Source organism: Muscardinus avellanarius (assembly GCF_963383645.1).
Source record: "Muscardinus avellanarius genome assembly, chromosome: 11".
Lineage (NCBI taxonomy): Eukaryota > Metazoa > Chordata > Mammalia > Rodentia > Gliridae > Muscardinus > Muscardinus avellanarius.
The window spans coordinates 35,921,432-36,065,610 of NC_137797.1; the positions used below are offsets into that span (position 1 = coordinate 35,921,432).

Genomic DNA, 144,179 nt, shown 5'->3' on the forward strand with positions numbered 1-144,179 from the left:
ATTTTGTGGTACTGGGGTTAGAACCCAGGGGCATCCTATCTCCAAGATATACCCAAACCTTATTTTTTATTCCTTATTTTGAAAGAAGTTCTCACTAAGTTTCAGAGGGCCTCACTACATAGCTGAAGCTGGCCAAGAACCTAACATCCTCCTGTCTCAGCCTCACAAATACTGGGATTACAAGTGTGCACCACCACATCATGAAATATTTACATTGTAATATTTAAAAAAAAAACGATGGGTCTATCTCAATAAAATCTTTCAGCTTCGCTTGACACTCTGAATTTTGCCTTCTAGTGCCTATTTGGTAATTTTTTTCTTCAAATGGGAAATTTGTTTTCATTTTCAATCTTTTCAGGCTAAGTATGCATATATTCCCATGATCCTTTGCTACTTTCCTAATCTTCTCTAAATTCACATCCTCTGGCTGTGTATGTTCACAGTAGCAGTTGCCTTACTGAGTGCCCTCCCCTGCTCTGTCCTTGTCTTGTCACATCTCTCATCATCTACTTTTGCATTTATAAGTAGTATTACTTTGGAATATTACTTGGGGCTACCCATATTATTTCATAAACTTTGAATTTCTTTTTTAGTTACTACTTAGAGTATCAGACAATACATAATAATCTAGATTTTATCCTTGTTCAGAAACACAGCATACCCTTAGAGAAAAAAAAACAAAATATTTGTTTTCCAATGCATTTTTCAAAAATAATGAATTTGCTCCTCAATTAGCTACTTTTTTGAAAATTGATAACTGCATGATGATAACTAGTCCATAAGTATAATTAGTTCAAACTTAAGATCTAAATCTTATTGCTTATAGAGTAGGTGGGAGGGCATTGATTCTAAGTGTATCCTGATAAATGTATTCCTGCCTGTTTTTTTTTTCCAGTAAAAATGATTAATTTCTGGAATGTATCTTTAGAGGCAAATAGAGCTTTGAAATCCCAATTTTTTTTAAAAAAAAAGAGAGAGCCACAACCAGTAAAACAATAAAAAATTTTAGTGAAAAGAGCTATTATATTTACCTATATTCTCAATGGAAGTGTCAATATAGGTTATCAATTTATACTAAAGTTGAAATTTGCTAAAAACATATTTGTTGCTTGATTGAATCTGCAAATCAAATATCAGCAAAAAAAATATCAGCCTATTAGTCTATTCCTCTGTCAATTCATTCGTTAAACATATATTTTATATGCATTATTATTTGTCAGGTACTTACAAAAGTAAATCATAGAAAAATTATTGCTATTCCTTATAGTTTGTAATCTAATGTGAGAAGACAAATGATAAATAGTGAAAAAGTTCAATATGTACTATAATGGAAGATGATACACATTATGGAAAAATAAAAAATAGAATTCCTCTTGGTAGAGAAAATCTTGTAGTCTAATGCTTAGAAATGAAATAACACTTGAAAAGTGACTTGTAGGGTAAATATTAGACTTATTGGACTACTTAGGAGAAGGATGAAGGGAAAGAAGGAAGAAGGAAAGAAAAAGAAAAAAAGAAATGAAAGAAAAAAGAAGAAAGAAAGAAAGAAAAAAGAAAAGAAAGAGGGAGGCTGAGAGGAAAGGCAGGAGAGAGAAAAGAAGGAAAGGAAATAAAACATTTAGGGGACAATTTCTATGGCAGAAGCCTCACAAGCATGTTAACCAAATACCAAGAAAGGAATCATGGGCATTGTTGAAGGAGTAATAAGAGATGAAGTCAAAGGAGGGGCCAGAGCCTTTAATAGCATTGTGATTGGCATTTATTTTAAAAGAAATGAAAAGATATTATTAGATTTTGTGTGAAGGAACTTGATTATCTGACTTTCATTTTAATGAAGTCATTCTGCTTAATTTATTTAGAATAGATTGAAGAAAGGAGAGGAGGCAAGTTTATAAAAGCATAAGCATGGAGATGAGTTGAACATATATTAAACTCAGCTAAGAAATCACAGTAGCTTGGACCGAGGCAATACTTTTACTATGCCATGGTTATATAATGGATGTATTTTGTAGGTTGTGCCAGTATACTTTCCTGATGAATTGGATATATATTTTAAAATATAATTAAAAATTACTCTATTGGCCTGGAATACTGGAAGAATAAAGTAGACATCTACTAAAATTTGTAATATTTTGTAGATTTATTGACTTAATCTCTCATGCCCACACTATTTATATCCTTCTTACAGCTATATGATATGTAGAATATTAAAATTTTAAACTTTTATACTAAAAATACTAAGTTTCAAGAAAATATACTAAGTAAGATCTGAAATCCATGCATATACTATAAGTTTTTTTAGTTTGGAGTACATCATTAACCCAGTAACTTGTGGAAAGATCAGCATTGCACTTGAATGCAGTAACTGAAGAGTTGATCTGTATAATATGAGCTTTGACTTGAATCTCTCTTAGAAGAGAGTATTATTCTCATTCAAGATAAAAAGAAGTATTGTGTAGAGAAATGGTTATTAAAAGAATACTTACTTATGAACCAGATGCACTACAAAGTCATATTTTTAACTTCTCAGAGACCTAAAAATGCATAATTATGTGACCAAATTCAAGAAAAGGGTGAGTATTATGTATGGGTAAAGGGAGGGTTCGGGGTAGAGTCAGGGTGAAGCTCACCAAGTACTGTGTGCAGGCAGGTACCTATCACCTTATTATGATGTGTCATAACAATACCCTAATAAATGTATATTAAATAAAAAATAAACATAAAATAATCGCATGACTCGTCTATGAGGCAGTTTGGCAGAAGACAATCTGCTTTGGACAAGAGTAGGGAGAAATTGGTCCACTTTGTAACAAACTAGTCATGGTCAAATGTGGGTTGGGATGGTGAATTAGAATTCCAGGAAATTCCTTCATAAAACAAATCTACACCATTAACAAAGACTTCTACGGAGAGTTTTGCCAAGTGCAAGGCCTATGTTATGAATGAAATCATGGGAGAAATTTCTGCCACCTTCCTCCAGAAAGCATATGTTTCTCCCCTCCAGTTGTACATTGAAAGGGATTTTCTTGGCCAATGTCATCCCCAGTAGCATTGAAAATATTTCTATAGACCAAGAGATTTCCTTGTTATCCCTTTCAATACCAGTGGGATCACTCCCTACAAAAGTTCCAAAAAGAAGAGAGAAGCCCTTTATTCTATAAATGAACCTTCTTAGGAAAGTACAGAATCTAAAGAATAAATGTCTCTATTGCCTTTTTTAGCCATTTTGTGTATATTCTCTTTTACTTTACCTAATTTATCTGTGAATTAGGTGATTATACATGTGTTAAATTCAAGGCTTGATCAAATATAATTTTAGGACAGGATTTTAAAATGAAATGTGATTTCTTAATTAGAATTTTTTTTGTGTGTGGTACTGGGGTTCCTGGAAAACCTTCTACCTCTGGACTATACTCCCAGACCTATTTTATACTTCTTTTTATTTTTGGAAACAGGGTCTCTTAAGCCAGCCTGCTGACTTTGAACCTGCGTGATCCTCCTGTCTCCGCCTCCCAAGCACAGGGATTACAAGTGTGCACCACCACTCCCGGCTCAATTCGAATTTTATAAGTAAATATTTCCTATTTTCATAACTCTTTTGGTTGATGGTATTGGTAGTATTGCATCATATTGTAATTAAATAGACAATATAATATGAGCTGTGCTAGACATTTTACATAAATACAAAATGACATAGTTTCCGCTTTATAGGCCATTTCTTCTTAAAGTTTTATTAAAAATTGTGAAAGATTTCTGAACTTTTTATAAATAATTTTCATTGATTTAAATACATAAAAAGATTTGTAGGCCATGACACTTTCTCTGATGAAAAACCAGCTATTTTTTTTTTTTTCAGAAACATGATGATTTAGAAGAGATTAGTCAGTCTCGAGGACTATTTCTGTGTATGAAAAGCTTATTAGAAGCCTTGAGCTCCAAAGAGGTCTGTCACATCCAGGAGTGACTTCCCTTTGGCAAACAAGATGTTCTAGTCCTCATTGTATATTGCATTTAGTTAATTATCCAGTGCAGATAGCCATATTTGTATGTTTTCCTCTCCACACTGAAGAAATATAAAAAGGTTTTTCAAAGAACATGCTTTGTGTCTGTTCTCTTGCTTCTTGCCTTACTGTTGTTCTTATTCTGGACAATACCTTTGTCTCCCAGTCCTCAGATCCATTCTGATGTACTGACTGCTGTGGGAGTGAGCCATTGCTCTACACAGTGTTAGCATGCTGGAGTGGGGCTGCTGCTCTGGGTCCTTGACAGAAAGAGACAGTCAAGTCAGAAACAAGAACCAAAAGGAACAGAACTCTTCTCATAGTAGTCCATTGTATTTATCTCAGATTAAAGTTCCATACACTGTTTTTGTGTATATATAAAAAAGTAAACATGTATGGCTTCCATAAGCTAGCAGGATCCCATTGAAGCTTTATTTTGTATTATAATTAATGATATCAATTGCAAAACATAATGGATTTAATTGATATTTCTATACATTCATATAATATATTTTGATCATTTGCATCTTTGAGGCTTTAAAAAATACTCTCTACCTGCCCTTACAGCATGCATTTATATCTTACAGGAGGGAAGGATCTGGTAAGATTGGGGGGGGAGTGCATTTCACAAGAGAACAGAGAAGTTAGGTGAGTTGCCAACCAGCAGTAAGGAAACTGGAAGCTCTGAGCTCAGCCAGCTCCTCCAGAAAATTATCATTTCCTTCTGAAGGTAGAAGAAATTAAATATGTGAAAAGAAAGATGCATAGATAATACAAAAGAGTCAGCATGAACATTAAGAAGCCATCCTAGATCTCCCAGAGAAAGGGAGGGCAGCGTCAATCAAATCCAATAAGATGTTCATGCAAAGTGTTATATTCTTTAAATCAAATTGAATGCCCCCCAAATAATACAGATATTTTTTCTGTGTAAATATTTTCTACATAAGACTAGCTTTTAATAAGATAAAAGTTGTGGAGAATTTGATAACAAGACTTGCAAATCTAATATAATTTTATATCTAAAAGTTACTAAACATTAAATTAGATGTTTAAACATATTATGTTAGGGTTGAATTATTAACTCATTTTATTAAGATCATAAAAAGACAAAAAAATAGCTAGGGAGATATTATTTTACATTATATATCATGAATTAATCACTTTAAATCTAGGAGATACACATTTTGCCATGGGGCAGTTATCAAGTGTCTCACTATCTCACTTTTCTAGTATAAAAAGTTAGGGCAGTATCACAAGTTATTATGCTCGCTTCATAACCCCATTGTAAGAGCACACAGCACTACTATATTTAAAGTATTTTTCAGGTTTAAGTAACTAAATTTTAAAGCAAAATTGATTGCAAATTTTATTGAATATTATGTTGAGTTCTAGAGGAAATATTTCTTGCTATTAATATATTATTGAGTTCATTTTTCTTGTTAAAAGAAGTCATGAGAGATGTTTAAACATTTTATTTGGCACATTGTAAAATATTATAGCTTTTGGAGAATTTATACCATTTACACAAACTACTTAAAGAAATAAAGAGCTGTCATCTTTTTTACAGGGATTTTTAACTTGTATTATCTTCCATAAGAAAATTTATTATAACATTTATATATATCAAATACTATGAAGAAATATTATAGTTTTCCAGATAACTTTAGGACTTCAAATCATATTAATACCTAAAATATCTACATACAAATTATTACCATCAATTAAAGATATATTTTATCTATAGTCCTTTTTCTTTTATAAAAATTCCTCTAAGTAAAGATTTAGTGTCTAAGCGAAGAAGTAAAGCAATATAGGTTACATCTAAATTTCCAAAACTTTTATATTTAAATAAAGCTATAACAATGCATTATTTAATAGGCCTAGAAATAACTGCCAAATTGAAAATGCTTTCTCAAATACCAGTGCATAATATTAAAAATTCGGTCTACCAGAGAAATCTTATTTGCCCCCAAAATTCCGGTTAGTCAGTATTGACTATCTACTGTATTTAAAGAACAAAGATGACATGCTGTGATTTCTGATCTTGAGTTTACAGCATTGGGGAGATAAACTCACAAAAAGACTGCAGTAAGATAGAGTTACTTCTCTAACTATAGTCCCAAGTAGAGAGCAACATTGCCTCAGGGGTTACAGAGGAAGAGGTGACAGTTGATCAGGGTTTTGGATAAGGAAATAGAAGATGTGTTTCAAGACACTGAAGCATGGCATTTCATATGAAATATGTTTGGAAAATAGAAGTTGGTTCAATATCTCTGCATCACATAATTCTTGGCGGGAATAAAATATATGGCTGACAAATTTATTTAATCAAACAGATGATGGGAAACAGACAAAGATCCAAGTCAAGATGACAAGATTTGCATTTTAGAATATTGTTTTGGCTACAGGATTATCTAATTTGCTTATCTAATTGCAGAGGGATGTACCAGAAAGACCGAAAGGGTAGATGCTGTGAAATCAAACATATTACTTGGAGGCTGAATGCTTAGAATAGAGAGAGATGCCAAGATTATAGTGAGAAAATGCAGAATATGTTCTCCTTAAATTTTAGCCTTTCCCCAAAGCCATTGTTATCTACCATCATGTCACAAAAGAGTATTTTCAAATGTTACTCTTCATTTCTAGCCTGAGATTCACCACTACATTTGCTGTCTTCCTGGCTTGTCTGTGTGGTTCCCCTTGGAATTTACGTTCAAGTTTCCTGGTTTTAGCAGCAAGTGGAACACTAAAAGTCGACATCACACAGAAATATTTTACACAAATTAAAGGGCTTTTAAGCCAATTTACTCAATAAGGGAATATACATTGGCAAATCCTGAGGTTTTACACTTCAATATAACTTCAATAAAAAATTCCACCAGTCTTTAAGAAAGTCGTAACTACTGGGAAAAATATTTTTTTTTTTTCTTTTTCTGGTACTGAGGGTTGAACTGAGGTTTGAACTCAGGGGCATTCTATCTCTGAGATACACCCTCAGCCCTGTTTTATTTTATTGTTTTAAATTTTGAAACAAGGACACAATAAATTGTGAAAGGCCTGGTAAAGTTGCCAAGGCTGGCTACAAACCCACAATCTTCCTGTCTCAGGTCCCAAGTACTGGAATTACAAGTGTGCACTACCAACACTCTGGTAGTTAGTAAACTATGGTCTTTGAAGAGCCATGTATTGCCGGGCGTGGTGGCACACGCTTGTAATCCCCACGCTTGGGAGGCAGAAACAGGAGGATCGCGCAGGTTCAAAGCCAGCCGCACGTGCTGGTTTAGGAGACCCTGTTTCCAAACAAAAATGTAAAAATAGGTCTGGGAGTGTAGGCTGGAGGTAGAAGGGCTTCCAGGAACTCCAGCACCATCAAAAAATAAAAAGAAAAAAGAAAAAATAAAGAGCCATGTAATGCCAGGTGTAGTGGTGCACGCTTATAATCCCTGTGCTTGGGAAGTGAAGACAGGAGGATCACGCAGGTTCGAAGCCAGCCACGCTGGCTTAAGAGACCCTGTTTCCAAATAAAAATATAAAATAGGTCTGGGAGTGTAGCCCGGAGGTAGAAGAGTTCCATCCCGTGTACCACGACCAAAAAAAAAAAAAAAAAAGAAAGAAAGAAAAAAAGCCATGCATTAGTGTGATCGAAATTATGAAAGAAATTATGAAAGAAAAAACCTGAATGGATGTTAGAAACCCAAATCGGATAATTAATATTTTTATTTTTATTTATTTTTTTATTTTTGGTGGTACTGGGGATGGAACCCAGGGGTGTTCAACCTCTGCGCTACACGCCAAATAAAAATATAAAATACATCTGGGAGTTTTGAGTTTACAGAAAAATCTATAATTTAATTAAAATTAAATAAATTTAATTTAGCATTAGTTTTAAGTAAAACTACTTTGATTTTTAAATTGAGAAAATTCAGCAGATATGATAGCATACACTTATAATCCCAATACTGGGGAGGTTAAGAAAGAAGGAGTACAGGTTCCAGGCCAATCTCAGAAACTTAGCAAAACTCTCAGCAATTTAGTGAGACCATGTTTCAAAATTAAGAATAAAAATGGTTGAGTGTGTAGCTCAGAGGAAGAATACCCCTCATTTCAATCTCCAGTACTAAAAAGAAAGACACAAATACATGTAAATAAAACCGAGAAAATTTAGAAGTTTTTCCCAAATGTTTGAAGGCTGTCTTTGCTCACTTAGCTTTTTCATTTTATATTATTGCATTAAATACATTATTTAGCCCGGCGTGGTTGCGCACGCTTGTAATCCCTGCGCTTGGGAGGGTGAGACAGGAGGACCGCACAGGTTCGAAGCCAGCCTCAGCTACTGAGTGAGGCTCTCAGCAACTTAGTGAGACCCTGTTTCCAAATAAAATATAAAAAAGGTCTGGGAGTATAGCCCAGAGGTAGAAAGCCTCTGGGTTCTACACCCATTTATTTCACATACTTGTTAAAGCAAAAGATTATTTCTCAAAGTGACCCCAAATTTAACTTAAAATAATAAGATATCAAAATATGCTTAAATCACCGATAAAGACCGGCTGAAAACAAGATGCCACTCTGCTTCCATTCACTGTAGATCTGCAAAGATTTTAAAAGTTCAAAGCACCCAGGTGCCAGCTAGCCTGTGAGAAAAGAAACATTGTCATGCACTTCTGGTAATATATTAGCATCTGTATTGAATGTTGATCCTTTTCAATCATGAGGAGTACTTACATTTCCACTACAAAAATTAAATATACAGTTCTCTGAGGGATCTAGATTTAGATAGTTCTTATAGATGGGTGAAGCCCTCTCCTTAGTCAACCATCCTCAACAGCATCACTAATATAATTTGTAGTTTATATGCTCTTTTGATTTCTATTTATTTACCCACATAGTTCCCTTTATCAGGAATGCCTTACATGTCATTGTGCCTCATACCTACAATTAGTTAATTTATTCTCCTGTTCCTTACTATTTCTAATATTTATGAATATGCCCAATTCCCCCAACTACATAGTTAACTGTTTGATGCCCAGAAATTAATCATAGGCATTTTAGTATCTGCCAATTTCTAACACAGTGCTTTATGTAAATGTAGGATCAGTTGCTATAGTTTGGATCAACTGTCACTCTTAGCTTAAACATTATTTCAGGATTATTATGTTAAACCATGTTGGGTTGGCACTGATAAAAATGAAAAATATTCAAATCTACTAAGAAAAATTTAGTGAATTTTTGTTAACAGTGCAGAACACTGTAAACAGTTTGTAAACAGTTCAGAAGACTCTAGAAAGATAATTCTACTTCAGAACAAACAGAGCTTATAGATATTCTGTAAAAATGTAAAATAATCTTCAATTGAAAATTCAGATAAGAGTGCTATATAAAAGGAAACAGTTGTTTCATATAGTTTAGCCGATCTTGGAGAACATTGTGCTGAGAACATTTTTTTTTATTACGTACTACATGTGTTTGTTCAGAAAATACCTTTTCACCCACCCCAGGGAACCAACTGCAGCTTCCTGTGACTCCAGCTGGCCTTGTGGACTGGCAGATGTGACCTTGGCTTTGTTGTTACTGCTGTTGTTGCTATTGTTGTATTTTATTTTTGCTACCTTATTTATGTTTTAAATTAATAAGATAAAAATTGTGTATATCTTTATGTGCAACATGATGTTTTAAAATATGCACATCGCCCAATGGCTAAAGCTAATGTATATATATACACACACACATACATATATCCTCAAAGGCTAATCATTTTGCTCTCTTAGCAATTTTGAAATATACAATAAATTGGTATTAACTATAGTCACTATATCATAAAGTAGATCTTTTCTTTTTTCTCTTCCATATTTTATTTTATTTATAAGTTGAACCTATTGAAAATAGTGTACATTTAGATTATGCCCTCTTTCCCCCCACTTTTCTTCCCCCCTCCTAATAAAGAGTGTCCAGGTTAACCATGTTATATTTATACTACTGCACATATCCGTATGTAGCTCCTCCATTGAACAACCTCAGCTTTCTTCCTCTCCTATCCTTCCATTCTAGCTTTGCTGAGATTTCCCCTCCATCATCTGGAGTCCCTCTGGTATTACCACTACTCCCTAGCTTGAGCATATTAGAGAAAACATATGTCCCTTCTTTTTCTGTGCTTGACTAATCTCACTTAACATCATATTCTCCAGTTCCTTCCATCTTCTTGCAAATGATATTATATTATTCTTCTTTATAGCTGAATAGAATTCCATTGTGTGTATTTCCCATAATTTTGCAATCCATTCATCTGTTGATGGAGATCTAGCTTGGTTCCATATTTTGGCTATTACAAACTGTGCTGCTATGAACATGGGTATGCATATGTTAACGTAGTTCTCTGATTTCAACCCCTTTGGAAACATACCCAGGAGTTGTATAGCAGATCATATGGTGGATCTATTCCCAGTTTTCTAAGCAATCTCCACACTTATCTCCATAGTGGTTGAACTACTTTGCACTCCCACCAACAATGTAAAAGAGTTCCTCTTTTCATAAAGTAGATCTTTTCAATGTTTTCCTACTATCTAACTCCAGTCCCATTCTCCCCCTCTGCTTCTATTAGGTCAACATTTTAAAATTCCGCATATGGTATTTGTCTTTCTGTGCCTGTGTTACTCCACTTAGCATAATGTTCTCCATATTCATTCATGCTGTTGCAAATGACCGTGTCCTTCTTCTTCAAGGATGAAAAGTATTCAATTGTGTACACATAAATTTTCTTCATCCATTCATCCATTGATGGACACTCAGTTGGACTTTGTATCTTGACTATTTTTATCTCTTCCACATACTGATTGTGTTTCCTTTGGTTATGCCAGAAGTGTGATTACTGAGTCATTTGGTAGTTGTATTGTTGCTTGAGGAACTAATATACTATTTTCCATAGTTGTATTACTCATTTACATTTTACCAACAGTATGCAAATATACCCTTTTCTATGCCTCTTCTCTAACGCTTGTTATCTTTTGTCTTTTTGATAATACTCTTCTAAGAGGTTTTCATTGTGGTTTAAATTTGCATTCCCCTGATAATTAGCAATGTTGAACATTTTCTCACAGAAATGCTGACCACTTGCATGTCTTCTTTTGAGAAAAATGTATCTCGTCTTTTTGTCCATTTCTTTCTAAAGTGGGTTATGTATTTTCTTGTTATTGAATTGAGTTCCCTGTATATTTAGGATATTAACTTCTTATCAGATAAACGGTGTGCAATATTTTTCTCCCTTAGATCACCTTCTCATTTTGTTGACTGTTTTCTTTGATGCACAGAAGCTTTTTATGTTGATGCAACCCCATTTGTCTATTTTTGCTTTTCTTATACCTATGTGTTTAGGTTTCTATATATTTTAAATATTGCTAAGACAAGTATTATGGAGTTTCCCTCAGATTTCTGGCTTTGAAAGAGGATCCTAGAACACTCTTTTCTATTTTGCTTTTCTATGAATGAATCCATCCCAGAGAATGCTCAGCATCAGGGCTATAGATGTGTCAGGAATCCAGCCCAACAGCTGGCAGCGCTTGGCGAGATGATGAGTACCGACGACTCTAACACAAACCCAAGAGCCGGGAGTCAAGTCAAGCAAGATCTCATTTATTTCTCTCCAAAAAATCATATTTATAGCACCAAGCCACGAGGGGAATTACCATGAGAAATAGCCTAGCCTATCCGGGATAAAGATCACTAGCATGTAGTTTACAGCCAATCCCAGGCCAGTACATGATCCATTCATGTGTGCAGAAAGCTCCTTTAAAGGTAGAAAGGGAAAAACCGCTCAGTCTCCCCACCCATAATGAATGGGGAAACCACGCCTTTGTAGCATCCTCCAGGCGCCATCTTTGCCCCTTTTCTGCTGAATCACTTTACTTAAAGTTTTGCCTTAGGCTGTAGGCTGCTCAGTCCGAGGAAGGCTGCATCTCTTTAGGCGCTCTATGGACACACCCCATCATAGATGAGCTCACAAAGACTCCTTAGTGGCGAGCAATACTCCACTCAGCAGAGGGGCAATATATCCTGCCTTTTCAATCTGAAGTGTTTGAAGACCCATTTGTTTGTCTTTTAGTCATCTCATCTGTACTAAAGAAAATTTCAAAGACTGAGTTAATGGTTTCAGTTACCAAAGGCAATAAGGAAGCTCCTTGTAACTGTTTAAGTAAAAGGAGCAAAAAAGTCACCGTAGCTAATTGTCTCATTTAAGTTTCAACAGCACGTGGGCATTCCCATGTGTGCCCTGAAGTAAGTTGGCAAGGAACTGACACTTTTCATAGTTCCCCACAGATCTTTCACTTCGCTTGGCTGACTTTGCAACTCCAGTAAAGTGCAGCCAGTCTCCAGTAAAAAGAAATAAAGTGAACACTCTGCCTTCCTGTACCTTTGCTGCCAGTTTGCACTTCACCACTCCGCTTATAGAGATGAAATCTATTACTCGGCAGGCACTGCTTGCACAAATGAAAGATAAATTTTTCTTCTAGATGGGACAGATCAGTGAGACTCATAAAATATTAATGATGAAAGCTGTGGGAATTAGATATATCCCTGACCATAGGTTTCTCTTGACAGTGAAGCACAGTCAGTTTAAGCCATTATTTTTTTTCCTGCAAGATTCACATCAAGAATGACATGAAGGGAAAAGAATACATGATTTAAGATTCAGATGAGAATAGATTTTTTTGGAAGAAAGGTAATCTTTCTGTCTTTCATTTTCTTTCATGTTTTGTGTTCCTTATCTGCCATAAATTTTGTTGAGTGATGTAGTGTGATCGATTTGATTCTTGAAGCTGTTTGTGTGCTCATGGAGGAAATTGCCTGGGAAGAATGCAGGAAGTACGTATTTCTTAATGCTTAATTTAATATTCCATAGCAATAGCTACCACTGATGTAATTAAAGCAATTTATATACATTTAAATTAGGAGACTATTAAGTATGTATTAAAATATCTATAATGTTAACAAAAGTCTTCACTTTTGCTTATTCAAGTTTTGTTATTTGCAAACCTTTCTATAATCATTACAAATGTATAATGCTTTTTAGATTGTCTATAAACTGCTTGATCAATTACCATTACTTTAAACTTTTTTCAATGTAATTTTTTATTTTTTACAGAAACAAAATTTATATTAAGAAAACTAAATGAGATAAATATATATGCATATGTATTTATGAGCATATTGTAGATTTATGTTATCTACAATATGAATAATTAAAATTTCTTAAAAATTTAAGTAATTTCATTAGATATTTATAGAGTCTATATAAAATATATCTTCAATTGTCTTAAACATTCTTTAAAATATTTATGCTCATGTCATCATTTTGTTATTGTTATTATTATTTTTGCAGAACTGGGAGTTTTATCTAGGGGAATTTACATCTGAGATACACTCACAGCCCTATATTTTATTCTATTTGAAACAGCTTCTCACTAAGTTGCAGAGGGCCTTACTAAGTAGCTGAGACTGGCCGCAAACCTGTGATCCTCCTGTCTCAGCCTCCCAAGTATTGGGTTTTTACAAGTGTCTACCACCAGACCCATCTTCTTTTGTTATTTTTGAGTTATGTCAGCAAGGTGCCCAAATAGAGTTCTCTATTGCTTACTGTCCTCCCATAAAGCTGTTACAACAAAGACAAACAAATACAATCTTACTGTTATGACTGCAGAAGTACTCTGAAGAGTAATAAGGAAATGGCAATATCCCAGCAGAAAGTGCAATTCATGATAACACCACAGGAAATAGAGTGAGGCACCTTCCTCTTACACTCTTAAATCCAACAGGTAACTTAGAGATACCAAAATACTCACTGACACTGCAGATGACTATACAAGAGACTCCTACATCCTTCATAATCCCCAAGCACAGTTCAGAGAGTTGCCTTGCGTTCAAGGGGGTCTACTACCACAGAGAGGATCCTATATCATGAGCCCCCAATACGTCTGACCTAAACTGCTCCAGTTCAGTGCGATCTTGGAACTGGACACACTGCTAACGTCCAAGCCACTCGGGGGCTAATAGCAGCATGCAGTTTTTCAATTCCTCAGTCTCTGCTGTCATTCTATTGCATTCACAAAAAAAGGCTATAAGACCAGGACCACAGCTGCTTACGCCTAGGGCCAGAGGAAGTCCAGTACTATAGCTTTCAAACCCACATAATGCCATATGCCCCAGGCAATAGGCAGACTTGCACAGAGAAAAGGAATATACACAGATGGAAGTCCCTTTTTATCTGTACTTGGGACAACAGACAACCTAGTATAAATCCTATCCTCCTGAAGATATCACTGTAGAGTCTATGTGTACCCCTGTGGTGGGCAAGCCCACTGAGGACCCCACCATGTAGCCATAGAACCACTACTGCACCCACTATTGCTGGCACCAAAGGCATCCAGGCAGTGGTCTCTCTCCAAGAAAATACATGCCCCACCATCACATTTGAACATACATTCAGCTTAGGCAAATGATACAACCATGGACATGGCTGATAAGGATGACAACTGAAGAAATTGCACAGAGACCACGCAATTTAGTCTACCCAGAATCAGAAGTAACAACTAGACACAACCCAACCCCTACCCCCCATTACAGAAAAAGGTTTCTTTCTGTGAAAAAAATCTTCAGAATATTAAATAAAATTATTATTGCACTGGTTGTATCAATAACCACATAGGAACACACACATGCACAAATAAAAAAAGCAAGAAAATGTGACACCCCCAAGAGAATACAATAATTCTCTAGTAATAGAACTCAAAAAAAGTTATGAAATGCATAAAAAGGAATTCAACATAACCAATTTTAGATGGGAAGCTAAACAAAATATAAAAGACTACAAACACAAGCAATAGAATGAAATCAGAGAAGTGATTCATAATATAAGTGAGAAATTTAAAGAAGCCATTGATATCATAAAAATTAAACCTAGATCTCATACCTAAAAAACTCAATTATTAAATGAAATGCATAGTTAAGAGCCAAAATAACAGAATAAATGAAGCAAATAAAAGAATTTTTGAACTTGAAGGCAGGTGTTTTGCATTAACTCACGGAAGGAAAAATAGACTAAAGAGTGAAGAGAACACATGTGAATACTTGACCCAAGTGATGTCATTAAGTGAGCAAGTATTTGCATTATGAGAGTTTCCAAAGGAGAAGAGATGGTAAAAATCACTGAAAGTGTATTTAATAAAATAATAGCCAAAATCTTCTCAAGTCTTGGGAGATACATAGCAATCCAGAACCATGAATCTCAAAAAACTCCAAGTGAACTCAATCCAAAGATGTCCTCTCCAAGGCACACACATAATTAAGCTGCCAAAACACAAAGATAAAGAGGATTCTAAAATAAATAAGAAAAAATATTAAATCATTTACAAGGGAAATAAGCTGGCAAATTTCTCATTAATAATATTATAGACAAGGTGAAAATGGAGCGCACATTCAGAGTGTTGAAAGAAAAATAATTTGTCATATAAAAATACTACAGTCACAAATTATGTGACTTTACAGAACTTCAGAAATGAAGAACAGCTGGGCATGGTGGCTCATGCTTGTCATCCCAGTGTTTGGGAGGCTGAGACAGTAGAATCCCATTTCTTGGACAGCCTCAGCTACTTAGTAAAGTCCCTCTGCAAATTAGTGAGACCCTGTTTCAAAACAAAGGATAAAAATAGAGGGTGTAGATCAGAGGTTGAATGCCCCTGAGTTCCATCCCCAGACCCGCAATAAATAAATAAATAAATAAATAAATAAATAAATAAGAATGAAGGAGAAATAAAGTCTTTTTCAAGGAATAAAAATATTGAGGGAATCCATCACCACTAGGCCAGCCTTATGAGGAATGTCTCAGGGAGTTCTTCATCTAAAATTGAAAAGACAATAGCTACCATCCTGAAAATATATCTAAGAACAAAACTCTGGTAGGGAGTTATGCAAACAAAAAGAAAAAAGAAGAGAACAAAACTCTATCAATTCAAAAGTCCACTAAACATGAACAAATAAGAGAAGAATAAAGAAATAGAATGTGCAAAATGTTGAAAACAATAAAATGACAGGAGTAGGTTGTTACCTGAAAATAATAACTGAATGTGTTGATCTTTGCCCTCTTCTAGTAAATTTCAGGCTCTGGTCTAATTTCCAGGTCTTTGATCAAAGTTCAGTTGACTCTTGTGCCAGGTGAGAAGTAGGGACTTAATGCCATGTATTTTTCACAAGTGAGTAACCAGTTTTGCCAACACCATTTATTAAAAAGGCTGACTTTGCCGAGCGTGGTGGTGCACACTTGCAATCCCAGCATTCAGGAGGGTGAGACCAGAGGATTGTGGTTCGCAGACAGCCTCAGCTACTTAGGCCCTCTGCAACTCAGTGAGACCCTGTTTCAAAATAAATAATAAAAAATAGGGCAGCGGTTGTAGCTCGGAGGTCGAATGTCCCTGGGTTCCATCCCCAGACCCGCAAAAAAAAAAAAAAAAAAAAAAAAAAAATTAAAAAAAAGGCAGAATTTTCCAACATGTTTTCAGCACCTTTGTTGAACATCAATATTCCCTACGTGTATGGATTTGTTTCTGTATCTTCTATTTTTTTCCAATGGTCTGTGTCTATTTTTGTGCCAATTCCATGCTGTTTTTATTACTATCACTCTGTAAGGGGGGCATAGGTTACACACTCAAACACAGAGGCACAGGTAGAAACTTCCTCAGTAGTGTTGGAAACCTTTGTCATAAGCACTAAAATCTCATTGGCCTCACTTGGAAGGAAGGCAAACTCTCTACCCAAGGAAGTGGAAGATCAGTTTGTACATAGAAAAATTTTCAAGGACTAAATAGGTCTGATAAGTAGAACCATAACAACTTCCTTGTTTACCCTTCTCTTTCTTTTTTCATCCATGACTAACTTGATGTTTTTTTCCTAATTCATCCAATGACTGTTTTGCTACTTCCTGTGATTAATCATTAGTTTACAATGTTTTGCTCAAAACTTGCAATAAACTAAAGACGCTGTTGGAAGAAAATCAGGAGTTATCTTTCTCTCCAGTTGTCTTATCCTTTTAAAAATTATTCTGACTCCCGACATTTATGTGAAACTTCTAATATAATCAATCAATCAACAACAATAATACCATCCACAAAACAATAGGACTCCAAAAGCTCAGAAAATTAAAACAAGAATTAATAAATTGGATGACATTAAATTAAAACGTTTCTGCCCATCAAAAGAAATTATAAGAGTCCAAAGAAAGAGCCAAAAAATGGAAGAAGCCAGCCATTTTTCTGATAGAGGGCTAATATCTAAAATATATAAATTATTTAAAAATTCTAACACTAAAAAATAAATTAATAACCCAATAAGGAAATGAGCAATTGAACTAAATAGACACTTCAAAACAGGAGGAATACAAATGGACAATATATGCATGAAAAAAATGTTCAACATCATTAGTAATCAGAGAGATCCAAATTAAAACTACACTGATATTCCATCTAACTCCAATTAGAACAGCAATCATCAAAGAAGTCAAACAACAATAAATGCTGATGAGGATGTGGGCAAATAGGAACTCTTCTATTCTGTTGGTGGGATTGCAAATTAGTACAGCCTCTATGGAGATCAGTGTAGAGATGCCTCAAAAACTGGGAATGGATCCACCATATACTCCAGCTATACCACCTATATGTATCTTTATAAAGGGACTAAAATTATTCATGTTTATAGCAGCACAACTTATAAAAGCCAAATTATGAAACCAACTCAAGTGTCCATCAATGGGTGAATGGATCATAAAATTATGAGATATACATACAATAGAATTCTCCTCAGCAATAAGGAAGTACAAATTATGTAAATTGAAGAAAAATGGATGAGCTTGGAGAACATTATATTAAGTGAGATTAGCCAGTCACAGAAAGTGAAAGGTTATATGTTTTCTTTTATATGTGGAAGCTAGGGAGAAATTAAAATATAAGATGGACTTTAGATAATGGAGAAGAAACAAATTGAGCAAAGTTGCAGGATACAAGATAACATAGAAAATTAGCAGGATTTCTATACACCAATAATGAACTAGCTAAAAGAAACAAGACTGCAATCTTATTTATATCTACAGGATAACTACAATGACTAGAAATACATTTAATACTTTTAAATGCTAATAAAATAATTTGAAGAGAGAACAGTAAAATTGAAAAAATATCATGTTTATGGATTCTTCTTTTTTTGCATGTGTGGTACTGGGGATGGAACCCAGGGACATTCTACCTCCAAGTGACACCCCCAGCACTAGGGTCTCACTGAGTTGCAAAGGGCCTCACTATGTAGTAGCTGAGGCTGTTTACGAACCGCTATCCTCCTGCTCAGCTTCCAAAATGCTGGGATTACAAGCATGCACCACTAAACCCAGCCCTATTTATGGATTCCAATAATTAATATTTGTTAAAATGTCCATACTCCCCAAAGCAATCTATTAATTTAATACTTCATCAAAATGCCAATGACATTTTTCAAAGGACTACAAAGACATTCCAAAAATTTATATGAAACCACAAAATATTTTGAATGGTGAAGACTCCTGACAAATGAGAACAAAACTGGAAACATCACAATACCTGATATTAAAACATACTATAAATCCATAGTAACCAAAACACCATGACACTGGCACATATACAGAGGTATATACCAAAGGAAGAGAATAGAGAACCCAGAAATAAAGCCATGCCTTTACAGTCAACGGATTTCTATCAAAGGCACCAAAAACATACTTGGGGGAAAGAACAATCTGTTCAACATGTAGTGGTGGGGAAATTAGATATACATATGCAGAAGATGAAACTAGAAATCTATATTCTACCATATACAAACACCACTTGAAAATTGATTACAGAACTGTAATTTGACATCTAAAATTTAAAAACCCCTAGAAGAACATATAAGAAAAATTCTTCAGAACCCTGGTCTCAGCAAAGATTTTCATGGTTATGACCCAAAAGCACAAACAACAGTAGCAATAAGTATCTAATGAGATTATATCAAACTAAAAAGCTTCTGTGCATCAAAGAAAATAATGGAGTGAAAAGACAACCTACAGAATGGGAGCAAGTACTTGAAAATGATTCATTCAACAAGACATTACTATCCAGAATATATAAGGAACTCTAACAACTCAAAGGCAAATGAGCAAATAATCCAATTTAAAAATGGGCAAACGACTCAAACAAACATTTCTTATAAGGTACACACATGACTAGTACAAATATTAAAAAAAATGCTCAACATCATTAATCATGGGCAAAGGTCATAACAAATCCAAAGCTAACACCATAGTAAACAGGGAAGTGTGAAAGTGATTCCTATAAGATCTAAAACAAGATAAGAATGTTCTCTTTCACTGCTCCTGTTCCATCATCTTAGCTAAATCAACTGGGCAAAAAAGAAGAAATGACAATAAAAATAAAAATCATAGTAAGGTACCCATTTAATCAATTAGAATGACTAATATTGAAAATATGAATACTGGTCAGTGTCGCAAACCAGCTCAGTCTAATTGGGGCGTGAGTCCACTCACAGTCGAAAACCTCAGCAAAGATGGGGAAGGATTAGAGTGAAGTACTGCAGCCTCTTATCTGCAGCGATTCTTTCCCTTCTAGGAACTAAGAGTTCCTAGTGACGGCGCTCTCTAGAAAGAATCTGACATGGACAAAGGCTTCTTGAGCCAATGACACTTTATTACAAGAACCCCGAAAAATTTATACCCTTCACCAGTAAAGTTAATAGTAAGAGAAAAGGAAGTGAATGCAATCACTGTGAAACAATAGTGAATGACACGTAAACAGAGGTAAAAAAACTAGTCCGGTTTTCAGCTGGCTTTTGGCTTTCAAGAGATTAACTCCGGATCCTCTCCCAGATCTTGCAGACAAGCAGTTCCAAAGGGCAGTCTTCCAGAAAAAACGGGCACGCCCAAGGCTTGGAGGCTTCTCGGGGAATCTTCTTTAACTTTCTTGGAACTTTCCATCTTTTGGGCTCAGTCCGTATAGCAAGTGTGGGGAGATGTGGTGATTCAGGTGGATGTGATAGGGTTTCTTCAGGTGTTGGCATTTTACCTTCTAAATCTGAAAGCTTAAGCAAACTCACAACACAGTTTGGCAGACAAAACACCACAAACAACACCATGAAGTTCTTGGATTTAGTTGTCAGATGTATTTCCTTAACGGCTGAACACTCTTCTTTAGACAACAAGCCTATTAAAAGCCTATTTATCTTTAATAATCCATTTCCCTGTCACAAACCCTCTGCAACCTGCTTCTAACTTTCTAATTCCTTTCTTTCCCAGTTGGGACATTCTTAAGATAAGCTCTTCTTCATGCAAAAATGCTTTTCTTACTCTTACGGTATTTCCTTTCCTTCATACATATATATTTAGAACATCTGTCCTTTATTTTGTCATATTCATTTCTAACCATGCGGCCAGTCTCTCTGTCTCGGGGAATGCTCATACTGGGCGTAAAAGTCAACAATCTATTTCCTTCGGCTCTATTGTATTTGGGCAACTAAGTTGTTCATCAACTAAATTGCTTTGAAGTCACACACAAAATTTTATCTTCTCTGTCTCTAGGCAGGATCTCAAGGGTAAACAGAGTTACCTTAAACTGAGCTACCGGTTACCGGAGTTAATGGCTTAACCTAAGTTAGTGATAGGAATGAGGGTCGGAGACCATTTGTGATTGCTGCAGCTGGAATGCTTATCACAGCATCTGAGTTCTGGCCAGTTTTTTCATTACTATTGAGCAAAGTCAAGGGCATTTAGACAAATTATTAGAGAATTTATTTCCACGGACTCAATTTCTTTCATAGTCCTGATCTCACATCACCAGAGCAATTCGTGTAGAGAGTTAAAAGGAATCATTAATAGTCATGAAGGGTATCTAAAAGTGGGGGGTACTTTGGCCAGAGACGACACCTCCTTCTCGGGGCTTATTGCCGATTGGCTATGTGGAGTGGGGTCTCAACACATAGATGCCGAGGCAGCAAGCAGTCTCGGCAGGTCAGGATGTAGAGAAAGAAAAATCCTCACTCACCACTGATGGGAAAGTAACAATACAGCCATTAGAAAAAAACAATGCTAAGGTGTCTCAGAAAATAAATAGATACATTAATAAATTAATTTTACTAATTAAAAAGTGACCTTATGACAGTAATTCTATTAGGCATTTATCCAAAGGAAAATAAATTATAATGTTTAAAAGATAACTGCACTCCAATATTTATTGCAGCACACTTACAATAGTCGAGATATAGAATGAACCTACATTTCTTTTGTCAGATTAATTAATAAAGAAAATATGATGTACACATATATATGTATATATGCAATGGAATATTGCCTATAAAAACGTGATGTTGTCATTTGTGGCAATATGCTAAAATGAAGGACATTACTTAAATTATGAACAGAAAAATGGTGCATGTCACTTATGTGTCACAGATAAAATGTTAAAATCATGGAAATTAGGATTAGGATAATGTGAACCAGAGACTGAGAAGAGAGTGATGATGGAGAGAGAGTGGAGAGCAGTTAAGCAGAAGTGATAATCTTAGTATGTCTATTTTAACATGATAAAATATTAGCACATTTTAATATGTCCAATGTCCTATACCACAGTAGGATAAATATAATTGACAACATTTAATTATATAATTCAGAATGGAGAGAATTTTTAAGGTTCTCAAAACATTAAAAATGGTGAATGTTTGAGGTCTTGACTATGTCCGTTTCCCTTAACTAATTATTATACATTATGTGCATTTGTTTAAATACCACACTGTACCCTATTAGAAATTGTTATCTTAAAAAACATTTAAAAATTAAAAACATTTCAATAATGCTAAAGAAAAGTGTATAAAACTATAGTCTTCTTAATGGTTCCTCATAACAAAGTCAACTGCCACAAAAATAAATTATTTCTGCTTTAAATATAAGTCAAATTGAAAATTTCATGTAGTTTGCTAAATGTTAGCGATCAGTATAAGTAAATATTTTTTCAATTCATATTTTTATTTCTCTCCTAATAGAGAGCACTCTTAAAACTATCTCATTTTATTTAAAATATTTATAAAATAAAATATATAATTTAACTTACTCTGAGGAAGTTATTTGCTTAATTAATCTTTACTTAGTTGAATATCTTGTCTTATGTAATTTTTTTCACAAGTGCATCTCTATATTTTTCCTCTTCTATATATTAAATTAGCACCCAAATATAATTTTTTCTATGCTTCTAAAGAGTTCATAAAGTCTGTGCTTCAGATCAAGTTTCTAGTTGGTGATATTCATACAGGAGTAAATCAGGAGATACAATTTTGTTAACCAGCCTTTAGAAAAATTTTACTTTTTCTAGTTATTGTAAAATATCAGAGCTGTTAAAATGTATCTTAAAATACATATTACTGGTCAGTGGAAAGATTTAGAAGATGTAGGTCCATTACCACACATCAGGTCTGAGAAGATGCTTTAATCTTCTCAAAACCAACTCACTGTTTTTCTTGATTGCTTAGTCACCTGACAATTACTTCTAGTATCTGAAATCCTTTCCTCTATGTGCTCCGTACATAAGATTAAAAACAAAAAATTCTACAATACACATGCCCTGTTATGGCCAATACCAAATAATGACCTAGAATTCAATCCAATATCACCATCACCTTCTGCATACTAAATATTTTGGAACCTATTATCTGGTCTTCTTAAATCTTGCCTCCTTTCTGATCCAGTGCAATGATTGGGTCTAATTGTAAGTCCTGGTCTCTCTGTACTGAGATGTTACAATTCAGTAGTAATGAGAATAACTTCAGAGTGGGAAAACAATGAGTTTATTTGAAATTAGTAATCCCAAATTATTAGTTATTTTAAAATGTCAATCTACAATTGCAGCTCTTCTTAATGTCTGTAGAAGATAAAGAATAAAGGAATGGAGCAAAATATGCAAATTACTGCGAGTGCTGTCGACCATGGTCAGAGGCTGGCCATAATATGTCTAAGTAGAGATTAGTGAAGCTGATGGAGATGTCAGGAGAGCTGGAGAAAGCTGTGCTTCAAGAGCATATGAATTTCCACAATTGACTGTGGTCTAAAGGAATAAATGTCTATATAGCTTCAAACTCCAAAAAATCAGCATCATTGGTCCTTCTCGGGGGTGTCAAAATAGCCCAGGGTAGCATTGAATTTTTAAAAACACAAATAGTACTTTTATGTATACAGGTAAAAAGTCATGCAAAATAATAACATGTTTATTCCTCCAACTACCTTTGCTTAAGAAAAATATACATGATTTTGGAGACATGTTATCTTTAGAGAATTTCTTTCACATATTCATTGTGTTATAACTGCACCGTTTTGTTCTCAATACCCTTGTTAACATCCTCTGGCAGACATTCAATAGCAAACTGTGTTCCAGACAATGAATTTATAATGTTGTAGCAAGAACAATCTCTTGAATGTTGTAAGCCTTTATATATGATGAAAAAATCAATAACACAGATAAATATGTAACAAAGTAGCCAATGCATTTTCTAGGTAAAGTTTAGTAACAGGGACTAAAGTTATTTTGAGGGAAAATAATCCTGACCATTGTTGAATATTTAATGTATTGACTAGCACAGACAAAATCAACAATAAGGCTCAAAGATAATTATATGTATATTGCTACATGTTTTACATACATTATATAACACATAATTCAAATATTTAGTATGATATTTAATCCATAGATGAACTTAATACAGAGAAATGTTCAGTGATATGCACATGCAAATAAAATATTTTAAATTATTTATTCTATTTTTCTGCCAATTTAAAAATATAATAAATATAAATGTAATTACAAGAAATAACAAAACATGTAAAATATTGTTCATTTTTCTCTTATCAATAATGAGCCATCTATTATTTAGGAAATTGTTTTAGTAATATTGTACCTTCTTTTATTTCAGATTATCAGCAGTTACTGCACAGGACAGATTATGATAGCTTCTTTCTTAAGGTAAGCTTTTCTGTCATTCACAGTGGTATTCTGAGAGGCTAAAATTTTTCTTATAAATAATCTAAATATATTTAAGTAAAATTGTCTTGGAATAACTACAAATGCCTAAATTGAGAGCCTTTGTTCATTAGTTTTATGTTCACAATTCCTTTGTTCAAGAGTACTACTTTTACAAAATGCTCTATCATAGATTCTTAATGATACCAGCCCTCTCATGCTGGACTGATTCACGGGGAAGTAGTAGCCTTGGGTACAATTGGGAGGCATCAAGTAAAAATAAGGGGGCAATAGAAACAATGAATATTTTTTTCTCTAAAAAATGGTGGTAAGACAATAAGTTTGGGTATCTATATGAAAATATTTCTTGAATATGTCTGAGAACAAAGTATATAGTTTGATCATTTGATTAAAGGTTGCAAATTTAGAATTAAATAAAGTAAAACATGAGACAAAAGTAAAATGCATTAATATCTTGCCAGCACGCTAGACTCTTGTATTAATGTATGGGTATTTTTGTCCTCTCATCTCTTATTCTAAGAGTTAGAAAGTATTATTATAATAATTTAGTTAGAATTACTTATACATTCACCCATTTTCTAGTATTTTTATCAGATCTTTTACTTTATCTCTCTAAAAGTATGTTCTTTGAAATTTTCTTTAGCAAGAATTTCTCAGTTTCTCTTTGAGAGCATATTAATTTTTCTCTCATTGTTGAAAAATAATTTTTTTGTATCATGAGTCTAAATTGTCAGTAACTTTGCTTATACCGTTGATGATTGTATCCTATTGTTTTCTCAATTCCATTTTTTTTAAATTAAATTGATTTTTTAGTTCTTATACCCATTTAGGTAATTTTCAATTTCCGTTTTAAAAATTTTTTATTGATGCATTTTACTCATACATCTTAATGGAATAAAAGACTTGTGTAGACATACATGTACACATCACCCAGTTAGCCCTTACCCCATCCCCACCCCATTCCCTACCCATCCCTCCTTCCCATGCTTGGCTTAGTGATGAATTTTGAGATGTTTATTTAAGTACATCATGTGCTTTAGAGAGTTTAACTCTTCCTCCCTCCCATCCCCTCAGTTAGGTTGGCTTATTTGCTCCTCTATTGTATATCCTTCTTCATCTAGAGTTCTTCCTGTTACCCATTTCTCCCTAGCTTTTCTATATTAGGAAAAGCATCCAATTTCTTATGTTTTGTGACTGACTAATTTCACTTAGCATAATATCCTTCACTTCCATCCATTTCCCTGTAAATTATGTGATTGTGTTTTTCTTTAGGGCTGAGTAAAATTCCATTGTGTATATATCCTACAGTTTTGTAATCTATTCATCTATTGATGGACATCTTGGCTGGTTCCATAGTCTGGCAATGGTAAATTGTGCGGCTATAAACATAGATACACATGCATTAGTTTGGTAGTTTGGTTTCCTTTCTTTTGGGTAGTTACCATGAAGTGGTATTGCTGAAACAAATGGTAAATTGATTCCCATTCTTCTGAGGATCCTCCATACTGTTTTCCAAAGTGTTTGCACTAATTTGCAATCCCAACAATGTTTTAGAGTTCCCACTTCTCCACATCCTTACCAGTGTTTGTTGTTGTTTATGTTTTGGATGATTGCCATTCTAGTTGGAGTTAGGTGAAATCTCAGGGTAGTTTTGATTTGCATCTCTCTGATTGCTAATGACATTGAGCATTTTTTCATGCATTTGTTGGCCATTTGAATTTCTTCTTTCATGAAGTGTCTATTTAATGCACTTGCTCATTTTTTGATTGGGTTATTTGTGTTCTTAGTGCTGAGTTTCTTGAGTTCTCTGTATATTCTAGATATTAGTCCTCTATCTGACGAATAGATGGCAAAAATCTTCTCCCATTCTGTTGGTTCTCAAATGAGGTTCTTGACAGTTTCCTTTGCTGTACAGAAGCTCTTCAGTTTCATTTCATCCCATGTATTGATTCACCTTTTAGTTTCTTGTGCGTTTAGGGTCTTGTTAAGAATGTTTTTATGTGTTACAGTGTTGGACTTACAGCCTCTTCAAGGAGCCTCAAGGTCTCTGGTCTAATTTCTAAGTCTTTGATCCATCTTGAATTGACTCTTTTTTAGGATGAGAAAGTGGGATTTATTTTCATTTTTCTGCATATGGTTAATCAGTTTTGCCAACAATATTTGTTGAACAGACTTTCTTTTTTCCAGTGTATGTTTTTTGTCCCTTTGTCAAAAACAATGGGATGCTGGGAGTGTTGGTGCATGCTTGTAATTCCCATGATTGGGAGGCTGACATAGGAGGATCACACAGGTTCGAAACCAGCCTCAGCTACTTAGTGAGGTTCTCCGCAACTTAGTGAAACCCTGTTTCCAAATAAAATAGAAAATAGGTCTGGGAGTATAGCCCAGAGGTAGAAAGCTCCTGGGTTCCACGCCCAGTACCACCACCAAAAAAAAAAAAAAAAAAAAAATCAATTTGCTGTAAGTGTGTGTATTTGTTTCTGAGTCTTCTATTCTGATACATTGGTCTATGTGTCTGTTTTTGTGCTAGTACATATGCTGTTTTTATCACAATGGCTTTGTAGTATAGCTTAAAGTCAGGTATTATGATTTCTCATGCATGTTTTTTGTTGCTGAGAACTACTTTGGTTATTCTGGTTTTTTTGTTGTTCCAAATGAATTTAAAAAGACTGACTTTTCTACATCTGTGAGGAATGATCTTGTTAATTTAATGGGTATTGCATTAAATCTGTAGATCACTTTTGGAAACATGGCCATTTTGATGAAATTTTTTTGCCTATCCATGAACATGGAAGATCTTTCCATCTTTTAAGATCTTCGATTTCTTTTTTCAATGTTTTATAATTTTCTTACCTCTTTGGTTAAGTTTATTCCTAAGTAGTTTTTGGGGGGAAATCCTGAGTGGAAGTGTTTTCTGAACTTTTTTTTTTCCCCCAGTGGATTTATGGTTGGTGTACAGAAAAGCTTCTGATATTTTAAGATTGATTTTGTATCCAGACACTTTGATGGATTTGTTTATCAGTTCTATAAGCCTTTTGGTTGAGTTTGTTGGGTCTTTTAAGTATGGTATCATGTCATCTGCATGTCTCAAAAGTTTGAGTTCTTTCTTTCCTATCTGTACTTCTTTGATTTCCTTTTCTTGCCTTATTGCTCTAGCTAGAGTCTCAAGTACTATATTGAAAAGAAGTGATGCTAATGGACGTCCTTGTTTTGTTCCTGTTTTAAGAAAAATTATTGAAGTTTCTCCCCATTTAATATGATGTTGGCTGTGGGCTTATTGTAGATTGCCTTTATGATGTTGAGGTATGTTCCTTCTATTTCGATTCTCTGTAGTGCTTTTAGCATAAATGGATGTTGGATTTTATCAAATACTTTTTCAGCATCTATTGAAATGCTCATGTGATTTTTGTCTTTGGTTCAATTTTCTTTTGACTACTTTCAAAATGTCTTTTCTTTTTAAAAATATTTATTTGCTTAGTTGTTTTTTGGTATTGAATATCAAATCCAGGGGCATTCTACTGCTTAGTTACACCCCCAGCCTTTTTATTTTTTTATCTTGAAACCTGCTCTCACTAAGGTTGCTGAGTATCTTGCTATATTGCTGAGGTTGTCCTTAAACCTGTGATTCTCCTGTGTCAGCCCTCAAGCACTGAAATTACAAGCATTTACTACCATACTCAACTTCAAAATGTCTTCTGATCTGTGCTTTCGGGGTTTTTTTATTACAAATATAAATGAAATCATGTGGAATGTGTGGGTTTTTTATATCTTATTTATTTCATTTAACATTATGATTTATAGGCCCATTCATGTTACTTCCAGTGACAGAAAATTGTCCTTTTTTATGATTGTTGGTGTTCTAAAACTGTTCAGAATACAAGGCATATTGTATCCCAATTCAGATTATTGGTCTTCTGAAAATAGGTGTTTTTCAGAAATACAGAAACTCTTTAGTCATTATCTCTTTTACGTTAATATCCCCCTCCCATGTTTTCCTATCTTCCATGTCTCTTAATATTTATTTCATATCATTTTATTGTTTCTCATCGTTTGATCTATATCCATCTCATTAATTTTAAATGCATTGTGACATTTTAAAATTAATATATTTTGTACTTTTAATTTTTAGTATTTGGGTTACAATTTTTATTTAAGCTTTTCACAAATTTAGTGGTCTCTTCTTATTTTATTGTTATTTTGTCCAATCTAAGATTCAATCTTATTTATACATTTTTTTTTTTTTTTGGTGGTACTGGGGTTCCTGGAAGCCCTTCTACCTCCGGGATACACTCCCAGACCTATTTTATATATATATTTTTTGAATCAGGGTCTCTTATGCCATTGCGGCTGGCTTCAAACCTGCGCGATCCTCCTGTCTCCGCCTCCCAAGCATGGGGATTACAAGCATGTGCCACCACATCCGGCCTTATTTATACATTTGATTTCGATCTCTGTTTCTTCCTGGTATCACTCAAGGTATCTTTTATTCCTTGCATATGGTTTTGTTGTTGTTTCTTTTTTGAGTTATGATTTATAATACCTGGAGTATTATCTGTAAGAATTCTTGGAACCAAGACTTGAAGTTATCATCTTAAGTTTTATTTCTTCTGCCAGCCAGCAAAAAGTACTGTTTATATCAGCCCAAACCCACTTTTAAACTACATATTCTGCTTTATGATTTTGACCATGATGGTTGAAATCCTTCAGATCTCAGATCCATAATAAGGATTGATCTTTTTTTGTGAATTCTTTTGTTGCAGGAATAGGTTGGGGGAGAAAATGTGCGTGGTGTGTGTGTGTGAAGTAATCCCCCACCACCACCACCACACACACAGACAAACAGAAAAACTGTGGATTCTTGTCCTAAGCTAAGAATAAGTATTCATCGCTTGGACAGCTGCTGAAGATTTAAAGAAGTTTATTAGAAAGATAGAAATACAGAAAACAGAAATACAGCCCCATGCCAAGATGGCATGAGGGGATGACTCCAATGAGTACACCAAAGGGCTTACACGTGGACTTGGCCTTTTATACCCATGACCTTCATCTTGTTTGCATGACTCTGACGTGAAAGTCCCTTTAAGGTACCTCCCCCCTAGCAAGGTGGGGTAAGGTGTCTCCTTTCATAAAGGGCAAGGTCAAACCCTGCCCCATCCCCCCTAGATCATGTAGATCTGTCTTTCGAAAGAGGAAGCCCTAGCTCTCCTCTATTGACTTGTTAAGTACTTTGAGCTAGGTTGATTTACACTGGAATAGCTGCCTGTTGTTAGGCCTAAACCAAGTCCTTTCTTTATCCATGTCTGCCTCCATTTTGACATAACTATTTTGAAATATACCAATTATTTTTTTTTAAATATATTAATCAGAGCTTTCCCAAATCTTCCTAGGTCATTCCCCATACTGGCACACTTTTTTTAGTCTATGTTGGCTGTAGGCAACACTTAGAGTGAAACTATAAATTCTCTTTCAGACACATTTTCCCCCATGAGGTTTATTCCTCATTTTCAGAAAGGGAGGTAGGGCTTCCCTTTTAATAGTAATAGAAATTCTTCTATTACTTTGCACTATGAGAGAGTCATGAGGTTTATCTTCTGCAATCTGTTCCTCACACAGTAGTCAAAATTTAAGCTCAATATTTTGTGTGGTTTGGTATATACTCTCAAGCTTATTGCTTGCGTTATCACTGACTTCTCAAGAATTCTACTTTAATCTTACTCTTTTTGCAGAGATGCCTGATCAAAGATCTTTACAAAGTCTGCATATGTGCAAAAATGTGTAATTTTACTTTGATTCTGTATTATTTATTTGTTTTTTTAATTTTTTTAACCTAGACAGTTGCTTTGGATATACAGATCTAATATGCTAGCTCATAGCCAAAACCAAGTACTTTTCATTTATAAAGATGCTAAAACACTTACTGCTTCACATTTTGCCATAGTATACATAGGTACATTTATCTCTTTTTACTCAACTTCAATAAATATCCTTTCCTAAAACTTTATTTCAAACTAATTTATTACTTCTAAAAGTTTCTTTTTTCCATCCATAATTCTGATATGCTTCTGTAACTTTTTATCTTCCCCCAAGCTAGGTCTTTATCACATTAATCTTTGAAAACTATTAAGCCTTGTCACCAGAGAAAATGGGCATGATCTTTGCTTGACTCTGCCTTACAGAAAATAGACTAACTTGTATCCTTTTAACCTGTTATACTTATCAAAATATTAGTATTACAGTATGATGGACCAGCTCAGTCGGGCACTAAATTCGCATGGGACCAGGGTTCCTAGAAGGTGGGCAAAGTGATTCAGCTGGGGTTCTGCAGAGACTTTCTCTACAGCGATTCCTTTCCCTTATCAAATAAAGCTCCTTCAAGTCCCCATTCACAATGCTAAATGTGGGGATTTTGTCCCCGGGGGCTTGGGAGAAAGAAATCTGGAAAAGACTGACACGGACAACTGCCTCTTGTGCAGCTGACAGAGTTTTACTTTTCATAACCAATATTTATACCCTTATCCCCAGTGGCAAAGTGTAAACACCAAAGGACAATAGTGAGGCATTAAGTGTAAACAAGATAAACAGGATAAAAGAGGATCTGTGGTGTCACAGTTTAAGATTCGTCTGGAAACTTGTGATTAAAGTTGGCCCCCTTGGCTTTTGTGATTGAGATCAGATTTCTGGCCTCACAGGTGAGCTGTAAGGGGCAAAGTCCAGAGTCCAGAAAGGAGTCTGCAAAGGCAGGAGTCATACCCAATATCCTTTTGGAGAAATTCAGTCTTTTAGGATCCCCTTTAATCCTTTCGGAGTCTTTTGTTCCTAGGGCTTAGTCCATGCCCTCCTCTGTCTAGCAAGGTTGGAGCCATGTTTATAATCCAAAGAGCTGTGGTAGAAATCTGTCTAGTCCTGTCTCCTCCACCATTTCCTATAAGGCAATACTTATAGTACAGTTAGTAGACAGGGCCAAAACATTATAGCACAGGTGATTTGATTTCTATAATTGTTCTTTAATGAATAATCTTGAAACCAGTTTTTTATTGCAGACTTTGGGATTTTTACTATCCTGCTGCTGAGTCACAAATGGTAGGCTTTTGATAAGCCAAGGCCAGGAAAAGGCTTATTTGCATCTCTAAAGGAGAAGCAGATGGCCCAGATTCCAGAGAAACAATTTCACACTTTTGGGGGGAATGAAGCAAAAGGTAGGAGCCTATTTTTGGAGGCAGGGAAGATTTGAAGCCTACCCTTTGGGAGCTAATCTGTAGATCAAAGGACCTGCCTGCTGAAAGGCGGAAAGGCCTAGAGGAACATTGCAGCCCCTCTCCAGCCCCTGACCTCTGACTATGTTTTATTACAGCTGGAGCAATGCAGAGAAAGTCTGAGGGCTCAGACATATTACTAGAAAATTTATCTTCCATGGACTCAACTTCTCCCACAGTCCTAATTCTTGGGACCACATTTTACATCATAGGAGCCATTAGTATAGAATCATTACCAAAAGAATAATCTTATATCTAACAGCAAGGAGTACTTTGGCCAGAGACAATGCTCCCAGGGGCTTCTCCTTGAGATATGCCACGTCATACTTGGGGGCACGCCATCATACTTGGGGGCACGCCAACACCAAGGAAAGCGGGGCTGTGGCATTACAGGTTTTGAGATTCTTATCATTATCATTAATATACATTTTTAATGAAGGAGAAAAATAACAAAAATTCCCATTCAGTTTTGTTAATATAAGTACCCATAAGATAGTTTAAAGGGGGTAAGGGTAGAATTAAATTTGTATAGAACACACAAGTCTATTATTTTCTTTACCCATGTAATAAGGTATATATAAAGGACCTGTTGTTGGCATTTCCTGGCATAAACATTTTAAAAATTTTTGTTGACTAAATTTGGAAGTTGGTGTTTTCACACTGGTTTAAATTAGCCTCACTCATTTTTAAAGTAGCATTATCATTCTTGTTTAATGTGTTATTTAGTAAAAAAAATAAATTTTTTACTTAAAATGCTACATGTGCTGTTTTCTTTTTAAATTATTTTTAAAAAACATCAAGTTCATAAAATTTAAATATATGAATACAAGTTTATTTTCATAGCCTATTTCATTTTTCACAATAGCATCCAGTTGCAATTAGAATTGATAGTAATTTGTATCTATCCAAATGTTTTTAGTGTAGAGTTCATTTTTTCTTTTATTATATAGAGAAGTAGGGCTCTTTAATTATATTTTCTACTTTCTGCATTTCCATCACTCCAGTTAGCCAAGTTTCAGCCAAAGAGTTACCGACAAACTAATAAGAAGAAACTAATTGATTTAAATGAAGTTGAATTAGTCAGCTCTGCTTTAGATTTTCTAGTGAGCTGTTGTGCATTGAAGTATAGAAAGCCAGCCAATGAAAATTTTTAACTCTTCTTAACCCTTTTTTACAGTAGATATGTGATTTCATCTTATCTATCATTTCTTGTATATATGGGCTCTTGAAGACTTGAGTAATCATCCTCTTGCTTTGGGTTTAATTTCTTTACATATATTACACTAGCGGTTTATTTACTTCCAAATTCCTTCATTTTTATCTAAGTATGATAACATTTATAAGCAACTTAATTTCCCCCAAGTGCATCATTACTATAAGCCCAGTGAGACTCTTCAACCTTCAACTTCAAACTGAATCTGGCAAAAAGATGGACGCTTTCTTAGTTAAAGTTCTTATCTCCATGTTTCTATGTTTCAGAGGAATTATTACTTTGTATAAAATTGGCACTCATTGTTTACAGATAAAGGAATTCTAATCAGTATTTCTTTCTGTGTACTGGAAATGAAATTAGCCCTATTTTCAGTTATAAAATAATACTGAAAATGATTTAGCATTGTTCAAGAGATGAAAATATTCATAGCCTATGGTTTTCAAGGCTTTTGAACTTCACAGTAAGCTACAGAAATTATGTCATGAAGGACAAAGCATAGCAATTTTTCTTTACAAGCAATTTATATTCTCAGAAGGGTGAAATGCTACAGAAAAAAAACATGTAGTAATCCTTGTTTTTTTCTCTATTAGGATCTTTTACTTTCTTAATAATTCTTGTTTCTGTGGGTTCTATTAATACTGTATTAGTAACTAAAATTGAAATTAATAAGTATTTCCTTTCACAACAGTGATAGTTTTATAAAACAAATATCTTACAAAAATTATATTTTACAAATGAAAACAAAACTTAATAACAAAGGTAGCATTATTACCGCCTTTGTTATACAAAATATATATTATTACCACCATATAACGCAAGGTGGCATTAAAGAGATATGTAAATCTCTTTAATGTCTGAACCAGTAGAAGACTGCTGGAGTCTCATATCTGCTTCTGTGGTCATTCTATTTTGATATCATCTATTATACAGACTTTAGAAAATACTGTACTCTTTTCAGAATAAAACTTGGAAGACAAAAATGTCCTAATATAATTAGAATTTTTTATTTGCAGTATTAGGGATGGAAACCAGGGTCATTCTACCTCTATTATATACTTCAAGCCCTATTTTTTATTCTTTTTTATTTTGAAACAGGGTTTTACTGAGTTGCAAAGGGCCTCACTATGTAGTTGAGGCTATCCAATCCTCCTGTCTCAGTCTACCAAATGCTGGGATTACAAGCATGCACCACCATGCCCAACAGAAAAACTAATACCGCAGGTCATTAAAAAAGTTGTTTAGGGATCCCCATGGGACCCCAAAGTACAGTTTGAAAAGTGCTAACCTAATGGCTAAAATGCCATTTTTTTCCATATACCTATAGGTGGCAGAGACGAGTCTGGGTGGGCTTGATGGATCTCACTTGACCCACTTGTGTGTCTATATTCATCTATTGTATTGTCTGAATATTGGTTGTGCAAGAATGGCCTTGGTTAAGATGATATGGCTTCTAAATGACCTCTGGACTTTTAGTAATCCAGTAAGAGTTTGCCCCACCACAGAGAGGGCAGATCTCAGGAAGGAGAATTTAAACATGAAAGAACTTTTCAGTTCTAGGCTTACTGATGCCCACTATCAATTCTACTGGATTCTTCTGGCCAAAACATATTCAAAAGTCAGCATAATCGGGTGGGGGCTGACTGGGCGATGTGTGCATGTATGTCTACAAAAGTTTGTATCCCACTATGAAATATGAATACAGTGCACCAATAAAAAATTTTTAAAAAGTCAGCATAAATTTATGTGTGGGAAATGAACTCTGCCTCTTGATGAATAAGTTACAGTTATATAAAAAGTAATTTACAGCCAGGCGTGGTGGCACAAGCTTGTAATCCCTGTGCTTGGGAGGTGGAGACAGGAGGATGGCATAGGTTTGAAGCCAGCCACGCTGGCTTAAGGAGACCCTAGTTCCAAATTTTAAAAAAAGCATAAAATAGGTCTGGGAGTGTAGCCTGGAAGTAGAAGAGTCTCCGGGAACCCCAGTACCATATGTGTGTATATATATATATATACACACATATACATATATATATACATATATATATATACATATATATATACATATATATATACATATATATATACATATATATATATATAATATATATATATATATATATATATATATATATATATATATATATATATATATTACAAAAAAAGACTTCAAATAAATGAGGAGAGATACAAGAAAAATAGTGGAAAGAGACAAGAGACTGAGGAAAGAAAATAGAAAAGGAAAAAAGGAGAAGATGAATATAGTTCAAAAAGTTCTATGTTCAGTTGTGAAGCTATCAATACCAATTTCAATATTGTTAATGGGAAGGAGGAAGGAGTCAGTGGGATCTGGACAGAAATGCACCAAGTGCTATGTGCTTATATTTTCCACCACACTAAACCTCAGTATATTTTTACAATGCACCAATAAAATAAAAGGAAATGCAAATAGACAAAAAACAAAAAATCAGAACACACCCCATTGTCTGCTACTTGGAACTTAACACTGGTAGAGAATATTCTCCTGTACTTTTTGTACACATAAATGTAGTTACAAGCATACAAATATATATATATATATATTTGTGCACATGTGTATGTATATATGTGTGTGTATATATATGCATTTTTACAAAACAAAAAGAAAAATGAGTCAACAAAAAATATTTTCTCCCCACCTACTATCTACTATCTTCTATTCCTAATGCGTAAATACTGATACTCATTTCTCATTATATCTTTCTCAAGTTTGTCCATGACCCAAAATAAAGATTCTATATCAAATCATCCTGGTAACCATATGTCTTCCTTCCTTTCTATAATATGTCTCAAAATCTTTCCATTTGCTGACAGATTGTTTTCATATGTATATTTGAGGAATCATCTTACAGATGTTAAATTGCTAAGATAAAAATAAGCACACTTGTAATTTTGATAAAAGAGGTTTTCCTTTTCCTCCTATCCAATAATGTGGTGTGTCTTTTTCCCACAACTGGGTCACCACTGAATGTTTTTATATTTTTAAATCTTTGCTTCTCTGAGGGTTGAAATTTTAAAAATAAAAAAGACATGTAGTGCATAAAAAGAAACATGAACAATTTAGGATATTAAATCTATCATTCAATATATTCTAGCATCCCATATTCCCAGCATGAACAAAAAATTAATTTTTCTTTGCCTTGTCTTCAGTTTATTTGACTCTGTGGTATATATAATAGAAATCTATAAAGACATATTTAGAAATAATAATTCCATCATTTAAAATTTGTTTTGGCATTACACTGTAAATGTTTATCTATAGCTAAAGCTTCAGATATTACCAGATGCTGAGAGAAAGAATCACACTAAATAAAATGCATAAGAAATTGAAATCAATGACATCTTTCATAATTTCTTAATTTGGGAAATTACCACGGAAAGATAATTCGGGACTAAAAACGGGCTTAGGACCGCATCTTAAACAGCGAGCAGCAGCCTCCAGAATTCTGTGTGCCCACCAGCGACCAGATCACAACTGCATAGAGACTTCCACGGACTCCTGCACCAATTCAGGTACCTGAGGGCGCCCTGGTAAGTTGGGGTCCTAGCGTGTGCCCAGCACGGGCTCAAGCCTCAGACCCCAGCACTCTCCTCGCGCACCTTACCTGCACCACGGTCCCCTGCTGGTAGTCAGTACCTGTACACTGCTACCTCTAAATTGAAGTCTGCTTGTGTGTCTAGCCCCTGCCACCTTGCCAGAGCCGGCCTTCCAGGCTGCAAAAGCCCTGGGTGACCCGGAAATCTCCGTGGGGCACCCCCAGCTTCTACGTCCCACAGGAGGCAGAGACCATTGCTGGACAACGCGCACTGGACCCTTGAGCACCTACCCTGCAACCCTGGCCCACCGCTGGGTGTTCCCACCCTCCTGGTAACCAGAGGCTTAGTGCTAAGCAAAGAACACAGCTCAATACACCTTGGAAGAGCATACCAGCAGCAATAGACAGCTGCATCCACTCTCACTTGGGTCCAGTATTAGCAGCGCATCCAGCCTGCACTCTTGGAATAGGCAGAGCTCTGGCAGTAAGTGTGGGCATCCAGGAACCAGCACCCATTTGCCCAGGGTACATCTTGGGACCACACCGGCTAGCCCAGCTGGAATTTCTAGAGACACAAGAAAATCCATCGGGCCACAAAATCTGCTCAGGACCTCAGGGGGAGGTTTCAACTATACTTTGGTCATTCTCCACCCCTGCTATAGGGACGCTCAGGCTGGAGGCTAGTGTGGTGAGTGCAGAGGTGCTGACCACAGGTTAGAATTTCGCAGAACCTGTGAATTGTACAGAATCAAATAACAGTGAAATCATACATCCGGACACATGAACCTAAAGCAGCTAAAGGAGAGAAAGGTGTCCAAACACCCAGAGTGACTTAAGAAGATAAAAATAGAGTACAAAGAAAACTAAGAGACATTGGATGGTATTCTGAAAGCTACCAAAGCAATCAGATACACACATATTATTTGGACCTGACCCCAAATGCGTAAATAAGGAGGACTGTTTGTTTTACTTTTAATGTGGATGTTTTGTTGTATTTTGCTTTTATAGTGCTTTTGTTTTGGTAGGGTTATTGCTGACTTATTTTTTTTTTCTTTTAACCCACACTTCTTTTACTTTAACTTGTTGTGTTATATATATATATATATATATATATATATATATATATATATATATATACATACATACATTGGATAGTTTGCCTTATTTTTTTATTTCACACAGCTGCTAGTTCCTTTTACTTTTTTCTTGTTCTTTTTCCTCTTTCTTCCTCTTCCCTTCCTTTTTTTTCTCTCTTCACTCTCCTCCTTTTATTGGTTTTCCTTCATTTTTCTTGGATTACATAAAAGTCTTGGTATCTTGGGTGGATTCTTTTTTTTTTTATGTCTGTCTGCTCCTCCCATCATCCCTATTTACAAACCTACCCACACTAACCTACATACTTTTCTCCCCCCAAACTTTTCCCCATAATATACCTCCTGGTTCAGTACTCAAAGTATCTCTTATATCCATAATTACTCTACCAACGACAAGAGTCCTAGTAGTTAACTCTCTCTCATTCCTAACAAGTTATTACCTTATCATACTTAAAGTCTTTCTCAACCTAACATATCCTCTACGTAACCCGACTCCTTTACCAATCACCCCAGCTCCTTGCACATCACCCACCCTCAACACTGGAAAGGCTCTGCTGACTAACCAATACCCCCAAACTCCTAATATTAAGATTTGACTAAGCACAGTACTCACGAACGATGGGTAGAAATCAGAAAAACAAGACAGAGAACGCTATAAATATGAGAACCAGGAATTATGAAGAGACATCAGAAATCACGAATACTGACCTACTAGAAATGCAAGAAGGGGAGTTCAGAATCTTGATGTTCAATATGATGAAAGGATTTAAAACGAGTATAGAGGAGGTTAAAGGTGAACTAGAAACACTAAAAAAGAATCAGAAAGAGGTCTGGAACAAAATGAAAGAGGCAATAAGTGAAATGAAGACAGCAATAGAAAGAAATTCTGGAAGATTAGATGAAATGGAAAACAGAATATCAACATTAGAAGACAGTACATCCCAAACCGAAAACACAGTCAGCGATATACAGAAATTTTTACAGCAACAAAACCTAAACATCCAGCAATTATGGGATAATATGAAGCGCCCTAATTTACGGATAATAGGCATCGAGGAAGGGATAGAGGTACAGACCAAGGGCATCTGTAATATCTTCAAGGAAATAATCTCAGAGAATTTTCCAAATATGGAAAGAGACTTGAATCTTCAAGTCCAGGAGGCATACAGAACTCCACTGAGACAGGACCAAAGAAAAACCACTCCACGCCACATAATAACCAAATTGACCAGCATAGAGGCCAAGGAAGGAATCTTAAAAGCAGTGAGAAAAAAAGGACTGGTGACATATAGAGGCAAAACAATAAGAATCACCCCAGACTATACAACCCAGGTCAGGAATGCTAGGAGAGACTGGTACGACGTGATTCAGACCCTGGAAGAAAATAACTTCCAGCCAAGGCTCATCTATCCAGCAAAACTACTATTCAAGATCAATGGGGAAGTCAAAGTCTTCCAGGATAAACAGAATCTCAAAAAATTCATGAATTCAAAGCCAACGCTAGAGAAAATTCTTAAAGAAATAAATCATAAGGAAGAAAAAAGAAGCAGACTTCAGAATCAGAGAAGAGAGGAAGTTAATAAGTGGGCCATTTAAGTAAAGAAGAAAGATCACACCACCCAAGAGTAGACAGAACACAAAATGACAGAAAACAAAAATCATATTTCAATAATATCTCTTAATGTCAAAGGACTTAACTCACCAATCAAAAGACATAGACTGGCAATGTGGATTAGGAAACATAATCCAAATATATGCTGTCTGCAAGAAACTCACCTCACAGCCAAAGACATTCACAGGCTGAAGGTGAAAGGATGGAAAAAGATATACCATGCCACCAGTGACCAAAAAAGAGCAGGGGTAGCAACCCTGATATCCAACAAAACAGACTTTAAACTAAAACACATCAAAAGAGACAAATCAGGGCACTTCCTTTTATTAAAAGGAACAATACACCAAGAAGATATAATGATAGTAAATATTTATGCCCCAAATGTGGGTGCAACCACATTTGTAAAACAAACCCTTCTGGACATAAGATCCCAAGTAGACCCAAATACAATAATTCTGGGAGATTTTAATACGCCTCTCACACCACTGGATCGATCTTCAAGGCAAAAGATGAGTAAAGACGCTTTAGAACTAAAGGAAACCATAAACCAAATGGACCTAATAGACGTTTTCAGAGTATTTCAACCAGGAACTACAGAATACACTTTCTTCTCAGCAGCCCATGGAACCTTCTCCAAAATAGATCACATCCTGGGACACAAAGAAAATACCAGCAAATTCAAAAGATGTAATATAATTCCATGCATCTTTTCAGACCACAATGGAATCAAAGTAGAAATCAACAACAGGAAACTCAAAAGAAAGTACTCAAATTCATGGAGAATGAATGATACACTATTGAATGATGAATGGGTAAGGGCAGAAATTAGGGAAGAAATAAAGAAATTTATGGAAACAAACGAAAACAGAGACACAACTTACCAAAACCTATGGGACACCATGAAGGAAGTTCTAAGAGGAAAGTTTATTGCATTGAGTGCCCACATAAGAAGGACAGAGAACCTCCAAGTAAAGAACCTAATGACACAACTAAAGGACCTAGAAAGACTGCAACAGTCTATTCCCAAAGCCAGCAGAAGGCAAGAAATCATCAAAATTAGGGCAGAAATAAATGAAATAGAGAACAAAAAAACAATTCAAAGAATCAATAAAACAAAAAGTTGGTTCTTTGAAAAGATTAATAGAATTGATAAACCCCTGGCCAACCTAACCAAAAGAAAAAGAGAATCAACTCAAATTATCAAAATTAGAAATGAAAAAGGAGATATCACCACGGATAGTGAAGAAATTCAAAATATTATCAGAAACTACTTTAAAAATTTATACTCCAATAGATCTGAAAACCTGGATGAAATTGACAGATTTCTAAGCACAGTTAACCTTCCTACACTCAACCAAGAGGACATAGCAAGCCTAAACCAACCAATAACAACCAAAGAAATAGAAATGGCAATAAAAATTCTTCCACCAAAGAAAAGCCCAGGCCCAGATGGGTTCCCAGCTGAATTCTACAAAACCTTCAGTGAACAACTAATACCAATACTTCATAACATGTTCCGGGAAATTGAAAGAGAAGGAACTCTTCCAAATTCCTTCTATGAGGCCAGTATCACATTAATCCCCAAACCAAATAAAGATACCTCAAGAAAGGAAAACTACAGACCAATATCCTTAATGAACATAGATGCAAAAATTCTAAACAAAATACTAGCTATACGCATTCAAAACTATATCAAGAGAATAATACATCATGACCAAGTCGGTTTCATCCCAGAAAAACAAGGCTGGTTCAACATACGCAAATCAATACATGTTATTCACCACATAAATAGAACCAAGAACAAAAACCACATCATCATAGCAATAGATGCTGAAAAAGCATTCGACAAAATCCAACACCCATTTATGTTAAAAACACTGCAAAAAATTGGGATAGAAGGAAAGTACTTCAACATCATCAAGGCAATATACTGCAAACCCAAAGCCAACATTATATTGAATGGGGAAAAACTGCAAGAATTTCCGCTTCAGTCAGGAACAAGACAAGGATGCCCACTATCACCACTCCTTTTCAATATAGTCCTTGAGACTCTTGCTGCAGCAATCAGACAAGAGAAGGAAATCAAAGGAATCCACATAGGAAGAGAGGAAGTAAAACTATCCTTATTTGCAGATGACACGATCCTTTATCTGGAAGACCCAAAGAACTCAACCAAAAGACTTCTGGAGCTGATCGACAAATTCAGCAAAGCCGCAGGTTACAAAATCAACCTAAAGAAATCAGTGGCCTTTCTTTACGCCAACAACGAATCCACAATGAAAGAAACAAAAACAACAATTCCATTCACTATAACCTCAAAACCTATAAAATACCTGGGAATAAACCTAACCCAAGATGTAAAAGACCTCTACAACAAAAACTATAAAACATTAAAGAAAGAAATAGAAGAAGATCTTGGAAGATGGAAAGATCTCCCGTGCTCATGGATAGGCAGAATAAATATCATCAAAATGGCCATTCTGCCAAAACTGATCTATAGGTTCAATGCAATTCCCATTAAAATACCAGTGACATTCTTCAAAGACCTAGAAAAATCAATCATGAACTTCATATGGAGAAGGAAAAGACCTAGAATAGCCAAAGCAATTCTCAATAACAAGAAACATTCAGGAGGCATTACAATCCCAGACTTCAAACTATACTATAGAGCAATAGTAGTAAAAACAGCATGGTACTGGCACAAAAACAGATATACTGACCAGTGGATTAGAATAGAAGATACAGAAACAAACCCACACATCTTTAGTCAATTAATCTTTGACAAAGGGGCCAAACACATACGCTGGAGAAAAGACAGCCTTTTCAACAAGTGGTGCTGGGAGAACTGGCTAACCATTTGTAAAAAGATGAATCTAAATCCCTATATCTCACCCAACACTGGAATCAACTCAAGATGGATTAAAGACTTAGAAATTAGACCTGAGACGGTGAAGTTAGTAGAGGAGAACATAGGTTCAACACTACAACATATTGGCACAGGCAGTAACTTTCTCAACAAAACCTCCAAAGCTCAGGAAATTAAAGCAAGAATAAACAAATGGGACAACATCAAACTAAAAAGTTTCTTCTCATCAAAGGAAACTATCAATAACCTAAAGAGGAAGCCTACAGAATGGGAAAGGATCTTTACCAGCCACCATTCTGATAGGGGGCTAATATCCAGAGTATACAAAGAGCTCAAAAGGCTCTACACTAGCAAAACAAACAACCCAATCAAGAAATGGACAAATGAACTAAATAGACACTTCACAAAAGAAGAGATACAAAGGGCTAATAGATACATGAAAAGATGTTCTTCATCACTGGCCATCAGGGAGATGCAAATCAAAACTACACTGAGATTCCATCTAACCCCAGTCAGAGTAGCAAGCATAAAGAAATCAAACAACAACAAATGCTGGCGAGGATGTGGGGAAAGAGGAACTCTTTTACACTGTTGGTGGGAGTGCAAACTAGTTCAGCCACTATGGAGATCTGTGTGGAGATTCCTGAGAAAGTTGGGAATAGATCCACCATATGATCCAGCTATACCACTCCTAGGTATCTTACCAAAGGGGTTGAATTCAGAGAAATACAGCAACGTATCCATACCTATGTTCATAGCAGCACAATTTGTAATAGCCAAAATATGGAACCAACCCAGATCACCATCAACAGATGAATGGATAGCAAAACTGTGGGAAATACACACAATGGAATTCTATTCAGCCATAAAGAAGAACAAAATTACATCATTTGCAAGAAGATGGAAAGCCCTGGAGAACATCATGTTAAGTGAGATCAGCCAAGCACAGAAGGAGAAGATACACATGTTTCCTCTAATATGCCCAAACTAGAAAACACAAAGGATACCAGTAGGACCCCAGATATTAGAGGGGAAATACTAGCTAAGTTTTAATGGAAAGATAGGAGAGGAGAAAGACCGATCTGGATTAATGAGGGTCTACACCTGATCATGTGTAAAATTATGAATAAGACATGGTTAACCTGGACAACCATTGGTGGGGGGGGAGGGGGAGGGGTGGAGAGGGCACCAAATATAGTATAAATGTATACTACTTATGTTCAATAAAAAATTGTTAAAAAAATAATAATTTCTTAATTTGCATTAAGAAATATAGGTATTACATTTGCTAAAATATATATATGGCTATAAAATCATTATCATCAAGTAATACTAAGCAACAAAAGGATGTCATAAAAAATTTGCTTTCCCAGAGAGTAGATATATAAAAAGCACATTTTTAGCATATTTTTTTCTTTATAAGCAGATGAATATAGAAATTAGAATGTTGTTCTCAGATTATCAAGATAAATACTTGGAGGTCAGAAAAGTAAAGATTAAATTACTCTGATAAGAGAGCTATAACTGTATCTCTCTCCACCTCTGAGATAATCATTACACTAAGAACAGAAATATCAAAAATTATACAGCATACTCTCTCTTTCCTCTGAATCAGATAAGCATACTCAAATTTAGAATCATTTAGATGATGCAAATCAATGATTAATACAGTAGTAAAGTAAATATCAGTAAATTTGAAGAGAGAGGACTACAGCTGGTGGCTCATGTCTGTAATTACAGTATCTGGGGAACTGAGACAAGAAGATCTTGGGTGTGAGACCAGCCTCAGCAATTTAGCCAGAGTCTCAGCAACTTAAGGGCAATTTTATATTCGCTCAGAGGTACCGCACTGGAAGCCGGGAAAACCTTAAGCTAGCCTTTGTCCTCACAATAACAAGTCAAATCAGTCATTTAGACTTTCAAGCATTAATATTGTTTTTTTGTTAGCATAAATTATATTTGAAATAATGATCTCTTCTTTCTATTTTGTATACTATGTATAAGTTTGATTGAGCTTTTTTTTTTTTGTACCTGGGATTCTGGGATTGAACCCAAGGGCATTCTACCTCAGGGCTACAACCCAGTCCTATTTTTATTATTTATTATTTTTATTTTTTAATTTTTAATTTTTTTTGCAGCAGTAGGAATGGAACCCAAAGGTATTCTATCTCCAAGCTATACCCTCAGCCCCATTTTTTATTTTTTATTCTGAAACAAGGTCTCCCTGAGTTGCAAAGGACCTAAGTAGCTGAGGCTGTCTGTGAGCTGCGATCCCTCCTATCTTAGTCTACAAAATGCTGGGATTACAAGCATGTGCCATCACACCTGGCTGTTTTATTCTTTATTTTGAAACAGGGTCTCACTATGTTGTGGAGGGCTCACAAGCTGCTGAGGCTGGATGCAGACCTGTTATCCTGTCTCAACCTCCCAAGTACCGAGATTACAAGCATGTGCCCTGGCTCCATTTAGGTATTTTTATCATTTAATACACAATGAAATATGCTTGAGCCACTGACAAACACTCTTCTCTGTGTTAAAATATAACTAATTCTATGGGTAAGCAAATATTCATCGCATCTAATCAATTTGTATTCTTGCCTCTTTAACCTCCTTTAATTTACTTTTATAGTACTGGGGATTGACCTTGAGGTCTGGGTATGGCAGGTGAGTGCTCTAGCAATGAGCTCTACCTGTAGCCCATAACCTCATTTTTTTTAAACACTTTTATTGGTGCATGTAAATTATACATCCTAGTGAGGTTCAAAGAGGTCCAAGCATATAATGCCCACAGCACTTCACGTGTCCTCCACATCCTACTACTCTGCTCCCTGCTCCTCCCTTTTGTATGTTAGTGAGATTTATAGTGATGCCATCATACTTGGGCACAGACTAATTCGAGCTGTTTGCTTCATCAGTTTTTTCCTTTCCCCGCCACACCTCCTTCCCTACTCCTCTTCCACTATTCTACAGGTCTCTCTCCTCTTTTGCCAAAGTTCCTTCTGTTTCCTAGTGTTACTCCAGCTTCCATATGACAGAAAGTATATGACCCCTGGCTAATCTCACTTAGCATAATAGTCTCCAGTCCCATTCAATTTCATGATTTTGTTCTTTTTATATGGCTGAGTAAAATTCCATTATATGTATCATACTTCATTTTCTTTATCCATTAATCTTTGCACCTAACAGATTTCTCAACAAGTGCTTAAAACTAGTACATTTCTTCACTGTTTTTCATTATCTGCATTTGATACTAGTGAGATTTTTCACTTAATATGCTTTATCGTACATAGTAAAATCTGAAAAGGTAGTCATATTCACTAGTATTAAGACATATCAGAACCTATAAATATAATACTCAGTAGCTCTAAAGCATGTTGTGAAACTTATCCCGTATACACGTTGTAAAGTGAAGATTCCATTTGGAATACACTATCATCTTTTTTTATTCCACAAACCAATTTCAATTTTAATATCATTCTATAGCTATGGACATTATACAAATTGTTCATAAGCAATTTTTTATTTCATTAGTTCACTTAAGATTTTAAGACATATAAAACCTAAGTACAACTTTTTATCATGTTACTTCACAACTGTATAACATTAGACAAATTGCTTAAATCTATGAGCCTTCTTTGTCTTATCTGTGAAACGGCACATTACTTGCAATAGTGCCACCTCTTTTATTCTTTCTTTTACAACTTATCATGCAACATGACATTTCCAACACAGGAAAAAATAAAAATGATGTATTTTCTGCTTAATATTTCATGTCATCTTCTTAAAATGCATAAGATTTTCTAAAGTCCATCATTTTTTGTAATTAAAAACTCTGGTGATTATTCCTAAATGGTCCTTTTTACACTGTCTATCAAAATATAGTTATATGCAATTAAAATTAAACTCTAGGCACTCTTTGTTCTATTATCACTATATTTTCACAGTTCCTTTTAATGTTAATGAGAGCTAGAACATCCATCAATAAATAAAAAGAAAACTCTGGGTAAGAGTCTAATTGCAACACATCTATCCTGTAAAGTTCCTCATTAGGTGTAAATAAGGTACCATCACTAATATAATGGAGAGCCATATTAAATTACATAAGTGACTCCCACCCCACTAAAGAAAATGAGTCTAAAAAATAAAAAAAATATATTTTAAAAAATTTAAGAAGATTCTCACTTTTACATTTCTTATGGGATCCAGGTTTAGATAACTTTGAAGGAAGGAAATTGTAATTGCCAGAAGCTGAAGCAGAAGTGTGTATTTCCAAACTATTAAGACATTTTACTCTGCTGGCTTTTACCAAGGCATATCTCTTTCTCGGTAGTTATAAAGCAGTTTGTATGGGTTGAAATGAATTATTTAACAAACATGCTAACATCAGCACTGTGTCTGTAACCCTTCCATTATTGCTGTTCTCATCAGTGGTAGCAGGTCCAGTAATACCCTGGAATTGGTATACACTGACTTTTCTTTCTCCTACTTTTTAACTCCAATTTTTCTTGACCTCATGTTGACATATACTTTTTGCCTTAAACTATGGCAAATTCTAACAAGTTTCAAAAGCAGTTACAATCATTTGAATAATTCTATTTAATTGATCAAGTCTAATGCTAAACACATAGAACTATGTGGCACTATTGAAATAAAAGAAATTGAAAGCATAGTCATTATTTTTCCATGTGTGTGGTTCTGAGGATTGAACCCAGGGACTTTCTACCTCTGAGCTTCACCTCAGTCTTATTTTTATTTTTTTTTATTTAGAAAGTGTCTCAAGAAGTTGCCATGGGCTTCAGTAAGTTGTGGAAGCTGGCCTCTAACCAGTCCTACTCCTGTCTCAGCTTCCCAAGTACTAGGATTATAGAAGTATACCACCATGCCAGGCTCATTTAACTCTTTATGACCAATGATAAAAAGTAATAAAAATAATCTACATACATTACATTTGGATTAAAAAGTATAGCATACTTTAATGAAATATGATTATAACTTAAATTTTACCAGTCAATTCAACAGTTAGAAGTATGAACTAGCCAGGCGTGGTGGCGCACGCTTATAATCCTCGCGCTTGGGAAGCAGAAACAGGAGGATCACTCAGGTTCGAAGCCAGCCGCGCTGGCTTAAGAGACTCTGTTTCCAAATTAAAAAGTGTAAAAATAGGTCTGGGAGTGTAGCCCGGAGGTAGAAGGGCTTCCAAGAACCCCAGTGCCCCCCAAAAAAAGAAGTATGAACTAAATGTAAACCGTTTATCCAATTGATGTCAAAGTAAGGAATTAAAATGATATATTGTTTTGTATCTACCAACCTATAGTCACTTTATCTTATTTAAACAAAAGTTACCCTCAAGTCAGGTATTTATAGGCCCACTTTAAAATTAAGAAACTGAGATTAAATTATAATCAGTATATATAAGGAATATTAATTATTCCTTAAATTATATCACCAAGATCACCAGGAAGTAGAGTGTCTGAGATGCAAATCCAGATCTGCTTGGTTTCAACCATACATCTCCTAAAAACATGCAGAAAGGAGATGTTATTTGCAATTGAGTTTTAAATATGAATAAGAGTTAATTAAGTTATCAAAGAAGAAGGCATTTCAGGCATGGAGGACAATTAAAGGTACAAGATGAAGTGAGTGGCCTCATTCAGGAAGTGAGCAGGAACTATTGGCTCCAGTACTGATTCCTGAAATGAATCCCTACAGCTAAACTGGAAATGTTGGCCGGAGCCAGGTGGTGACACACTTACTACTGAATGAGAAGAATCTAACAGGCATTAGAAGGGTTTAAAGAGGTAAATATACAGATAATAAATTAGAACCTTCACAAAGATAGTACTAGCCAAATATGAAAAATAGACTAAAGGAATAAGTATTTTTATCATTGTGATTTTTATTTTATTTTATTGGTGCATGTAATTATATATCATAGTGAGGTTTAGGGTGACAGAAATATATATGTACATAGTTCTTATTGTCTGTTTCCCTTCAGTTCCCAGCCCTTCCTTCCCTCCCCATACACATTAACATTGATATAATTTTATATATGAATAAAGGACTATTCTATCATGAGATCATCCCTTTTACACCCTCATCTCTCTCTCCAAATCCTCTTCCACTATTTCATTACTGTCTCCCCTCATTTATCTGAAATACTCTTGGTAGATTATTTAAAAACCCTCTTGCAAAGATGATCAGGTTCAAAGAAAAAGTTTCTTAGGAACAGCATCTTCTGAGTTTGATCAACCTTATTGCACCAATCTATTCTGGAATTGCTTGGATGATTAAATGTGGAATTTTCACAAAGCAATTGACCCTGTGTTTGACAAATAGTAAGCCTCTGAAAATATTGGTTGTTCTTTTTATGTTATTTTGAAAATGAGAATGAATTCACTTAGCAAACATTTGTTGAACCCTTCCTATATGCCAGAAACTCTTGTAGGAAGTGGGGATAGTCTAGTGAACAAAAAAATATATATGTATATATACATATATATGTATATATAACCCTTGAACAACAACCACCACAAATTATATATATATATATATATGTATATATATATGTATATATATATATATATATTCATATTCTCCCTTGATACTAAGAGACTTACATTCTGAAGAAGAGAAGGATGCCTGAGGGGAGATAAGGCAAAAAGAGTAAAATAAAAAATGATAGTGTCATTTTTGAGATAGAACTAATACTGCATTGAGGGAGGGTAAGTGGTATATATACTGAGAGTATGAGAGGAAGAACTAACAGTGTTGACTGAGATCCTAACTCAGGAGGCAGAGCATAGGAAAGTAGAATGAATAATACACATGGGTAGAATTGAGGAGGACAGAATATGGATCTGGTTCGCATCCAACTGAATCACAGAAGGCTATACATCCAGGTAAAGATGGTGTTCTCTGGAAATTGATATCTGTCAATGGCATACTATAATAGAGCAGAAGTAATTTTGTGGATACTAAATTCTATTCACTATTTTTGTTGTGGAAAATAATAAATGCACATTTTTTAGAATATTTTGCCTGTAGCTCCATTACTAATTTTAATGGACTTGCTTTTCAAATAAATTCCCTTTAGCTTTCCACTTTTACTGTTATTTGACTATATCATCTCTCAGACTGATGTAAATCGCAAAACCTGTGTTGTTTAGCTAATATTTTAGTTTTATGGTTTCCCTGGAGTACGAGCAGCATTAATCGTTCTTCCATTCTAATTATAGCTATGCCAAACATAATTACTTAGCAAAACACAAGTTGATATTTAATTAGAATTGAAAAGACTCACCAATAAGAGACTTTATGCTTTTTATATTAATAGTTGTATCCTATGGCTTATGCAGGATACAATTAATATTTATATCTTGTGGCTTATCTAGGAAGTGGAAAATGTAATCAATAATGAGTAAAGAAGAAGAAAATGAAAGATGTGATAAAATGAAATGGAAGCATTTTATAAAGAGAGCCCAAAATTGTTTTAATTCTAAATGGAAGCATATAAACAACCCCAAATTGTTTTAATTCTGTACATAATCATATCTGAGCAAAATTCAACTTTATGATTTTAAAAGTCACTTCGAATATTAAAAGTTGGCTCAACGAATGCTATGTGTATAGATGTTTCTATCACTTTAAACCTCACTATGACATATAAATATAACGCATCAATAAAAATAGACACTGAACTATTGGCTGTATTGAAATCCAATAAAACGTAATATAACAAGCCCTTACATTTTGAGATCTCTTATCTAAAATAGAAAGGAAAATTTTTAGATCAAATTATGAAAGTTGAAAGCAAAGATTTAAAAGTGATTTTACCATCCAGGCGTGGTGGCAAAGGCTTATAATTCTAATCCCAGTACTCGGAAAACTGAGACAGGAGGATCTCAAGTTTGTGGCCAACCTCAGCTATTTAGTGAGATCCTCTGAAATTTAGTAAGACCTTGTTTCACAGTAAGAAATAAAAAAATATAACTGGGGTATAGCTTGGAATTAGAATGCTCTGGGTTCAATTTCCAGTACCATAAAATAAAAATAAAAATAAATAAAAGAATAAAAGTGATTTTACCATACAAAAAAGACTATTTCATTTTATATATATATATATATATATTATATATATTATTTATATATATTATTATATATTCATGTAGAACAAAATAATATATTAAAGCTTGGATTACTCAAACTTGTTTAAACAATGATTTAAAATTATTTGAAAATTAAAAATTCTAATTAGAAGTTTTTTCCAGTTGATTCAACTAGATTTACAAAACTTAGAATCATATCCTTGTAGAATCATACTTACTACTTCTTGTCATTAGCTAGTTATCTTTTAAAGTGTTTTACAGAAGCCAATCATATGACTACCACAATATTGAATGCTGCAGACAATCATTAGAAAATTGAAAATATAGTGCTTGGGATGCCAGTTTGAATAATAAAACAACAAAAAATCCCATAATAATTATACATAAAGTAAAAATATGCATAAGTAAAGATATGTAATAAATTATTATTGGCCATTGTTTACTATGATACAGATTTTCTCCTCTTCTTTCCTTCCTTAAAGCTTTTTAAAAAGTATACTCTTATTGGTACGTTATAATTATATATCAGAGTGAGTTTAAAGTGATACAAATATTCATGCATACAGCACTTGCTGTGTTTCTCTCTGGACATCTCCCTCCCACACACATACACATTAAATTGGTAATGATACCTTCATATATGGACATAACACCATTTGAAATGTTTTCTTCATCTAGTCTCCTCTTTCCCCTCCCACCTCTTTCCCCAATCCCCTTTCACTCTTCTACTGGTCTTTTCTCTCATTTATCTAAATTCCCTTTTATTTACTGTTTTCTCTCTAGCTTCCACATATGAGAGAAAACACAACTCTTGACTTTCTGAGGCTTGCTTATTTCAGCATAATATTCTGTAATTTCATCTCTTTTCCTAAAACAATGGCATAATTTTTTTCTTTAAGGCTGAGTAAAATGCCATTCTGTTAATATACCATATTTTTATCAAGTTATCTGTTGATGGATACCTATGTTGGTTTCATAACTTGGCTATTGTAGATTGTACTGCTATATATATTAATATGCATGTGCCACTATAGTATTCTGACTTCACTTCTTCTGGAAAAATACAAAGGAGTAGTAAAGCTGGCTCATATAGTTGTTTCATTTTTAATCTTTTGAGGAAACTTTATATTGATCTCCATTGTGGTTGTTTTCATTTATAGTGTATATGAGTTTCTATTTTTTCGCCTCTCCAGGACTTATTTGTATTCTTGATAATTGCCATTCTAACGTGTTAGCTCAAATCTCCATATAGTTTTGATTTGCATTTCCTTAATTGCTGATGATGTTAAACATATTTTATATATTTATTGGCTTTTAATATTTTTTGAGAGATGTCTATTCAGTTCAATTACCTATTTTTAGTGTTAAGTTTTTGAGTTCTTTATATAGTCTAGATATTAGTCCTCTATCAGAGGTATAACTGGCAAAGATTTTCTTCCATTCTGTATGCTATCTCTTTAGACCAATGATGGTTTCCTTTGCTAAAAAGAAGTTTTGTGATTTGATGCCATCCCATTTATTGATTCTCAGTTTAGTTTCCTGAGCTTTAGGAGTCTTCATAATATCATTAAGTAACAAAATAAGATACTTAGGAATAAATTGAACCATGTATTTTGTAAAGGACCTCTACAATGAAATTTATAGAACACCAAAGAAAGACTTTGAAGAGGACCTTAGAAGATGGGAAAACCTTCCATGTTCTTAGATAGGCAGAATAAATATTGTTAAAATAGCCATACTACCAGAAGCAAGCTAAAACTCAATGTAATTCTTATCAGACTATTAATGTCATTCTTCACATATCTAGAAAAAAATTAAAGTTTATATGGAAGAACAAAAGATCCAGAATAGCCAAAGAGATTCTAAGTAGTAAAAAACCATGCTGCAGGCATTATAAGACCTGATTCCAAATTATACTACAGATAAATAGTAAAAAAAAAAAAGTGGCATTGTTTTGAAACAAAAAAAATACACATAACCCAGTAGAATAGATTTTAAATCCTTTCACAGATACGCCAACATTATATTATTTTGTTGACTATTTCCTATTTAAAGACATAAATACTATACAGTGTTAAGTGATATGATGGGCAAATTATAACTTGCATGCTAAACTCCTACAAAAAAATTATCACTTCTACCTACAAGAGGGACAAATCAGGCAACGTTTCATAACAGGAGAATCATTTGAGCTGCTAGTGTGGTGTTTGGAGTATCTGAGCAAAATTCTGCATGGTTTTGGGTGTTAGTGTCAAGTACTTGGGTAAGAAAAGATCACAGGGGCTTTTATTGACATGCAAAAGATTTTTGAAATTTGTAATATCAGCAAACAGAATTACGGAATGGTTCAGCTTGAGAGTAATATAAATTAGTTAAATATTATATAGAGTGGTATGGTAGAGGAATTTGAAAACTTCAATGGGTCTTTTGAGATGGCAGTTAATGGGACAGTTTTAACAGAATGTATTTGATATTTTCTCAGCTAGATACACATGCATGTAAAGGTTTAAAAAATCAAATAACTCAGGTCAATGGAGAATGTACAGAACCCAAAATTATGTTGAATAAAATTTATTACTATCTACAATACTTAATACTGATGATTTATAATGACTACACACAAGTAGGATTTTTCTAAGAAAAATAAAGAAACACCAGGTATGGTGGCACCCATTTATAGTACCAGTTCTTGGAAAGTTGAGAAAAAGTATTGCTGGTTCAAGGCCAGCACATAGCAACTTAATAAGACCCTGTTTCAAAATAAATAACATAGGTCTGAGGATACAGCTCAAAGGGAGGGAGAGAGAAAGAAGAGAGACTCTTTTACACCACTACTGTTATTTAACATCATGTTATTTAAATGTGCATTGAGCAAAGTGACCTTTGGAATTATTCAGATCTCTGGAAAATGATAGTGAAAGTTTTAAGATGGCCATGGGGCACTAGGAGATCCTGAACTCTTTTAAAATAAAATATTCATAAAAGATTAAATTGTGCTTAGAATAGTTTTGTTTTACATATATTTACATAAATTCTGGAATTTGATTAATAGTTAAATAGATAATTTTCCATTAATAGAAATATTTTAAAGCCAAGTGTCATGGCTCACACTTATAATCCCAGGATTTGGGAGGCAGAGACAGTAGGGTAATGGTTTGAGGACAGCCTCAGCTACTTTAATGAGGCCCTTTGCAACTCAGTGAGACTTTATTTCAAAATAAAGAGTAAAAAAAATAGGCCTGGAGGTGTAGCTCAGAGGTAGAATGCCCCTGAATTTCATCCCCAGTACATACCACAAAAGAGAAAGAAAGAAAGAAAGAAAGAAAGAAAGAAAGAAAGAAAGAAGAAAAGAAAGATTTAACTTGACCACAATACCTAATCAGATAGTACAAATTTTAAATATATATGTGTAATAATCTATATTTAATATTATTTTTGTTATATGATTTTTATGGAAAAGTGCATATAATTTTTAGTATTCTTTTCTATTCCACTATCTAAGACAGAAACATAAGAAAGTATATTATAACCCAAGTGTGGTGACGCACGTTTGTAACCTCAGTACTTGGGAGGCTGAGAGAGTAGGATGGCAGACTTGTGACCAGCCTAAGATACTTAGTGAGGCCCTCTGCAACTTAGTGAGACCCTGCTTCAAAATAAAAGATAAAAACTAGAGCTGGGGGTGTAGCTCAGAGGTAAAATACCCCTGGGTTCAATCCCTAGTGCTAAAATAAAAAAGAACATTATATAATTTGATCTAAGTAATTTATTTAGCATTCAATATTAGAATAGTCAATGAAGCATAAATAAGAAATCATAGATTTTTTTAACTTATAATTTAAAATAAAACTACAACAAAATAATTTCATTCTTTTATTGGTGCGTTATAATCTCACATCACTGTGTAATTCATAGTAATGGTGGAATACAGGGACACAGGCAAGCTTTCCCCTGGCTCCCTCCAAACGACTCCCTTTACCTGTACAAGATCTTAAGATTGGTGTCAGTATTTCACATAGGTACATAACATCAGTGGAAGTGTTTCCTTCATTGATTTCTCCCTCTTGCCCTTCTCCTTTCCCTAGACCACCTTCCTGGCTCCACTGGAGTTTCTCCTTCATCATCTAGAATCCCTCTGTTGCCCTCATTACTCACTAGCTTTTACATATAAAGGTATATGATTCTTCACTTTCTGTGACTGGCTAATCTCAACATAATGTTTTCCAGGCCCACACATTTTTTTTCTGCAAATGACAAATTTTGTTGTTTATGGCTGGGTAGAACTCTATTATACATAGAATTCTATTATATTCCATAATCTTATAATCCATTCAACTGTTGATGGACACCTAGGTTGATTCCATAATTTTCTGTTATTAATTGTCTGGATATAAACAGAGATATCCTTTTGGAGAGATATATGGGAGCAGTAGAGCTGGATCATATCAGTGGATTCATTCCCAGTTTTCTGAGGAATTTCCATAGTGATCTCCTAGCAGCTGCATTAATTTGCAATCCCACCAAGAGTTCCTATTTCCCCACATCCTCACCAGCATTTACTGCTTTTGAGTTCTTGATGATAGCCATTGTAATTGGGATTAGATGGAATCTCAGTATAGTTTTCATTTGGATCTCCCTGATTGCAAAGGATGTTGGACATTATTCATGTATTAATTGCCCATGTGTATCTCTTCTTTTGTAAAGTGTCTATTTAGTTCAACTACCCATTTCTTGATTTGGTTTTTAGTTTTGTAGGGTTAAATCTTTTCAGTAATTTGTATATGCTATATAAATTATTGATAAATACAAAAATTTTTAATTTTCTTTCAATAAAGCTTTATGGTAGCTGGGTGTGGTGGTGTACACTTGTAATTCAAGTACTTGGGAAGCTGAGACAGGAGGATCACAGGTTCCAAGACAGCCTCAGCAATTTAAAGAGATCCCATTTCCAAATAAAATATAAGATAGGGGTAAAGGTGTATCTCAGAGGAGGAATGCCTAGGTGTTCCATCTCCAGCATCATACAGTGGTAAATAAATAATAATGATAATAATAATAATAATAATAATAATAATAAATAATAATAATAGCAACAAAAATAATAATATAAAACTTTATGCTTGTCTATTTTAACTTGGTTACTGGTCATTGATTTTTTAATTTTTTTAATTTTTTTGTGGTACCAGGGGTGGAACCCAGGGCCTTTCTACCTCCAGGCTATACTCCAAGATCTATTTTATATTTTATTTGGAAACAGGGCCTCACTAAGTTGCTGAGAGCCTCACTAAGTAGCTGAGGCTGGTTTTGAACCTGTGTGATCCTCCTGTCTCAGCCTCCCTAGCCCTAGGATTACAAGTGTGCACCACCACACCTGGCTCTGGTAATTGATTTTGAAGATACATGAAATGTAGAAAAAGCCTTTAAGGTTTAGTCATTAGGTGAGCCCATCCCCCTCACTATTCACTATCCAGCCCTTTCTACTTTTATTTATGATGTTGTCTGCACGTTCAGTTTGCTTGTGATGTGAGATATAGCATCAAAATAAATGATCCTTTGTTTCCTGAAAGTTTCTTAATAATAGTTTATTATACCTTTGTCTTTCTACTACTTTTTCTTTAAGAATGTGATATTTATTTATTTGTAATATACTAAGAACTGCTAAACAGTAGTTTTTGAAGCCAAATCCAACACAGATTAAAACACACATAGTTTCTATGAGAATTACCTTGCATTTAGTAAGTGACTACAGACACAAATGCTTTGCTATTGCTATTTTAATTAGGGAGGACAAGGTTTCTGGGCTCTGGAGGAATTACAAACACAGATTGGAAAAGCTAAGAAAGTTTATTTATTTAACTAAGTTGTCAACTGCAATAACTCAGATCTGATTAAAATTATTGAGGGGAGATCTGTTTAAGATGATGACAATAAACACTGAGCCATTTATAATAATGTTACATTCAATGCACAAGGCTATGTTACAAAATTAAAGGATGTTGACAATATCTACCTAAGTGTGCCAACTTTTGACCCAACATTTTTTTCCTTTTTATATTTTATGCTAGTGGTACTGAGAATTGAACTCACAAGATTCTACATCTGAGCAACACCCCCAGTGCTATTTTATTTTTCATTTTAAAACAGGGTCTCACGAAGTTGTGGAGGGCCTTACTAAGCTGCAAGGTTTGCTGGAACCTGTGATCCTTCTGCCTCAGTTTCCCCTGTACTGGGATTATAGATTCATGTCACTATATCCAGCTACTTATAGGACTTAATCCAAAAATTATTCATAAAGTTACAAGTACTTTAATTGTAGCATTTTTATAATAGGGAATTTCCTGAACAAAGTTACATGTACATTTATAGGGAAATAAATACATATTTCAACTATGCCACAATTTAACATAGTAAATCAGACTTATTTGTGTTGATATATAAAGTATTCATAGTATAGCAAAAGTCACAAAGACAGAATATAATTCAATTTAGATGTGGTCTTTTAAGTGTATGTGTGTATATATACGTGTGTGTGTAGAAAAGGTCCTGAAAATTTACATTATCTGTCATATTTGGCAATCCCCTTTTACTATTGGAATGGACTCTTTCCTCATTTAACTCAAATCCCCTTTGTTTGCTATTTTCTCACTAGGTTGAACATATGAGAGAAAACATAAGACTCTTAACTTTCTGAGACTGGCTGATCTCACGTATCATATTTTCTAGTTTCATCTATTTGTCTGCAATTGCCATATTATGTTCTTCTTTATGTCAAAGTAAAATCCTACTGTATATATATATTTTCTTATTCAATCATCTGCTGATGGGCACCTAACTTGGTTCCATAATTTGGCTATTGTGAATTGTGCTACTATTTCTATGGATATAGGTATATCATTACAGTATCTAAGTATTTTAGAAAAATTTTGACTTTACATGCTTATATAATTTTTTGTGTGTGGTGCTGAGGGTGGAACCCAGGGGCTTTCTATCTCCAGGCTATACTCCCAGACCTATTTTTTATATTTTATTTGGAAACAGGGTCTTACTAGTTGCTGAGAGCCTCACTAAGTAGCTGAGGCTGGCTCCAAACTCGATCCTCCTGTCTCAGCTTCCCAAGCATGGAGATTATAAGCGTGTGCCACCACAACCAGCAACATGCATATATAATTTTAAAAAATACATAGCATACGTATATATAATTATAAAATGTATAACAGTTACTATTTTCTATTCAGATACCTTATAAATGTATGTGGCAGTATCTTTCCTAATTTATATAATTTTACAATGGCTCTAGGGGAATGTTTGAAAGAATGAAAATAGACAGATGGAGAGATAGATAAGGAATCCTAAGCATTGGGATTTAGTTGATAATGAATTCAATTCACTACTTTGAAAGAGACAATTTATCATAGTGTCTAAGACTATCCTTATTTTTTTAAGGATTCATAAACTATGGCATTTTATTTCAGAGCCTTTGCTTACATTTGTACAATGTTACATAATTCCTCATTGTTTGCAGATCTTAATATATACTTTTATAACTTTTGTTCTGTTAGCTTTTTCAACATTTTGCTGTCAACAAATCTTTACAATCCTGTAAAAATTGGAACAACTTGAAACCACTTTTAAAAAATTAGTTACTGTAGGCACACACTCAAAATGCTTTTCCTAGAAAAGTTGAATGTAAAAGATTAGGAATTCTACCACATTAGCATCTACAACCAAAAACTTCGAAATTCTCACATGTCATATTGCCAGAAAACAAATAAAACCTGCCAACCCCATTAAAAAAAATAAAAGTACACAGACAACGATAAAAATGGTAAAACAGTCTATACAGAGAGGCACTGTGTAATAACCGTGCCGGGTTTTAAATAGCTTCAATGAGCACATCAACAATGTACAAATGTCCTACAAAGGTAAAGAATTAAATACAAGTGAGTAACAGAAGAGAGATTGGAATCATACAACATAGAGTCAATACAAGTGAAAATAATTTTGTGTTTATTTTGGATTTTATACAAGGGATTTAATTTTGTAAGCCTACCACATCAATTAGCTATTTATACTTAAAAACCAATTTAGAATTAGATAAAATTTTGGTTTGAATACCAATAGTTATGAAATTCTGGTCTATCTTGTTAAATATCTCCTAACATATCAAATTTTCTTAATAAAAATAGTTAAATAATTTATGGGTCCTAGGAATATTTAAATAGTGCATTATAAAGCCAATAATGTAGTACCTTCATGTACTAGTTTCCATAAAATTTAGAATATTAATGCTTGTTCATAAATTTTATTAATAACCTGTTTTCTCATAAATTAAAAATTTTTGAATCATACTGGAAATATTGTTTTATAAATTTTTATCACGGGAAATATTTGCAAACCTATTTAATTCTCTAGTGACATCTTTAGCTATTGAATATAGAATTATAAGATTTTAGTATGAGACCACTAGAGGTTAGCCTTGGAGAGATGTATTTCATATAATTCTTTCACTCTAATTGATTATCTACATAAATGTCATGAATCAGTGATGTTTTGGTTACACATGGGAAATAATGCAAATAGATTACAAGATGAACATAGGAAAATTGGTTTTCAGTGTTGAAAATATTAATTTCTTTCTAAAATGAGTTTTTCATTACAGAATTTCATTACACACTCAGACCATAGCTTCCTAATCAATAAAGTAATTTGTACCATGGGGAAATGAAAAAGAGGAGAAAATGAACGGCTGGTATAAAAATCACGCTTAAGGAACTGGCAATATATCTAGGTTAATATGTCTGTTTTAAAATTCATTTATTTCTTTATTAAAAAGTACTCGATAATCTATTTTTAAAAACTAACTAGGAAAAGATGAAGTCTCAATTCTGTTTCTATTTGAGGATAAGCCCAATGAATCAAGACAGTCATAGAGCTGTTAACATAGAGGGGTTTAAATTTGAGTCTGCGAATTGAAGAAGTAATTAAATCTGCGTGTGTTAGAAATTTTAAGGGTTCTAATTACTCGAATAAAGGGAATTGAGACTTTAACACACATTTTTAAAACGTGAATTAGGTCATTGCTATAAATATCTCTAACCACAGTTGCTTATAGCTTCCTATCTGACCAATTAATTATGGAAATTGCTGTTTCAATTGCACTAGAAGCAAGTAGTCCGGTGGATAATGACATTTTTTCTTCTTTTACATGAGATAGCACATTAATCAACCAGAAATTATTTCTCATTCATGGTCTAAGATGTACAGTTCTGTAGCCTCAATTGTCTATTCCAACACTGGGGTAGAGTTGTAAGAATCTTTTTATAAATAAAAATTGTATCTTTTATAAAATTAATAAACAGTAAATTTTATAAGTAAAAAAAGTGAAAGAAGAACTGAAATACTCTTAAGCTCTGATCACAATTAACTTTTACCTTAAGAAATAGTTCCTTCTAGTATTTTTGCTCCAGTTATTTTGCTTTTTTTTTTTTTTTTGGTGGTACTGGGGTCCCTGGAAACCCTTCTACCTCCAGGCTACACTCCCAGACCTATTTTTATACTTTAAAAAAAAAAATTGGAAACAGAGTCTCTTAAGCCAGTGTGGCTGGCTAACCTAAGAGATCCTCCTGTCTCCTCCCAAGCACGGGGATTACAAGCTGTGCGCCACCACTCCCAGCTTTTTTGCATAATTTTGATGACACAGTATATGTAGAATTAAAGTTGTTATTTTTCTCTCAAACACACTGCTCTAAATACAAGTGGTATTCACAGAAAATACAGAAGTTGTAAAAAAGAAAGCAAAAATAATTTATAAATGTATTAAACAGTACTACCACTTTTAATTGCCATTATAATCTCTATAAATTTTCACAATTGAAATTTTATACTTCCTCTGTGATTTTTTTTTTTGTTGTTTTAGGTAAGCTGGATATGAAACTACAGTCATGTTTAGAACAGATTCTTGGTACCTAGTATATTTTCTCTCTCTTTCTAAATTATACACACACACACACACACACACACACACACACACACACACATATAAGCACATACACATATATAATTTTGTATATAAATGAATTATATAATATTTATATATACAAATAAATTATACATATATAATAAATATATGTGAATAAAAATAAATGATGATTGTTGTTTAAATTATTGTTGTTAAAATAACAAGTGTCGCAGACTAAACTCAGTCGGGTCGTTATTGTCCGCTCCCGGTCAAATCCTCAGAAAGATGGGGCAAAAGGCAGGTGAAGTTCTGCAGCCTCTTGTCTGCAGCGATTCTTTCCCTTTAGGGACTGAATTTTCTTTAGGTCTCTAAATGACGACGCTTTGGAAAGAACCTGAGGTGGACAAAGGCTTTTTGAGCCAATGACACTTTATTACAAGAACCCCGAAAAATTTATACCCTTCACCAGTAAAGTTAATAATAAGAGAAAAAGAAGTGAATGCAATCACTGTGAAACAATAGTGAATGACATGAAAACAAAGGTAAAAAACTAGTCCGGTTTTCAGCTGGCTTTTGGCTTTCAAGAGATTAACTCCGGATCCTCTCCCAGATCTTGCAGACAAGCAGTTCCAAAGGGCAATCTTCCAGAGGAAATGGGCACGCCCAAGGCTTGGAGGCTTCTCGGGGAATCTTCTTTAATTTTCTTGGAACTTTCCATCTTTTGTGCTCAGTCCATATAGCAAGTATGGGGAGATGTGGTGATTCAGGTGGATGTGATAGGGTTTCTTCAGGTGTTGGCATTTTACCTTCTAAATCTGAAAGCTTAAGCAAACTCACAACACAGTTTGGCAGACAAAACACCACAAACAACACCATGAAGTTCTTGGATTTAATTGTCAGATGTATTTCCTTAACTGCTGAGCACTCTTCTTTAGACAACAAGCCTATTAGAAACCTACTCATCTTTAATAATCCATTTCCCTGTCACAAACCCTCTGCAACCTGCTTTTAACCTTCTAATTCCTTTCTTTCCCAGTTGGGACTTTCTTATGATAAGCTCTTTTTCATGCAAAAATGGTTTTCTTACTCTTACGGTATTTCCTTTCTTTCATACATATATATTTAGAACATCTGTCCTTTATTTTGTCATATTCATTCCTAACCATGCGGCCAGTCTCTCTGTCTCCAGGAATGTTCACACTGGGCATAAAAGTCAACAATCTTTTTCCTTGGCTCTATTGTATTTGGGCAACTAAGTTGTTCATCAACTAAATTGCTTCGAAGTCACACACAAGGTTTTATCTTTGTCTCTGGGCAGGATCTCAAGGGTAAACAGTTACCTTAAACTGAGCTACCGGTTACCGGAGTTAATGGCTTAACCTAAGTTAGTGATAGGAGTGGGGGTCGGAGACCATTTGTGATTGCTGCAGCTGGAATGCTTATCACAGCATCTGAGTTCTGGCCAGTTTTTTCATTACTATTGAGCAAAGCCAAGGGCGTTTAGACAAATTATTAGAGAATTTATTCTCACGGACTCAATCTCTTTCATAGTCCTGGTCTCACATCACCAGAGCAATTCGCGTAGAGAGTTAAAAGGAATCATTACCAAGAAAATAATAGTCATGAAGGGTATCTAAAAGTGGGGGGTACTTTGGCCAGAGACGACACCTCCTTCTCGGGGCTTGTTGCCGATTAACTATGTGGAGTGGGGTCTCAACACATAGATGCCGAGGCAGCAGGCAGTCTCGGCAAACAAGCTTAAGAAAACCAATGCTTAGTTAAGAAAAGCCTGGCGTGGTGGTGCACGCTTGTAATCCCCGCACCACACTGGCTTAAGAGATCCTGTTTCCAAATAAAAATATAAAATATGTCTGGGAGTGTAGCCCTGAGGTAGAAGGGCTTCCAGAAACCCCAGTACCACAAAAAAAAAAGAAAGGAAGAAAGAAAGAAAGAAAGAAAGAAAAGATGACCATTAGCATTCCAATTGAGCATAGTGGCTAAATATAGAAATATATTTAAGAATGCATCGTTTTTACTCAAATTTGTTAGTTGGTACTACTGTATTCATGTTAGCTTACCTGATTTCCAGCAATACCAAAATGTGTGGCAATATTTTTTAGACAATATAGTATTGGCTTTTATAATATAACAGAAATTGTACATACATGCTAGTACCATTTCTTTAGAGAAAAATAATTATTTTGTCTTATTTCTTCATATTAATGGTATAAATTTGAATAGTAATGTTCTTAATTATTATTGCTTTAATCAAGTTTTAACCAAATTTGAATGCACTTAATTTCTGCCTTTTGATAAGCTATTTGTATAGATGGGGATGTATAAGAAGCCAAATATTTGTAAGGAAGACCTGCAATTAAATCCCAACTGACATTTATCTTACTTCTATAGCATACTTGTCATGTAATATAGCTGAGTACCCCATTGAAACTCTCTGAGCTTCAGTTTTTATTTTATGTGTGTGTGTGTGTGTGTGTGTGTGTGTGTGTGTGTGTAATGTAAAAATAAGAAAATATATAAATCCTTGCATAATTTGAATGAATTTTTGTCCTCCAAAAGTTCATGTGCTGGAAGCTCATTCTCCAGTGTGGTACTGTAGAAATGTTGGAATTTTTGAGAGGTGAGGTCTAGTAGTAGGTACTTAGGTTATTGTACATATTACCTTCAGAAGGGGTTAATATTGATCTGACGGAGAGAGTTCTCTTGAAAGTGCTGTCAAGAGAGAGCCTGGCCCCAAAGCCTGCTCTGATTTCCTGTCTTACCACTTGATGACTCCAGCAAGCCCTCCTGCACATGCTTTTCCCAATGTGGTGTCTTTCATCGGGGGGACTTATCAGAGGCCACAAATACAGAACTGCTTGGTCTGGAACTTTCAACATCCCTGTGATTTAATAAAACTCTTTTTTATATGAAGTATGTAGCATTAGGTATTTTGTTATAGCAACATGCAGTGGACTAATGCAAATATATTACTATTTACTTCATGAGTTTTATATAGGGGTTAGCAAAAAATACCTCACAGCCCTTTGAAATAGTTGTTAGCATCACTGATACTGTTTTTTCTTCCCCACCACAACTTAAAACAACATTCACTATTGTAAAGGGTCCTTCAAATAAATTAAAATTGGTTGTTTTAATAACACAGTTCAGCATCTGTACTATGGTTACAATCTAGCCAGGCCCTTTTTTAGCTCACTGATAAAAGCTAGAAACCTATGTAGAAATTATATTCTGAAAGGCAAGTCAGTAAATAAGGTGTAGCATTTATTAGTTACCTTCAATATTGAAAAGGGTTGCTATTTTCTTCCCCATCCTCATCTTGCATTTTACTATTTTTATAGGCAGTGACAAGGAAACTTCCATCCTGTCAATGTTACACATTTTCTATCTGTGTTGAAGCTTAAAGTGAAGCAGAAAATGAATCTTGCCAGGCATTGTTGTGGACCCTATGGAATAGTCTAGCTCTCATAATTTTTCACTTCACTATCACTTATTGCTAGAAATGGACAGTTAAACTTGGGACTGTAAGGAAAAATTCTAAAATGAAAACACAATTGCATTTGCTCCTATCAATATCTGAGACTTTTGTACAAAATTTAATGAGAATCATGTTTTGTAAAACCTTTCTGAAGCTTTTGCTATGTCAGCAACATACATTCTATTCTTCAGAAAGCATTGAATACTGCCCTGAAGGCATGTTCAGCCTTCCGCAAAGCAAAGTAGAAAACAAATTGGGCAAGCATTAGAAAAAGCAAGCCAAGCACATCAGATACACACAGTGGCACATGCCAGACAGATCAGTTGACTGCCACACTTCTTTCATGTTTTCCAAGATGTGAGGTTCAGTGTTGGATATAAGCCCATGCAATTTGGGCGGTACACTTTACTTTTGTATTCTGTTAATTGCAGTACAGATAAATATCATAAATTAGAGGTTGCTTCCTTGGGGTAGGTTAATTAGTGAGGCCACATTGATTTAGATGAATAGAAATTTGGTTTTCTTTCTTTCAACGTCTTTATAGAGTCATCTGATAGTTTATATTGCAGAAGTGTGATTTTTTTTCCCCTGAAGATCAGGAACCCAGAGAACTGGGTTCATTGATATTTGTAGTTTTCTGCATATAGTCCAAATCATATTCCAGAAGCATGAAAACCTTGTGATAACACGCATAAGCATATGCATTCTAACCTCTACATTGTAAGTTTTGTCAGTTCATATCAGCATCAATTCTCTAATAAATGAATATTTTTCTTGAGTTGATGAAAGCTAGCACACAAATTCCCACATAGCATCTTCCAGAAGAAGAGAAATGTAATGAAGTTTGTATAACTACTACTTTATCTGCCTCTATGAACAATGATTTATAGTAAATAATAGAGATTCATGTTCCAATGGCAGAGAGAATATTTTTATACATTTATGTATATATGAAGTTATGAACATAAGTAGACTCAAATAATATTTGTTCCCAAACTGCATGCCTTATAAAACTGTGTAACACATCTGGATTCTGATATTAGAAAGGTCAGATTATATGTCTAAGGCTCTTCTAGCACAAACTAATTACCCAACTTTGTTACTGGTCTTATAACTGTCAGCAGAGGCAACATTAATTATTTTCCTGCTGCATTTCTTAAATACCCTAAAAGATTTTGATTTATAGAAGTTATAAAATATTTCAATCTATTATGTAATTAAACTAACAAGTGGCATCATCCTCACTTCTCTCTTAAATTATAAAAAATAAAAATAAACTTATCGTGCTCCATTAGTGAGCACAGTTAAATTTGATTTGTTCCTAGGCATTTTTACAAAGAGTCCAAAGGTTAAATCATAGGTCTGAATCATAGTAGGAAAGGTCTTAAGCAAAGTTTTAAAAATGCTGTTCTGTGCTAGGCTTGGTGGCACATGACTGTAGTCTCAGTATTTATGAGAAAGGAGGATCACAAGTTCAAGGTCTGCCTCAGAAACTTAGTGAGACCTTGTTTCTAAATACATACATACCTACATAAATGGACTGGTAGTATAGCTTGGAAGTAGAATGCCCCTGGGTTCAACTCCTCAGTTTAAAAAAAAAAAAAAGACAAACAAAAATGTGCTGCAGGAAAAAAATGCAAGACTTCTTAAGCTGATATTTTATTTGCAGATTCAAGTATAAAATTTGAGATATAAAGAATCTAGCATGCACATACACACTCAAATATGACATAGATTCAAATCAGGGTGGTAAATATCGACTCTCTTTTTATTATTATTTATTTAAAAACTGCACTGCGTACTCAAGTGAGAATTAATGAAGAAAGCACTTCCACGAACACTATGCACATATGTGAGAATACCAATACCTATGTCAATATCTTGTACAGGGAAGAGGAAAGTGAGGAGGAAGCTGAGGGGAAGCCCACAGAGTGCTATGTGCATGTACGCCACTATTGCTATGAATTGCATTATGATGTAAGACTATACTGTACCAATATAAGTATTTTTAAAAAAGATGTTCTACATTTAAGAATCACAGAATCCAAAAAAAAAGACATAGAGGTAACAATATTAAAAAGGAGAAAGTATTAAAGAAATGAAGAGATACATAGTGAAATAGTAAGAGTTAAAAATAAATCTTTAGGTTCCAAGGAATCTTCAGACAACATTTTGTTGATTTAAAATTTTATTTATAGCCAGATGTGGTGACATGTGCATGTAACAGAAGTACTTGGGAGACTAAGACAGGAGAATTACAGGTTCAAAGCCAGCCTCGCAACTTAATGAGGCTCTCTGTAACAGACCCTGTTTTAAATAAAATAACCAAAATGGGTCTGGGGGTATATCTCAGAAATAGAAGGCCCCTGGGATCATCCCCAGTATCACACAAAAATAAACACACACAATTTCATTTATAAAAGATAAGAATTTACAATATTAGAGAGCAAATATAAAGAGATTACAATGTGAGACAAATGCCTAGAATAGTAATTTTCTTAAACTGATATATAGAAGCAGCAGGGCTCAAAGGGAAATTAATTATGTAGAAAAATTTGTCTGTGTATAAGCAATTTGTAGGTAAGTTTTTGAGAAATTAAATAAACTGTGTTACAGGATCCTTCTTGGCTTTATGCATTTCTAAGTAATTTAATTCCTAAATTTCTCTAATCAAAGGTGTGGATTCTAGAACTCGAACACAGATTGTTTTTCTCTTTCATGTTACTTGGTTTTACCTCTCATGTAGGGCAGGTGCTTCTCAAAGTTAAGTTCCAGGGAGAGTCCAGAAGAACTTTCTCAGAGACCTGCGGCATTCCCAGGACACACCTCGGGCACAGGGATCATGGTACTGGTGGCAGGAAGAGGCCAGGCTTCCTTGGAACCATTTAGTCTTCACACCACGTTAGTCTCCAAAGCTTGAGTGTGACCTCAAAGAGTGCATTCACCTAACAAGTCCAAGCCCACCCTTCCCCCCAAAAAATTATCTTTTCCTGATATTTTATTCTGGTATTTGAAAATCTTCTGAATCTGCAACTGGTTTGTGACAGCTGATTTCAATCCCATGACAAAACTTGATGACTTGGAAACATTACAGTTGTCTTGTAGAATAGAAAGTTTCAAAAACTGCATAAGAATTTGTTTCTAAAATAAGGATTGTCCTACTTGACTGGGTATTCTGCATTACTAGATGTGTTGATGGCAGCTCATCAGATTCCAGACCCTATTGCAAAAAAGGTAATCACTTTTAAATTATGCCCAATTCTTTTTTCTTTCCTTACCTGTCTATCTTCTAAGCACATTTAATGCCTAGACTCTTTTATCAGGGATGTCTGGAAGATTACCCATCATTCCACTGTGTTCAATGTAAACTTACAGTAGCTTAAGGGCTGCATGTATTTTGAATGGGTGTGGTGCATAGCTATGGAATTTGTGCTTGCTCAGAGCCTGATGTATGGAAAACACAGGGAAGGGCAAAACTCTTCAGAACAAGTTAGTGTAACAACAGTCTTTGATTCTGATCACTTGTTTTATATTTATAAAAGATGTGGAATTGTACACAAATAAAGCCCTAGGAGAAAGCACTGTAACATCATCACAAATCACAAGGCCGCCACTGGAGTTGACAGCTCAGATCCCCTGAGTCACCATCTTGAAACCTTTGATTGAAACAGCTAAGCCTCCTGTTTCTTTCTCTACTTGTTGAAACAATTGCTAAAGCTTCCGTCTCCACAATCCAGGTCTCAATCTGGTGATGATTTTGAAATATGTTTCTTCCATCTAGATGGCTTTGAGTAAAATCACTTGACCTGTCACTAGGTCAGTCTCCTCAAAGAAAAGATACCAGGCCTCTGCCTTCCTCACAGCCAAGAAGGGAAGTGATGGAGCTCAGTGCCTTTCCTACAGATCCTCCTCAAACCCAGCTGATTTGCAAGGCACATCACACACAGCTGGAAGGGAGGTGGCAAAGGAAAGGAGTGCTCACTGATCTCGCTAGTCTTTACCCTCGTGTGCCTCAGTTCTTTTATTTTTTTTAATTTCTAGAGAAAAGTTTTATTATTTAAATTATTACGTTAATAATAGTATTATACACCAGGCGTGGTAGCGCTCACTTGTAATCCCCATGCTTGGGAGGTGGAGACAGGAGGATGGTGCAGGTTCGAAACCAGTCGCGTTGGCTTAGGAGACCCTATTTCCAAATAAAAATATAAAATAGGTCTGGGAGTGTAGCCCAGAGGTAAAAGAGCTTCCAGGAACCCCAGTACCACCAAAAATAAATAAATAAATAAATAAATTAATTAATTAATTAATATAATAATAGTATTATTATTGTTGTTTAACACTTCTTTCACGATCACGAAACAGAACAAGTTTGACTGCTTCACCTCAGGGGAAATAGAACACGGAATGAGTAAACTATAGTTTTGATTAAAAATAAGTTGAGGTCCTCTGTTTTTCCCACCTACGCAGATGTTCAACTCTTCTCAGAGTGTTATGTTCTCATGAAATGCTAAGTACAAAGAAAAGCCCGACATAGCCCAGAACTTTAAAAATAAATGAAATGGCTGGGCGTGGTGGTGCATGCTGGTAATCCCAGCATTCAGGAGGCTGAGACTGGATGATCGCGGTGCGCAGACAGCCTCAGCTACTTAGTGAGGCCCTGCACAACTTAGTGAGACCCTGTTTCAAAATAAAAAATAAAAAAATAGAGCAGGGAATGTAGCTTGGAGGTCAAATGCCTCTGGGTTCCATCCCCAGGCCCGCAAAACAAAGAAAAGGAAAGGAAAGAAAAGAAAAGAAATGTTTCTGAAGAGGCACTAGGTGACCTACCTTCTTCTTTCTTTTTTTTTTTTTTTTTTTTTTTTTTTGGTGGTACTGGGGTTCCTGGAAGCCCTTCTACCTCCGGGCTACACTCCCAGACCTATTTTTGCATTTTTTTTTTTTTTTTATTTGGAAACAGGGTCTCCTAAACCAGCGCGCGGGGCTAGCTTCGAACCTGCGCGATCCTCCTGTCTCTGCCTCCCAAGCGGGGGGATTACAAGCGTGCGCCACCACGCCCGGCGACCTACCTTCTTCTAACAAAGGGCAGAACTAAGAGTGATCATTGGGCTGAGCTTCTGCACAATTTATCCTGCCCAGGCCTGGGGCCTCGCTCCTTCCAGCTGTGTGCAGGGCTGAGCTTCTGGCAACGTGGCCTTGTTGGTTTACCAGTGTGAACTGCAGCAGCCTTCTTGAGTTAAGCCCTGCAGCTCAGCTGAGACTGATTGTTACGTCTTCTGTCTTCTCCATTCACACCACAGAGCACAGCCCTTGGCTGAAAGCCCTGGGGCGGGGCTGGCATCCTTTCCACTTCCTGTTTAGCTTGGGGCTCTCCCAACCAGCTTCCCTTTTCTGGTGTAGGGGCTGAGACTTGAGAAACAAAATGATAAAAGAGTGAAAAGAAAGGGAACGGCGTCATTATCCATCGTTGTAGCCCAAGTTAAAGTAAAGATGAACGTTAACTTTATGAAAATGGGAAGAGAAAAGAAGACATTGACGCAGGTGAGAGATAATGAGCGACAGTTTGGTGAGTCTCTGAGAGCGCAGAGGGCTGGCAAATATGGAGAAGAGATTAGCAAACTGAGTCTACCGAAAATGAGACTCTGAAAGGAGACATGGGCGGGATGCAAAAAGCTTCCTACAGTTTAAGATGCTTCTTGTTTGAGTGCTTGGCAGGAAATGTAGGTAAAGAAAATAGTCATTATTCAAAATTGGGAGCTAGGGTTCAGGAAATATTCAAAACTTGTGGCTGGGGCTCTAATTTGGAATTCTGTTTAAAAAGGGTTTGTAGGAGCCGGGTGTGATGGTGCATGCTTGTATTCCCAGTACTTAGAGCCGACACAGGAGGATCACAGGTTCGTGGCCAACCTCGAATACTTAGTGAAGCGTAAATAAAACTTATTTTATTACAAATAAAAAGAATAAAAACAGAGTTGATGTGTAACTCGGAAGTAGAATGCCCCTAGGTTCAGTCCCCGGGGGGGATTGTAGGGATAGGTCAGGTAATGCCCTAAAGGTTGTAAAAATGAAAAAAACAAAGAGTAGATTAGATAGAATGGTGAGGAAGAACAGTGATTATAGGAGTAAATGTGTAAGAAACCACCGAGATGGTCTTATATCCTCTTTGGTTGGTGACTTGTAAGCTTAGTAGAGAGAATTCGGGTAGGACCAGTATTAAATGTTGAGAAAGAATAGTATTCTCATTGATTGACTTGTTTCATTGTTAGTGAAGAGAGTTCTATTTACATATGTATAATCATGAGTATATAAGTGTATGAGTGAAAATAATTTGTTTAAAATGAATTATTTGATATGCCATATCAAAAGTATGTGAAAGTTTTATATCTTTGAAGTATAATTATAGTGCTTTTATATCCGTGAACATTCATTTCCTGGTCTTTCAAAGAGAATATGACTGCCCTCAAACAAAACTGATAAGGCATATTGAGTCAGATGTGCTAACTTTGCATATATTTCCTGTGTTTGGGATAGGGGAGTAGGAACGTTTTACATCCTTATTTCCATAACTTTATCCTACACTAAACGTGTCATATCATAAACTTGTGACACTGTTTATGACTTAAAAAGGAAGTTTTTTTTAAAAAATACAATAAATCTGCTAAACAAACCATGCTCAGAATTTCCAATGTAATACCCAAGAGATAAGCTATATTGTAATTTTGTGAACATATTAGTGGTAGCAAGAGAATTTTTGGTGACATTTAGGGCACATAAAGATGATGAATCATCCCAAGAAAATAATTCACTCAAACCATGATAATGAGTAACCAATTTTCTACATGAATCTAATCTGTAACACTCAACCATGACCTTTATGAAAACAAGTCTGCCCTTTCTAATATGGTTCCAAGATTAAGAAAAAAAAATTCAGCAAGTAAGATGGAGCCAAAATGTAGCTCAAGAAATATCCTCATTTGCATGACAGATAATTACAGACAGCAGCATGCTATATGAAACTATGTTATCAAGATATATTCAACTGTTTATGATATTGAGGTCCAAATTTTACATTAACATTTCCACTTTATAAAGGATGATGGGCTTATGCCTTTTGTATTTATTTATTTATTTATTTATTTTGTTGTTGTTGTTGTTTTTGGTGGTACTGGGGGTGGAACCCAGAGGCTTCCTACCTCCAGGCTATACTCCCAGACCTTTTTTATATTTTATTTGGAAACTGAGTCTCACTAAGTTGCTGAGAGCCTCACTAAGTAGCTGAGGCTGGATTTGAACCATTGTGATCCTCCTGTCTCAGCCTCCCAAGCGCTGGGATTACAAGCGTTCGCCACCACGCCGGGCAATGCCTTTTGTATTTAATGTTTTCCCTGATAATAAATATTACTAGTGGATCTTATCAACATGTTTTCTTTGTACATGAGGACCCTCAATGACTGATGTTTTAAATTAAAAAATCTAAGATTTAAAATCTAAGTTAGATGTCATCAATTACCACACAGTATCTTGATCCTGCTCTGCAGGAATTATCTTGCTTTAGGATGTCTTGACTTTTCTCTATCCCATTTTCATTATACAATTATGAGCCATAAAAGTCTCATAGAAGGTGCTCCGATCTTCCTTTGTTGGATAATTTTTTATTATATCAGTTTATAGTTAGACAAAAAAAAATTAACATCTCCATTTATCATGAATACTTTGCTGACAAAAAATCAAAAACATTAAAATAGGGATAACTTTGGATTTTTAGATCTACTTTATTTCTAAAATTTTAAACATTCAAATTATCAAATTCTGGGAAAATAGTAATATTTCTCACTGTGTTTGTAGATTAATAAATCAGTGCTTATGTTTCTAAGAGTTCTCAGTTTGTGCATTTTACCTGGCAGTTTTTTTTTCTTGTCCTATTGTGGGCTATCAGTTTTTAAAGTTCCTGTCATTAATTTTTACTTCTTGCATCTTTTGTTGTTTCTGATATAGAACATTGCTCATTGTGTTATTTGGTTATGTTTTGTTGACTATTGTGCAATTTAGGATTATAAAGTGGCAATTGTGTGTTTTAGGTTTTTCTGGCCTATATGTACATACATTTTCAATCAGTATTGTGAATAATTTTATCATTTATCATTTTATTTAGTTTGTGTACATTTTTATTCATTTATAACTAGCATTTTTGAATCACTTTATGTATGCTTCATTTATACAGCACAGAGTTAGAGCTTATGTATGTGTGCACACATGTGTATAAAATCTTGTTTTGTGAAACAGAACTAGGCTTGTTTGCATTTATCGATTTTACTGATGTCTTATCACTGCTTTATTATCTATGATAGACCTTGGATATTATGGGATAGCTAATGTATTCCCTATGTGGTAGTTTTGAAGATATTTTTCTTTTACTTATTTTAATATTTGGGACCTTTGGTATTTTTGTTTCAGAATTTACCTATCACTAAAACTTTTATTTACACCATTAGTCTCATTTTCTTACTCTTGTTTGTGATACAAGCTTTTCTATATTTTAAATAGTAGTCTTTGACTCATTCCATTAATCTACATATAACATATAGACGAGTGTATTCTACCTTTCCCTTCCAATCTCTGTCAATTTCTGGTCACTTATATTTTGTCGTTTTAGAACTTATAATATTTGCAAACTATTTTTACACTATGGTTCTATACATTTGTTTAAAAGTTAGACCTGAAACCAGATAAGGTGGCATACTCCTATAATTCCAGAATTTGGGAAACTGAGACAGGAGGATTGCAAGTTCAATAACATCCCAGCAATTTATAGAGATTCTCAGCAACACAGCAAGACCCTGTTTCAAAACAAAATCTAAAAAAGGTCTGAGGATATATCTTGGAGATAGAAGGACTCTGGACTCAATTCCCAGTGTCAAAAAAAGACCTGAAATTAAATATAATTGATTGAGTCATCTTTGCTATACTTTCCAAAGTAAATTTCTGAAAGTTAAATAAAATTGATTACTTCAAGATATATCTAATTCAACCCAAAAGATGAAGATGTATTTCACAAGCCTCTGCCTACATGATCCAATCATTTACATGCTCTAAGTCATTTATAATGTAAAGAAAAGCAGGCAGAATTTGATATTTCAACAGCGATAAAAATATCAACACAATAATCAATACAATAATAAATCCACATTATTTTGAAAAATAAAAGAAAGTTTTGCAAAGAATCTTTCAACAGGAAAGATGATTCTGACCATGATTAAAAATAGGTACTAGATTTACATATCTCCTTGAACAAATAAAAAATACACTAGATATATGAAATAGCAGTTTTCAGACAAAGCAATAATTTCTGATAAAAGGGAACAAAGCCAGACATGGTGACACATGCCTATAATACCAATATTTGGGGATCTGAGACAGGAGGATCGCAGGTTTGGGACAACCTAAGCAGTTTAGCTAGATCTTGTTACAAAATTAAAAGGGCTAGGGGTATAACTCAGAGATAGAATGCTCCTGGGTTCAACCCCTAGTACTATAATAAAGCAATGAGGTGAGTAACAAATGTGGTGATTCATGTTTCTAGGCTGTGATTAATGTGGTGATATCTTGGAGTTGAAAAAAGAGTTGAAAGCTTGGTATTCTGTAGAGACTATAATTCACAGGTTAGAATGCCAGAGAGGAGAATGCAATTGGAGAGAGAAATAGAGAGAGAGAGAGAGAGAGAGAGAGAGAGAGAGAGAGAGAGAGAGAGAGAGAGAGAGAGACTGAGACTGACTCACTGACTGACAAACTCTGAAAGCTCAGGCTTCAGCTGAACCTTCATCATTTCATGTATTTGAGGAAATTCATACACAAGACTAGTAAAAAGTATGAAAAAGGAACAGTTAGAATAATTTCTGGAATGCAAACAAAGACAGGAGTAACTCGTTTTTTCCTGGATGGCTCCGTTTAAGTATAATGGCTCAGTCCTGGTCTTAAGGACCAGGAAAGCCCGGTACAATTCCCAGGTCTAGTTAGCACAATGTCATCAATGTAATGGGCCAGTGTGATGTCTTGCGGATGAGAAAGGTGATCAGGATTCTCAAAGAAATTACTATATATTATTCATAATTGCTGTCAAGTAGGATGGTGAAAGTGCATGCTTATAATGCCAGCAAAATATTAAACTAATTCCAATGGGTCTCGTGAATAGGTATACAAAGAAGGAATTTGCCTGATCAAAAACTGTATACCAGATACCAGGTAATACTGTTTTCCGATACAGAAGTAGTTTTAATAGCTTCCATTTCTCCCTCTTGCCATAATGGTCTTCATTCTACAGGTTAGGGAACCAATGTGGGGATTCTGAAATAATTCCAATACAGCATTCTGAAACTGAGAAAATAATCACAGGATAGCTTTGAGATCCCACTGGACTTAATGTAATTTATACTTAATCTGAAAATTCATTGATCACTTGAATTTCATAAGAACCTCTTCTGACTGGTGGGCCAAAGTTATGTTTGAGTCTCCAACAATGAATGTTAGTTCAGAACCAGTATCTATTAGTCCCAGGAAAGTCTGATTATTTCATTTTTCCACAGTACATAGCTACTCTGGTATACAGTGATAGGCCTCTTTGAGAGGGCTGTAGAAGAGTTGAGCAGTATATTAGGGTTAGTTTTCAGGAGGACCCGCCTGATGTTAATTTAATAAATGTTAGCTTATAATCTGTGTTTATAAACTGCCTCAAGTCTGAAAATTGATTGAGAGGTCATGGTTCTGTTTTAAGTTTTATTCACTTGAACTGAAAATTTTTTACTTAACACAGATTAAGTAAAGCTTTGGTAAGGTCCTTATCTATTTCACCTTTAAGAATACCATTATGAATTAGCCAGTGCCACAGTATTAAATTTTAATGGTTTATATTTAGAATGGTCTTCCAGCCTTCATAGAAATATGGTAGCAATGTTGGAAGCCCAGCTTGGTTGCTTAAGGAGCAGGAGTGTGGTCATGGGGATTATATATTCTTCCTTCTTTCCCTCATTTCTCTTGCTTCTGGCCTCTACAGTGTGGGAGCAGAGCTTGCACTCTTCCTCTCTCCACTTCCAGCTGTCATGTCTTGAGCTCTGCACACCCACCTGACATGGACTGAACCTCTAAGTCGTCACAAACTGTGAGCAAATAAATCTTCCTTTCTTTAAGTTGTGTGGTCAGTCCTTTTGGATTATATCAGTGAGAATATCAATGAGACAGAACTTGGCATGATAGGAATCAGGTTACTTGCTATTTCTAAATCTGACATTGTGGATTGTGAACCTTTGTGATTAATTTTTGAGAGGAAGTTGGAAGGGCCAGAAGGTGAATTGAAAGGTAGATGGTAGAACTTCACAGGAGTGGAAGCCACACATGTTGTATTCTGACAAATACCTTTAACATTTTAATCCTGGCGTTCTGAAATTTTAAAGATTATGTGCTGATTAAGCTGGTAGAGGAAATCTCAAGACAACAAAGTATACTCAAACTTTATTTTGTATACTGATTTCCACATTCAGAGAATTGTTCACAGAATTTCAGCAGCAGAAAATAAAGCAGAGATACTTTATAGATTTGCAGTTTGTCCAGGAATGCATGCATAAAACTGGGTCCATAAAGATGATGTTTTAGAAAGCTGGATGAAAGGAAAGTGGTGGCCATGATGGAGGTGGGGCCAGCAGCAGCCTGGATAATGGTGGACCCAGAAACTGTGATTGAAAAAGATCCAGCAGCAGTGATTAAAAAGGGCATGAATATCTTTCCTGTCAGCAGTCAATCTCGTACTCACAGAATGCTGGCTTTTCTGGAAAAAAAAAAGGGTGGGTTAGTTATGGAGTCTTTTCCCCAGATTTCAAAAGAAGGCCAGCAATCTATATCAAAATCAAAATATCTTAAGAGACCCAAATTGGTCAATTTGTCAAGCTGTGAGGATGAAACCAAGTTTTCAAGGAAAACTCCTGAGATTTAGAGATGCCAGAAACTTGGAAGGACTGGGAGGGCAAGTTGAAAGTTGCTAGCCATGAACCCTAGCTAAAAGAGCCAGTATTATACCTGCTGCAATCAACCAGGGCATAGAGGTAGGGCTGCCAAGGCATATTGGAGATTGCATCTCACACCATGTGCCTCAGATTCCAGAAGTTGAGCCGCAGGATCCAGTGCTTGCCTGGCTGGATTTTGACACCATTTTGGTCACATTTCTTCTTTCTATGGCACTATTTCTCTTTTTTGGAATGAAAATGTTTAATCTGTGCCATTGTACATTGCATATTTGGAACTTGCTTTTTGCTTCTCTAGGGGCTCACAGCCAAGAGTTTACCTTGAATCTCAGTGGAGACTTTGGGCTTTTGAATAATGCTAGAATTGTTAAGACTGTAGGAACTCTTGGAGATGGACTCAATGAGGTCTTAGGGCCAGAATAAAAGTATAATGGTTTTGATTTCAAATGTCCCCCTCAAAGAAATAAGGTAGCAATATTGGAATTTGAGCTTGGTTGCTAAGGATGGATCCCTGGGATGTGGCCTTTGGGATTATATATCCTTCCTCCTTCTGCTGTTCTCTCATTTCTGGTCTTCATGATGTAGGAATGAAGCCTTGAATTCTTCTTCTCCGTGCTTCCCACCAACACAGAGAATTCTGCACAACACTCTTAACAAGGACTAAACCTATAAATCTCCAAACACTGTGAGAAAATATATATTCCTTCATTTAACATCTGTGGTCAGTCATTTCTGAATTTAGCTTAGATACAAACTCTTCTGATTATTGTATTAGCTTCACTGATAACAATGCCCTACTTGTCTTTGGTGGTTGGGTGCCACCACTTGACTCCTGGAATGCTGAGGTCCAGTTTTTCCCATTGCATTTAATACTTCCAATTAAGCCGGGCGTGGTGGCGCACGTTTGTTATCCCCACACTTGGGAGGCGGAGACAGGAGGATCGCACAGGTTCGAAGCCAGCCATGCTGGCTTAAGAGACCCTGTTTCCAAATAAAAAAGTATAAAATAGGTCTGGGAGTGTATCCCGGAGGTAGAAGGGCTTCCAGGAACCCCAGTACCACCAAAAAATAAATAAATAAAAATACTTCCAATTAAGTGACTATAGTTCCCATTGTAAGTTCTGGCTCACAAAAAATAACAATCATGATACTCTTCTAAGGTACTTTTCCCACTTAATACAAATCTGTTTCTGAAAGTAGTCTATATTCTCTCAATTTAGGTAAGTTTTATATGAGAAATACACTTAAACATTCAATCTCCTTAAATCTTTGAATAATTTCTTCTGTATTAAACCAAGGAATATCAGGCATCTCCAACTCAGTCACAGTAGCCCATTTTTTTATCCATGTTACAGTCAACCAAAGAGTTGTTGTTTTTTGTGTGTGAGATAATGTGGAGTAAACCTGGACATGCTCTAGAGACTTCTAAGCTAGTTTTACCCCTACCCCCATTCTATTTTAGTTTTAATTTTGAAACATAGTCTTGATAAGTTACTTTGTACTGGCCTCCAACCTGTGATCATTCTGTCTCAGCCTCCCAAGTACTAAATTTACAGGTATATACCACTGCACATTAAATATCCCCCTTTCTGATTCCATGAGATGCAACATTAAATGTAGAATCTCTGTTTAGGTGTCCCATTCATTTCCACAAATGTGTCTTTGGATTTGTTTGTTCTGGAGTGTAATACATTTCTTTGTACATCTGATAATATACCTCACTTTTTTAAGTCTTTTGGGACTTGAGTCTAGTTATAGGTTAGAAGCAAAGATGGTTGTGGAGTTGGGTCCTCAGGACAATCAGCAATTTGTACTACCTGGCAACTGCCTCTGGGAAAACCATTACCATTTTATCATGCAACTCAAGTGATATATATTTTGGAAAGGAGTGTAAAAGCCAATCCTATTGAGTGTGAATAGGCTACTGGATTTAGGGAAGCCCCTTCTGCTAGCAAAAAAAAAGACATCAGAATTTAAGCAGTTGGTATTGTCAGCATCTTTAGGGTATTTCCATACATGCCCACTTCAATCCTGCAAGATGAGTAGTTAAATAGCCATTGTAATTCATTCAATCCTATGAGGGCTCATGTTCAACTGTTAATTCTGTAGCTATAGGAGAAAAAAAAATTCCCCTAAGGCACACTTAGAAGATTGGAGCTATTTATGCCAAGCTGAATTTGGGAATTTGAATCCCTGAGCTCATCCTTTCTTTTCCTTACTTTGTCCAGAGAAATTAAGAACAACTAACATTGTTATATTCTTAGTTTCCTGCAAATATTCAAAAGTATCTTGAGCATAGTCACTGAGTACCTTGCCTCTTATAAATAGATGATTAAGGGTTTTCAGTGCACATATGTCACATATCTCTATTAATAGTTTCAACAAGGACTATAAATGCTCTCTGTACTATTTGAAGTAGAATGAGTACCATTTTTAAGTCTAACCATATTGTATTAGATAGCCAATACCAAAACCTGAAACCCAATTTTGAAAAGTCATCCTCAAAATTTTTTTTTTCTAGAAACTCCTAGTATAAAATTCTGTATCAAGTTTTCCTAAAGACATAACAAATAGAAGATAATCAGACATTGGAGAGATATAGAAAAATTAGATGATATTTATTAGGGAAATTGCCTTATATGATTATGGGAGCTGAGATTTCACATAGTAGGCTATCTGAAAGCTAGAGAACCAGGGAAGCCATAGTACAGAGCAGTCCAAATCAGAAAATTTCAACCAGGGAAAGCACTGATATAAGTCTGAGAGCTCAAAGGCCAGAGAAGCTGGAAGTCTAGTATCAAAGACATAACAGTAAGGTTGTCTTAGCTATGAGAAAAAAAGAGAGAAAGAGAGAGATGTATTCACTTTTCCTCTGCCTTGATTCTCTATTTATATTTCTAGTCAATTGGATAGTGTTCACTCACCCACACTGACCCTCTCAATCTATAAATTCACATGCCAATCTTTTCCAGAAACACCCTTATAGACACAATAAAATAATTTTTCACTGGTTACCTAGACATCCTTTAATAAACTCAAATTGACACCTAAAGTTAACTATCACAGAGTCTTTGTCTATTTCTTCTCTTGTTTACAGAAAGAAGAAACAATCTTCTTTCCTTTGAACAATATAGTTTTTTATTGGATTGCTTTTTGTTCATTAAGAACCAGTCGAACCATATTTTATGGTTGATTAATAGAGAATATTTGATGAATGGTATGTGTATTCATAAATTTAATGAGAAAAATTTTTATAATTTTTTTAAAAAACAAAAATTGTTGGAAACATATCCCCCCATCCTATAGAAAAGGTAACTAAAATGATTTCTAGACTTGATAGCTCAAATAATATGTAGTCAATAGACTAAAGATGAAACTGACTATCTGAAAAACTTTATTTACCACTTGAATGTCTTGGTGATAGCATAGGATGCTTCAGTGACCTTTCTGAGTGTCCCATGCAGGAGCAAACAGGAAGGTTGCCCGTACATAATTATACAGCTTCAGCTTGTAGGACTCTAAGGACAGGTCCATGTAGATCTCAGTAACTGCAGATCAGGAGGGTAGGAGGAAATTAGAAGTGTTAGTCTAAAAAGCTGTAGCTAGACTCTTCAGAAAGCTGGAATGTCTGAATACCAACAATGTTAGACCATCATCTTCCATTGAAACATAAAATTTATCTCAACAGCCAACCCCCTCAATCCCCTTTAAAATCAAAGTTAATCAAATTGTTGTTGTTTTTGTCAGTTTTTTACAAAACATCATTGGTATTTGAGGATTAAGCCTGGTTATGTACAGAAGTGAAACAAGAGTAGTAATCGATCTCATTGGTCATTTTAAGATTGCTTTACTGGACACCTCCATATGAAATATCAAGTTGGAGCCCAGTATGGTGGCACAGCTTGTAATCCCCACGCTTGGGAGACAGAGACAGGAGGATTGCACAGGTTCGAAGCCAGCCTCACTGGCTTAAGAGACCATGTTTCTAAATAATATAAAATAGGTCTGTGAGTATAGCCCTGGAGGTAGAAGGGTTTCCAGGAACCCCAGTACCACAAAACAAAAAAAGTAAAAAAGAAAAAAAGAAATATCAGGTTAGAATTTAGAAAACTCTTTGAAATTAAGAAGGCAAGACATGAATTTACTATCAGAGAATTTGCAATATCTATAGACTTGGGTGAATCTGGGTAAATTTGCAGAGCCTATAGATTTGGGTGAATTTCTTTCTTCTTGGATTCCCCAAGAGTTCCTAAGATTCCTGGGATTGATGGAAAGAGACTTCCCTCCTCATCTATAAGGCTTGGAACACTATGAGCCTTTTATAGAGCTAGTTTGTTTGTATGTTTGTTTGTTTGTTTGTTCAAGATAATTTTGTAAGCATTGGCTTCACAAAGCCAATCCTCAATCTTTAATTAGATTTTATGAAAATCATTTCTCATTATGTTACAGCCACAGCCTTATAAAGATAGCCAGTATTTCCAGTTTTACCATTATAAGAAGAACAGGTTTTTTTTTTTGTTGGGTTGTTTTTTTTTTTTTTTTTTTTTGGTGGTACTGGGGTTCCTGGAAACCCTTCTACCTCCGGGATACACTCCCAGACTCCTTTTTATACTTTACTTGCAAACAGGGTCTCTTAAGCCAGCATAGCTAGCTTTGAAACTGTGTGATCCTCCTGTCTCTGCCTCCCAAGTGCGGAGATTACAAACCTGTGCCATCACACGCGGCTAAGAACAGATTATTGAACTTATGAAAATAACTATATTGCCATGAAAATAAGAATACTCAATAGTTTTCAAATTATAGAGAGATAAGTCAAAGAGAAAACACAAAAGTCTCTTTTATTCTTATAAAGTAATCTACTGATTATTGCCAAGTACACATGATTTAGGAGAACAGAAAGGAGTTCCATTAATTCAGAATAGTAAACTTTTAAACAAAACCATAGTCATCTCAAATCAGTTCATTCAGTAACTCACTCACTTAATCAGTTGGAAATTTCATGAGCCAAACAGCTTCTTCTCCACTTGAGTTCTAGAAATCCTTACTGAGTTAAGTAATATCATCTCCAAGTTAATTAAGTAATGCCATCATGAAACATTCTCACTTGTAGCTGATTGGAATTTTTTTTTTTTAGGAAAGAAACAGAGTAAAATACTAACTGCCTATAGTTAAAAAATATCCATTTGTAAACACTTTGTGAGAGTTATGAGAGTTAATTATATAAATGATATAATTGATAAAAAATTTGATTATCAAAATGTCTGCACATGAGCATGCAATATTTCAAATAATAACTAGAATTATGACTAAAAACATTATACCAAGAATGTATATTGTACAGCAAGGACATTGTTAAATTACTTGGGATTTCATATAATTTTTGAATTACTTTCATTATAATATTTAGCTATACAGATATAAACTAGACAAGGTTAAAGCATTTCTCCTCACTTGGCAGTATTTTTTCATGAAATTAAACCTATCAATCAAATAAGCCAAATTATTTTTAGCATTTTATTTACAAGGTAAAAGAAAAAAAAATAAATCTTTTGTGATTTTCCCTTATCCTTCTGGGAACTGTCAAGATAGGTTGAGAACAAGATTTTATGTAGAATTTGATTTGGACAAGGCAGTATTGTCAAAAATGTAAAACACTTTAGTGCTTTTAGAGGCAAAAAGTCTCAGTTCTCTTAAATAATCAAAGACATGATAAAGGTTAATATAAACTATAAGCAATTATTCAAAGAAGACCCAAAATCTTAATGTTCTAGTCTGATTACGTAAAAAAGGTCTTTCACAATTAAGAGGAATTACAATTCAAGAAAACCTTTTTACTTTTTAATAGAAAAAAATAAGTTCTAGTTTTTCATTATTACAATATTGGTTTCCTAAAACAAAACAAAAATAGACAACTTTATGAATAAATCTAGTTAATTTGACCAGCTTGACCACCTATAAAATACTTTTTTTCTGCGAACTTTCTACTTTTTTATGTTCATTTCTACTTTTTCTTTTTTCATTCTCAATTATTTCACTTTATATAAATATACTTTCTCTTTTAACAAAAATATGTCCTTCATTCCCTCTATACTTTAAGCATATCTTAATTTCTTCGTATATTCTCCACAAGAAGTTATTTCTGCTCATACTTATTATTTCTAATGTTTCAATTATAGATATTTAGTATATTTTTAGCTGTTCACAATCTTTAACAGAGAAAACTAGTAAGTAGATGATTGTGAATTGTCTTTAATTTACTAGTGTTCTGTAGCTGACAACAAGTTTTCTGAATACACCATCTCACAATTCCTATAGGTTTATACATTCTAATAATATAGTTTTCATGTCACAAAAATGACATGCTTATTAACAGGTACAAATATCCTTAGTCTCTTTGTAAAAATGTGAAGCCTGAAGCATATATCTATAGTAGTCAAATATTATGTCAAAGTTTATCTTACCATTTAGTGAATATCTATTACTTAATTTGAAACCTAAAAGTTGTAAGTTACTAAAAAGACACTTAAAATTAGTTTAATGAAATACTGTAAATCAAAAAAAAGCTAGCCATGCCAGGTGTGGTGGCGCACGCTTGTAATCCCTGCTCTTGGGAGGCAGAGACAGGAGGATCACGCAGGTTCGAAGACAGCCTTGCTGGTTTAAGGGTCCCTGTTTCCAAATAAAAATATAAAATAGGTCTGGGAGTGTAGCCCAGAGGTAGAAGGGTTTCCAGGAACCCCAGTACCACCACAATAAAAAAAAAAAGAAAGAAAAATGAAAAGAAAAGAAAAAAGGTAGCCATCATTTCAAGTTATTTCCCTGCTATCCATTTTCAAAGTACCTGGGTATTAGCCTTGCATCCCAAAAGCAAAATGCTGAAAAGATAAACACGTTTTGTTTTTGAGTTTTATTGCTGTCCTTGATGTAATTGACATAACTGACATCAAGCAACTTTTGCATCATCTTTCTTTGTACGTTTATTCTGAGTTCAATTTTATAATTTAAACATCTAGTATATTATCTTATTCAACTAGTAAACCCAGGTAGAGTAAAAATAAGTGCTCAAATTATACTAATACCTCAATAAAAAGATGTTTTTATTAAGCAAACAGCAATAAAATAGTCTTAATTGCCAAAAATATGGCCAAGTACTGTAACCTTGCAAAACATTTAAGTTAGAATTTAATTTAGATTCTATTTTATAGCCAGATGTGGTGACACATGCTTGTAATCCCAGTACTTTGGAGACTGAGACAGGAAAATTGCAGATTTGCAGCCAGCCGCAGCTACTTAGTGAGGCCCTCTGCAACTTGGACCTTGTTTCAAAATAAAGAATAACAAATAAGACTGGGGCTGTAGCTATGAGGTAAAATCTTCCTTGGTTCGATCCCTAGTACTAAAACAATTTATAACGTAAATCTGGTAATACCATCTAGAGACATATCTTTATCACATGCACATAAATATATAAGTATACATACAGATGCCCAGAGATTTTATAGCTTCCATTGTAAACTATCTGTAATCTATGACTCAGACAACAATGTAACACACTTTTTGCTTTATTTCATTTATATATACACTTATGTATGAATATATATGTATATTCATATATATTCATACACACACACACACACACACACACACACACACACACACTGAATTGGGTATTGAATTCAGAGGTATTCTACTATCAATGTATACCCCAACCCTATATTGTTTTTGTATTTGAAAACAGAATCTCACTAAGTTGCAGAGAGCCCCAGTAAGTTGCTGAGGCTGACCTAGAACCTGCAATTCTTTTCTCTCTCTCTTCTCTCTTCTCTCTTCTCTCTTCTCCCTTCTCCCTTCTCCCTTCTCCCTTCTCCCTTCTCCCTTCTCCCTTCTCCCTTCTCCCTTCTCCCTTCTCCCTTCTCCCTTCTCTCTCCTCTCCTCTCCTCTCCTCTCCTCTCCTCTCCTCTCCTCTCCTCTCCTCTCCTCTCCTCTCCTCTTCTCTTCTCTTCTCTTCTCTTCTCTCTCTCTCTCTCTCTCTCTCTCTCTCTCTCTCTCTCTGGAGTACTAGGGTTACAAGTGTGTACCACCATGCCCAGTTCACTTCATATTTTTACACATACTGTTTTTCAACAGCTGGGACAATTGAAGATGACTTCCTCAAAATGAGGAATAAAACTTTTTTCCAATATTTTTAAAGGAAATTTTAAGATTTTCTTTTGTCCAGATAGGTAATCCTTGGAAGAGAATAACTATATCTGCATGAAATATTCAGTCTATTTTCAATGACAGCTGCTTTGGGGGGTCACTGCATCTCTTGGAAGCCACAATGAATGTAGAAGTTCTAACATTGAAGTGACTAAGGGGCTGAAATAGAAAGGAAAATGTTCTGGCTATGTAAAAAAAAAATAAAGGAAAGGGGTTTGAAGGCACAAATATTCAAGGCTCCAAAGAAACTGAAGGGGATATTGCAGGAGATAAATCAAGGAAGGAGGAGTAGAAGCAGTACAAGTGGTCCTGGTCTGGGGGGAGCTTCAGTTTCCCAAGGAAACAACTAAAGTTACAATTTATCCTCAGAAAATTTATGACAAGAAGAAAGGGAGTATATAAAGTTGATGGAGCATATAGTCATCAGAGATTTAAAACAGAGGTTTCAGTTGACAGATAATTTACCATGAGAGAAAGAGAAAATAAAATAGCAAAGAAAAGACCCATAAATACCCAGGTAATTTTCTAGTCCTAGGAATGAGGAAGCAATCTCCTACTTGATAAGAAGAGTTGAGAAGAACAATTTCCAGCCCAGCAGGTACTTTTCAAAAGAAGACTTGGAGTCTATCACAACTTCTTACAAACACAGAAACCTAGGACTAGAATCCAACCTATGTACATTTGGGTTTTAACTCAGATTTTAAAGTATGTCAAAATCTTATGAATCAAACTTTATTCTAATGGTACCTTAACAGACTATCATCTGCAAAACTGTGTTAGGTCAATCACCAATTGATCTATCAGCAATCATCTAGTAGTGAAAATAAAGAATTAAAGATTTCCATGACATCCTGCACAAAATGTCTAGGGATCTAAAGATGAATTCGATCTTACCCAAGTCACAGTGCCAACACTATTAAAGAAAAAAATTATCCATGGCTTTTGTCACAAATTTGAATATAGAGAGGAATTAAGCTCAGTCTGAATATAATAAGAAAAAGTATGACTATGTTGCCAAGGATCAGGATATGAGTTATTGGATGAAAGATGGCTAAAAGGGAAGAATAAATAATAAAAGGACAACCAATTGTTGCCAAAGATAGGCTGAAATGGTCAGTTATAACCTGAGGGATGATGGTAGATTATGAACTTCATCATAATATCTTCATATATGGAGTCAGGGGTTGGAAGATTCAGAATAAACTGACTAAATATTACCCTTACTAAAACTGGGCCCTTAGAGGACATGACCAAAGAAGGAACTAGAAAGGGTTCTGAAGCCTGACCAAAGTTTAGACAAGTCAAAAATTGTCAATGAAAAGAAACAGTAGGACTCTAAACTCCCAGGGTAATATAAATATGATAGTATGGAGATATCTCAGATGAATAGCTAATTGAACAACATATGTTTAAAGCAAGAAAGGAAATATTAGATTTTCATTCACAATAGTATTTGGCAGGGAGAACTTCCTCTCACAATGTTATGTGACAAGAACCTGTCTCATTTTGCTAAAGGGATATGAAACATTATTCGTTCACCATTTGTGTTTATGCACAACAAAAATTGACTTGATGAGATTGTTAGCACACAATGCTGCAGGCAGGTGTGTAAACAAAGAGGATTGGGAGCAAATAGAATGTAATAAAATTAGTTTGGTGTATTAAATTTAAAATGAAAATGCGTAGCAATTATGAGTAATATGGTAAAGTTGTATTCTTATCAATAAAATTATGAGCCATGAAGTTCCTATTGTGTCTTGATTTTGCATATGTAAAAAGAACCCAAGTTAGTGATTAAAAAAAGAGCCTATTAAAAATGCAGTTAGGATCACAATTTAGAATTTACAAGTTTGATATGTTCCAGGTTCAGTGATCATGGCTGAGGAGCAATTAATGAGGTGCACTATGCAAATACAAGTGTGTGTGTGTGTGTGTGTGTGTGTGTGTGTGTGTGTTTCCATGTTATTTGAAGGCATATATTTTCAAAATCAAATAATATGTAATAATAGTTGGGTTTAGCTATGTTTGAATTCTTATATTTTTTAAAAAAATTTTATTGGTGCGTGTTGTCATACATCTTAATGGAGTAAAATATGGTAGAGGCATACATACACACATCACTCATTTAGCCCTTCCCCAATTCCTACTCCCTCCACCTCCCTCTTTCTCCTGTTTGGCTTACTGATTGATATGTTAATGAATGTACATTAGGGTGTTTCCCTCTTGCCCCTCCCATCCCTCTCATTTTGGCCACCTTATTTGCTTATCTAATAATTTTAGTAAAGTTATCACTATCCATTTTACTCATATTTTTCATAAAATTTTATGACATTATCAGTTTAAAGTGTATTCTTCTTAGATCCAGACAGTAGGTAATATTTACTTTCTTCTGTTGTCTGGAAGAATTTCTATAGCATTGTTGTTTATTCCTGAAAATTATTTGGTAGAATTTAGTCCTACAGCCATATGAACATGCAGTTTTCCTTTAGGGGTGCTTTTAATTACACATTTGATTAACTTAATATATATGGAATTATATTCATTTTTAATAAAATATGATCAATTCTGATTTCTGGGAATTTGTATTTTTTAAACTTGATGCCAAATTTATTGGCATAACATTTTTCAAAAATGTTCATTGTTATTTCAATATCTGTAGAGTCTGTTGATAGCACGTGTCTCATTCCTCACATCAATAATTGGGTCTTTGGTGGTACTGGGGTTCCTGGAAGCCCTTCTACCTCTGGGCTACACGCCCAGATCTGTTTTATACTTTTATATTTTTGGAAACAGGGTCTCTTAAGCCAGCGTGACAGGCTTTGAAACTGCACGTCCCAAGCGTGGGGATTATAAGCATGCGCCACCACGCCTGGCTTTCTTCTTCTTTTTTAATCTTGATTAACCTGTCTGAAGGAATGTCAATTTATTGGTCATTCCAAAGGACTAGCATTTGGTTTTACTGTTCTCTTTTTTATTTTGTTTGATATTTTTTCCTGCTTATTTTTAGCCTAATTTGCTTCTTTCTTTCCAATCTTGCTTTGAGATTAGTTTGCTCTTTTTTTTCTATTTTTATATAGGATTTAGATAATTTATCTGAGCCATTCTTCTTTTCTAAGTAAACATATGACGTATGATGTATATTATATGTTAACATTTCTTTTTTTGTAGTGGAAATTAAATTGAATGCATGATCATTATACCTCTGAGCTAAACCCCCTATTTTATTTATTTTGAAACAAGGTCTTTCTGTTGGTAAGGGCTTTACTAAGTTTCTGGAGCTATCCTGGAACCTGAAATTCTCCTGTCTTAGCTTCCCACACATACTGAGAACACAAGTGTGTATCACGACACCTGTCAATACATTTGTTTTTAATCTCTGCACTGCATACTTCATACAGATTTTGTTTGTTCTGTTTCAGTTTCATTCAGTTCAAAATATTTTCCTAATAACTTCTTTAATTTTTTCTCGAACACATGGCCTATTTATTCATTAATGTGCTATTTACTTCTAAATTCTTTGAACAATTTCCACATCTTTCTAATACACCTTTATTGTCATCTGTGAACATATTTTGTATAATTTCAGTGTCCTTAAATATATTGAGGCTTTGCCACTCAAACTATGTTTTGTCTTGCTCAAATGTTCTGAATGTACCTGAAAAGAATATGTGTTATGTTTTGTTGGGTAGGGAGTTCCATAAATGTCAGTTAGATTAAGTTATTGATAGTGTTATTAGTATCATCTATATTTACAATTTTCTATTTACCTCTTCTTACATTTACTGAGGGATAAATATTTAACTATCTAATTATATTTTGTGCCTACTTCTTTTCACTTTCATCGACTTTTGCTTCACTTATTGTAAAATATATTTGGTACATACACATTTAGGAGAGTTGTGCTCTCTCTGACAAGTTGACACTATTATTAAATGCTTATGTTAGGTGATGTTAACTTATTACTTCAGCTTTATTTTGATTAGTAATAAATACTTTATCTTTTACTTTTCTTCTATAATTCATCCTGTATCATTATGTTAAAAATGAATTCTTCATTGATAGCTGTATAAAATTATCTGTTACCGCCTAAGAAACTGCTCTGAAATTTGGTGGCTTAAAACATTTATTATCTCATACATTCTATGGTTCAGGAATTATGGAGTAGTTTAATGAGATGGTTAGTTTTTGTGTCTCTTTAATTTTGTTATTTCTATTGTTATCATCCATAAATTCGTATTTTCTCTTGCTATTCCTTATTTATGCTTTTAGGAATCTCCACACTGATCTCCATAGCAGCTGAATGTCCATTTTTTCCCCCACACATTGATCCAGCTAGTTGATGGACACACAAACTTGGCCAATAAATGCGCACACTATCCCCAACCTTGCAGAAATTTCAGGAACTGTTTGGTCTACTACTTTTTCATGTTTCTTTCTCCAGTCTAGCCCAGTTCTCCATTTCTTTTTCCAGAAGTTGTGAAGCTTCTCCAGGAGCTTGACAATGATTTGAAAACTGCCTCCTGATCCTAACCTGGAGAAATCATGAGGCCCACATCTATGCTTTTCTTTCTCTCAAATGTATTGTCCTGTGTTGCCCTTGTCCCATATCAGAAAATGTCCATCATGAGTGGTGGATGAATATAGTTCACCCTACAAATGTAGGGTAAAAGCTTTAATTCTTTGGATTTCAAAGTTCTATGATGAGAAGATTGTACAGAGGTCACCTCAAGTTATAGAAAATGAGTTTTTTTTTTTTACTTTTTATTTCTTAGTATCATCACCATTTCATTACAAGTTTATATTTCTTCATATTTTGATATCAATCATAGTCATATTTTTAAACATATGATAACTAATTTTGCCAATGGAAGCCTCTTCAGGCTGTTATATATGTTTTATTAGATAGGCCCCTACCAATTTTTGATCTTTTTTTTGTGTGTGTGGGTCTGGGGATGGAACCCAGGGACATTCGACCTCCAAGCTACACCCCCTGCCCTATTTTTTATTCTTTATTTTGAAACTGGGTCTCACTGAGTTTCAGAGGGCCTCACTAAGTAGCTGAGGCTGTTTGCGAACTGCGATCCTCCAGTATCAGCCTCCCGAATGCTGGGATTACAAGCGTGCGCCACCATGCCTGGCTTCTTGATCATTTTGAAAGCGTACTTGTTTCATGGCACAACATAAACATGGCCTAACTTCATATTACTTCCCAATACATGAAATCAGCAATTTATTGTATGTTTGTTTTGTTTTCTTCTTGTTATTGTTCCTATCTTCTTTATTTTTTATTCTTATTTTTTATTGGTGTATTGTAGCCATACATCTTAATGTAGTACAAGTAATAGAGTCATACATGCACACATCACTCATTTAGCCTTTCCTCAATTTCCATCCCATTCCCTCTCCTCCCTCCTTCCAATGTTTGGCTTAGTGATTAACTTTGATTTGTTTGTGATGTACATCAATTTCCCTATTTACCCCTCTCATTCTCCTGAGTTAGATCACCTTATTTGCTCATCTATGGTTTCTTCTTTGTCTAGAGTTTCTCCTATGACTTTTTTTCTCCCTAGCTTCTGCATCTTATGGAGAGCATCCTATTTTTTACATTTTGTGACTGACTTCTCTCACTTAGCATAATGTTCTCCTGTTCCATCTATTTCCCTTTAAACGACAAAATTGCGTTCTTCTTTACGGCTGAGTAAAATTCCATTGTGTACATATCCCAGTCATGTAATCCATTCATCTGTTGAACATATTGGCTGGTTTCATAGTTTAGCAATTGTGAATTATCCAGCTATGAACATAGATACACATGCATTAGTTTGGTAGTTTGATTTCTATTTCTATACCCAGAAGTGTTATTGCTGGATTATATCATAGGTTCCCCCCACCCCCATTCTTCTCAGGATCCTCCATACTGTTTTCCAAGGCAGTTGCACTAATTTGCAATCCACCAACAATGAATTAGAGTTTCCATTTCTCCACATTCTTGCCAGCATTTGCTGTTGTTTGTGTTTTTAATGATTGCCATTCTAATTGGAATTAGGGATGGAAGGAACAGACCTCAACATCATAAAGGAAGTCTACAATAGGCCCACAGCCAACATCATATTAAGTGGGGGAAAACCGCAAGAAAATTTCTCTAAAAACAGGAATTTGACAAGGATGTCCATTATCACATTTTTTAATGTATTACTTGAGACTCTAGCCCTAGCAATAAGGCTAGAGAAGGAAATCAATGGAGTACAAATAGGAAAAGAATAACTAAAACTTTCTCTATTTTAAGATTACATACTAAGAAGACCCAAAACACTCAAAAAGCTTACAGAACTGATCAACAAATTCAGAAAAGTCTCTGGATACAAATTCCATCTTAAAAAATCAGAAGCTTTCCTGATCGCCAACCATGAGTCCACTGAAGAAAGAAACCTCAAAAACATTTCCACTCAGGATATCCCACAAAAAAGTACTTAGGAATAAACTTAACCAAGGAGGTAAAAGACCTCTACAAAAAAAAATTATAAAACATTGAAAAAGAGAAATCAAAGAAGACTTTAGAAGACAGATTATTCCATATTCTCGAATAAGTAGAATAAATATCATTAAACTGACCATTCTTCCAAAAAGAACTAGAGATCCAATGTAATATATATTAATTTACCAAGGTCTTTTTTTTTTTTGTGGTTCTGAGGTTCCTGGAAGTCCTTCTACCTCCGGGCCACACTCCAAGACCTATTTTTATATATATTTTTTTATTTGGAAACAGGGTCTCTTAAGCCACGCGTTGGCTTAGAACCTGCGCGATCCCCGTCTCCGCCTACCAAGTGCGGGGATTACAAGCGTGCGCCACCACGCCAGGCCTGTCATTTCTTAAAGATATAGAAAAATTAGTCATTAAATTCATTTGGAACAACAAAAGACCCAGAATACCCAAAGTAGTTCTCAGCAACAAGAACCATGCCAACTATTCCTCCCATGGAGGAATAATGTCTATAATATACAAAGAACTCAAGAAACTTACCACTAAGAAAACAGATAACCCAATGAAAAACTGGGAAAGTGAACTAAATAGACACGTCACAAAGAAGAAATTCAAGTGGCCAATAAATATATACAACGTTCAACATCATTAGCAATCACAGAGATACAAATCAAAGTACCATTTCTTTTATCTTTCTTTCTTTTTTTTTTTTTTTTTTTTTTTTACTTTCCTGGACCTAAGTGTGAGATATAATTCTCTGTGTGATATAGGGAGGAGGTTTGGGTAGTTTTATTATCTTTCTTGTATTGTGAGATACTTCAATGTAATTTGTTTAATGTATGACATATATTTTGATCTCTCTTCTGATTTTCTTTATAATTATTTATTCATTAAATTTTATTCTGATTTGAGCTTTTATTTTTTAGCCCATTCTGCTTTCCCTGTGAGTTATTTTTAACAGTTATATATTACTGGAACTTATGCTATTGTCTGTCTCATAGTTGTACTGAGGGTATGCATCATAGAATAATGAATTGTGCTGAGTATTGCTCTAAGTGGACTTAGGAGGATTATAATTTAGAGAATTCAGATATTCGAATTTAGGTGGCCACCATTATTCCATAAGTACTTCAGCATTTCTTTCTTTGCCAGTGCTAGAATTGGTTCTTTTTTCTTTCTTTCTCTCTCTCTCTCTCTCTCTCTCTCTCTCTCTCTCTCTCTCTCTCTCACTCTCTCTCTCTTTTTTTTTTTTATTGGTACTGAATATTGAATCCAAGAACATTTTACCTCTGAGTTACACTTCCAGCTTATTATTTTAAACAGGGTCTTACTAAGTTGCTCAAGGTCTAAGTTGATATTGGTGGCTTTGAACCTGTGGTCCTGTTGTCTCAGTCTCCCAAATACTGGGATTACAGGTATGTACCATCACACCCAGCTAGAGTTGTATCTTGAAGTTGTGTTTTTTCACTTTTGCATTATTGCAGAAAGAACTGCAGAATTGCCTCTAAAAGCATTATTTTGAACACTTCTTGTACTATTTGGAATATTCTATATTATTCCATTCCTCATGTGTTTTGTGTGTGTGTGTGTATATATATATATATATATATATATATATATATATATATATATATATATAAATGTGTGTGTATAATATAATATGCATTTCTATAATAGATTTGTAATTCTTACAAGTGAATAAGAAAAGTAAAAATAATCTTTGAGAAGGATATGGCTGGAGGAAATAGAGAGTTAATACTGAAAATATTTTATTTTCTTTTCAGAATTCTTTCATTCTTAATGAATGTTAAGGCTTTTTCTAATTCCTAATATTATCTGCTATAATTTATATGAGTTCATAAATTCTTGTATGGATTCATTTAACAGATGTTCTTTGCCAGCTACCTCCTAGGTGTATTTCTAAGGGTCTACGGTACAGACATGATTTACCTCCTGACGTTCCTCCTTGCACATAAATGCTTCATTCTAAAGATGCACCTGGGTAGATCCATTACACAATTCAGCATGGTACTATTTTCTTTCTGTTGATTTTAGACAAAGTATGATTGACAGATATGTTTATACATCATAATCATTATTCAATAATCTAAATTAACTTTTTTTTTTTTTTTTGGTGTGGTACAGGGGTTCCTAGAAACCCTTCTACCTCCGGGCTACACTCCCAGACCTATTTTATATTTTTGAAACAGGGTCTCTTACGCCAGCGCGGCTGGCTTCGAAACTGCGCGATTCTCCTGTCTCCGCCTCCCAAGTGAGGGGATTACAAGCGTGCGCCACCACGCCCGGCTTAAATTAACTATTTTAAATAGCCAAACTTTCGTAGTATATCAAACAAATCAATGTAAACATGCCTCTCCAAAGTTTGTACCGATTTAGTAATAAACACTTGAAAAATTATTAAAGAAATTTAATTCAGAAGTTTTAAAATACATACTTAGAATTATCTTAAACCTTAACTTCTTCTTAGTTCAGATTCTCATTGAAAGTTTTCAAATGTCACTTACTGTAAGATAAATATTAGGTCCATGCTTTTTATTTCTTTTATTTTTATTACAATATAACGGGAGATGTAAATGTCTTAATGTAATATCTTGTTGGTGACAGTTGACACGTCTGAATTTCTTTTATATTTTTTTCTGTTTCTAATGGAAGGAAGGCCTGTTTGTTCTTACAGTACAATTATAAATTTTTATTTTTCATAAATAATTGTAAGGCTTGCTTTTGTTTTGGAATTATTCTACATCAGAATATACCACTGCATTGACCTTATGTTAAAGTAGCTGTGCCATATGATAAATAATACATATAATGATATATGTCAACATTATATATGAAATTAAAAATGAGTAATTTTTAGTTCAAGTACTCTGAAATTTTGTAAATACTACATATATATGCTATATATTATATATGAATGTTATTTAATATAAAATATATTACTATATTAAATGTAGCATATAAAAATATATTATATAAATAGGTTACCTATATTATGTTATGTTACATATTATATAAATATAATGTGGCATATTATATTTATATAATGTATTTTTTGGGGTGGTACTGGGGTTCCTGGAAACCCTTCTACCTCAGGGCTACACTCCTAGACCTAATATATATATATTTTATTTTTTTTTATTTTTATTTTTTTTTAAACGGGGTCTCTTAAGGCAGCGAGGCTGGCTTCAAACCCACGCGATCCTCCAGTTTCCACCTCCCAAGTACGGGGATTACAAGTGTGCGCCACCACGCCTGGCTGTATCATGTGTTATATTTATATATGGTACATTAAATTTATTAATATATGCTATATATAAAATTTCATTTAAAATTGTTATTAACACCATACCTCTTTTTCATAGGAGAGAATGTTTAAATTTCCTCAAATGAAAAACATTTTCCAAATACTGGATAAAATGAGATGCTTGCGAAAACGTTCTACAGTGTCATTCTTGGGAGTTCTTGTCATTTTTCTCCTATTTATGAACTTATACTTTGAAGATAGCTATGTTCTGGTAAGTTTTGGAGGTTAATTATATATTTTCTTTAAATAAGGCCTAAGTCAATCTATAATTAGTCCAACTGTAACCTAAATTCAATCTTAGGCTGGGTGATAGCTTTAACTTGAATAAAATGATAACATCTATATCTTTTATTAACTTTTTATTAATGCATTGTAGTCACACATCTTCATGGAGTACAAGATGGTGGAAGCATACATGCACCCATCACCCAATTAGCCCTTACCCAATTTCCTTTTGCTAGTAGTGATATATTGTCATCATCATCATGCTATTTTAATTTATGTTGCAATAATTTTAATGCTGTATATACTGTGCTTCATATATGTATATCTAATTACAAATAAATTAGCTGCCATCTCTGCGCTAAATTAGTACTATATAAAACCTTTAAAATCATATATTCTGGACTTAACTTTTAAATATATAGAAAAAACAAAATATTATTTCTTGCTGTATTTACTCTTACATATTATTTAAATTTTCAAAACACTGTTATCTAGCTAAGGATGCTATTTAATTGTGCTATTGGTTAAGTAATATCTTATTACAGTGTGTGGTATTTGTTTTGGAATTTGAATAGCCTTAAATGGCCAATATATGTACTTAAATTCACCGGAAATACCAAAGGATAATAATATTATGTGGAAATTTCAGTAGTTAAAAAGAGATACATAGCTAGGTGAATAACACATGCCTGTAATCCCAGTACTTGGGAGGTTGAGATAGGAGAATTGCAAATTCAAGGTCAGGCTTAGCCATTTAAAAGACCCTCAGCAACGTAGCAAAACCTCATTTCAAAGTAAAAATAAAAAAGGGATGATAGTGTATCTCAAAATTAGAATGTCTCTGGATTTAATCCCCAATACAATGAGATATGATAAAAATGAATAGATTATATATGAATATATTTTTGTGAAATATACAATATTAAAGAGTATTTTAATTGTGATAAATCCTTTTATTGGTTTTAATAATTTTTCTTATAATTATAAATATATCATTTTATAATTCATGGTAATGTTGATATTATTATTTATTCAATTTTTCTACATTTTATTTTGAATTCAGGTTATAATATCTACCCTAATCTTCATTTATTATTGCTATTCACATATTTTACAAAATCAGAACCTTTTTGCTCAAAGAGACTAAACTTGTTTATCTCAAGCAAGCCTAATCTAAGTTTTATAGTATTTTAGCACAAAAGATTATGATAATAATCACAAAGAGAATTTCCCAATAAAGTATCATTAAGCATCATTTGATAATTACCTACTTTTTTCCAAATACTATGCTAGGTCAATCATATGATCTTACATAGTACATATTCTCCTAGTAAGTCAACTTTATATACATCTTTCTTCCTTTAGTTCTGTTCTTGAAGGTGAAATTCTACCATACATAATCAATTCACAATAATTGAGATTGCAGATTGACAGGATTTGATTAGTCATGACTTACACAAACATAGAAAACTAGAAAATCTAAATAAGGACGCACATTGGAATTTTTTTTTTTTAGTATTAACTTTAGGTTTTAAGATGTAAGGACAATAAAGGGTCAATATGATCTAGCTGGTTCTTGTTAGAATTTAAGATTATAAAGAAGGGATTCTCTTAATAATGATTAAATTTCATAATGAAACTTTATTTCTTGCATCTCTTGCTGCTTGTGAAAGCAAATGAAACTTTATAAGTCAAGTCTTGGCTATGTGATATATGATATTTGTATTAAATGACATTTTACAATTATGAATGTCAAGTGAAATTTATATCTGTCATTTCAACAAGCACCAAAGATCATTATATGCAACAAATGCCTTTGTGTCTTCTTTAAATTCACAATATAATATTGAATAAATAGTACAGTATATATCCAAAAGAAAAATCAAATGCTATATTTCCATTTTGTAAATTTTTACATAGTCCTATCTAAATATTGATCCTAGCCTCCTAATGTAAAACTGGTTTAAGGAAGTAGCTCTTCTATTAAAGAGACTTTTTCAATGAAATTTCTCTGACTGTATTATGCATACATTAGTCAAATTTGCAAATCATTTCATCTGCAGAGATGCGATTGCTTTGTAGATTTATGATTATCTTAAAATACTTATGTTAACTTGGAAATAGTAAGTGAAAATGACCATTAAATACCAGTACTCTCTTTTATTGTAAATTTAAGGATAGCATTTTTATTATTTAAGTTGCACTACTTATTAAATGATTTCTAAGTAAATTTAATTTTAATCCAATTTTTTTTGGTACTGGGGTTCCTGGAAACCCTTCTATCTCCGGGCTACACTCCCAGACCTATTTCATATTTTTATTTGGAAACAGAGTCTCTTAAGCCAGTGAAGCTGGCTTTGAACCTGCACAATCCTCCTGTCTCACCTCCCAAGCACGGGGATTACAAGCGTGTGCCACCACGCCCAGCTTAATCCAAATTTTATGTCAAGGCTTAATAATAAAGATTTGAAAGATTCTTCAAACATTAATATTCAATTTTATTAAATTATTCCTCTAAAATTTATAATATCTATGGGACATTTTCCCTGTATAAGAATATAATTTACTTTTTAAAGCATTTCGTCCTTTTTATAATTTATCTGTTGATTTGTTTTTGATAAGTTTATCTAACTTCAGTTACTATCTTGCCTTTATAATAAGATAATGATGAAATTTTCTAATCGTAGACCCTTATTATATTACCTTTTTTGTTTTTTTATATTACTAATAAATAATACTTAGATTTCAGAGAAAATCAGATGAAAAATTAAGCAGTACTGTCTTTGGAATTACTTACCACATTCTATTTTGCTCTTTTTTCTAGAAAATTCAATTGTGGCCTAAAATTCTAAGCACATTTACAGTTTCATGTATTTGTTTGTATATTAAAGACATATGTGACTTTTCACTGGAAAGGATGCTGAGCTCAGTAGAAGAGACAAATGCAAGTAGGAGAGATGCTGCATGCCCAATCAACTTAGCCTCTTGGCTGTGCGCATCTTCAAAGTAGCCACTAGGGTATATATTTAGTCTGTAGCTAGTTCATTGAATTGCATTCCCATCCAGAAAATGATTGTCATAAAACTTTGTCTTATTACTGAGAAACACACTATAGCATAGTGACTACAGAAAGAAGGTTCCCAGGGAGAGCTTGACTTTTCAGTTAGATGCCTCTGAAATCAACTGATGAGGCTGACTCAGGTGAAAGTTGCATTATTTATTTATGCTGCAACGTGTACAGAAGCATATTCTTGAGAATTTAATTAAGAACTTTTATATCAGTTTCATTTTGTTTTATATTGTTATGTTCTCTAATAAGTATGAATGCGTATACCATCTTATTCAGAAAAGGTCTAGATTTTTACATTTTTCAGGTTAGAAAAATTCTTGAAGAGATACTAATTTATGCAGTTTCTTTAGGATTTAACATGACATAAAAATAGATAGTAAAATAAATTTATTACTGTGACTACTGTGATTTTGATTGAAGTTTCTTCTGTACCCTATTGATTACATACACTATGTATGATGCTAAACTGAGTCCCTAGTTATTTCTTAGCAATTGTAATTTCATTTATTTTAAATCTTTAATGATTTTTATAGTTTTTGTGGCAGAAACACATAAAAATATTTATATGTAAATAACAAACTAATCAGAACTCTGGATATTACATCAGTGTATTTGTAAGAAATCTAATATCAAAGGTTAATTTCAGATGTTTTTAAAGTCTCTAGCTTTTGCAGATGGCAAACACATTACAAATCTTGTGAAAGACCAAAGTGTTTTTCTTTTTTTTTTTAAATTTTTATTGGTACATTGTAGTCATACATCTTAATGGAGTGCAAGATAATGGAGGCATATATGCACATATCACCCAATTAGCTCTTACCCAATATTTGCTCCATTCCTTCCTCCTCCCCCCTTCTCAGGTTTGGCTTAGTGACTGACATTAATATGTTTGTCAATGTACATCATGAACATTAGAGAATTCCCCTCTCCCCCCTCCCATCCCCTCAGTTAGGTCACCTTATTTGCTCATATATATTATCTCCTTCTTAGTCTAGAATTCCTCCTATGACCCATTTTCTTCTTAGCTTTTTCATACTAGGGAGAGCATCCAATTTCTTATTTTGGGGGATTGACTAATTTCACTTAGCATAATGTTCTCCAGTTCCATCCATTTTCCTTTAAATGACAAAATTGTGTTCTTTATGGCTGAGTAAAATTCCATTGTGTACATATCCCAGTTTTGTAATCCATTCACCTGTTAATGTTAATGTTATGTTAATCTTGGTTGGTTCCATAGTTTGTCAATTGTGAATTTTGCAACTATGAACATAGATACTCATACATTAGTTTAGTAGTTTGGTTTCTATTCTTTTGGGTAGATACCCAGAAATGGTATTGCTGGATCACATGGTAAGTATGTTCCGATTCTTCTGGGGATTCTTTATACTGTTTTCCAAAGTGGTTGCACTAATTTGCATTTCCACCAACACTGTATTAGAGTTCTTACACCTCCACCTCCTCACCAGCATTTGCTATTTGTGTTTTGAATGAATTCCATTCTAGTTGGAGTTAGGTGAAATCTCAAGGTAGTTTTGATTTGCATTTCTCTGCTTGCTAATGATGTTGAGCATTTTTTCATGCATTTATTGATCATTTGAATTTCTTCTTTTGTGAAGTGTCTATTTAGCTCACTTGCCCATTTTTGATTGGGTTATTTGTTTTATTAGTGCTAAGTTTCTTGAATTCTCTGTATATTCTAGATATTAGTCCTCTATTGGAGGAGTAGATGACAAAAATCTTCTCCCATTCTCTTGGCTCTTGGTGAGGTTCTTGAGTTTCCTTTGCTGTACAGAAGCTCTTTAGTTTAAATCAATCCCATGTATTGATCCAGCTTCTAGTTTCATGTGCCTTTGGGGTCTTGTTTAGAATGTTTTTACCTGTGCCTATGTGTTGCACTGTTGGACCTATTCAAGGAACCTCAAGGTCTCTGGTCAATCAAAAAAGACCTAAGAAAATGGAAAGATTTTCCATATTCATGGATAGGCAGAATAAATATCATCAAAATAGCCATACTTCCAAAAGTGATCTACAGATTCAAAGCAATACCCATTAAATTACTAAGGTCATTCCTTACAGTCCTAGAAAAATCAATCTTTAAATTCATTTGGAACAATAAAAAAAAAAACCCACAGAATATCGAAAGTAGTTCTTAACAACAAAAAACATGGAGGAGAAATCACAATAATTGACTTTAAAGTATACTACAAAGCCATAGTAATAAAAAACAGCATGGTACTGGCACCAGAAATGGATACATAGACCAATGGAGCAGAATAGAAGACTCAGAAACAAATCCACACACTTATAGACAATGGATTTTTGACAAAGGGGCCAAAAACATACACTGGAAAAAGATAGCATGTTCAACAAAAAGTGTTAGAAAAACTGGTTAACCATATATAGAAAAATGGAAATAAACCACAGTTTCTCACCCTGCACAAGAGTTATTTCAAGATGGATCAGAGACTTGGAAATTAGACAAAAGTGTTATTCTTTATCCATATTATTAAGACAATACAAAATATAAATATATACTAAGAAAGACCATATATAGGTTCACAAACACAATTAGATAGCAGGGAAGATTTGGAATGAAACCTGTTTTTTGTTTGTTTGTTTGTTTGTTTGTTTGTTTTGTTTTACTGGGGTTCCTGGAAGCCCTTCTACCTCCGGGCTAAACTCCCAGACCTGTTTTTACATTTTTATTTGGAAACAGGGTCTCCTAAGCACAGGCTTCAAACCCGTTCGATCCTCCTGTCTCTGCCTCCCAAGCGCAGGGATTACAAGCGTGAGCCACCACGCCCAGCTGAAACCTGTTTTAATAAGGACCTTGATTTAATATTGAAAGACTTTGTAAATCTCCATCATACTTCATTACTTTCTATTTTTTATTTAGAAGAAATTCCAGTCTGATGGCATACCTTAAAATTTAAACTAAGAATCTTTTTATTTTTTAGTGACACAAAGTATTTAATGTTGCTATCAAAGTAAAACTCATGTTCGAGTCTTATTCTCTTTTAGAACCAAGATTTAAAGTTTTATTGACCACAGACTAATATCAAGATCAAAATCATTTAATACATTTAATTTGTCTGCTCTTTTCATGGTTTGCACATGATTGGCCTCATAGACGATATTCATATTAAAATAGATCTACATATCAACACACAGTATTGTATGTGTACATGTAGCATAAAATAATTTCTTCCTAATTTATTTGCCCCAAATCATTGAGTAACAAATTACATATACAAGCCAAACAAGTATTTTCTTAGTAATGCATAACCAGTAAAGGTTTGATCAAATTATGATTTAAAAATCAAAATCTACCATTCAACATACTCAAAGAAAGGAAAGTGTTGAGGTGATTAATGCCTAATGGGATATATTTTTACCTGAATTTAAATGTTTTTCTAAATATAAATCTTTCTGTAGATTTAATGGTATGAAAACTCTACCACCAAATCACCACATAGATAAGTGTTCTTAAATAAAAAAGGGCCAGACTTCATCTCTAGTAGACTAACACACACATGCACACACACGCGCGCGGGGACATATATATTGTTATAAGAGAGACTAGATCAAGGTCTGAGCACTTGGTCAAGATTCCCTGACTTGGTACAAATGTATCCTAACTGAGATTATTTGAGGACATTTGAAAAAAAGCACTACAACCTCACAAAGACTATGGATAGTCATTATCACGAGCTTTCAATTTTAGAGTCCAATAAATGACTGATTAAAATGATCTAATTAATAAATTATCCAAAACCCTATGATTGTGTCCACTGCTGCCTAGTTCTAATTAATTTTTGAAGTTTTACTTTCACAGAAATTATATGTGGTCTTCTATTTGACAGGGCTGGAGGAAGAGTAAATACATTAATATCACTTGAATTTGGGGAATTTGGTGGGAATTAGTTTCAGCTGAAATTCTAAAATAGATTACCATCATAAAATCCTTAATTATTGTAAGGGAACTTGAATTTGACATGAAGGTAGTGGGAATTTTCGCACAGAGATTTGTTTATCCAGAGGATGCCAGTATCAGTGCATGCTGTAGAAAGTCAAATGAGCTGTGAAATAAAGACTGTGATGCAATAGAGAGAACCTGGAGGTGGGAAATCAGGAGAGCAGTGGTGCTCTTCAGTTCACGGGTCCAGAAATACTGTTCCATATTATTGATGGTTCTGATATCTTCATTGTGTAAGAAGAAATTTTAATACATGACTGTCTACTGTTTATTTATTGCCTCCTTTCTTGACCTATAGGAGGGTGACAAGCAGCTAGTAAGGGAAACATCCACACATCAGCTGAATTCAGAACGCTATGTTCACACTTTCAAGGATTTATCTAATTTCTCAGGGGCCATTAATGTCACCTATCGCTACCTAGCTGCCACACCTTTACAGAGAAAACGTAAGTAGCCTTAACCTCCAAAATCAAGCATACGTAAAATATGCTGCATGGAAAAATGGCAAATTATTTTATTTGTATGGTAATAAAAGTTAACAGATTTAATCATATTATATATACTTTGAGAAGGAATTTAATTTTTCTTCAAAATTTGCAATTTTTCACTGACCAAATTCCATTAATAATAAAAATTAAGATGCCTAATTTTAAAGTGAATGTTTAAACATTTTGTGGTATACCAGTATAGAGACGATCTGTGGAATAGTATAGGAGACAAGTAAAAATTAACTTACTTTAAATGTATTTTTTAACTTTAATTTTGTATTCGTGCATTATAATGATACATCTTAATGGAGTACAAGATTGGTAGAGGCATACAGGCACACATCTCTTATATAACCCTTTCCCAATTCCCACCCCAAACCTCCCCTCTCTCCTTTTCACATTCTGTTTAGTGACTGACTTTTATATGTTTGTGAAAGTACATCATATACATCAGGGAATTTTCCTCTTCCTCCTCCCCATCCCTTTTCAGTTAAGTCACCTTATTTGGTCATCTAAGGTTTCTCCTTCTTTGTCTAGAGCTCCTCCTCTGACTCTTTTTCTCCCCAGCTTCATCATATTAGTGAGAGCATCCGATTTTTAGCTTTTTTAACTAACTAATCTCACTTTAGAATAATGTTTTCCAGTTCCACCCATTTCTCTGTAAATGACAAATTATGTTCTTCCTTATGGCTGAATAAAATTTTATTGTGCCCAAGTCCCATACTTTTGTAATCCATTCATCTGCTGAGGGGCATGTTGGCTGGTTCTATAGTTTGGCAATTGTGAATTGTGTGTCTATGAACACAGATACACATGCATTAGTTTGGTAGTTCGATTTCTATTCTTTTGGGTAGGTAACCAGATGTGGCATTGCTGGATCATATGGTAAGTTTTTCTCAGTCTTCTGAGTATCCTCCATACTGTTTCCCAAAGTGGTTACACTAATTTGCAATCCCACCAGCAGTGTATTAGAGTTCCCAATTCTCCATATCTTCCCAAGCATTTTTTTTTTGTTTGTGTTTTGAATGATTGTCATTCTAGTTGGAGTTAGGTGAAATCTTAAGGTAGTTTTGATTTGCATTTCTCTAATTTCCAATGATGTTGAGCATTTTTTATACATTTATTGACCATTTGAATTTTTTCCTTTGTGAAGTGTCTACTTAGTTCACTTGCCTATTTTTTATTAGGTTATTTGTTTTCTTAGCAGTGTGTTTCTTGATTTCTCTGTATATTCTGGTTATTAGCCCTCTGTGGGACAGCTATTCTCATGTTGTTATATTTTCAGCCTTTTATTGTTTTCTTTTATGACTAACCAATAGTTTGAAATTTGTTTTTAATCTAGAAGCCAGTTACTTATAAAAATATCAAGTTATGCTTGCATAGTACTGGCAGGTCCACACTTCCTCTGAATGTTGTAAGGGAAAATTTATGAACCTAAAAGGCAAGAAAGATGAGGCACAGTTGGTAGGAACACAAAGAGATCTGATGAGTCATTATAAAGGCAATCATGTGGGAGAACCCAATATAGCCATCTAGAATTGGTCCTTTCTCAAATGCATTTGAAGGCTGTGAGATTTTAAACAGAAAGAAAAGCAAAGGAGAAGGTTACAGCAAACTTGTTAAAATTGCATTGATTCAAAAGAACCCAGGTGATGATTGGTAGTCAGTTGCTTATGTTGTGCATTCCAGGTATAAATTGCAATAAAATGTAACCAGTTTTTGCTAAAGTTTTGCTATCTTTATGGCCTCAGATAATTTCCAGAAACCTCCCACCCCTGACCAAAATTATCTCAGCAATTGTTGTCTCCTGCCTCATGTTTTCCTGGGCTATTTTGTGGCCTTGATTTTATATGTGTGTGACATTTTAAATTCTTTCTCCAATCCTTCCTTGATTGTTTTATCATAACTGTGGTAATCTCTGGCTTGTGGCAACATAAATTTAACCCATCTCAATTTTAAATATCCTTTGTCTCATTGATTTTTCATGTTCCATTTTTTCCTTATGAGAATTCTGGTTATCGAATTTAGATTGTACCTCTAAATCCAGGATTACTTTATATCAAGAATTTCAACTAATTACCTCTGTAAATACCCTATTTCCTAACAAACTTGCAATTATAGCTTCTATACAAGACATGAATTCTTGGAGGAAACTCTTCAACCCATAATGAGTTTGTGATGGGGGGGATCTTGAAGCAAAAAATAAGATACTAAAAATTTATAGATTCCAAGACATCATAGCTTATAAAAAGTATCATTATTTGATTCACATACCACTAAGAAATATAAACATTATGAATTTTTATTGCAAAGCACGATCATTTGTAATATTCAACTGATTTTATAAATATCTGTGAAAAATACATGTCTTGGGATCAATGAAATACAATGATAATATAAATTTATAAATAGATTATGTGGCAACCACAGAAATTGAGTATAAATTTTAGGAAGCTATTATTTTTTTTGGCTGGGGAGTTTGTGTTTACCAGGTTAAGCAAAGTGCCAAGTTAGCTTACATTTCCATAGATTTTTTTCTCTTCTCCTACTTCAAATGTATAGTGTTCTTAGGCTTTCAAGTTTCATACGACTGCTACTATTTTTTCACTGTATTCATTACACCTTCTTTGCTTAAGCATTACTAATCCCCCTTTTTCAGGCTAAATCTGCCCATGTTTATTGACACACATGCTGCTGGCATGATACTAAAGGCAATGTAGTACAGTAGATACAAGGTCAGTTTGCATCTTGGCTCTACACCACTTACTAAGTTTAACAACTCTTTTCATGAGCCACCTCATCACATATGGGCTTGTTTTGCTCATCTATAAAGCAGAATGGTAGCCAACCTATCCCAAAGACTGTATTGTGAACCTTCCAAATGCTTATGAGAGATAAAAGTGCATATACACCACCTCCTATGTACAAAGTCTATTGTAATTTTTGGCTATTATTAAATATCAATGTGATAGGATAGCTTAAGTTTATTCATGATATTATACAACATATTAATGGTTATTAGAGGCTTAAAACGAGGCATTTAATCAGATTTTGTAAAGCTCAACTTTACTGATATGCTAAAAGAAAAAATTTTCCTTGGGAGGGAAACTTTTAGTATTGTAGAAATCGTATCTTGTAGGTGTCTACACTAAATTAATGATCTTGAAGCCAGGCTTTGGTGTTGCATGCTTGTAATCCCAGTATTTGGGAGGCTGAAACAGGAGGATAGTTTAGGTTCTAAGCCAGCCTCTGCTGTTTAGTGAGGCCCTCTGCAACTTAGTGAGACCCTGTTTCCAAATAAAATATAAAAATAAAAATTCCAAACAAAATATAAAAATATAGATGTGGGAGTATGGCCTGGAGGTAGAAAGCCCCTGGGTTCTATCCCCAGTACCATAAAACAAAGCAAAACAAAAAGTTAATGATCTTGATACATATAAGCATTTCCCAGTTTTCCAAATAGTGATTCAGGAATTTTATTCATGTTTGAGTCATGGAAGAATGAAATGTTTAAAAGTGAAAATATTGCAAGAGAAAGACATTTAATACTCAGTAGCATTGAACTATCTTTTCTTAGTTTAATTTTATTCCCTAAAAACATCCAGTTTATTTCTTTATATTTTAAATGAATAAAACTGTCTCAAGCCTAAATTATAATAAAATGTGTTTCAAATGTAAAAAATAGTAATGTTGAAGTCTTGGAACAATGTACCATACATTTGAGTGATGATACATTTTTCAAATATATTTTATGATATTTCAAGTACATCCATGATATTGTTTATTCTCTAACATTTACTAGGTAAATGTCTAAATTGTGAATTATGAATTTTTCTAATAAGACAATGAAAGATATCAAATAAAAATAAAAATAAATAATATTCATTCTATAATAATTTAAAAAGATTATTAAAATGAGTTGCTTCATTTTTCTTTCTAACCATTTGCAATTATTTTGTCAACCTTAATTATCTTTCCTTTGTGTGTGTATATATATATACATATATATATACACACACAAATATACACAAATGTATATATACACAAATATACACAAATATATATACACAAATGTATATATATACATATATACACAAATATATGTGTATATATATACACAAATGTATATATATACACACATATATATACAAATATATATATATACAAATAATTTGTGTAGTATCTAAACATCTATATCTCTTCTCCAGTGGGCATATATGAAACATTATGTTTCAGAACACCTTAAATATTTTTTTTCTTATTTCATGAACAAGTGATCACAGTTATAAGACCTATACTTCACTGTGCCTAAAATATATTTATTTTCTTTAAAAATAACAATTATGGAGAAACTATTATAGCTTTTACATATCTATCTTACTACTTCAACTGTTAAATGTTCTATACATAATCTTCACTAAATTTACTTAACATAGTAGCAGCCCTAAAGGAAACATTTTTGTACATATTTCTGTATTATTCCAATCTACTTCACATTTATTGTCTTCTTTCTGAATTCTTTTACTCAGGGTATCTTACAATTGGACTTTCATCAGTGAAACGAAAAAAAGGAAACTATTTACTTGAGACAATCAAGTCAATTTTTGAGCAATCCAGCTATGAAGAACTGAAGGAAATTTCAGTAGTCGTTCACCTAGCCGATTTTAACTCATCCTGGCGTGATGTCATGGTACAAGATATTACACAGAAATTTGCCCATCATATCATTGCAGGAAGATTAATGGTTATACATGCTCTTAAAGAATATTACCCGATCCTGGACGGTCTTAAAAGAAATTACAATGATCCAAAAGATAGAGTCAAATTTCGTTCCAAGCAAAATGTAGATTATGCTTTTCTGCTTAATTTTTGTGCCAACACTTCAGACTATTATGTGATGCTTGAAGATGATGTTCAGTGTTCCAAAAATTTCTTAACTGCCATCAAGAAAGTCATCACATCCTTAGAAGGAACTTACTGGGTAACTCTTGAGTTCTCTAAGCTTGGCTACATTGGTAAACTCTATCATTCTCATGATCTCCCTCGTTTGGCACATTTTCTATTAATGTTTTATCAAGAAATGCCTTGTGATTGGCTATTGACTCATTTTCGGGATCTCTTGGCTCAGAAAAATGTGATCCGGTTTAAACCGTCTCTCTTTCAGCACATGGGTTATTATTCGTCATACAAAGGAACTGAGAATAAGCTGAAGGATGATGATTTTGAAGAGGAGTCATTTGACATCCCGGACAACCCCCCTGCTAGTCTATACACCAACATAAATGTGTTTGAAAATTATGAAGCAAGCAAAGCTTACAGTATTGTGGATGAGTACTTTTGGGGCAAAGCACCTTCAACAGGAGATGTCTTTGTTATTGTCTTTGAAAAGCCAATTATAATTAAAAAAATTAAAGTGAATACTGGAACAGAAGATCGGCAAAATGACATTTTGCATTATGGGGCCCTATACGTTGGAGAAAAACTTATGTTTTCCAAACATGAGAAAGAATGTACTTCTTACTTAAGACTAGGGGAATTCAAAAATGGAAACTTTGAAATGTCACAGGTGAATCAAATAATTCCATTTGATATACAGTGTTTGAGGATACTTGTTACCAAAACACAAAAGGAGTGGCTGATTATTAGGAGTATTAGCGTTTGGACCTCTTAACCAATTAAATCAGTGTGTTCACTTCCTGAAGCAGGTCTTCTGTTTTCTTTTTTGCTGTCTTCCTTTTTTGCTACATTTGTCCTTTGGAGGGAAAGAAGTGGACACTGTATGTTAAAAGAAAAGTTAACCATCTTGGCAGCTTTGGTTTCCACTATCAATACAGTTTTACTCTGATACACACATTGTATTTATTTTCCTTTCTGAGGCTAAATATCATTCTTTAGTTACTGCTAATTTCCTTTGAAATTTTAAGTATTCTTCACTTCACAGTTTGAACTGATTGTCAAGAATGACATGAAAGATTTAAAATGAGAAAATTTTATTGGTTGGTGATTCTTGGAAAATGTTGCCAACTATATATACTTTTTCAAGAATTGATAATTTGTTATGTTTTCAGATAGCTTTGTATTACAAATTTGTGTGAATATACAGTTGGTTAGAATTATATTCTGGTTTATTTTTCTTGTATATTTAGGTTTTCATTGACTTCTGTACATCTACATTGAATATCTCCTCATAGAAATGGTGTCTTTACAACATTTTTTGTGTATAAGTAGGGCTATGGAAAAAGGAAAAAAAATACTTAAAATTATCTTTCCCCTGATTATTTATATGAAATGGAATATTGTTCATTGTTTCAAAAACATTTAATTGAGCATTTATTATTAAATAAATTTTCTGTGGGAAAAAATCTTTTTCTAATTTCCCTTTTACAAAGTAAGCAAGCTTAATATTTTCAGAATTTATTTGGCACCTGTACTATTTGTATGTATGTTTGTTTGTTTGTTTGTTTTTTAATAATCAGTACTAGGGATTGAACTATGGGGTAATTCTACCTCCAGGCTACACCCCCAGCCCTATTGTTTGTTCTTTATTTTGAAATAGGGTCTTGCTAAGTTTTGGAGGGCCTCACAAAGTAGCTGAGGCTGGCTACAAACCTGTGATCCTCCTGTCTCAGCCTTCCAAGTACTGGGATTACAAGCATGCGCCACCATACCCAGTGGTACCTGCATTAAAAAAAATAGAAAAGACCTATAGTTTATTTTTAAATACTTTTCTGTATATGTGAAACATTTTTTAAAATTGATTTTATATGTTTTGTAAAATCCATGACTACAATTTCTGTAATGTATCATATTTCTTTGGGGAGTTTAAAGATAAACATACAAAGTAAAACCCTAATAAGATTAGTTGATTTTATATAGTTAACAAGCTATTTCTTAACAAACCTAAATGAAGAAATCTTCAGTTCTGATAACTACAAAATGTTCTTTCCCTTGTATGAAATTGCTCTTCACAAAAGATATGTTTCTGGTTCTCTCTTTGCTAAGTAGATCTCAGATAATATGCTGTGCTCTTTTGAAATACCAAGTATATTGTTTATAGAATGTATTATTATGCTGTGAAGTAATCTTGAAGTGCTCTGATAATTTTTATAGTATGTACACCCAAATAGAAAACAAACTTGACTAAATTTTTCCTATTAGGACTAGACAGTTGTGTCTCTATCATACCTTTAAAATAATCCAGGAGATCCTAGTACATTCTGAAAATATTTATTTTGTCAGAAGATCTTGAGCTTTTCTAATTTCTCCTTTTTTCTTTTCTTTCTCTTTTTCTTTTCTTTCTTTTCTTTTTCTTTCATTATTCTTTTTTTTTATATTTTGATGAGCAGCAAAGATGGGAAGGGTTCATCATGAAGATAAATGGATGGTGTTTCATATATGTTCATGGGAAAATTCAAATGCATGTTTATATATATTTATCTGTGTTTACATATATGAAGATTAGATATGATAGTAAGAAGAAACAGGTTAACTTTTTGCTCTCCCTTTCATCCTGAAAAGAATGCTTCGATTCAGTGATATGATATAGTGCAAAAAAGATTAGAAAATTTTTATTTTATTCATTCTACCAAATCAGTTAAATTAGAAACTCAGTTGAGAAATTGAAAACTTTTGCTCTTTTCATCACAAAATAGCTATGTGTATTTTCTTTGTACACATGTAAAATAGTATTGGATAAAGACAATATATAAAAGTAAATATTATTTTGTGGGACATCCAAGTTTTAAAGTTATTAAGAAAATGTTTCCATTTTCTTAATAAATTATGTTTACTTTGATTCAGAGAATAATTGGCAGATACTGAATATTCTGTTTCCCTGATTTTTCTTGTCATCTTTTGTTAACTGGATAGTTGTATAAAATTTTACTCACATCTCACAACTTAAATATAACATTTTTCTGCACTCTCAATGAAAAAGTTGTATAATTATATTCCAAACACTCAAATTATCGAGACTTGGACTCATGAAATGAGTTCTAGACTTTACATATTCTGGGAGTATGTTTCCAAAGACCATCTAGTGGCATACATTCACTTCTGGATATGCTTTTTAGGAAAGATGGAAGAAAGAGGAAAATTATATTTTTACTAGAAAATTATTAGTACAAATATGACCCAAATAAGTCGTATTTCATCTTTAAATTCTTCCATCACTAAAATTAAGATTAAATGAGCTAGCCAATCACCTAAAGAGGCCGTTATGTTTTCTTTACTAGTAGAAACTGTGTTAACCAACTTTCTAATGGAAAGATTGAGAATGACAAGAAAAGCTTCTCCACTAAGGGTAAAATCAGATTAAACATTCTTTACATGGCTCAGTGTTTCATTTCCTATATTTAAGAACTCTATATGGCTGTAGTTAACTTATCTCAGGCATAGAGCCCAAAATATAACAATTAGGTTTGGGTTTGATTTGTTATAAAGCATTATGTGATATGAGCGTCCTCTTTGCAGGAAATGTATGTAATTATATGTCTGTATATGATATATGAATCTGTATTTTAGATTTATATATCATATAAGTTTTACTGTGTTTGTATGTATTATATACACATGTTTGTTTAAAATATCAGCTGAAAAAGACTGAAATCATAAATAGCAGAGTTATTCATTGCCATGAAAATAAGATGCTGACAAATTTCAAGCCCAAAAATGTGTGCATCTAAGATTTGTATAAAAGTTTAAGCTAACTCAAAGGCTTATTTACGCTTAAAATTCTCCTTAAAGGAGACTTTCCAATACTTATGCACATCAAAGTAAAGCTTCTCATAAAAGCACAATAAAATGTGTAAAATATAAACATTTGGAAAACACACATTTTTAGCAGCAATAAGTGTTGATATAAAAATGCACATAAAAAGTGTTAATATAAACATTTTTACATTCTCGTTGGAAACCATGGCCTTGTGAAATTTATATAGAAGATATTTCTAGGTTTTAAAAGCATAATTTCATAACCACTATGTCATTTAGATCTATTTCTTTCATATTGCTATTTTTATAAGACTTGAATACTTCATTCCTTTTTTTATTTTTCAACTTTTATTGTTTGGTAATCTCAAAAAACTTTGTTTGAAAGAAACTGTCTCTTGTTTCATTCTCTTCTTTCTATCCAAACAAAGCGATTATTTTAAACTGGGAGGGGGAGTTCATAAAGAAAGATATTATAAAGACAAAAATCATTTTTCAAAATTACTTTTTCTACTTACTGTGCTTCCCAAGTTCTATAAACTATTTTCCCATGTGATATCAATATCTACCCATGAGCTATATTTGAACACTGCATTTCTTACCGGGACAATATTCTTTGGGAATGTTTATGAAGTTATCATAAAAATCAGGCTGTTTAATAATGAGATATGCATGAAGCAAACATTTACGGATTATAACATATGATGTGGGAGGGAAAGGACTCTTCTAGATACCCTTTTATTGTGCTTCATTCAGTATTTTCTTTAGAATATGACAGCCAAGATTAAGACTGAAAATACTACATTTAATGACCTGAAACAGTTTAATTCTTTTTCTTTGCCTTCTAATACATCCACTAATGAAATATTACATTTATTTTTATCATACAGCCCACACTCAAATTTTATGATAGAATATACTGGTAAAATTTTGATTTGCCATTCTGTAAATATACACCAGAGGCTTGTTTTTTCTTTCCATTTGTTTGGGATTTTGGCTAAACTGGGGATGGGATCTAGGGCTTCCTATAGCTAGTCAAGCTCTCTACCACTGAGATATATCCCCAGCTCTCAATTGACTTTCTGAAATTTTCTTTATAAGACAATATTTATCTCCTGCAAATTTTATACTGTTTATTTTGACCCATGATCTAGATCTTGATTCTGATAGCAATGTTTTATAGGAGTTTCCAGCTCTGTGATTTCTTCTTTGATATGCATACATTTTTATCTTTACAAAAGATATAGCAGAAAATTTATGTAGTTCTGAGTTTAAAACCCAGTTCTGCAATTATCAGCCTCTGGGTATAAGAAAGCTTATTTAACTTCTTTGAAATTCAGTTCCTACTTATTTAAAATAGGAAACATTTTACCTGATAGTATTCTAAAAGGTAGCAATATTACCTTGCAGTTCTTTGTAAAGCTGAAAATTATATAGCATCCTTAGGCTCCCAAAATGGGCAATACAACCACAGGTGTGGAAGAGGGCTGTTGGAACACAATACAGATATTAAAAAAGATTTGTCACTCTGCCTTTTGTTTATTTGCTTAAAGAAGGTAGATTTCTAGAGGGTGATGAGGTTTATTTTTTGTTTTGTTTGCTTATTTGTTTGTTTTTACCTGAAAAAGTATAATAAGCCAAATAAGTTGGGAACCTCTGGAAGCACACGTAATACAGACCTTTTCTTTTTATTCATATACAAAATATATTGCCTTACAAAACACTGCAAAACATGAGAGTATTTTGAAATGATCAATAACAATCATAGAACACACTGCCCATCAGAAATGTCATCCAGCCCACCTTTTGATATTTGGTCCAAAAGAATGTTATGTAGAATTATGGGAACACCATCCTACAATTATCATATATCCTATTTTCATCATTCTGATTTATTACTTATAGAATCCAGATATAACATTTATCTTTAAATTTTCTATCATAAATAGTAATGGTCATTTTTAAGAAATTTAAATACATTTATTTTGAAAAAAAAAAGTTTTCTAGTTGCCAATTTTTTTTTTCAGAATGTAATTTTTAGAGTCAACTTCCAAAAGTCAATTAGTAGTTCTCTGGCACCTTTTTATTACTTGTAAAAGTTATCAGTACCGCCGGGCGTGGTGACGCACGCTTGTAATTCCCAGGCTTGGGAGGTGAAGACAGGAGAGTCGTGCAGGTTCGAAGCCAGCCGGGCTGGCTTAAGAGACCCTGTTTCCAAATAAAAATATAAAATAGGTCTGGAAGTGTAGCCTGGAGGTAGAAGGGCTTCCAGGAACCCCAGTACCACTAAAAAAAACAGTTATCAATACAGTTTTTAATATATGACCTGGACAATGATGTTCGAACTTTAAAACAAGCAGTTTATCTTCTGGCCTATCTAAAGTTTCAGTGTTCAGTTTCTACTGCATTGAATTTCTTCTTTGTTCAGTTTCAAATTACTTGGTAGAATCCAAAATATGAGAACGAAATGCATTATCATTTCAGTTCTTGTTCTTTATTTTTGTTTGCTTTTAACATTTTTAAGTATTCTGAAGACAGAAAATATCCTTCTATAGTTCTTTTAAAACTATGTTATTGGAGCATTAAATATACATCATAAAGAGGTTCAGAGTGATAGACACACATGCCCACAGCACTTGGTGTTTCCCTCCAGATTCCACCCTGTTCTCTCCCCCTCTCTATACATATTATTGAGATTGGAATTGATAACTTTATATATGTACGGAACACTAGCTGAACTGTTTTTCATCAAGTCTCCCTTTTTCCATACTTACTGCCCTTCCTAAATTTCCTTCCTCCAGTATACTGGTAGTTTTCCTCTTTATCTAAAATACCTTTTGTTTCCCAATTTCTGTCTAGCTTCCAAATATGAGAGAAAGCATATAACCCTTCACTTTCAAAGATAAGCTAATCTCACTTAGCATAATATTGCAAAGGACATAATTTTGCTCTTTATGGATAAGTTAAATTTATTGTGTGTGTGTGTGTGTGTGTGTGTGTGTGTGTGTGTGTGTGTGCGCGCGCGCATGCGCGTACGCACGCTACTGAGGAAGTAATTCTACCTTCGAGCTACACCCCCAACCTATTTTTCTTTATATTTTATTTGGAAACAGGGTCTCACTAAGTTGCTGAGAGCATCACTAAGTACCTGAGTCTGGCTTCAAACTTGTGCAATCCTCCCAAGTACTGGGATTACAAATGTGCGGCGCCTAACTTAAATTTCATTGTGTTTATATACCACAGTTTCACTAACCATTCTTCTGTTACAGACACTTAGGCTGGTTCCATAGTTTGGTTATTTTGAATTGATTGTGCTGCTATAAACAAAGATATGCATGACTATGTTGGAAATCATAATATTCTGACTTCAGTTCCTTTGGAAAGAAACGCAGAAGTGGTATATAACTGGGTCATATGGTGATTCCATTCTCAGTCTTCTGATCCACACTGATCTCCATATCTATAGTAACTACTCATCTGCAATCCCACCAAGAGTGTGTAAGTGTCCCTATTTCCCCACATCCTTGCCAGAATTTATTGTTGTTCTTATTTGTGATTATTGCTATTTGAATTGGAGTTAGATGGAACCAATATAGTTTTGGTTTATATTTTCCTGATTGTGAATGATGTTGAATATTTTTAAATAGATTTATTGGCTTTTGTATTTCTTCTCAGAAGCATCTAGTCAGTTCAATTGCCCTTTTTGATTGAGTTATTTGTTTCTTCGGTGTTAGGTGCTTTTTTTTTAAAGTTCTTTGGATATGCTAGATATTAGTCCTTTTTGAGTGGAATATCTGGCAAAGATTTACTCTGATTCTGTAGGTTCTTTCTTCAGACTTTTGTTTTCTTTGCTTCATAGAGGCTTTTTAATTTAATGCCATCTCACTTATTGAACTTTGGGGGTCTTACTATGGAAGCTTCTACCAGTGTCAGTATGTTGGAGAGTTGGTCCTATACTTTCTTCTAGTAATTGCAAAGTCTCTGATTTTGTCATGTAGTGAAATTGCGGCAGCATTACATATATATGTATGTATCACATACCGATAAATCACTCTGTATATGTATATGTACATGTGTATATATATAATTCTGTTTATGCATGCATATATATTTTAAAATGGTGTACGTGCATATGTGTATGTATATACAAATACATATGCATATATATTTGTATGTGTGACTATATCCACATAAATAATTATATTATGAGTGGGTATATAAAAACACAGATAGTGAGGGGGAGAAGCAGAGAAAAGTGCATCCTTAGAGAAAGTGCATCCCTAGAGAGGTGCATAGTTTTTGGTCTCCCCATCTCAAATATTTTTGTTTTAAGTTTCCTAACACAGTGTCCTCGTGGTTGTGTTCTCCTTATGAACTTGCTTTTGACTGTATGTCCTCACTCACATGTATATATGACATCTTTTGAAAATCATAACATATTAAAGGCTTTTGAACAAATTTTTGGATTTTTATATTCCTAAAGAGCTTTTTTTTTAAATTATCTTGTCAAAAAAAGGAATTGCCTTTCAGAACTTCAGGTTTCTATTATTTTTATGTACATTCCTTAATGTTTGAAGGTTAAATTATCAGTTACAAGAGTCTCTAAATATAAAAACACTAAGATAATAAGATTGCCATTCTAATTGTAGTTAGGTGAAATCTCAGGATAGCTTTGATTTGCATCTCTCTGATTGCTAATGATGTTGAATATTTTTTCATACATTTATTGGCCATTTAAATTCCTCTTTTGTGAGGGATCTATTTAGTTCACTTGGCCATTTTTTGTATACTTAGCGGTGAGTTTCTTGAATTTTCTGTAAATTATAGATATTAGTTCTATCAAAGAAATAGTTGGCACATTTTTTTCTCCCATTCTGTTGGCTCTCTGTTGAGGTTCTTGTTAGTTTCCTTTGCTGTGCAGAAGCTCTTTAGTTTAATACAATCCCACATATTGATACTCCTTTTAATTCCTTGTGCCTTTGGTGTCTTGTTGAAAAAGTTTTTACCTGTGCCTGTGTGTTGAAGTGTTGGACCTTTGCCCTCATCAAGGAGCTGCAAGGTCTCTGGTCTGATTTCCAAGTCTTTGTTCCATCTTGAATTGACTCTTGAGCAGGGTGATAAAGTGGGGTTTATTTTCATTTTTCTGCATATGGTTCACCAGTTTTGCCAGCACCATTTGTTGAAAAAGCTATCTTTTTTACAGAACATGTTTTTGACCCCTTTGTCAAAAATCAATTGGCTGTAAGTGTGCAGATTTGTTTTTAAGTCTTCTATTTCACTATCTTGGCCTACATGTCTATTTTTGTTCCAGTACCATGCTGTTTTATTACTATGGCTTTGTCGTATATTTTGAAGTCAGGTACTGTGATGCCTCCTGCATGATTCTTGTTGCTGAGAATTACTTTGGCTATTCTGGGTCTTTTGTTGTTCCAAATGAATTTAATGACTGATTTTTCTATGTCTGTGAGGAATGACCTTGGTAATTTAATGGTTTATTGCACTGAATCAGTATATCAATTTTAGAAGAATGGGCATTTTGATGATATTTATTCTGCCTATACAAGAACATGAAAGATCTTTCCATCTCCTTTGATTTTTCTTTGATTTCTTTTTCAATGGCAAACCTCAAAACACAAACAACATACAAATGCTGGCGAGGATGTGGCAAAGTGATAACTCTAATACTGGGTAGGATTGCAAGTTAGTGCAACTACTTTGGAAAAAGAATGGAAACCAAACTACCAAACTAATGAATATGTCTCTATGTTCATAGCTGCATAATTCACAATTGTCAAACTATGGAACCAGCCAAGTTGTTCATCAACAAATGAATGGATTACAAAACTATGGGATATATACACAATGGAATTTTACTCTGCCATAAAGAAGAAAAAAATACATCATTTTTGAGGAAATGGATGAAACTGGAGAACATTATGTTAAATGATATTAGTCACAAAAAGTGAAATATTGGATGTTCTTCCTAATATGTTGAAACTAGGAAGAAAAAGCGTCATAGAAAAAACTCTAGATGAAGACGGAGAAGCTATAGATGAGCAAATAAGGTGACCAAACTGAAAGATATAGGAAAGAGGAAGAGGGAAATTTCATAATGTACATGATACACATTCACAAACATATCCAAGCCAATCACTAAGCCAAACATAAGAGAGAGGGGGAGAGGGAGGGAATAGGGTGGGAACTGAGAAAAGGCTAAACAAGTGATGTGAGCATGTATGCCTACAATCTTGTAGCCCAATAAGATGCATAACTACAATGCACCATTAAAATTTTTAAAAGAAAAAATAGTAAGATCACATTTTCTCAGAATTCTAGTCCCTTCCATTTACTGTTCTGTTCCTCATGCTTGTCCCAGATTAAAAAACAAACATATTTGGGACGAGAGTAGTTTTTTGATTGAATTATTGCTTCACCTTTGAATTTTACACTGTCTTTATACTTTATTGGATGACTTATTTGCCAGTAAGCTAAGTGCATTATTAAATGAAAATGATAGCTAGCCGTAGTGGAACATTTCTTCTCTTCAATCCTAGTACTTGAGAGGGTGAGAAAGAAGGATCACAGATTTGAGGCCAGAATGTGGTAACTTAACAAGACTCTGCTTCAAAATATATATAAAAAAAAACATAAAATAGTGCTGGTGGCGCAGAGTTAGAATGCTCCTGAGTCTAATTCTCAGCACCACTAAAAACAAACAACAGCAGAACAAAATCATATCATTTGCAAGAAGATGGAAAGTCCTTGAGAACATTATGTTAAGTGAGAACAGCCAAGCACAGAAGGAGAAGGTACATATGTTTCCTCTAATATGCCCAAACTAGGGAACATAGAGGATACCACTGGGACTCCAGATAATGGAGGGGAAATATCAGCAAAGTTTGAATGGAAAGATAGGAGAGGAGGAAGGCTGAACTTGATTAATGAGGGTCTACATCCAAATATGTGTAAAATTATGAATATGGCATGGTTTCCCTGGACAATCATTGGTGGGAGGGGGGAGAGAAAACGGAGGCAGTGTGGAGAGGGCACCAAGTATAGTTTAAATGTATACCATTTATGTTCAATAAAAATTTTGTTAATAATAAAAGCAAACAAGAACAAATGATACTTATATTTTATATTCTCAAAAATTACAATCACATTAAAATGTAACAAGTTCATATCTTTGTTTCTTACTGGATTAAAAGATGTACTCTAACTTTTTAAAACGGGTAAGAAAAAGATACTCAATATTTTTTCTATTAAGTAAAAATTTCTATAAGATACATGATCATTAAATATAATATGCAAGACATAGCCACTTTAGTAAGTTTTATGAAAAATGTCAGTGAGTAAACTCTACTCAGAAACTTCATTTATAATTTCCATAATACTGTGTATTATAATAGCCTGAAATGCAATAGACATTATGACCTATATTCATTCTGTCCAAATATAAGTAACTATAATTTGGGTATATAAAATGATGAAAAAAAGCAATGATACATGACGTGATAGAGTACAAAATATGCATAATTAGAAACTGACACAAAATAATTAAAATATTTAATTTATGGTACAATCAGGGAGTAAGACATTTTTTCTTTAACCCTGTCACTCACTTTATTATCTGCCCTTAAGATAACTAAAATTTATACAGAGATATACTGCAACTCCATTTTCAATTGCCAAGGTTTTAAACTTCATTGGAAACAAGACGTTTAAAATTTGCTTTTATTGTAATTTCATGTGAGTCAGTTTTCTTGTTGAAGAATAACATATTGTTTTTCTTACAATATATTCCCCCAAATATTAGGAAAAAAACCATTTAAGTGTGAATATGCCAATGTCAGTCTAGGTATTCTGTCTTAGGAATGGGGGAAAGGGGAAGTGGGGTTGGGGCCCACCAAGTGCTATGTGCATATATGTCATTGTCAACATGTCAGACTATGATGTGAAACTATATTGCTCCAGTACAGTGCACCAATTAGAGATTATATTTCACCAATAAAAGCACATAAAAAGAAAAATCATTTAAAGTAGTACAATACTCCATGTAGTTTATTTATTTAAAAGAAATGCTATTTCCCAATCATTTTAAACATATTAATTTCTGTCATGTCTAAATACTGTTATTTCACATTATTTACTTAACTTATCAATAATTGAAAATATGGTTCCAAAAGTTAAACGAACCTTCTGTATCCTTTCATCATTGCCCATTCCTATATCTGGATTTGACTCAGTATTGCACTTTTAATCTTAAAAATTGTGTGCTATCTAACACTTTAGGAGCACATGAAATGGTATCAATAGTTGACAAGCGTTATTATTAACAGATAACAATTTAATAATGTATAACTGCAACCCATATTTATATTTATACATTCTCTCTTTTTATATATTTTGTGTCAATTTTTGAATTATAATATTTTCCCTGCAAATTACTAAAACATTAGAAAATAATAACTTATGGCAAGGATTAAACCTCTTAAAAGTTCACTTTCTTGATTCAGAAATCAGCCTGACAGTTATTTTTAAAAGTGCAAACAATCTCTACTAAAATAATGAACAAAACAATTTTCCTAAGTGAAAATATCTATATCCTTAGTTCAGTGCTGAGTTATAGTAAAAAAACAGTAACTTTTGAAATAGCCTTAAATCTAATTAATGCAATTTAACATTTACGTTTTATTTACTTTTTCTGAGTATTGAAACCAGGTGTCTCACTCATGCTAAGCACAAACTCCACTATTAATCTACACCTGCAGCTGCCCAATTTTAACATTTATTTTTAACATGTCTTAAGCTTCCATTTCTTATCCAGTGTAATTTGGTAATCAATCATGATCATTAATGTACTTAATCACAAAAAACTCAATTATTTAGAAAAAACTTTTGGAAAACTTGTCACCAGTCATTAAAAAGCTTTCCAAGAATTAACTATGTACATGAAAGTACTTATAGGCTAATGGTTAGAGATATGTTCAGTTAAATATATAGACCCGAAAATAAATATATATTTATATGTATCTGTATATACATATGCACACATTTATAGATATATTTTTGCATATACATTTTACATACATAAACATATCCTATACATACCTGTGTATATACATATATATGTGTATATATATATATTCTGTGTATATACAATCTACATACATAAACATATCATATATATACATGTTTATATGTTGGTATAAAAATATATGTATATATTATACATATAAATGTTGTATGTACATGTATATCTCCATTAACTCTGTTGATTTACTATAGACAACATTATAGAGAAAGTTAGTGAGAAAACTATTTAGCATTTTTCTAACAATCTATCCCATGACTGTTGGTGATATACTTATTTCAATTATTGTGTAAGGAGAGTTTGGTGAGCATCACGATGGGTAAAGGTAAGAACAAGAGAGATGTTACATACAGGAGATAAGAGGTGCAGAGAAAAACTTTTAATTCATGAACTTGCCTATAACAACTTTTATTTCCTGTTGGAATTACATATTTCCATGGCTCCATATTTTAATCATTCATACCCTTCAAATTTTTATTTCAGTTAAATTTCAGAAGATAATTTAGGTACAGATCCATTGTTTATATTTGACCAAATAGGTTATTCTTATATCAAATTCCAGATTAGACCCTAATTTCCATTATCTTGCCATTTTACTAAATGAATAAACTTGGGGTTTTTATGGGGGGTTGGGGTTTTTTTGGTTTTTTTGTTTGTTTTTTGTGGTGCTGGGGGTGGAACCCAGGGGCCTTCTACCTCCAGGCTATACTCCCAGTCCTATTCTATATTTTATTTGGAAATAGGATCTCACTAAGTTGCTGAGAGCCTCACTAAGTAGCTGAGGCTGGCTTTGAACCCGTGCGATTGTACTATCTCAGGCTCCCAAGCACTGGGATTACAAGCGTGCGCCACCACGCCCGGCTAATAAACTTGCTTTTGCCATGAGATGAACTACAATAAGATTTCTGAACCAAATTGGTATGAATGAATATGTCATAAATTTCATATCAAATTGATATGAATTGCAAGTGCCCTTCTACTTAAAGCAAGCTGAACTGATCATCTTTGAAACATATTTTAAACATTTTTTCTTTTTTAAATACTTTGCATTATAATCTCAAATCACAATGTAATCATAGTGATCATGACCATAAATTCACATAGAACTTGATAAGTTTCCCCCTAGCTCCCATCCCCCACGTTCACCATTTAGGATATTGAGATTGACATTGGTATTCTCACGTACATACATAATGTCAGTGGAAGTGTTTCCTTCATTCTTTCTTTCACTCTCTTCCCATTTTCCCCTCCAAAGCCATCCCCCCTTTTCCACTGGAGTTTCTTCATCATTATCAAAAGTCCCTCTTATATTTCAGTTACTTCCAGCTTCTACATATTCGAGAAACATATGACCCTTCACTTTCTATGTCTGACAAATCTTGCTTGATGTAATGTTCTCCAGTTCCATCCATTTTCCTGCATATGATATCATAATTTTGTAATCCATTCACCTGTTTTTGGACACCTGCGTTGGTCCTATAATTTTGCTACTATAAATTTTACTGCTCTACATATGGATATGCATGCATAACTATAATATTCTGAATTCAGTACCTTTGAAAAGATACCGAGGCGCAGTATAGCTAGATCATAAGGTGGATCCATTCAGTTTCCAGAGGAATCTCCACAGTGATCTATAGAAGGTTTACTTATCTGCAATCCCACCAACAGCATAGAAGAGTTCCTATTTCTCATATCCTCACCAGCCGTTTTTGTTGTTTGACTTCTTGATTATTGCTATTCTGATTGGAGTTACATGGAGTCTCAGTGTAGTTGTAATTTGCATTTTCCTTATTGATAATGATGAACATTTTTCATGTATTTATTGGCCATTTATATTTCTTCTTTTGTAAAGTGCCTACTTCAACTTCCCATCTGGGTTATAGGTTTTTTTTAGTGCTAAGTCTTTCAAGTACTTTGTATATTCTAGATATTAATCCTGTATCAGAGGTTTATCTGGCAAAGATCTCCTATTTTTGAGACTCTCTCTTTAACTTCTAGATTATTTCCTTTAATGAACAGATATTATTTAATGTTGTCTTATTTATTAATTCTCTTTAAATTTCCTGATTTGGGGTATCTTATTAAGGAATTTTCTATCTATATTTATACGATGGGATGTTGAACCTACACCTTCCTCTAGTAACTTCTAAGTCACTGGTCTAATTTCCAGATCACTGAGTTGAATCTTGTGCAGGGTAATAGGTAGATATTTTATTCCATTTTTCTACAAATTGATAACCAATTTTTCCAAAAATACTTTTGAAAAGGCTTTTTGGGGGTCTTTTTTTCCATACGAAAATTTTGACTGTTTTTTCTAGGTCTGTAAAGTATGACATTTTATTTATTTATTGTAGTACTGGCGATTGAACCCAGGGGCATTCTACCTCCAAGCTACAGCCCCAGCCCCCTTTTAATTCTTTATTTTGAAACAGGGTATCACTATGTTGCAGAGTGCTTTCCTAAGCAGCTGAGGTTGTCCTTGAACCACAATCCTCCTGTGTCAGCCTCCCAAGTACTGGAATTGTAAGTGTGTGTGCCACCACACCTGACTTGGCATTAGCTTTTTATAGGAATTGCATCAACTCTGTAGATCACTTTAGTAAAATAACCATTTTGATAATATTTTTTCTGCCTATACAAGAGCATGGGAGATATTTTCATCTTCTAAGATCTTCAATTTAGTTATTTAGTGTTGTATAATTTTTATGTAGGGGTTTTGACCTCCTGGGTTAGATTTAATCCAGGGTATTTTATTATTTTGAGCTTATTGTGAATAGAATTGTTTTCTAGATATCTTTTTCAGTGGATTTATATTTGGCATATAGAAAAGCTATTAGATTTTTTAAGACTGATATTGTATCCTAATATTTTGCTGAATTTATTAGTCAGCTCTAGAAGTCCTTTGGTTGAGGATTTTTGGGGTCTTCTAAATATAGGATCTTGTCATATGAATATAGAGATAATTTCAGTTCTCCTTTCCCTATTTGTATTCCTTTGATCTTCTCTTGCCTTATTGCTTGAATAGTCTCAAGTAGTATATTAAAGAGTGGTGATAGTGAGCATTCTTGTCCTACTCCTGATTATAAAGGGAATTTCCCCAATTTTTTTCCTTTCAAAATGATGTTGGTTTGGGACTTATTTTCTTTATGATATTGAGGTAAGCTTGTCCTATTATTTTCTCCAGTATTTTTTAACAAGAGCAGGTATTCGTTTTGTCAGATGCTTCTTCAGCATCTATTGAGATAATCACATGATGTTTGTTCTTAGTTCTATTTATGTGGTGAAATGACATATACTGGTCTGTGTATGTAAAAACAACCTTGCATTCTGGGAAGGAAACCAAGTTGGTCATGCTGTAAAATTTTCTTAACATGGTTTTGAATGTGTATTGCTAGCATTTTGTTTAGAATTTTTGCTTCTATTTTCATTAAAGGTATTGTTCTGTGATTTTCTTTTCTTGAGGGATCTTTATTCAGTTTTGAAACTGTAAGCTCAATTCTGTTCAGTAGGTCTGTAGACATAATTAAAGTGATACTATCCCTGTAGATGGAGTCAAGGTTTCCATCTCTTAATATTTTACAGAATAATTTGTGAAGTGTTGGGTTTAGTTCTTTTATAATAGTTTTGTTAAATTCATCTGAGATTTTATCTGGACCTGAACTCTTCTTTGATAGAAAACATTTTATTGCTGTTTCTATCTGTTTACTTGCTGTTGAACAGTTTAGGTTTTCTATAATCTTTTGATTCAATTTAGGTAGGTTTTGACATGCCTATAAATCTGCTGCTTTCTTCTATATTTTCCAGTTTATTAAAGTATACATTTTTTAAATGGTTTTTGATAATTCTCTGGATTTCCCCAATGTCTCTGGTGATATCTCCTATTACATTTATTATTTTATTAATTTTGTTAGATTTTCTCTTTTGGTTGTTTGCTTATTGCTTATCAATCAATTTCTTTTCAAAGGACTTGCTTTTTTAAAATTTATCTTTTGTACATTTTGGTCTCTAATAATTTATGCTTTGACTTTAATTAGTTCTCACCTTGGGATTAATCTGTTCCTGTTTTTAAGGCTGTGAGGAATGCTATTAGGTTATTTATTTCATGACTTTTTGTTTTACTTATGTGGCCACTCAGTGCTATAAATTTTCCTCTTAAAACCACCTTCAAAGTGTCCTATAGATTTGGTTATGTTGTGTCCCTATTTTTGTTTAATTCTAGAAACTTTTTTTTCTTTTCTATTGCTTTTTTTTTTTTTGGTGGTGGTGGTACTTGGGGTGGAACCCAGAGGCTTTCTACCTCCGGGCTATACTCTCATACCTATTTTATATTTTATTTGGAAACAGGGTCTCACTAAGTTGCTGAGAGCCTCACTCAGTAGCTGAGGCTGGTTTCGAACCTGTGCGATCCTCCTGTCTCAGCCTCCCAAGCGCGGAGATTACAAGCATGCACCACCACACCCGGCTCTCTTCTATTGCTTCTATGGTCCACTCTTCATTCAAAAGTGTATCATTCAATCTCCATGTATTTATGTAATTTGTTTTGGTTTTTCTGTCGTTGATTTCTAATTTAATTCCATCATTATGTGAAATGCAAGAAATTATAATACTTTTTTTTAACTTGCTGGTACTTTCTTTATGGCCCAGAATATGATTTACTTTGGAGAATTTTCCATGAGCAACTTCTGAGAAGAATGTACATCCGCTTTTGTTGGTTGAAATGTTCTTTATATGTATATTAGGTCCATTGGATTACCGTGTTCTTTAAGTCCAAAAAGTATTTATTCATCTTATGTCTGGAAGATAAACCTAGTGGTGTGAGAGATGACCAACTCAATTTAGTGTAGATAAAATTATACATTATCAACCAGCATACCAGAGTATAGTAGATGTTAAATAAGTAGTGTTGATCTGACATATTACTAAAAAGAGCTATTATATGTAACTCTTTTAAAGAAAATGACATTATCTTTATATCCTTTATATCCACATAATTGTTTATAATATTATAAATGTAAATTTTATTATCATAAAATTTTTATAAATATATAAATTTTTCACTATTCTGATTTGTATCAATAAATTTAGTAGAAATTTAGTAGAAATAAAATTTACACATTACTCTTAATATAAGATTTTGTATGAGACAATTTTACTTAATACAAAAAATAGCTCCCAAACCACTGCTTTATTTTATTTTATTTTAATTTCACAAGTAAATGTGATTAGTTCTGCTTTTTTAGTTACCCATGTGTTATGACACACAAAGGTAGATATTGTGATACTTACTTTTAGTGTAAAACCTTATTTTTAGTGTCGGGTAACCAGCTCTATGTACTATGTCAAAATTTCTGATTAGTTAATTTATTGGTATTTCCATATAAATATAAAGTGTAATACAAAACATTAATCATTTTATTTAAATGGCTTAACATTTGTCCATTTGATTTCAGAGTAGAATAATAACTGTATTATAAAACCACTGGAAATTTTGAGTAGTCTAAACAGAGTAAATTCAATTAGTACCTCACGACTTTTTAATAAGAACAAATAATTTGTTAAAATGGGTACATATAAAAGCCAGGCATGGTGGCACTCACTTGTAATCCCAGCATTTGGGAGACTGAGACGGTTCACAGATAGCCTCAGCTACGTAGTGAGGCCCTCTGCAACTCAGTGAGACCCTTTTTCAAAAAAAAAAAAAAATAGGACTGGTGGTGTATCTCAGAGGTAGGATCCCCCTGGGTTCCAACTTCAGTACCGCAAAAAAAAAAAAAAAAAAGAACAAGAACTATATGGTAAAATTATAGATGGATTATAATAATGATGCATTCACAGGTCTTTAAGTAGTATAGGAAGATTTTAATGTGTCAACATTCATGATCACTTTAACAGTATTTACTAAATTGACCCCCCAAATTAGCTTACATCTCTAGATCAAAAGAAAAATCAATTCATGAAAAATAGGTTTATTTTTATTGGTTATGTTAATCTACTAGATGACTAAAAATTTACCACTTGATTTAATACTCAATGAAGTTACCTATCATTCTCCCAGAGAGAATAAAAAATAAAAAATATCACATATTTGCTTTAATGAAAATAACTCCACTGCAAGAATTGCTGAGTTTTATCTGATTTGATCCATTTGAAAGGCCTAGAAAACACATTAATTTCCATATGCTAAACTTAATAAATTAATACTATTTACATAGAAATTGAGGATTCAAATCATATTAATGATTCATACTTAGTGTGGGATAAAATTCACACCCTAATTTTAGTTATAAATAGAAAAATAAAACAACTCATGCACTCTAGGTACATTTAATGGTCCAAAAAGTTGTAAACTTTTAATAAGCTATATGACCTTTTATACCGATAACAACCCCAAATCTGCCAAATTGTTACTTTAGCAATAGGTATGAAATATTTTTAGTAGAGTAACTGAATTTTTAAGTTTTAGATATTATTTTGCAATGGTTGGAAAACAACAGTAAAGTCTACAATTACATTTATGAGATTATAGCTTACATGAACTAAGTAGAGATACTTGGCGTTCCTCCAATGGTTTACTTTAATTTTTAAGTATTATATCTTTAATTATTTAACCATTCAAATAATGATTACTACAAGATATTTTACAAAATTATTACCATTGTATTCATTCCCTAATGGAACTTTCCATCAATATAACAGAAATAAATACAAATATAAACATTGTCTCTACAATTTATTATAACACATATTAAAGACCATAGGATTCTTACCAGTAGATCTGGGATGGGTCTAATACTTGGCATTTATAATATATTTTGGTTAGTACTGATGCAAGTGCTGTACAAACTACTTTTACTACCACCACATCAAATTCTTAACATGTCTCTATGAAGTAGGAAAGACTGTTATTCTACTCCGTGGAAGAGGAATACAAGAATTAGAGTTAAGGCGTCTGTTCAGGGTCACACAATAGGGATGCATCACAATTCAGACTTTGCTGGTGAAATCCTGAGCTCATATGTTCTGAACACTATTATCCTCCACCCAATTTTAAATAATTTTATTAGTACATTGAACTTACACATCGCAGTGAAATTCAAAGTCATTCAAGCAAACATACACACAGGTCTTTGTTTATTTCCTTTCAGGCCCCACCTTTCTACCCACCTGTCCTCATATGCAATAATGAGATTATAGTAATAATTTTATACATGAACTTAGTATACTTTGAACTGATTCTTTCATCATTTCTTTATTTGCCCTCCTCACTCCTCTTCCTCATTCCCTCTCACTATTCTACTGGCCACTCTTCTCAATTTTCTACTCTCTTTTGTTTATTTCCTTTATAGCTTCACCATCTGAGAGAAGATATTTGATTTGATTTGCTGAAACTGATCTTATGTACCCTAATACTCTCTAGTTTCATTCATTTTCCTACAAATGACATAATTTTGTTCTTCTGTATGGCTGAGTGAAATTCTATTATGTATATATACACCATAGTTTTGTTTTTCATTCAGCTACTGATAGAAACCTAGATTGGTTTTATGACTTGGCTACTATAAATTATGCTGCTATATAGATGGATATGCATGTACCACTATAGTATTCCACTTTTTAAAAAGTTACTGAGGAATTGAATGGATGGGTTGTATGGTAGTTTCATCCTAGTTTATTGAAGAATCTCCATACTGATTTCCATAATGGTTACACTAATTTTCACTCCCACAGTTTGTAAGAGTTTTCATTGTCCTACATTCTCATCAGTATTTATTACTGATGTTGGATAGACTCTCAGTGTAGATTTGATTTGCATTTTTCTGATTTCTAATTATGTTGAAGATTTTTTCATGTATTTATTGGCCATTTGTGTTTCTGCTTTTGAGAAATGTATATTTTTAGTTCAATTGCTCATCTTTTGATTGTGCTATTTGATTTTTTAATATGAGGGTACTTTTTGAGTACTGTATGCATTCTAGATATATACATACATCAGAGGAGTAGCTGATTAAGATTTTCTCCCATTAGTAGACTCTCTCTTTAGATTCCTGATGGTTTTCTTTGCTGTGCCATCTCATCTATTGATTCTCATTTTTGTTTTCTGAGCTTTAAGGTCTTAATTAGGAAGTCTTTTCCAGTGCTTAAATATGGAGGAGTTGCTCCCATGCCATCTCTTGACATAGTATATCTAAAACTGCATAGTTTCTAGTCTAATTTCTAAGTCTTTGATCTATCTTGAGGTAACTATTGTATAGAGTGAAGACTAAGGTCTAATTTCATCCTTCTACATATAGATATCTAGTTTCCTCAGCACTGCTTGTTGGAAAGGCTATTCTCATTCTCCCCTAATTTTTAGATAATATATTAGTATGTTAGTCAAACTGCTCATCAGTATAAATAAGAAAGCATTTTACTCATTCCCGAGCCTTACACTCAAAACATCTATGATAATTGGGAGTTTGGGGATGTCTGTGTTATTTAATTTATACTAATTGATCCTAATGGGCAGCAAACATTGAGAAGCATCATTCACTGAAAAAGGTAAAACTGTAGTAAAATTCATAAGTTTTCATTTATCCAAGTAAAAAAGATTATAGATTAGTAAGTGAGATGAAAAATATAGATTACCTTTTGTTACTTCCCATTTTTTTAGGCATTTCAATGCCATATTTGGCCTAGAAAATGGAAACTCTAGTCAATTTTCTATTGCTTTTTTGGGTTGTAGAGATTGCTATGGATGTCTTTCTATTAAATTTAGAAGTATAATGTTTAGATAACTATATAAGTAATCCTTTTTTACTATAAATCTTACCATATGCACCATATTAATTATAAACTATGTCTGCATTTAACATATTAAATATACTGGTGCTGCCTTTTTAAAGTATACAAATAAAAGAATATGGACCGTAATTCTTCAAACCTGCTACTAATTTTAAGTGGAATGCTTTTCTTTTACCATAAAGTTAAGTACACTTCAAGAAAGGAGAACAAGTTTTCAAAAGTCAACTTACCCTCCATAAATCCTCCACAAATCAGAACAAATGTCTTTCTTCATTCAGTCAAAACCAATGTAATCCAAATCTACAATTGACTTTTCTTTTTTTTTTTCAGTAACTGAGAACTTTAAAAAATGTATTTGTCAAGTTTTCAAACATCAGATAACATACAGAAAAAGCACATTGGTTTTTTTCTGGTTATTTAGAAGGTTAGAAGTTATTTGATATAGGCTTTGATTTATATTCCCACAAAAGAAATAATATGTTTACTTATAAATACCTATGAAGTGCCAGGCACCTTAGAGAAGGATATATGGATCCAAAAGAACAAAGGCGATAAACGTAAGTTATGTACATATTTCATAATTCAGATACAAAAATTCAGATACACAGACAGGCCCACACTTATACATAATTCTAAGGACTTACCTATTTCAATTCAAACTCACACATTCTCAATATAATATGACTAAAAAGAACATCTATTTAATCAAACTCATAGCTTAAAAATATAATTACCTATTCACTTTGAGATAGTTAAAGGTAGTATTTTTTTTTTTTTTTTGGTGGTACTGGGGTTTCTGGAAACCCTTCTAACTCCGGGTTACACTCCCAGACCTATTTTTATAATTTTTAAATTTGGAAACAGGGTCTCTTAAGCCAACGCGGCTGGCTTCAAACCTGCATGATCCTCCTGTCTCCGCCTCCCAAACGTGGGGATTACAAGCATATGCTACCACACCCAACTAAAGGTAGTATTTTAATAAAAACATTAAAATATAATTTTTACTGCACTGTATCTCCACCAAAAATGAAATACTTTTCTTCAAATGAAAAATACTGTCAGTGAACATTCCTCAATGCATCTGAAGGATAAAGAATGATGTGGACACAGAACAGATTGAAAGAGGTAGGCCAGGGACCTCACTCCTAGGTAAGAGCCTCACTGGACACTAGTCCACAGCTTTTATTAATTCTTAAGGGGGAAAGTTGAGGTATGGATGTTACTGCATACATGCAGAGACTGGGAGGTAAAGTTGAACTAGTGAACGTGCAGTGAGGACTAGGGGTTAAAGTCTAGCTGGGCTAGCTGGGCGTGGTGACACACACTTGTAATCCCTGCTCTTGGGAAGCTGAGACAGGAGGATCACACAGATTCGAAGCCAGCCTCAGCTACTTACTGAGGTTCTCAGCAACTTAGTGAAACCCTGTTTCCAAATAAAATATAAAATAGGTCTGGGAATATAGCCAGTAGTTAGAAGTCCCCTGGGTTTCACCCCCAGTACCACACACACACACACACACACACACACACACACACACACACAGTCTAGCTGGACTGGCTGCAGAAAAATTGCAGAAAGTCTTTGAGATTGTAGTTAGCAATAAAACCACTGAGGATGTGCAGAAGATCCTTGAGACAGTGTTTGACAGGTAGGATATTTGGTAGCAGGCACCGGCAAGAGACACGGGGACATTTACCTTGGAGTAACAGGCTGCTTTCAGAGAGTCCATCAGTCTAATCATAGCTTTCCATGACTCTTAGACCTTTCCAAAGTAAATGTTAAACTGTTCCTGGCAGTTGCATTCTTTACATCTCTTCCTTTTCCTTTTCTTTTTCTTTAGAATTTGTTCAACTAGCCAAATTCTATGTAGATGTTTTAAGGTTTGGGAGAGACCACTTCCAACAGCACAAAGCAAACATAATACAATTATTATTAATACAGAAATGGCAATTAAAGTTTGCCAAGTAGGGTGAAGCCAAAATTCAGGGTTATGCCATTGTAAGCTTTATGATAAATGTTCAAATCAGTCAGTGTTCTTATCACGCTGCTGGATTGCTGACATTATTTCTAAAATTTGACTATGAAGATAGGCTTTATCTAAGAAAACAGTGTCATGATTTTTTATTAATAATATTTATTTGATGTTCTCCCAAATATACTGTTCCATGAATGAGGAGTTACATAAATGTGTGTAAACCTCCAATCACGAATAAGAGCCTGTTTTATTTTTATAATGTCAACCTGGCTGCCTTGCTATGTAGCGGCCATTCCCAGAAGTTGTAACCTGGAATACATTTTTTGATCAATAATGTGTTGAGCATTAAGGATCATGATGACATTTATCATGACATTATTCACACAGGTGGCAGTTTGAGTGGACTCAACAATAGCTGCTGTGGTGGCAGCTGCCATTGCTAAAAGGATGATGGGAGCCACAATAAAAGCTCTGAGGATGGCCACAAAACGTTTGGTCCTGATATTAAAGACCTCCACAAGAACAGATAAGGCCTTTGAGTCTTCCCTGCCAGCTGTCATATCTGTGGCTATGTAAGGACAAGTCTTAGGGTGCATACTTAACATTGAGTCTGAATAGATAGTATGGCTGTTTAAGCAAGCCATATATGCACAGCTATTATAAGTAATATAAAAAAGGAAGTTTTCTTGAGTAATGTTAAAGTCTCCCTTGAGAAAAGAATAAGGATAGGGGGTGCAGACTTAGATAGAATGAGTTATGTTTTGGCCATAAAATTGTAATTTAGTTGTACTGGAATAATGTTGAATGCTGGTTGTCCAGATAAAGCCAAGTCTCCAAGTAGTGGACTGTCTTGACCCTCGTTCTTATTGAGGCTGGGGTAGTGACAGACCTCTATCAGCCCAGATAATGGAATCATTCCAAAACACACTTAGATGTGAGGAATGACTAGAATGGACTGCCAGTGTAGCATTATGTCTATCATGAAGCCAGGAATGAGGCCCCCAGTCTGAGATAGTAAAATTATGAATGCAAGTTATTTTTCTCAGAATTCCTCTACAGATTTCTCAGTTAACTTCTGCAGTTTCAGAATGTACAGAAGGGTGTACTGCACACAGTGGTACGTGTGATCTAGACAAATTTGTGCTTTGGTTAATTACCATATAGGTAATTGCCCACTGAATGAAAAGTAGTCTTGTTTTTATTAGTATTAAGATATAGCCACATCTGATTTTTAGGTTGTAAATAGTAAGGAATATGGCATATCCATAGTAGAAGTGCAGTGGCCCAAAAAGACAATTTTTTTCTGAGACAAATTTTGGAATAAATATTGGTCATCAGTTGAAATTTCTTCTGGCATTTCCCTCCCACCCAAGTGATTGCATTGTTAAATATGGGGAGTGGGGGATCATGCCATGTAACAGGTTCCTATGGGGGGTTAATTAAAAATGCCCAATGAACCTCAATATTTACCCCAAGGCCTACCAAGCAGGCAATGAATGCCAAAATCCTTAAGAATAATGCCTCAGCCGGGCGTGGTGGAACACACTTGTAATCCCCGTGCTTGGGAGGCAGAGACAGGAGGATCACACAGGTCCAAAGCCAGCCATACTGGCTTAAGAGACCCAGTTTCCAAATAAAAAGTATAAAATAGGTCTGGAAGTGTAGCCCGGAGTTAGAACCCCAGTACCACCACTAATAATGATTAATAATAATAATAATAATAATAATAGTAGTAGTAATAATAATAATAATAATAATAATGCCTCAAGACTGTAAGCTTAGCCAGTGATAGCTGTCACCATCTCACCTCTATAAGTTAGCTTCCTAATCCTTCCTAGGGTGACATCTAAGGCTTTCTCTGTTCAGGAAAGTTCTGGTTGCAGAGCTGGTCTCTGCAGCATCACTGTTGTCAGGAGTGTAAAGACGGGCAGCTCCTAGTGGCTGGACTCCTCCAACTCCATTTGTTGTATTCTAGTATTTACTGTACCACATCCACAGCCAATGAGGTTTTTGTAACAAAACACATTCATAGCCCTATCCATAAGCTAAAAGGGGTGCATGATAAAAACAAATTTTAAGATATATGACAATAAGAGACCAGAATCGAGGAATCATAGCTGGGGCAGGGAGATCTGGCTGAGAGGGCCCATAGGCTCTAACACTGCATTAATAGCTCTAAGATCATAAAGAAATCTTCATTTTACTGTTTTTTTAGGTATAACAAAAATGAGAGAATTCCAAGAGCTCAGCGAGGTTCAATGTGCCCAGCTTATAATAGGTCCTGAATAAGCAAATGGACTTGTTTCAGTTTGTTGTCTTTTAGGGCCCACTGTTCTACCCATACAGAAGTATCAGATTTGTACTTTAAGGGTAGTGGGAAATAGTAGAGGCCCTTAGGAAAAATTTGTTGTAAGAGATATTCCCCATTGGGAGAGTAGATCTCTTCCCCACAAATTGATGCTTATAGGTGCCACATAGGGCTATAAGGCAGTTGTAAACTACAAGCTGGGATTCTCAACAGCAAGTATATTAGTACTTTGCCATAGCTGATTGCATTTTTCAATACCTGATAACTGGGAAGATGACATCCTTAGAGGCCATGTGTGGGGCCTTTGTTCTTTACTTATTATAGTAGCATCAGCCCCCAAGTTTACTAAACCCCCAAAGAGTTATTTTTATTTTATTTTATTTTTGTGGTACTGGGGTTCCTGGAAGCCCTTCTACCTCCGGGCTACACTCCCAGATATATATATATATATATATATATATATATATATATATATATATATAATTTTTTTTTTTTGAAACAGGGTCTCTTAAGCCAGCACGGCTGGCGTCGAACCTGCGCGATCCTCCTGTCTCCGCCTCCCAAGCGTGGGGATTACAAGCTTGCGCCACCACGCCCGGCATACTTATATAATTTTTAATGTGGGGCAATTGTGTGCTATTTTCTGTGTCCAGAACTAGGTGTTTTGACCGGTAGAGCCGAATCTACCTCCTCTTCTCTTCGGTTTAGCCCAAGAGGGCACAATAAGGAGTTGGGTGATTTTTGTGCCAGCTTCAATACTATGTACTCCCTTTTCTGCCATTAACACATATCCTTCCTTTATAATTACTGTCAGTGACCCCTGGGTGACAGTAGGCCTTTTGCATTTAGAGTAGATTATCCCATTATTATCCTGACTATCCCAGCAGCAACAGGTTCAAATATTCTTGTAGGAATTATATAAGGTGGGTGGCCTTCTATGAGAGCCCAGTCTCCTGCTGCAAGGAGGTCCAAGCCTGTGCTTCCAGAATGCTATGGCAAAATTGCAGATGGAAAGCCTCTCAAGCAGGCCTCTGCTGTTTTCTGGCCAGATATGGGCCCATCTCCCATTTCCCAAGGTAGACAACAAGGTTTTATCTTTGTCGAATTTTGAGCGGCATTGACTAGCCCAGCGATTTCCCTTTCTACAGCAAAGGCAAGTCCCTAAGGCCATAACCAACTTTCTAGTATAAGAGCTAGAAGCTCTGTTTTCTCTAATACTCTTTAGACCTCTTTATACACATCATAATCTACAGGGGTAATATGAGTACCATCCTGTAGGCGCACTAAGTGTGTTAAAATTTCTCCCTCTAACAAAGCCCATCTAGGAACCTCTGGCAATGCTGGCTGCTGCCTTACAGGGGTGGGAGGAGCTGGCCATTCTTCCTGGTGCACAAAAGCTCTAGAAAGAGGCCCTGCTGAGGGAGGCTGCGGCTGCCTTGGCCGCAGCTGTGGTGGCAGCATTGGTGGTTCATGGGTAGAAGATTCCTCGCTATCTGACTTTATCACAAACAAAGCCACATAGACCAGGCTCCAAGTAACTACACTTTGCACTGAAAACTTTATTCCTGTATGCTGTGCCTTTTTCAGACTCTTCCCTATTTCATTGAATTTTCCTATATCTAGGGTACTTCTTTGTGGAAACCAAAAATTTATTTCTAGCACTACTTGCGATAATTTGAAGTTGATCCTCACTGACTGTAGCATCTGATGCTCTTAGATGTTAGAATATTCTTAGATACACCTTTTTTTTTCTGCTGATACAGTTTCTTACCCTAACCTTCTAAGTTCCGAAGTCAGTTGAATCCCTCTCTACTTAGGAATCCAATGTGGAGTTCCTAAACAGTTTAGGTTATCCTCAGTTTCCTCAGCTTCTTTTCCCCTGTCCTTGTACTAAGGGTCCCTGTTCAGGTGTCACTTGTTGGTGACCATCCCATGGCACACCATGCTCCTGAGGGAAAGAGATGACACAGAAACAGAGCAGATTGAGAGAGGCAGGCCAGGGGGCCTCACTCTTAGGCAAAAAGGCCTGGACACTAGTCCACAGCTTTTATTTCTTCTTCTTTTTTTTGTGGTACTGGGGATGGAACCCAGGGGCATTCTACCTCTAGGCTATACCCCCAGCCCTAGTTTTATTTTGAAACAGGGTTTTACTGAGTTGCATAGGGCCTCACTAAGTAGCTGAAGCTATATCCTCTAACTGTGGTCCTCCTGTCTCAGCCTTCCAAAAGCTGGGATTACAAGTGTGAACCACCTTGCCTGGCAAGCTTTTATTTTTTCTTGAGGGAGGAAGTTGAGGTATGGATGCTACTGCATAGGTGCAAAGCCCAAAAGATAAAGTTTAGTAAATGTGTGGCAAGGGCTAGGGGTTAAAGTCTTACTGTGCCGGCCGAAAAACAATTGCAGAAAGTCTTTGAGATCAATGGTCAGTAATAAAACCACTGAGGATGTGCAGAAAATCCTTGAGAAAAAATTGTGTTTTTTTTTTTTTTTGGTTGTACTGGGGGTGGAACCTAGAGGCTTTCCACCTCCGGAATATACTCCCAGACCTTTTTTATATTTTATTTGGAAACAGGGTCTCACTAAGTTGCTGAAAGCCTCACTAAGTAGCTGAGACTGGCTTTGAACCCGTGCGATCCTCCAATCTCAGCCTCCCAAGCGTGGGGATTACAAGCGTGCACCACCATGCCTGGCGAGAAAATGTTTGACAAATGGGATATTTGGGTAGGCCCAGCGAGAGACGCTGGAAGGTTTACCTAGGAGGAGCAGGAGGCTTATAGCAAGTTCATCAACCTAATCATGTCTTCCCATGACCCTTAGACCAAGGCAAATGTTGACCTCTTCCTGGAAGTCACATTGTCCACAAAAGATTTCATAAATAATTTTTATATTGCATTCAGATGAATTTTTTATCTCCATAAAATTAAAGTTTCAAGAAAACTGATTTGTATTACTTTTTTGTTCTGTACAAATATTACTTGATAAAGTAGATATTACGCTTGAATTTATGAATTTTGTATATTTAATACATACCATAGATATTTCTTATATTTTTATTGTCATAAGATAACCAATTTTATCTTTAAATTTTCCACTGACTAATGTAAAGGAAATAACATTTTTCCTTAGGATAACATGAAACTCATTCTTAGGCAAATATCATTTAAATTCAGACATTGAGTGTTGATTTCCCTTTCCTAATGAATTATGAATTGTAACCCTAGATGTTTTCACAAACATATTCAAGAAATTACTGCAAGTTACTATCAGGGGCAAAAATACAAATCAGTGTTACCTCTTAAGGCTCTAATTCTCTATTAATAAGCAATGTGAGCAATTTGTGAATTAAAACAAGTATAAGTAGAAGGTAGAGAGGTAGTTATATGATAACCATGGTCAAAACAAAACATGGAGCTTCACCTCCAAGCTTAGCAAAGTAAGAGAAAGTATAAAAGGACAGCCAACTCAATCAGTTGGAAGTATGAGTGTGGTTAGAGACTGGCTTCCAAATTAATGACTAAATGAGTCTTTTTATCTTTCTATTATTATTTACATTTTAATAATATAAAATGCATATATCATAAATTATTTCGACTGAAATCACACATAATACTAGCAATAATATAGAATTTATCTTAGTAGGAAACTAAGCCCTGACACTACTTTCAATTCTTTAACACACATTGCTTTCTAGGTTTTTGGTAATGTCATTTATTTGCCAGCTCTAGAGAGTATCCTCTGTATTCCAGACATCTCTTTATATTCATTATCTTACATGTAAGTTTTGTGTAACTTTATAAAACATTACTTGAAAAGGTAATATGGTAATATTGCCTTGGAATACTTGAAAAGGCAATACAAAGCTGGGTGTGGTGGCGCACGCTTGTAATCCCAGCATTTGGAAGGCTGAGACCAGGGGATTGCGGTTCATGGACAGCCTCAGCTACATAGTAAGGCCCTCCGCAACTCAGTGAGACCCTGTTTCAAAATAAAGAATAAAACATTGGGCAGGGGGTGTAGCTCAGAGGTCAAATGCCTCTGGGTTCTATCCCCAGACCCACGAAAAAAAAAAAAAAAAGGAAAGCAAAGAAAAGAAAAGGCAATACAGACTCTCTAAATGATAAAATACTCTATAAACTAGTCTATTTAAAATGGAGAACTAATTCAAGTAAGTAAAAAAAAAAAGGACTAATTTCATAGTTATAGACCTAAAAATTTGGCATGGATAATGGCTAAAAAAATTGGACAGAATTTTTTAATCTTAAATAAATTTAAAGCTGAAAATTTTAAAAATTCAGAAGCTATGAAAAGTTCCATTACTTCTTTGGCTGTTACTATTGTTCTTTTTTTTTTTTGGTTCAAAGAGCCTTTTCCCCAAGTTCATAATTTTCACAATAGTAAGAAAGTAAATATTTTATAAACTTTATAAATAGCAACCTCTCAAAATTCAACATGACACTTTCATTTAAAAAAGAAAAAATATATAATTATATATAATATATAATTATTATTACATATATGTATTTATAAAGAGGTTAAGATACATTTCATGAGCAGAGAGAGAGAGATTAATATACATTTCATGTGCTTCAACCCTAGGTGACAATGATTCTTGATCTCCATATTTGACATAGAGGAAATAAGGCTTCAATGTATTCATAATAACCTAAAGGAGTTGAGTGATAGTTTATTTGCATTTTAAGGAGCCTCACTATCTGACTTGAAAGTGACTTGAATAGCAGGAATTTCCAGCATCATCCCACAGATGGGTATCTATTTTGGGATAGAGAACTTGTACCAAATCCCATTACCTAGGTGGCCGCTCTTTGTACTTATCCATATGGCACACTCTGCAGGAAAAAAGAAAATACTGCTAATAGTTTCTCCTTTCCCACAAAACTGTCAGAAGAAACAGTAGGTGAAAACTTAAACCAAGCTACAATGTTGGGAAAAAAATAATGTGATTGTCAGAGGATCTTCAGTTGTGGTTTTTCAGAGTATAGAAATATAGAGCAGTTGGCTTCATAAATAACATTTGTAGCTGGGTATGGTGGTGCATTCCTGTCATCTCAGTACTTGAGAGGCTGAGACAAGAGGATCACAGGTTCAAGGCCAGACTCAGGAAATTAGTGAGATCCTGTTTCAAAATAGAAAAAAAAAAAGGGGGGGTTGGGTTTACCTCAGAGGTTGAATGACTCTGGGTTCAATATTCAGAAGAAAAAAAGAAAGAAAGAGAGAAAGAGAAAGAAAGAAGGAAAGAAAGAAAGAAAAAAGAAAGAGAAAGATCGCTTTATGAGCAAATATGATGTATTGTTCTTTATCTTGCCTGTTTCTTCAGCTTCATTTTATTTATGTTTAAAAGCATAGTTATGCTGGGCATGGTAGTACAGGCTTGTGTACTTGGGAGGCTGAGACAGGAGGATTGCAGGTTCAAGAACAGTCTCAGCAAGTAGTGAGACTCTCATCAACCTAGTAAGACTCTGTTTCCAAATAAAAATAAAATAGGAGTGGGGATGTAGTTCAGAGGTAAAATGCCTCTGAGTTCAATCCCCAGTGCAAAAACAAACAAACAAACAACAAAAAAAACATAAACATAATTATTCAAGATAACTGTCTACTTTAATAATGATGGGTAAATAAGTTTCTTCCTTCCTTCCTTCCTTCCTTCCTTCCTTCCTTCCTTCCTTCCTTCCTTTCTCCTTCCTTCTTTCCTTCCTCCTTCCTTCTTTCCTTCCTTTTTTTTTGTAGTTCTATGGATTGCATCCAGGCTCATTCTACCTCCAAACTACATCCTCAGCCCTATTTTATTTTTTTGAAAGTGTCTCACTAGATTGATGAGTCTTACTACTTCCTGAGGATATTCTTGTATCAGTTATTCTCCTGCCTCAGCCTCCCAAGTACTGTGATTATAGGCATGCACTCTCATTCCCAGCTAAAAATTTCTAAAACTCTCCCCCAAATTGGTATCATACATTCCATGGTTGATATGAACATTAAATCCTTAGAAAACCATGCAGAAGATAGGTTGTATATTCGTCTTTCTCAAATTTTCATAAAATAAAGACAAATTATTTTGGAGTTTATTTTGAAATTTATAATTTATTTTGAGGAATTTCACCAGTGACACAACAGATGAGAATGATACTTCTGTTTAATATCTATTTGAAGTGTCTTCATAATTATAGAATCAAGTCATTGGAGTTTTATGACTTTTTATAATATTTTATGCCACTTTTTATATTTTATTTGGAAACAGGGTCTCACTAAGTTGCTGAGAGTCTCACTAAGTAGCTAAGGCTGGCTTCAAACCTGTACGATCCTCCTGTCTCAGCCTCCCAAGTTCAGGAATTCCAAGCGTGCGCCATCACACCTGGCAGTGAAGTCATCTTAGTTTTGTTTTCTAATTATTAGATTTTTCTGGCCATAATCTTAGTTGTAATTTGTAAACTAAACAAAACAGATAATTTATTAAAACCACTTTGGAGAATTTTATAAATATTATGAGTTTAATATGTCCTTTACATTTTTTTCTCTGTATGTCTAATCTTTCTCTTTCTCTCTCTCATACATTTTAACAAATTTTCTCCCATGAATTCTACATTTCGATTTTGCTTATTCTGTTGACTTCACTATTCATGTATAATACACTGTTTATGCATGATTTATTAAACACATGATTTATATACATATGCACATATTTTTATTTTGTATTCTCTTTTTCATAATCCATCCCGCTTACACATTAAAGCAAAGTTTTTTTCTGCTTTGTCAGTGATTTGACCTGAACCACATCGTTTATGCCATAAAATGACTTGGAATCCAGTAATACCTGCTCATATTTTTTTCATTGGGCACTGTTTCATTGATAATCACATCTGTGTTCATGCCAGCAATGATAATGTCCATGTCTTTTCAGCCACAAGTATTTGTGGAGAATCAAATTCAGAAGTCATTGGTTTAGTATTATGATCCATAATTAACTTAAGCATAATCATCAGTACATCTTTAAACTTTCTAAGCTTTTAAGAAATCTCTGTGTCTTTGTGTGATTTTTCTAGGTATAATATCAATGCTTTTATCACATTATCAAAATGTTTCCAGACCTTAAAATTGTTAAAACCACTGAGTATGTGCCAGTTGTGTTACATGAATACTCCTACACAAAATATATATTTATTCTTTATTCTACTTTTAAAAGCAATTCCATCATCTGTACGAGTGTACACTGTGTGTGTGTGTGTGTGTGTGTGTGTGTGTGTGTGTGTGCTTGAATTGAACCTAGAAGCATTCTTCTGCTGAGCTAAGTATCCAATCCCATCTCTTTCTTCCTGTACTAGAGATTAAACTCAGGGAGCTCTGGCACTGAGCTACATCATTTTTAAATTTTATTTTTGGACAAGATCTTACAATGTTTCTCAGGCCTGAACTTGCTATTTTCTTGCCTCAGCTACTGAGTAGCTGGGACTATAGGCATGAGCCACTGAGCCCAGCTATTCTGTACTTTAAAACAATTTTAAGAAACTAAAAATTCTGTTCTTATAATTCTTCCATTTTAAAAACTAAAGAGCCAAGCTTGATGGTACATACCTGTAATCCAGTACTTGGAAGGCTAAAATAGGAGGATTGCAGGTTCAAGAATGGCATCAACACTTTAACAAGTCTTGGAAATCTAGTTTCAAAAAACTAATAATAAAAAAGTATATAAGTATACCTTGGGGGTAGCATGCCCTAAGGCTCAATCACTAATACCACAATGAATGAATGAATGAATGAATGAATGAATGAATAATTTTGTAACAGCCATCCAAAACACCTTTAGAAGCACCTAAATAATTTTATTTACCTATCTTGATTTAATTATTCAGATAGTCATCTAGTAGTCTAACCATGTTTTTCAGGAGTTTTAACAATGATAAAGAACTCTATGATGAATAAGTTACTTCATTTATCTGAAGAAATAAATCATCATGAGATTAATAAATCTAATGATATTTTATTTTCATCCTATGTAAAATATAGTTATGGCATAGATATATAAATAATGTTATGAGTAAAGCAGTTTATTCCAAATTAAATATATTTCCACTACATATTATCTTTCATTTTTTTTTTTTTTTGGTGGTACTGGGGTTCCTGGAAGCCCTTCTACCTCCGGGCTAGACTCCCAACCTATTTTTATACTTTTTAAATTTAGAAAGAGGGTTTCTTAAGCCAGCGCGGCTAGCTTCAAACCTACACAATCCTCCTGTCTCTGCCTCCCTAGCACAGGGATTACAAGCGTGTGCCACCACACCTGGCTTATCTTTCATTCTTATTTAATTCAATTATTTAATTCAAATATGCCTTGTTTGGCAAACATGGATGGTAAAGTAAATAATACATATCATTTTAATTTTGTGAAGATCAGAAACCAGTCCATTTGATCAAAAATTGGTCAATTCTTGTTAATATTATATTGTCCAAGTAATTATATAGTGTTTTGTTTTACTTCATTTAATCTTTCAAATTTTTCTGATTATTTAAACTATTGGTTTAGTATTCACAATTTTGGAGAGATACTGGGGCTTGACCCTGAGGAGTTATATACCCAAGGTACACCCCCAACCCTATTTTATTTTTATTTTGAAACAAAGTCTTGCTAGATTGATGAGAATCTCACTGTTTTCTTAGGCTGTCTTCAAACCTGTGACCCTCCTGTCTCATTCACCCAAATATTGGGATTTCAAGTGTCCTCCAGCATTCCTGGCTAGTAGTTATGCTTTATCAATAACAATGTGTACAATGCTCTGAAGTTTGAGCACTGACTCTGTGCTGCACATCTTAAAATATATGGTATAATAGTTAGAAAATATATGCTAAGACCATATATAAGAATGTACTTGACACACTAGCCTTGGGATGATAGTCTGACTATACTAACTCCACATTCCCTTCCAGAAATACTAGCTGGAGCTTTTTTAACTCATTGAAATGGGAACTTATTCTTTCATAAATAACTTCTAATCTCTTTTGAGTGACTTTTATAAATTACAGTCCCAAGAGTTTATAAGAGGTATGTTTAATAGCTGCCAAATCCAAGCCTCTGACTGTGTTAAACTACTACTTTAGGATGGATGAAAAGTATATATCAATTTGCCATTATATATAGTATAAAGTGGGAAATTTTCTGTACACACGGTTAGGCTAAAGAAAGAAATGCAAAATAAATAGGAGACACTGTTTTAAGCTGTATTCTTCACACTGATTACATCTGGCATAAAAATGTCTTTAGTATAAAGTTTGTATAATGACAGCATATGAAATATTCTCAACAGAGTGGGGCATAGAAAAAAAGAATGTGAGAATAATTATATGATGAAAAAGTGACTAAAGTTTAGGAATTAAAATAATCTATTTTTAACAAAAGAGACAGAGAAATTTAATTAATTTAGAATTTAAAACTCAACTATATATGTGTATGTGTGTATAATTATCTTGGTTATAACCAAAATCATAAAATCTTGATGCTCATTAGTATCATCCTCAAGTATGTTTCCTTTTGTTTCAAATTAGACCTTTCTGAAACTGAAATATTGGAAAAGGGAGATGTCTAAGATGTTCAAGCTAGGCATTTTTTTCTTTGAGCCCATAAAATACTAAGTGATCATTGACTTTGTTATTCATAATAAGACTATGAAAAGTTCAGCATTTTAAGTTTGCTAAATAATTCTCATACAATTGACAGTCTCAAGAATAATTACAAAATGATTGAGATAGATATTAAAAGTCACATTTTGTAAAACAACCAAACTGTATCTAGAATACTAATGAAAGTCAACAAGCATTTTTTTTACCTGCTTGCAATTTACAATACTTGCCCTGGTGACACATTATACTACAGAAAAATTATTGTTTTCTAATTTATAGTCAGAAAGTCATCAGAGTGACTATGAATTTGTTCTTTAAATTGTAAGTTTATGGTCTTATTCAAAAATGCACACTGCCCTGGAGATGTGCTCGAATGAAACGATTTCTTTTAAGTGTAATTTTGTAAAATAAAATGCCAAGTCCTATAAAAATAACTACTTAAAAGTTCAGTTAATAAAACTGGGCAGAAATCACAATCTTTTTACTCTGATTGGATGATGGGTAGTGAGTATTGACTATGAGGAGAGCATATCTTTAAGATATGATTTTAAAATTCATTCATTGTGTGTGTGTGTGTGTGTGTGTGTGTGTGTGTGTGTGTGTGTGTGTGTGTGAAGCCAGGGACATTCTATCTCCCAGCTTTACACGCAGTCCTATTTTTTTTTTATTGGCACATTGTAGTTATACATCTTATTGGACTACAAAATTGTAGACACACGCATGCACACATCACTCATTTAGCCCTTCTCCAATTCCCCCAGCCTTATTTTTTATTCTTTATTTTGAAACAGGGTCTCATTCAATTACAGAGAGCCTCTCTAAGTAGTTAAGGCTGGCTGCAAATCTGCAATCCTGTTTCAGCCTCCCAAGTATGGGAATTACAAGTGTGTGCCACTATGCCCAGCTCAAATTATTATTTTTTAAAGTCAGTTTCATATGAATTTGTTGCCTGGGCCCATTCATGTCATATCCATAGAAACAATAATAATGGAATGTTGTCCATCCCATCAGTCTTTCAGGTGAGGCTCCACAGCAGTGTTCCCAGTGATCACCTTGAAAGCAATTTTTAAATAGTATTATTAGCCCTCCCGTACCAATGATGGCATAGCACTTGAGAGTGGAACACTGATTCACACTTAATATTTTGCCTTCTGCATCAATTTTTCCCCAAAATGAGATTTCCTGTACTCTATATTACTTTTACTCAATGAGAAATTCACTTCTCTTTTGGTCCTCACTATTTTTATTTGTATAATCAGGAAAAAGGATGAAGATGTTTAATGAAACTTTCTTTCAGTGGTAATACATTTTTTGTTCCGAATAAGTAGTCCTTTGTAAATTGGCTTGGGACTGAGTAGTGACATGTTATAACCACCAGAATTAAGAAAATAAAAGGAGTGATGAAAGAAGATGTGCTTCACTAAAAATGAACTCTAAGCAATGTAGTCACTGAAACAATTGTCTTGGAAACTGAATTACATTTTGTAAAACAATTTTGCACTGACCATCACAATATAACTGTAAGATAAAACAGGATATTATTTCTACAATTTTACAAAGAGTCAAATAATGACCATGATCTAAAGGAGTTTGTAAATTTTAAACATGTAACATGAAATAAACCTAAGACTTAATATAATACAGCACTTTACTAGAAAGTAGTTTTATGAAGTAAGTAATCCTGAATTGATTCAGTTAATTTAAAAAATAGCCTAGTAGAAAATAATAAGTGTTGAACTCAAATTTACCTAGCAGAAAATAGAAAAAGAAAAAAGGCTGAGAGAGGAAAGAAAAATATGGCTGAGAGAGGACAGAAATTTATCTGAAAAACTACAACACAACTTATATTATTAATTTTAGTGGCAGTATACAATTTAAAGACATAATTTCAATAAAATTTTTGTATGAAATTTTCTTTTATCTGAATTAGTAAGACAAATTTAAACTGAAGCAGAATATAATTTTTCTTTTGAAATCCAATCTAATTTTATCATTTGAAATTACGGACACTTTAAATATTAAAGAGAGGGAGAGAGAGAAAGGGAGAAAAAGAGGAAAAACCCACATCTTGAAGCCTGAAAAACAAAAATTTGCTAATCTTTAGTACATAGTAGCTATTTTTTTTAGTAGCATGGTTACTATTCTTGCTTAAATACTTTCAAATCCTTGCTTAAGAATGTAAATCTAGACTTCATTAGATCTTCCAGATCGTCATTTCTTCCACATCGCCATTTATAGTTACTTAAGGTCGCTGATTGCATAGGTATGAATCATGTTGTGTTGGTCAACATTTTCACTGCCAAATCCAAATTGACTGACCATACAACTTAGAGAAAGGAGGAGTTACTTGCTCACAGTTTTTTGGATATTTTGGGTCTAGTTTATGTGAAGTGGAGGTCTGTGCATCTCACCACATAGTAGCAGGAAACAGAGGGGGGGGGGATTCAAAGACAAAGGCAAAGTCTCTAACCTCCTTCCTGGGGACCCACTTTCTCCAGCCACACCCCAACTGCCTAGATTATCAACTGATAAAATCTATTGCAATGGATGTATCCATGGATGTGATCAAAATCATCATGACTTAATTACACCAAATCTGAATATTCATTTATGAGTTCTTTAGAGGACATTCTATATCTAACTCTAACACTTGTAATTATAGTTAAAGCTATG

The 144,179-nt window shown here is 34.2% G+C and overlaps 1 protein-coding gene across 1 annotated transcript; it reads left to right on the forward strand.

Annotated features, from left to right (window-relative positions):
- Positions 1-24,031: 24,031 nt before the first annotated feature.
- On the forward strand, positions 24,032-106,682 carry MGAT4C (MGAT4 family member C; the record flags this gene model as incomplete). The annotated part of the gene is made up of 4 exons (XM_080705494.1): positions 24,032-24,055; positions 93,311-93,463; positions 100,822-100,969; positions 105,541-106,682. The coding sequence occupies exons 2-4, from the start codon at positions 93,317-93,319 to the stop codon at positions 106,680-106,682; spliced, it is 1,437 nt and encodes a 478-aa protein (XP_080561620.1). The 5' UTR covers positions 24,032-24,055; positions 93,311-93,316.
- Between the last annotated feature and the right edge of the window lie 37,497 nt (positions 106,683-144,179).